The 143,479-nt window shown below is 41.1% G+C and overlaps 3 protein-coding genes and 1 long non-coding RNA gene across 8 annotated transcripts; 2 read left to right on the top strand and 2 right to left on the bottom strand.

Moving 5' to 3' along the window:
• Nucleotides 1–43,996: 43,996 nt before the first annotated feature.
• On the bottom strand, nt 43,997–64,750 carry COTL1 (coactosin like F-actin binding protein 1). Its single transcript, XM_065848529.2, has 4 exons — nt 64,595–64,750; nt 64,252–64,334; nt 54,869–55,026; nt 43,997–45,375 (listed from the first exon to the last, which is right to left on the bottom strand). The coding sequence occupies exons 1-4, from the start codon at nt 64,669–64,671 to the stop codon at nt 45,265–45,267; spliced, it is 429 nt and encodes a 142-aa protein (XP_065704601.1). The 5' UTR covers nt 64,672–64,750; the 3' UTR covers nt 43,997–45,264.
• A 187-nt stretch (nt 64,751–64,937) lies between these two features.
• On the top strand, nt 64,938–83,690 carry KLHL36 (kelch like family member 36). Of its 4 annotated transcripts, none has more exons than XM_065848182.2 (5): nt 64,938–65,174; nt 68,946–69,019; nt 72,766–73,839; nt 74,698–74,855; nt 80,452–83,690. In XM_065848182.2, the coding sequence occupies exons 2-5, from the start codon at nt 68,960–68,962 to the stop codon at nt 81,005–81,007; spliced, it is 1,848 nt and encodes a 615-aa protein (XP_065704254.1). In that variant the 5' UTR covers nt 64,938–65,174; nt 68,946–68,959; the 3' UTR covers nt 81,008–83,690. The 4 variants fall into 4 exon arrangements, with proteins under 4 accessions (XP_065704254.1, XP_065704253.1, XP_065704255.1 ...); XM_065848181.2 differs by lacking the exon at nt 64,938–65,174 and adding an exon at nt 68,301–68,711; XM_065848183.2 differs by lacking the exon at nt 64,938–65,174 and adding an exon at nt 68,301–68,835.
• On the bottom strand, nt 80,835–88,735 carry LOC136107269 (uncharacterized). The gene is made up of 3 exons (XR_010652256.2): nt 88,404–88,735; nt 85,166–85,208; nt 80,835–84,393 (listed from the first exon to the last, which is right to left on the bottom strand). It is a non-coding gene; the product is annotated as an uncharacterized lncRNA (long non-coding RNA).
• Nucleotides 88,736–88,790: 55 nt separating this feature from the next.
• Nucleotides 88,791–136,638, top strand: USP10 (ubiquitin specific peptidase 10). Of its 2 annotated transcripts, XM_065848126.2 has the most exons (14): nt 88,791–88,930; nt 108,636–108,704; nt 111,310–111,355; nt 116,154–117,179; nt 122,394–122,485; nt 123,468–123,577; nt 124,037–124,092; nt 125,518–125,621; nt 126,323–126,422; nt 127,143–127,323; nt 131,011–131,176; nt 132,921–133,065; nt 133,384–133,449; nt 135,515–136,638. In XM_065848126.2, exons 1-14 carry the CDS (start codon nt 88,910–88,912, stop codon nt 135,700–135,702), a joined length of 2,370 nt encoding a protein of 789 aa, XP_065704198.1. In that variant the 5' UTR covers nt 88,791–88,909; the 3' UTR covers nt 135,703–136,638. The 2 variants fall into 2 exon arrangements, with proteins under 2 accessions (XP_065704198.1, XP_065704199.1); XM_065848127.2 differs by lacking the exons at nt 88,791–88,930; nt 108,636–108,704; nt 111,310–111,355 and adding an exon at nt 112,136–112,297.
• The last annotated feature ends 6,841 nt before the right edge of the window (nt 136,639–143,479 follow it).

Here is a 143,479-nt window from a genome sequence, read left to right as displayed (position 1 = left end):
AGGTATCATTGTATCATGGCATTATAATCTCATTTGCATTTGAGCTGGGAACAGCATGATAAATCATCTCACTGTTCCATAAACTAGTACAGGGTTGCTCCAAGTGTTTAATCCAAATGCTGGAGTTTCCAGACCATCTTTTGGAGCAGAAGACCCAAGTGTAGGTTACATATTCTCCATTAAGAATGCAGGAATATCTCATTCTAGCCATACTCTTGTAACCTGTGCAAAGAGAGGTCATATCTGTAATTAATGTTAGAGGCCAATCTTTGAATCTTAAACAAAGAACACACAGGCCCTAAATATGCAATACCTAATGCATCTCATGGTGGGATGAGATTGCTGACCATACATACGCATCACTGAAAGCCGAGCACAGTTGAGAAGAAATCAATACCAGACACAACACAAAAGTGATTTAGTGATTGCCTTAAATAACCATGCACAGGTTTTCACTTTTGTCATGACTAAAACATGATGATCAGCCTTCCGTAACAGCAAGTCCCTTGGTGAGAATGAAGTCATAGCAGTACAATTTCTAGCCGCACAGCCAACTAGAAACAATATAAACGTGCTTGTTTTCTGTGCCCTGCTGTTACATGGAGGGGATTAGAAAAGTGAGTCATTTGCTGGAAAACGTACTGATCCTGTGGCAGTCGGATGACTCTTAAGAAAGCTCTTGCATTCTCGAAGGGCTAATTGTAAGAGCGATGAGTGGCGAATTTGTGCTTTGATTGAAGCAAGGACATAGAAAGTAGACACAACTGAAAATAGGGAAACCTACACAGCTCCATATTGCACTTTCAACTTTTGCAATATCAACTTTTCCTTCTATAAATTGCGATCACATTTAGAACACTTCTGTGGCTTTAGAAAAGTCATGATTTGTACATGTTTGGGTTTGTCTTCATTTCTCATGGTACAGCTTCAAGCGATATTGCACCCCACAGAAATACTGTGCTGAATTTCTAAATTTTATTTGTGGCACTGTCTGAAAGCTCCTCCAAATAGTTGAGTCCTGCTTTTCATGTAGCCCAGGGCAAGTTTAGAGGAAATAAATGGAATTACATGAGTTAGTCATCCTTTAATAATAAAGCAGGGAGCTCTACATTAACAGCAGCCTGATAATACACACTGCAGTGCTATCTCCAGGAAAGCTTTTTTCATCACTTGGAATTACTTTACAAGCTGTCATTTATTTGTTTGCTTTTTCTCAGCAGGAGAATTTACTGTCTGGTTGCTGAAGTGTCAATTATTCTTGTAAAACCGAAAAGCTCTGCCTTAGGATCATGCATATTGAAGCTAGCATAATTTGAGACACAATAAAAATTAATAAGATACCAACTATGTTAAGGCATCTGTGACAGGTACTTTTTTTGTGCTAGAGGATCACTCTTATTTAGAAGAACAGCAAAGAATGGGGTTAAAAAAAAAATTAAACAGCAGACTTGATTTAAGCCTGTAATTTTTTATTTTTGCAGGCTTCTGCTGTCAGACCATCTGCAGCTGTTGTCGGTCAACCGTTGATCTGACCTCTGTGAGGCAGAACCCTATTCTGTTCCCTAGCTGGTCGTTCGAGTCTTTTTATTCTAGCATTTAAATTGGATTTTATTCAATTTTATTTAAATCCATTGTATCAACACTTAATGAACAGAAGCCCTCCCACTCTGCTCTGTGGCACCCCATTGTATACCAGCATTTTATTCTTCTTTGTGTCCTATACATATTCATTTCCCTTAATCTTTCATGCTAATGTATGTTTCCCTTTCCCATTCATTTTCTCTTCTTGATTATTATTAAATGCCTGGATGATACTTAAATGTCAGAAAGGCCCTGAGAAATGTCACATACTGGAGGAGAACACAATAGCTTATGTTTAAAAAGCCCTGAGCATGGTCGTATCTGCTTTTCAGGCTGTGGGGCTGTTCTGGCCGCCTCTCAGAAAAAAAAAGATCTCTTGAGAGAAATAGATTTATGTTGCTGATAGCGTTTTGATTTTGAACTTTGATGCTGAAACTGGAGGTGCAGAAATGAATCCTGTCTTCTCTCTGGTTCATCTCTGCCCTGACATGATAATGGGTCACTTGGAACAATCAGCTGGCTTCATTTATTATTAATGCTAACACATGGCAAGAGCAATTTGGAGACTCACTGGATGTGTGTGGGTCTGTTACTGGGAACGGAAAGGGGGCAATTATCAATCTGAAAATAAATGGAGGTGGAAGCAGCAGAAGGCTTAGGTATAGCTGGAAGAATAAATAGATATTTTATTTTACAGTCAGATGCATATCTTAGGTTACATTAAAGTGAAAATTCCTAAAGCAGGGCATGTAGTTCACATGAGTATTAGGTTTCTTGGCTGAACTGTGGTCTATGCAAATATGCATTTATAAACCTTCACAAGAATTTTGATACTCGCTGAGTGTATAGAAAAAGCAGTAAGCTGTTCACTATTATGGAACTGTATACCTAGGCAAACAAGAATATAACTCTTGTCCATGCATTTTAGTAGCCTTCTTGTATATTTATGCTGAGGGGAGAAAACAGAAGTCTCGAGACCATGTAATAAGAGCTGCTATATAACATGAGCGCTATTTGAAGGTGACCTTTTATCTACACCACCCTGAGTAGACTAATGAAAAGCAATATTTAGCATAGAAAAGGAACTGTATGAATTTGCCCCGAAGGGTGATACAATGGGAGGGTTATTCCTATGGATTCTCCCCCAGTTTGCAGCACAGATGCTCTGCGTCCTAACAGGAGCTTATGTTCTGATACATACAAATGGCTGAAAAAATCAAGAGCAAGACGAGTTATTTTTTCCTTTCTGCCAGGAGTTTGCTTTCTTTCTGTCTCCCCAAAGAAGAAGACTGCATTGACAAGCTTTGTACACACATACAGCATCTTATCTGAATGTCTTAAAGAGCGAGAGAGCGCTGTGTTCAGAGCCCCCGCCCCAGCCTGCAATGGATCGCCAAGGTCTACCGGCCTCCTCCAGATGTTGGCTGGATTCAGCTTCCAGGAGAGCCACGCCTCCTGATGCCACTGGCCCCATTGACAGCAGAGCCATCTGTGACACAGCTCCAGATCTGTCAGCCCTGTTTTATTCTGCCTTTCCTAACCCCAATGGCACCAGAGGGCAAGGCTGGAAAGGTCAACAACCACCCCTGCCCCAAATCGCTAAGAAGGGTTGGCACAGGGGAGAAGAAAACACAAAGCGGTTTGTGTGATGCCACAGATTAATGAAACTCCAGACTGCATGATGGAGCTTTTCCGACTGAGCAAAATGTTAACTAAGGCAATTGATTGCATTTTCATTTCTTGAGGCGGCGTGCAGCCCACACGTCGTGTCGTGTGTGATCACAAAGACACGTCTGCTGTAGCAATATTGCGTTATCTCACAGGTGCTTTGTGCCACATCTTGAGCTGTTGCCACTGATGTAAAAGGAAATGGAAATTCTTGCTCGGAAGACCTACCTGACAAAGAAATAAATTCTTGTAAATTCAGTGTCCAAAACTTAGGAAATTACAGTAGCTGCTGCTGAAAAAAATACTGTGATAAATCCCCATCCATCTGGAATGTTTCCATAATCCACTACAGATTGCCAATTAATTGCACACTTAGTTCTATGTAATAAGGACAGATAATAGGCTGTATTAGTGTAAGTCTCCCAGAGGCAGTGGAAATACATCACAATATTCCTAAATAGCATATTTTTATTAAAGCAGTGCCCGCAAGCTTCTGTCTGGTACTAGAAACCTACTGCGCTAGGAACTGAAAGGCTAGATTTGCAGCACATAGTCCTATTTATTGAAGCACTTAATTGCTTACTTCCAGTACCAGTTTAAATAAACTGATCTAATCTATTTTCTAATTAAATGTGGGAAATTATAGTGTGGCTGGTTGGGACACAAAGTTTTAAAATCATCTTTGAGAGCAGGAGGAACTGTAAATAGTCTGTCTTATGCTACTAAGATTAAAATGAGACTTGAGTCATGAAAATATACCTTTGAACCATGTCATGTGAAATATTTAGGATTTTGCACACATAAATCACAGATTTTTTGCCAGTTTATGGAGACTGTTTTGCGACTGTTTTTCTATTAAACCAGTTACATAATGGGAAGATGTAATTTTTAGAAATATATATTTCATTTCATTTGGATTAATTAAGTTTTTCTGTTCACATATGTGAATGTGTTCATAAAATAAATATACATTATAAGCGCATATTTACGCACTCGTGCATGCTGTGTATATTTATACGTTGGATAGATATAATCTTTTTTCTTTGCTGTGTTGATGGATTACTTTCAAAACAGATACACCAAGTTCTCAGCCATATGAATTATTTGTGTCATATTGAAGTCCTGGCCCTTTATAGCACCCATATAGTTATGGGCCTGTGCTGTATAACCAGATGTTATATATGTAGCTAACTGTTATATAGATAGCCAACTTATATAGGTAGCCAACTATATAACCAGGTGTTTGTGTTTCTCATGTACATTTGCTGAAATGTATTGTTCTGAAGAAACATTCTTGTTTTGATGCTGCAACTGAGTAATGACAAGAACTGGTGAATCTTTTAGTGTGTGTGTAGATCTGCTATATATTTAACAAACAGAATTCTTTCCCCACCTCCACAAACACACTCTTGTAAATCTAAATCAAAGCCCGTTCCGGACATTTCATTTTAAGTGGTTTCATCTTCCTGTAATTACCAAGCCACGTGAGGAGCAGCTAAACAATTGTCTGCACAACACTGGAGATGAAATAAAGATAGCCTCTAATTAATTCCATCTAGGTTATAATTAATTTTGACTGAGTTGCTCAGGACAATATCCTTAAGTCTCACAGACTTCTATGTAGGGGACTGATCACCAGCTGCTGCTCGTTGATTTTTAAAGCAGATGGGGCTGTTTCCAGCTATTGCTTAAAAGGAAATGGTGAGGGTGGAGAGGGATTGATTTGCTTTAGGCAGGCCTTGGGGTAAGGCTGCTAGAAAGAAACTAGTGTGTGACAAAGTCTTTTAAAGGTTTTAGAGACATTCTGTTGCAATTTGTATTTAAATTTATAAGAACCCCTTTTTTCTTTATTAAGAGAAAGTAAAAATCTGTGATAAGATGCTATGTCACTAAATATTTCATTGTGTGCTGTGTGTTAAATCTGCTTTGGGTCGTGGTGATGCTAAGGGCTACAATGAAGGCTACAAATATGAATGTTCCTGGTGTTTTTCATTTTGTAGAAACAAATTATGAAAAATATTTCTTAGAGTGTTATCCTAGTTCTGTTTGTCGATGTAAAATTGTTCTCTGCTTTGTTATACAGGAAGCTTTGGTGAATAATTCATTAAAACTAATTTATATGAGAAATTCTGCCCTTTCCTTTGTTTGCTGACAAATTGCAGAATTCTCAGATGGATTTGTTGTTAGAAATTATTCATAAATTTCTGGAATAAATAAATCCCAGCTTGCTCGTAGGCTGTGGTCATTGGGAATAAGGGGTGTATAAACTGACAGTGTGGCAGTTTATCAAGTGTCTCTCAGTATTTAGATTTCTTGATTGGATTGCTTGTGGAACTAGCTAATACCCAGTGTGTTCTTAGTTATGCATTTAAATGTATAACTTGGTGAAATCCAAGGCTGGATATTTGCTTTCTCCAATTATCTCTAGTAAAACACTTATGCAAAAAGAAAGCAGATATGTGACAACTCTCAAGATAAAACTTTCTAAGCTGAGAACCAGCTTGGTAGCAGTTCCCAGCCTCCCTGGACAACAGGAATAAATTGTTTTCTGAGATAATAATGTACTGAAGCAGCAGAGCTATGGTTTTTAGCCTAATAGCTGTCCCCACTAGAGTGTGTGAGTAATTCAGTCCTTTGTTTAAAATGAAAAATTCTTAAGTGACTCACACATTTGTTCCTTTTCTTCAAAGGATTCTTCCATGCTGGAGAGATCTCCCACGGAACGTCCTAGAGAAAGTAAGGAAGATCTACAGTTTTGAGAGTTTTGCACTGCTGACTTCTGGCTTATTAAGATATGTTGTTAAATTACCCAGAATTCTTTATTATCTACTCTGGGACTACATGACAGGAGCAGAAATCCCTTTCCATGTACTGACACACTGGCAGACTTGAGGGTGACTCATAACTGAATAGGCACAGGAGGCCTCTACTTTTCCAGCAATTCTAAGATATTTCCTCATTAAACTCTTTAGCAGAAAGAGGAGGAATATCTGAAATCCCTACCTGAGAGTTTTCAGAGCTAACACACACCTTTTGATTAGGCTGGGATGGAAAAATCTTAGGGGGCTTTATGTATATGTTTTAAGATGTTCTAAATGTTGTCCTGTTGAGAAAGAATTGTCTGCGTGTGTTTGTTCTGGTTCAAGGCATTTGGTAGTGCTCTCAAGATGAAATCTTTTGAGGCTGAGAGCACAAGCAGCTTTCCACAACTACCCATCATCAGTGTTAATACCAAATTCTGCCTAAGGCACAGTAATGTGATTTCTGTAGTGATTTTATTACTTAAATGGCTTTATTCAGTGGTAATGCCAGATTACTGTATTCCTGCCCTTCTAGTTCCTTCTTCCATTTTCACTTGTTCCTGCTTTTGTCCTATGCTCAGTTTTGTCAAAGGAACTTGTTATACAGTAAAGTGGATCAGGGAACTGATCCAGCTTAAAAATCACCTGATTTTAAAGCCAGATCAGGTTCCTGGTGGGTTCACATTGTGGCCTCTTGGGCACCTATGAGAAAGAAAAGGGTGATATTACCATGAGCTGGTGATGTGTCGTGAAGTCTTTAGCCACCTAAATCCGGTCTGAGGGACGTGTTTGTGATGTTGGCTGAGCTTTTTGTATTGACCAGGGAAAAAATACTGTAGCTCTTCTGAAAATGTCTGGCTAAGAGGCCAGTCACAAAAAGGAAGTACAACCCTGAGATCACTCTAACAAGGGCTCTTTGGTAGGAAGATACAGCTCTATCTAGAGAAGCAGTTTCTATTTTGTGGAGAGAGGACGTGTAAACTCTGTCCCCCCACCTTATTTTCATCTACCTTCCTGCTTTTTTGGGCCTTGACCCATTTGTAGCAATGCCAAGTGTGTGTGATGCTGGGAGAGGGGTCTGGGAGCATCTCTTCTCAGAAATAGATTTATTGTGGGTTGACTTGTGCTTTAAGTTTGGTAAAGGACTCTCAGTTTGCACTGTTGCACTGGGATACTTGCTGTGTACTGGACTCAGTGGGTTATGGATCTAACTCGGGGCTTCTGTAGTACCACTAACAGAGACTTGCTACCTCGAAGGTTATAAATCTGTCTCATAAAACCCTGGTTTTGGGGCAGTGATTCCCTTCTGCAGTCCTTTGAGACCAGTTTCTGCACCAAGCAAGTTCTTTCATTGTCCAGTAACAATTCCTGTCTCATTCTCATGTCTCTATACAGTATCTGCTCTTTGTTTCTTGTGTTTCTATAATTTCAAGATGTTATCTGCTAATATGAAATAACTTTTTCCAGTTTCTAATGTAGGAAATAAACAAATGTCAGTGTAGTTCTGGCTACTGTTTCCTACTTATCCTCTCCTTTCTAGACTTCATCTTCAGGGTCAGTGGTGCAGTGTGGCCTCCACAAGCTGTAGTACCTCAAATTCAGTGGATGTCATGAGGGATCCAACAGAATTCTCCACTTTTAAGCTGGACCCCATCACAAAAGGCACTGGTTCAGATGTGAGAATAGCTTGCTCCAGGATGGTTATGAGACCTCTCCATCAGCTTGCTGCCTGTCCTGCTCCTACCTTGGAAATTCTCACAGAAACTCTGGGTTTGGTCAAAATGATTCTTAGGGGAATAGTAATAATTGATAAGAATAAAGATGCTTTAGTTTCTTGTCCTGTAAAGATAAGTTTTCAGGACTTGGGTCATAATCCTCCAAGGTGATATTAGTGTGGATAATAGCAAGAGATTATTAGCTTTCTGACTTTTTCTTTTGGGAGGCAGGGAGGAGTGTTGGAAGAGAAACTGAGGCATACTGAAGCAAACAAGCTTGCCAGAGATGTTGTAGCCAGCTAGGAGAAGGTTAGTAGAACTGGGCAATAGAGTCATGTTTCTGAATATCTTGCTTAGCTTTTTTTTTTTTTTCCCAACCTTTATTCTATTTGTGGAGCCTTGATTAATGAATTTAGCAAGACGATGAGCTTGCTTTTCTTACTTCCCTTCTCGGTCCCTTCAGAGTAATCTACAGACCTCTAGTGCTTTATGCACTATGGTTTAAAAATTCACCAATCTCATATCCTGTTCTCTGACTTTGCTTTACTCTCCTTTCAACTATATCTCAGAAATGATTTCAACAGAAATAAGCAAAGCATGTGTCTCTCAAAACAGTTTAGTATTTGTGAGTTTCAAAAGTATATGGCCTGATTGCAGATGATTCTTCTGTAGCCAAGATCTTTACCAGCTCATAAGTTTACTATCTTTTTGTGATGTATTTCTGAGGTGTGCAAAATAGATTCATCTTTTCCCTGTGAAAATGTTTTTTTTTTCATGGCTTCCAGTTAGTCTTGAAAAGGAACTTAGTCTGATCTTGAGAGAGAAATGTAGACGGGAGAACTGAACAGCCGCTCCTGGTTTCCACAAATCTCCATATTTGTGCTTACTCTGCTTTTTGCAATCAGTGCCTCGATGTTTGTTAGTTCCCTCTTGGACACATAAAATGATACCAGGATGTCTTTTCAAGTTGTAGACACAGAAACCAAAGGCCTTTATATGGTGTCTCAGTTGTGTCTCCTTTGTCCACTTCAAACAGTGTTTTTTTTAAATATAAGAAGCTTACTTAACCCAGGGTTTAAAGCTATTTTTATCCAGTACGAAATGTGCATGGAGAGAAGGCATTTAGAGATAGAGGACAGCGCTGTTTGCTGTTCCTCAAGGTCTCATTTCTGCTTGGGAGAGGAGAAACTATTTTCTGGAAAACCTAGATAGTATTCAGATATCCTGCACACTTACACTGTTTAGCTCAACTCTTTGAGGAACAAAGGGGCAGATTCGTTTGTAAAAGCCCACTGGTGTAGTGAACTGAAATCAACTCTAATTCCATTGCTTTGAATGGCACCAATTTCTACTGAGATTCTGGATCCTTACCTCTGAGATCTTATTGAGTCCTATCAAATACATGTAGTGATTTCTCCTTCTCAAACCACTACTCTTGCACTGTTTGTAATAATAAATAAGAGCCCTCATGTGTTCACCTCACTGATTAGGTACCAAAATTGCCACTATTGTAATAATATAAAGTATAGGATCTTTTTAAAATGCAGTTCTGTAGCACAGCTTGGAGGTCAGCAGACCCTTTATGCTTCAGGTCGCCTATATATATTGGAACTGTTTATGTAGGTGCCAGCTTGGGGGGGTGGAGCGGGGCGGGGTGAGCTTTGCAGGATTAAAAATACTGGTGCAAAGATGACTAGTACAATTTTGCAGGTTTTACAAGAGCAGCCATGTCACTATGAGAAGACAGCTTCATTCCACCTTAAATGGAGAGGCACGTCTGCTGCCATTGTGAGCTTTTAATCACTCCAATTACAGTGCTTTTCCCATCCTGACAGCTGGTGTGCACAGGAGTCTCTTGTTAAGGCTTGCAGGAGAGATGCATTTTATTTTTTTTTCAGTCAAGTAAATGACCAGAGCACCAAGCACAGTCCCAACAACACCCAGCAATTTGCTCAGCTGGAGAGTTGGAGGATTTCACACAGCAGATGTTTAACACAGTGCCCACTATAATGTGCACAATAACCGCCCTTCCAGAGTACACAGGAACACAAAGCATTCTGAATCTAGGGAGTTATTAAAAAGCCACTACACCAGATTTAACATTAAACAAGAGCTCCTTTAAAAAAACCTGTTCATGTAGCTGGATGCTTAGCAACACAGGCTATTTGGCTTTAGAGTCAAAAGTAGGTAAACTCTATGGTAACAGAATAAAAATGCGTGTGAATCTATAGAAGAAAAGATATTCTGCAGTCCATGTAAAGGATTGGCGTTGTCTCAAATGTTATGAGAAGTTTTAGTCTCAGTATCGCTCTTTTGCAGCTTCTCCTGAATGGTCACTCGATGCTGACTCCTCAAGCAAGATTATAGTGGAGTTTTGGCTAATGGAGATGAGCTCTTTCCCCCTCCGAGCATCGCTACAAGTTCTGGCATTTTCGCTGAGAATGGTACTTCGCAAGTACTTCACGAACAAAGAGACAAAACCCAGTTCCAGGTTGCACTGAGAGTTTTCACAGCAATTGTAATTTGCCTGTTTGATGTTTATATCTCAAATCCTGTTGCTCTTTTACAAATTGAGTACCAAATTGAGGATTGGCTGTGGATTTCACCCTTCACAAGGCCTGTCATGACTTGTGATGGGTCAAAGATTTAGTAACCAGCTAAAGACCAGACAGCAAGTTTGGAATGTGTTTTTGTCTTAGTGGTAATGCCAGCTTATGCAACTCTGGTTGACCGCTCAGTGTCCTGAATTGCAGAACTGGTTAGGCTGAAAATCTACTTTTGTACAAAAAAAAATGGGTTGTGGCATTTTTTGTTGTTGTTGTTTGTTTGATGGGGTCTTTGGTTGGTTTCTTCTCTGTTATACCCTGTTATTTTCCTTTGCTTGGCTTATCCAGATAGATGCTGCTTCTGGTACAATGAAAGAGATGCTTCTAGATCATGCTTAGTTGGTTCTTGCAGCTGTTTTACCCAATATCTTACTGTTACTGCGATGTCACTAAACTCCCAGGAGTTCCTCAGAATATCTTTGGAAATGTGTTCTCCAGAAAAACCTCTCCAGATAGCACAGAGTTGAGAATCCCATCTAAAACAGACTGTCTAAACTGGATGCAAAAACCCTATTTGAGAAGAAACAAGTCAATGTGCTTGCCATCCTGGGCCGTTAACATAAATGAACAAATGCACCAAAAGCAGCTGCATTGCAAAGCCCTCCAAAGGCACTAGGATAACCTGGTTATTCCTGCATTCCCATCTCAGCTTTTTTTTAGAGAATGGGTAACCCCTGGGATGTACAAGGCTGTGTTAACAAATGCCAGGTCTCAGCCTACTAAAGAACCTGTCTGAGAGGAATGGGTCTATACCAGCTGCCTTGTACATCCTTCCTCCTAATCGCAGTGGGCATCACAGCTCTGTGGAACTGGCTGCTTTGACCTTTTATATTTTTGATTGAATACACAGGTGCTTCTCTTTGGTGCTGAGCTGGAACTGTAGCTGCTAGTGCTTTCTCTAGTGATCAGAAGGACTTGCAGAGGTGTTGGCTTCAGCTCCCATACAAATAACAAAGAAGCCAGGAGCCAAGAAATGTGAGCAAAACACAAATACCCTGGAGAGTGATGTGTCATGGCTGTGGTTTTACACCCGCCTCCTGTGCCCTCCTTCTCCCTGCTGTAAAAGTTTGTTTGCAAGTTGCAGAAGAAAAGTTGCTATGGGATTTCTTTCTCATTTATAACAGTGCAGAACTCGAGGCTTTCTTTTGTATGTGGCACCACAACAACTGCCTGTAGGATTATGTGCTTGCTCTCCATATATCCTGGGAACTAAAGATCCCTTTTGGGATTCCAGGTGTGCTCTAGCAAACAAGTGGGTGTTCTGAGCACCTTGCAGAAGTAACCTTGGTGTCTTGTGGGACAGGAGGGGGCAGTTCAGTTTTTTGTTTGTGTGTGTTTGTTTGTTTTCCCCCCCATCCAGCTCTCTGAAGGTAATTTCAAGCTTTCTTTTTGTGTGTGTGTGTATGTGAGGGTATCAATCCAAGGTTTGCTGTGCTGAATGTCCCCAGCCAGACCATTCCATGAGACCCTGCAAACCTGCTTTAAAGGCCCAGCTTTGCTGTCTGCCTGTGCCCAGCAACCCGTATTCCTGGCCCTTTCCGAAGTAAAAAGATGGCTCAGCAGGCCTTGGGAACAGGCTTTGAAATGAGAGTTTGTGTTTAAAAGGCACTTTTTAGTTGTGCTAATTAATTGTACTAATCTTTACCCAGAGTTTGTGATGTGACGTTGCGGGTGGTTGCTGTGCCCAGGCAGCGGCAGGAGGGCTGATCTGAATGTGTTCAGGCACCAGAGAGGGCACAGATGCTGCCCACTTGTATTTTACTTCAGATCTACCTTTATTCAGAAAGGCTCAGGATTGCTATGGCAACCCTAGTCACAAACTGAAGGGCTCGTGCTAAAACTCAAAAAGGCTCACACTTTAAGGGCTTTTCTCTCTTCCTCTCAGTCTTTCTGATTTTCCTCATCACAGGAATCACTTCTGAGCAGATGGGCCTATAGCAGCTTTACCACGGACCCTTTGTATACTCCAAGCCCTTTGTTTCCCCAGCTTGGTGATGCTGAGCAAACGCAGCTGCTATTGGAGTCAGTGGGAATATCAGGTGTTTGTTTTCCATTTACTCAGATTAACAACAGGACCCTTGCTATGGCATTGCCCAGTCCAAAGGCTCTTTTCAGTTCCATAATATCTTGGAGGGGTGAGGTCTCTAACCGCTGGTGTTGTTGCTCTGTTTGGAAACAACCTCGCTTACTACAGCCAGAAAAGCTTTGGTGTGTTTTCTGTGTGCCAAAACGTTAGGGCCCTGGGAGGAGAGATGCAAGAGATTGCAGGAATGATGTAAGAGATTTTTTGCTTCATCTGTTCCTTACACCCTGCTCCAAAAGGTTGCTGACTTCACTGCAGAAGGAACTACTCATTGGCTACATGCACACCTCTAGCCTTATCTTGGTACTGTGAGCTTCCATGGTTGGGAATTTGGTTACTTCTTAGACTGTGATGGTTTTGTCGCTCTAGCTGCTTGCTTGGCTCCATCTTGGATGCTTGTTTACAGTGGCATAATCGCACCTGTACTTTTCCTATCCTTATCCTACTTATGCAAATAACAGGTTTACACAAAGCTCTGTCCATCCAATAAGCTTTGTGATGAACAGGAGATCTGGGGAATTCCTTTGCTCACAGTGTAGCAGAATAGCTCAGGGAGATCTCTCATCATATTTCATTCTCTATATGCTGAATGCACTTCAGAACCATCTTCCTCACCCAAACTGAAATATGAAAAGCGATTCCGTTCAACCCGCTGACCTTCATGTCCTTGTCCCTGGTGAACAGAGGGAATTCCAACACAGCTAATATTTTCTCTGCTTCTGAGAAAAACTCCTTTATTTGTTCTGAGTCACACTGGATGTTATTAGTGGCTCCATGGTTACACAATTCACCCTCTGTTACCTGCCTAGAATTTACCACAAAATTATCAATTGACAGAAACGGGAGGACCTTTATAGGTATGAACTGGAATTTCCCTGATGTATCTCAGCTGGTTCTGACTGTTTGCTGTAACAGTTGTCTCCAAGTGTAAAACCTTGGATGGACAAAGGCTTGTGCTGCGTGCAACTTGCAGATCAGCACATTTGCAGTTGCATCCTTTGGCTGAATGGAGAACCAGCTGTGTGGGTGGGGGGGTTTCCTGGATCACAGCAGTTGAAACAGGAAATAAGAAAATTCAGCCAAGAAGGCTTTTTCAGGTCTCTAAAGAACATGTCTCAGTGAGCGTCCAGACAAATCTGGCTTTGATTGTCTCTTTCTTGCTTGATATAATGAGAGAGATCTCAGGTTTTTTTATTTTCTTTTTAAACAGAAGTAGCAGATCAGCAGGGCCAAAAGTGAAAAGGAACAGTCTGAGGAACTGCTAAATGCTTAAAGAAGGTGAATGTGGTGTGAGGGGTTATATCGTTATTGTCTGACTGAGTATTTAATCATACAATCTTATATGATTGTGTTTTATGAATATACTTGTTAAACAACGATGTTGGTTCAGTATTGCCCTTGATGCCTCCTGTGAGAAGATCTCCTTTTTGTTTTGATACCAGGTCTGAGGAGCTGTAGTCTCTCAAATTATATTTCTGACAATGAATAAATTGCAGTGCATGTGAAATGACTGGTGCAGCGTGAAGATTCCCCCACCAGAAATAGTTCAAGACTGATTACCCCCTCTGTCTCAAGCACACAACACAGCAAATGTTTGCAGGGCATTGCAATCTAGTGATAATTATAGTATCAATCCTGTTAATTCTGAATGAAAATGTGCAAGAGAGCTACATGTGCAGAACCCCAAAATATTTCCTGGGCATAAAGCCAAAGCAGAATAATTTAACCACATCAAAGTATTTCATGTTTTGGGGACTTTTTTACATGCTAACACATGAAAATCAATATGTTCTCAAAGAACGTGGTGGTTTTGCAGAAACCCTTCTTTGTAGCGGAAAAATATTTTATCGTTGGATTTTGACCCATTTTCCCAAAGGGATGTCTAGGGAGTAATGCTCAAAACTCAGGTGTATGTGCAAATTCTGGGCAAAAGTCTAATCTGCACGTGTTTGTCATGACTTTAAGAACAGAATTAAACTGAATTGGTGTTAGGGTATTAATAATACCCTGGGTCTGAACAGAAGAGCCATGTGAGGGGGTGGTTCTAATTTCATGATTCCTGCCAGTGTCAACCCTGGCATACATATAATTAGCTTACTTGATTAGCACCACAGAATAAAAATATGAATGGGGAGCTATTCTGCTCTGCCAGGCTAAGGAGCTGGAAGGAGCAGAGGAAGGCTGAGGGGTGGAACAGTTGGTAATGAACTTCAGTGGGTAATGAACTTTTCTAGTGAGAGGCTCAGCGTGATTTCCTTTTCCCCTGTTCATGGCAAAGCTCTATCACGGCCACCTTCCTGAACTGAATCACGATCTCTCTCAAGGACACAAAGCAGCTTGTACACTCCTGTTCTCATTGCTCGTGGTAAAAGGGATGCAGGAATGACTGCTCTGCTCTTTGAGAAGCTGCAGAGTCACAGATACATGTTTCCTGGGCCCTTGTGTTAAGTACAACAGAAAAAAGAACGGCAACAGTTCTTACTGAATAACACAATTCACAGAGACGAAGGAGGAAGCATTCGCTGCCTTTTTTTTTCCCCCGTCTGCATGCAAAAAATCAAGGCAATCCATCCCTTCCCCAAAAAAAGTGGAAATAGGAATAAGTAGCTGTAGAATCCTACAGGGCAGATGCTTGACAATAAAAATCCGTTCAGTTCAACTCTCCCTCATGGAAAATACAGAAGTATAAGAACTCATTATTACCAGTGCCTCAAGCAGGAGCTTAGCAGCTAGCAGTAGCGACAGCTCAGATTATTAGCGTATTTATAATAAAGTCTTTTAAGTCTGCCACATGGAAGGATTTGTGAGTCAGCAAATATAGCAAATAGGTCTGCAAGGGACAGGCCAGCACAGAAAGGAAAATTGTCAGGAATTATTCAATCCTGAACATGCCCAAGTCTGCCTCTGTTTCCTTTGAGAGTAACTACTGTTCTGAGATGGAGAGCTTCATTATTTTTAATTTCCTTGAAAGCTAAGTGTGCAGAAGGCAGAGAGAAGTGTTGGTTTGTGACAGGTTCTAATAAAGCAGGTCACCCTGACAGAGTTGGCATGAGCATGGACAAGAACCGTGCCCAAGGATGTTCTACCAAATCACCCATTGTGCAAAGGCTGCTACCCAATTTACCCTCTTAACCTACATTTGAAAATATATTGTGCTTTAGAAATGCATATTGCAGTAGGTTTGGGGAAACTGATTGACTTTCTAATGGGTTTAGAGCTGGAGGTACCAATTTAGGACTGATAGGAAGGAGAGTCCTTAATCCTGTTCAATCTGGACGTTCCTTGCAGGACTGAGACAACAGAGATCCCAAAACTAGAATGCAAAAAGAGTTATCTAGCTGTCAGTTGGTTAGCATTTAGTATTTCTTTTAAATTTATATAATGTGGAAGTCCTCGATATGTAAGTTTTTTGCATTTAAACTTTAGGGGAAAATAAATGACATTTACTGCTGTGACTAGCTAGAAAGCAGCATTTGAATGCCACAGCGTAAAGGGGAGATTTTAATGAAATAGAGGCACAACTCATACCAAAAGTTGTTGGAATGAGATGCTTAATTCACATTAGTATATTTAAAAGCTTTTGCTAAACACAGATCCTAATCACTTGTGCTCATTGATGGTCCTGTTCTGCTTTTTTTAGCAGTAGTAATCCAGGTAACCTGGACAAACTCCAACTTGAGTAATTATGTTCTCCTGACCTAAATTCTTCTTGATGTTTCAAATGGATACTATTCTTGGTCTGATACCCTAAATGAGCAATTGCTGTTATGTGCATGCTTAAGGGCTTTCTGTGTTTCATCTGAGTTAGCTGCATATCAGTGGAGATACAGGGTGTCTTGGGTACATCATGGTGTGTTTATGAACTTAAAAATCCCTTTGTAGGCATAAAATGGGAGAGGAATAACTAAGTCTAATTTATATTTTACAGCATCTACTTAAAAAAAAATATATAAAATATGTATTTGCTAAAATACCTGATTTAATCTTACATTGTGATGTGGTCATTGTAGGTGCTTTAATGGACAGTCCTAGAACTTCAGATTTTCTTGGCATTTATCACTGACTTCAGAGAACAAATGCTCATAATTCTGCCAAACACTTGTTAATGAGAATTTCAGCTGAACGTTTCCAGCTTGTTCTTACCAGTTCCAGCTGTTCAGCCAGTACCTGAAATACATCAGGGGCTCCTGGAGCTACATGTCCTCCAGGATGGCTCAGCACAGACCAGCACACAGAGCACGGACTAAAACATACAGACGGATGAACCCTGTTTGGATTTTTTGGGCGTGGTTTGTGTTTCTTTGGAGTCTTTTTTAATGAGGATTCCAAGATGAGGCAATGGCCTGAGAAAACTGCAAAAGGATAAAACAGATCTAGGGAGTGTCATCAGCTGAATCAGCATTAGCTAAATTTACTAGGCTCTCTTCCACATCTTGCTCTCAGTCTGCTCCGAGTGTGAAATAAGCACCTCCTTTCATTGTTGTGCTATTTGCTTTGTGTTTTCTATCAAAAAGGCTTTACTAAACCTCCTGTTTCAGCCAGTGAGTGGACCTTACCTGCCTTTTTTGAGCTGCTGTGATTTGATAGATCTTGCATATGACCTGAGCTTCTGGACAGGCTCCCTTCACCAGTCAGGCAAGCAGAGAACAGTGAGGTGGGACTAACATTTCAGGGATAAGTACAGGAAACAAATGTGTGTAGCAAGGGATCAGAAGGGAAATCGATGTTAAATCCCCAGATTTGAAGAAAGATGGGATGGGAAGTCACAGGGTGGCTGAAGAGGAAGAGAAAAGCTGCTGCTGCTGCAGGACTCAGCAGCAGAACATGAAAAAGCTCTGCGGTGGAAAGGTGGAGTGTCGGTAAAAGAGGGTGGAGGATGGAGCCATGGGTTGAAAGGACAAGCCCTGGGACTGGAAAGAGGAAATAGCACAAAGTTGCTGATGAGAGGAAACCAGCAAAAATCTGGTCTCATCAGCACCCCAGCCATGCTGATGTTCCCACTCCTTTCGGTCTAACACCTAAAGCAAGCTGCAGCCGTTCACAGTAAAAGTTCATTGTTTTATGGCAAATCACAGCCACAAAGCTATTGCATTTTCATTAGTGCAGTGAAATCCATTAATTACATATGTCTTGTTCTTTACTTGGCTACAGACACAGTTGCTGTTTTAAACAGTCAGAGATGCCCAGAATGGGCCAGATCATTCCCTGATGCATTAAACATGGATGAACTTGACCCAAAATATTTTAAAATCACATTTACTTCTCTTTGTCACTAGGAAAAATGTGAGTTATGAATACCAGAGCCAGCTGAGGCCACTGATTCCTTGAAATATTTTGTACTTAAAACTATTTGCAGTAGGCACCAGAATGATTGCAGTTTGTAGTTTAGTATCTCCAATAAAGCACCTCTGGGATTTTTGGGGAGGACTTGGTTGTTTGTGCAGTCACTCTGAACCCAGAGCAGACCCCGCTGTGATATTTTCCAGAGATATTCTAAGAACTAAGAAGAGATTATACAGTCACTTCAATTAGCTTCAAGAATGGTTTTGTTACTGGTTTCAGGACATGAGTAAATTAAGCAGGTTAATTGTGTTTTATTTCCCGGTACTTAAATTGAAAGAAAAGTAGGAAACCCCCTTGCAAATCCATCTGCCTTGAACTCTGTTTCTTGGCATTTGCATGTTTTGCTCCTTTTCATTTTTGTTTTTGGGCTATGCTTATGCTTCAGTCTTGGGAAACTTTATAGATAAAAGACCTTTGATTTCTCAAAATACATGTTGCATAAAGCCCCTTTCTCTGGGTAAGCAGAGGCTTGAAATGACACAAGCAGCCTGAGATAGGCAGAAGTTTCTGAGCGGAACTGAGAGAGAAGAGAGACTTTCTTTAATGGGAAGTGCATACTGAGGAATATAACAAAAATACGGTTAAAAGCCCACAGCATCACTGCCACTTTTGAGTGTGGTATAGACGAAAACTTTCACAGATACCATTTTCAGAACTACATCATCATTAAATGGTTCCTGGTAATAACTATCACCACAGTGATGCTGTCTGTCTCTAGTACTTTATCTTTGAGCTGAAGGCATGCCACACATTTGTTCACTAGTAAACTTTGTGTTAATGCCCTGGAGTAGATAATTGTACAGGTGGAGTAGTTAACGGAACCAGAGTCACTCAGTGCTTATCTCGTTTACCTTACAGTAAAAACGGTATTTATATATGGTGAGGCTTTATGCTGGGATCTGCTTTACCCACAACCAATTGTCTTATACTCACACCACAAAACAATGTCAAGATTTTTAGACTGAAGAGTCCTTCCTAGTCATTCTGAAGATATCTTGGGTCATTAACTTTGTCACAAAAGCTACCCACAACCAAAGATGTGGCATCATACTGAGCCATTTCCTTTCTTTCACCCTTACAGCTTTGTCTGTATCACTCTGCTTTTATCTACTTTTATTTCATTCTCACCCTCTCCTTCCACATCTGTCACTCTGAAATGATGTGAAATACCACGCTTGGATCAGGAAAAAGAGCTGAAGCAGATTAAAACTTTTCCCTTAAGGCCAGATCTGGAGACTATGAAAGTCCAGACGAGTCCCATGAATTTCAGAAAGATCCAGTGAAAACTCAGATATAAATGCCTGGCTCTTATAGATGGCTTTAAAGAAAGGCCATCCCATCCATTCCTTCAAAGCTTGTCGTGTGGTCCTGTCACAACATGGACTCAACCCTTCTGGGAAGCTGCAGATAGATCTAGCAGAAGACATTCTGCCTTTGGATATTGCCAGGAAGAAACCATTGTTCAGAGAAACAAAATCTACACCTTCTTAAATCCCTCCTTGAGACACAGTGGGTGTAAGGAAGAAAAAGTAGACACAGCTGTGGAACAGACAAAGAAAAGAATTTCTTTTCCTGCCCACAGAAGTCAAGACTTCTTCACTGGAGGGAATACTTCCCTCCTGCTCCTTGTTTTCCATTGAGAAAAAACTGGTTAGTTAAAATAGGGCTTTTGGGGGCTGTCTAGCTCCAAAACTGACATCTAAAATTAGATAATTCAATTTTTTTGCACATTTTCTGGTCTTTTGAGTAGTGATTAGTCAGCAAAATCAATGTATGCTGGAGTTCATATAGGAAAACGTGTTTCCTGTGCAATGCAAAAAGCAGTGAGCAAATACATACAGTGACCTCCCTATTACACAGTTACCATAGAGAGAGCATCTTAAAGAACTGTTTTCCTTATTCCTTATCACTGATCTAGAATTATACCCAACGCCTTTTCTATTCTTGTTGCATTCTTTTTGTTTTTGTTGCACATAGGCAAGGGGCTGAATCTCTGGTCATATCCTGATGTCTAAGATCAACAAACAACCTGTTTCATGTCTTTTCCTCTGAGCTGCTGAAAACCAAGACTGCAGACTCGGTCCCAGCATCTCTGGGGTTGAGCAGAGTTCAGATCTCAGAGCTCTCCGCCTTGTTCCTTAAACTGTGCTCACACAATTTCCTGTTTAGACACAAAAAAGGGGCTAAAGTCATCTTGGGGCTTCCTGCTCTGGGCTCAGCACAGTCACTTCTTCCACAGCAACAGCTGTCAGAGTATTTCTTTGAAAGGCACTTGAGTTAATTTTTCACATTCTTATCAGTTCAGATGGCTCATTTGTAAGAGCAGTTTCAAAAGCTAATTTCAAGTGACCAAAAAATAATCAGATAAAATAGGTTCTTTGGACTGTAAAAGCATTAGCTGGGCAGACTTGGCTTGTGTCAGAGGAGCACAAAGCACTCTGCAGACAGATAATACCCGTAAGCTTTGTAAAGAAGGTGCAAGATACCTGGATCAAAGTTCTGCAGACATTGCTGTTCCTTTGCTATGTTCTCTGCACTCCTCTGAGGTTCAGAAAGTGGCCCTGTTGCTTGTTAGCTCCCACAACTTAAACGTATGTTGTTGTACTGAGTTTGGAGGTGAAGCAATGTGTTCTGGATGCTGACACAATGTGGATTTGGGATGAATCTTGCGCTCCAGTAGCTCAGAGATTTACAATCTACCTGCAACCTCACTGCACAACACTGGAAAGCTTTCTGGCTGAGGCCTTTTGGTTGTTATTTTGTTTGTTGTTTGGGGAAATCGAAGTGTCACGATGACCACGCTTAATAGATTCACCAAAAGGTTACCAAGACACATCACGTATGAGCAATGAAAAACAATTCTGACTGAGGCTTCTCATCTTGGAAAGATTTCAGTCAAACCAGTCAGAAAAAGAAAGGAGTCCAAAGAGAAGTTCTGGCAAAGCCAACAGGGAGATCTCCAAGAAGAAAACACTTTTTAAAAATGTACAGGGAGGTCAGTACAGTTCAGGTGGCTGAGGATTCATATTACAGGAGTCCTCAAAGGCCTGCTTGCAAAAACTGCTGTGTGAAGGCAAGACCCCTGTTCCAGAGTATATTCCTTCCCCCAAGATGGATTATATCTGGGAGATAAAAGGACACAAATCAAGTGACATCATGGTACACCTTTTCCTGACCTTCAATATCCCCTCCTCAATTTTAACATCTACCCTCAATCTATGTTCTCCTGTTATTTTCTCACTGATTACACAATAACTCCTCAATTACTGTAGACAAGAGAACTGGGAAATCCATCTGTTGGATGCTCTGTGTCCTTATGACTCTTCCTGTCCTGAATTTGGAGAGGCTCCACCTTGCACCTCCTTTCCATTCATTCCCTCAGGGTGTTGACTCCCAGGCACTAACAGATTAAACTGAAGTGCCGGCAGTGTGCCCTGTCTAGCTCCCAGCAATTAACAGTCTCGCAGAAGGGACAGATGAACCAAATATGAAGCATCCTGAATGATACTGTAATTTGTAAGCCATGATATGCAAATCGTGAAATCAGAGCTGTTTACTTATGTATGCAAGGCTAGAAACTGGTGATGCAAAACTCCCTTTCTGCTTCAGGGAAAAGAAAGCTTTGGGTCTCAAAGAATGTATTTAGGACTAAAATGAGATCCCAAATTAGACACTGCCTCTTTTTGTCCTCATCTGGATAATCAGGGCCATTTGCATGGTTTGATAAGCAGCAGCACATAATTCCTGGTCAGAAGGACCCAGCATCCAGCAGTGCTGGTGATATCTGGAGTTTTTAAGTATTTTTATGTTGTAACTTTATGATTCTGTTGACCTTCCAAATACAGCAATAAAGCACTTGTACATCTTCAAAGTGCTTACAGATTCTATCTTACTTAATCTCCTAGGGAAGGAAAATAAGAAAATGATCGGTAACAGATAAGTAAATGATTTAATTTTGTAAAAGAACTTGAAGCTTAAGGGGAATTAAAGACCTGATGTCAAGCTAAATCAAAGCAATGGAAATGAGCTGGAACTTGGATCTATCCAAGGTTTCTAGTATGCAAAAGTCAATTTCACTGCTCTGTGAATATGGCCTCGGTGTGGAGGCTCTTGTCCAGAGAAAGGGCAGACCTAGGGGAACCTGCGATTAGATTTGGTGATCTTAACAGTCTCTTCCAACTGAAAAGATTCTATGAAGAGCTGAGCTGAGATCCCTGGGGATCAGGGCTCGTGCTTTCATTGCCAGTAGAACAGTGGAACTGGCAGTAGCTGGTGCAGAGAAAACCGCTCTCCCTCCAGCCATTTGAGTCCTTGCACCAGGTCAGTGTGCTCAAGGCTCTCTTTGGGACCTGACCAGAGCCAGGCCTGCTGTGTGCCCTGCCAGTGTCACTGTGCTAGGAATAAATGCCACATGAAGGAATAAATCAGAGCTAGGAGTCCCCGCATCACAGACAAGTGCCCAGTTTACAAATTAACACGGTACCTCTCACAAAGACCCTGGCTTATTTTGTTACGAGGAGGCCAGTTGGATGAGAATATTTCTTTTTGGCTGGTAGTTATAGAAAAATAGTGGGACTGGGGTCATAGAAAGCTAAAATCTTTGTAAGAGCCAAGTGCTGGTTTGAATGTGCTTCTTTCTTTCAAGATCTTCAGCTGTTCCCTGCATGCTTAGAAACACTTTCTGAAGAACCGTTTTTGGAGCAGTGCAGCACAAGAAAAGCATTCCTTCTTCAGAGAGCACTGAATACTAATTTACTGTTGGCAGGTTGTGGGGCGAGAAAAAAATGACTCATCATGGTCCCCTTTCATGAGGATCTTGTTTTCCTGTCCTTTTTGAATTTAATAATGTGTCAAATTAGGGTTAAATTGCTCTCTTTCCTCAGCTCTGCTCTGACTTTGATGCTATACACAACCTACCCAACACTGCTTTTCTATGGCACTGCGCAGATGTAAGAATGTCCCACCAGAATTCTGTAAAGCTGCTGATTAGACAGCGTTAAGCAATGACAAGTGAACAAGTATGCAAACATGGCAGGTGCTATATCCACCCCAATACCCCACATACAGATGTGAACACTGGCACCAGTTAGGCCAACGTTGGTTGTGTGTCTGGCTGGGCAGAACATCCCAGCTGGACACCAGGCTGGCTTTCAAATCTCTATTCTTTCACCAAAATTGGATCAATATTTGATAGGTTGACTCTCAGGTGTTAAACATCTGAGCACTGTCTGGGTGGGGAACCTCACAATTTCAGAGTTTGTATATGCTGGGTATTTTGCTTTTGTTCAAAACTCCATTAGAATAGGTTGAATCTTGAGAAATAAAAAATAATTCCTCCCACAGCTCCTCAAGCTTTACACAACTAAAGGTTCCTTCTATCCTTGTGGGACATGTCAGGTCCCTTTTAGAAAGAGCCTGATGTCCCACAGTCCCATTGCAGCTGAGGGAAACAAATCGCCTGTGGAACTGTGTTAGTGTGGAGCATCAGCCTCCCCTTCTGCACCAGAGAAATGTCTCCAAACTGCCGCAGTCCTGTACCTATGGATTGCTTTGCCAAAACAGACACAAGGGAAGTCTGGACTCAGGTGTAAATTGACAGTAATTTCTGAGCCAAGCTCAGTTTTATGTTATAATGATGGCTCATTACACTAAATTATGTCTCTAATGACATATTTGAATTGTTTTACTTTTACTTTTTTCAGAGAATTAATTATGAAGGCATTGCTGGTTTGTGAAGCTTGAATAGACAAATGTATCTACAGATGTTGTCCATCACTTAGATTATAGGATTATATATTTATCTTTTACAGCCATGAAAACATGTAGAAATTAATGTTAAGTGGTTCTTCTAGAGCTCATCATTACAAAACACAGGACAATCCAAATGTGTAAAAGTGTAAAATGCCTGTGCCTCAGAAAGGCGTTAAGATTGTGTCTGTGTGATGATTAGACCATAAACTATGTAATGATTCACTGTTTAAAACAAAAGGTTGACTGCACTCCTAGGCCTCCATAAATCTTTAGCTATTTACAGGAAGGCTTTTCTTTTTTACTTATGATCAAATAGTGGGTTAGAGTTGGGCTGGCAGAGAATTCAGGCATGTCCAGACCACCCAAACAGACAATAGAAGTGATTTACTGTGAGACACAGGGACTTAAATCCCTTTTTACGTGAGATACTGAAATGAGTCTCAAAGCTGTCATTACCACAGTTTGTCTGACCTAGAGCTGAAGGTGTATTCAAAAATTAATTAAACTCTACTGAGCTTTGGAGGAATATCAAATGTGGAGTGGTGTTTGGTTCATATGCTATTATTTTTCCAGATATTGGATAAATGAAAGGTTGAATGAGAAAAGAGCAATAAGAGAGCAAAGTGCAGGTACCCAGATAGCTCACTATATCCAATGCTTTTAATAACATAATTATAACTGTAATGTTATAATTTTCTATCCTGTAGAAGCAATGTCAGGAAACACAGATGACAACCTGGTGTTCATAATATTGATGTGAATTCATGCAGGGTTTTTTTCAGATCCTGCAGCTTTTTTTGAGGTGGACTGTAGACTGAAATTAAAGAGAATGACCCTGAAAATGGTACTCGGTAAGCATGCACTGCACACATGGCTGTGGAAAAATTATCTTGTAGTTTTTATCTTCTCTGAATGGATTCCTTTAGTGATACCACATTTTCAGACCTAAGAGGTCAAGCCTGGGAATACTCTTCAGTCCTAAATGGTCCCATACTGGAACAAATACCTCTAATCTACAGAAAGACTTCTCCAGAGACCTCCTCGCAGAGGCTGCTTTACAAATATGGGACCAGGTGGTTCCGACTTTCAGTGGGACCCTTCCCCAGTTTTAGGCATGACAGATGTATTTATATTCACTATAGTGTGTAATTAATGTAATTAACTGCATCTATGATAAATCTATTTACATAATTAATATCTGCATCTATAATCTGGAAGGAAGCAACACAGAACAGAATTATATCAGCCTATTGTTTAAGGCTATTTTTTGAAATTGTATGTTCTGTATGAAGAGTTTTGGAGTTGGAAATGAAGCTCAGCCTAATCTGTTCAGGCCGTGGCCTTGGTTTTGCCTTGTTCCCAAGCACAATTACTAGGGATTCTGTGGCAGCTGCACAGAAATGGTTTTGGTTAAGAACTTCCTTTTCTTGGTATAAATCAGAGTCCAGCTCTGACTTATTTCTATTCCAGTTGTAGCAACTTCCCTTAAACCAACAGAGTGTAGAGCACAATTCAGTTCTGTCCTCTTGCTTCTTGTGTCTCTCAATGTTATCATAGTCTTCCCTGGAGACTTTTTGAAGAACACAGCAAAAAAAAAAAACACCTCATTCTCTCATTTAACATTTTAATTTTGTTCAGTATGTTTTTTCTTCTTCTCCCAGTGCCTTCTCAGTCTTGTTTTCTCTTTTCCTTCCTCATTTCATCTAAGCTCTGTGTCATGTTGAAAAAAGTACCAGCCCTGTAACAGGGAATTTAATTTAAAAAGAGATAACACCTATTCTTTTTTTTTTTCCTTTTGTAGCAGTTTCCTTCAAGTAGGCAAAGGTTTTCTGCATTGTAATCTGTAATTAACTTGTCTTTGGGTCAACCTGTGCACTCTACCAATGCAAATTATTTTCTAGCTAAGATCATCCATTAGTTGAAAGAAAATTTGTGTTTTAAGCCAAGTAACATTGAGAAGTAACTCAGCTAGTTTAGTGGTTCCGAAAATTTGGCTATGGGAAATTTACCAGGGATGTCAATATTCGTGAAAGCTTTGGATCTGAATGGGGCTGCTTTCCGCATCCCGCAGTTATATATAAGCCACACTATGTTTTCCAATATATTTCCACCTTGCAGTAGACTGGATCTTGGGCCTTTCAAAATGTCTAGGAAAAGAATTGGAGGGAGAGATGGGAGAAGGGACTTTTATCCAGCTCAGATTAAGTCACTAGCTGGAAGAATACCTGTAAAAGGTACAGGAGGCTTAAACCCCTCCAAAATAAAGATCATATTAGTGTTTCCTCACTAATGTGTAAACTAGGGTTAATGTGGGAGCCATAAAATGCAGTAGTGGAGCAGAATTACTGCAGAGTGGCTTTGTTGGTGAGAGTGTGTTCAGGATGCTCAGGATCCTGGTGTGTCTGGTCCAGCCCCTTCCTGGATGAAGGGTGAGAGGTCTCTCTCCATCTTTATGAGAGAATGAATATTTCTCTCCTTGGAGACCCAGGCCAGAAATTCAAGCCACACTGAGCCTGGTCCAAACATTCCTACAGAAAGTTCATGTTTCAGCAAACAAGTTTTTTGTCCCAAAAAATTAGGAGTTTTGCTGTTGACTTCAGTGTGACCAAGATTCCAATTGTAAATTGCCTTAAAAATCTTTGGCACTTGGCTGCAGCTCATTTCTCTTCCAAATCCCTGAGGTCATGATTTAACAATACAGTAAATCCAGCTTAAGGGCTCCTTGTGTCGGATCAGAGAAATCATGACACAGAATCACATCATGCAGAGTAAGCAAGCTTGCCTATTAAAATGTTTTTTAAAAGTAATTACAAGTTTACATTGGGCCAGAAGTCTCACTTTTAGATAAAGCATCTTCTGCATCTACTGTTCCAACATTTTTACTGTGTCAGAAATTGCCCTCTTGTAGGCAGGGGAAAATCAGCGTAAATATCATTCTGCACACCAGCTATTCCACCAGAAATACAATCACGTCTGATCCACATTGACTGTGTCCTCCTGATGTTAATAATCACAGAACCGGGGCCCCATCCAGAAGTGGGGGAAGATGCTTGAAAAAAGGGCACGGTGCTTTTTCAGAAGCACTTGGAGAAGATCAGGTGGCTGTTTCTCCTGGTCCTTTCATCAGGGTAGTGAGCAAAGCAAATCAGTGCAAATAATTTTTCCTTAAGCGCTGGAAAGACTTAAGAGTCCAATGAGATACTGCCAAATGAGAAAGCAGCTCTGAAATGTTCCAGCTGTTCCTCCCCAGTTCATCACAGGAAGATTTCCTAAGCTGGCCCCTGCTGAATATTCGCTCATAGTAAATGACTGAAGCAGGCATGCTTGAAATATTTTAAATATTCTGTCACAGCAATGAAAAGCTTAGCAAATCAAGGTGGTTCATTTAATAGATTCCTTTGACTAATAGCATCTGATTTTAAGAAAATAAATAATGCTTTCATGTGAAGCAAGGAGCAGTTCCAAATGTGAGTTCCTGTTGAGAAAAAGAATTGATCCCTGATTGCAAGTTTGGAGTTTTTCTGGATTTTTTGTTTGTTTGTGTTTATTTTTTTGTTTGGTTTGGGTGTTTGTTTATTATTTTTGTTTTGTTTGTTTGTTTGTGGCCTGAAGCCATCTGTGTGTTTCAGTATTTCAACACAACACATTTTCTCTGTGTTATGTTATTGTGCAATGATGTTTTATGACCCATTTCCATTTGGGCACTGAGGCTCAAGGAGTAATTTCATTGTGTGACACAGGTGCCAGGTGAACATTTCACACTCACTGGGGACATTTCTTTGTGGCCCCCTGACCATGCTGTTAAATTCTTCTGGTGATCGAAATAATAGCTAAGGCATCTGAGGTCACATTCGCTGTAGCCAGAATGATCCTGCAGTCTCTTCCAGAAAACAAGGAATTGCAGTAAACAAGGGAGAGGCTTCCCAGAAAGAACCATTTCACAGTGAGCTCAGTCCATCATGAGCCACAGAGAATTTAAGGAGTTTATTGTCCAGCTCCTGCAGGTCATCCCTGATGGAGAGTCAACAGGGATGTCTGCAAATCTGAAAGCTTTAACTGCTGTATTTAGGGACAGAGTCTTTGCTGAACTATGGTGTTATTTGTCCTTCATTGGAGCTGTTTTGTCTTTGTAGCCATTAAATATAATCTGTGCTGAAAGGAAAAATAGTAGTGATAATGCTGGTTGTTTTCTTGCATGGTTTGGGTGCAGAGCACACAACATAGTGCAGCCCCAAGGCCTCACCCATGGGAATAACCCACGAGCCGAGCCCCAGGCACAATGGGACTTCTCCGTGTCATGACACTGATGCTCTGAACCACACAGGAGATCTTATCTTGTTCTGCTCTGAGACAAAGGCTCTGGTCAGTCATTCTTGCTGTCTCGTTTTTTACTATTTAAAAAAAAAAAAAAAAAAGAAAAAGCTCTCAGAAAGCAGACAGAATGGAAGTGTGTAAAGAAAGATGTTAGAGGGCTGTTCAGCCTGGAGAACAGGAGGCTGAGACTTCCTCACTGTCTACAACTACCTGAAAGGAGGCTGGAGCATGGAGGGTGTTGGTCTCTTCTCCCAAGTAGCAAGTGATAGGACAAGTGGAAATGGCCTCAAGTTGTGCCAGGGGAGGTTTATATTGGATAGTAGGAAAAAATTGTTCCCGGAAAGGGCTGTGGGGCATTGGCACAGGCTGCCCAGGGCAGTGGTGGAGGCACCATCCCTGGAGGGGGTTAAAAGACATTTAGACGAGGTTCGTAAGGACATGGGTTAGTGCCAGAGTTAGGTTATAGTTGGACTCGATGATCCTGAGGGTCTCTTCCAACTGAAATGAATCTATGATTCAATTTCTTGGAGTCCATAAATATCACAGAACTCTTGGAATGGGTGGATTCCTGGCACTAAAAAAAAAAAAAATCAGAGAGGCAGCAGAACAAAAAAATGGCATGTAAAATAATCACAATCAAGATTTGTTTCTTTTTTAAGCAAGAAATGGAAAGGGTTATTATGATAAGATTATGGAAACGTTCAGGTGGTGAAGATACTGTAGTCTGGAATGAGGTTTTGTTGTGTTCAGTATTATATAAATACATAATAAAATGCGGTCCCTAGCCTGGAGAAATTAAACTCCAAAAGGCAAGACTCAGAGAAGCCGGGGCGGGGGGGACAGAGGCACTGGGGAGGGAAGCGGCAAGCCCCAAATCAGACAAACCTAGTGGTGGCAGCAAAAATAGAATTGGAGATGGCATCTTCTCACACTGGTGTGATGGGATCTCACTCCCTCCTTGACTGATTATTTTGGAATAAATCATTGTTTGCAGAAATGAGACACATACTGCTCGCATTCTCAGCTGCAAATCTATCCCATAAAGAGGTTTTCAGCTATTTGTTGAGCTGTAGGTTTTCTATTAGCTGTGTGGTCCCTGAATAGCGAATTTAAACCTACTCATTTAAGCCTACTAAGATTGCTGTTCTTAGTAGTGTTTCGTGGATCCCTTAGAAGTAGTTCTTGGAATCCCTGGTGTCTGCAAATCACAATTAGAAAGCCTGTGTTTTATAAGACTCTTTATACATTCTCAGACTTCAGTATATTTTTGGTATTGATACTAAATACCAACACAAGCCACCTCATTTCTTACCATCTTCTTTTGACTAAAGTAAATGGAATAATTGAAATTTTCGTGCTGGATGGAAACTGTAAAAGTGAATTAAAGTGAACTTTGAACAGTTCCTACAATAATTCAGGAATGTGGAATCAATATTGCATCCAAACTAATTCAACTTCCTTTGAAACCCACAGCCCCAAAGATACGCAAATCACCAATAAATTTGGGGGTCTCCAGATGAGTCTCTGATCAGTAGTGGAAACATTTACTGTGTACCCAGGAATCAATATTTTAGAAATCTCCATGGAGATAATTGCCATGGCAATTCAACAGTGCCTAGTGTGTGAAACACGCTCATATTAATACCTCTAATTTGTTCAAAATGCCCTTTTTCTATTCCTGCAATGTGCCAGAAAAAGACATTACATGTTGGATTAGATTTCCAATTACCAGCAGAGTACTCCGTTGTTGACAGATGTGTCTTCCTGTTGGAAATAAATGTAAACCAGAATAGGAAAGCTGAACTGATCAAACTGAGATCTTTCAAAGTGAAAAACAGAACAATTACCGGATGCAAGCAGATAAAAGTTTTCCCATGGGACAAGAATTCTGTGGAGCGTATGGTTTTTGCAAAGCTAAAACCTTTCCCAGGAATGCATCAATCAATTTACTACGGAAGAAAAAAAATAAGTTTAATGTAAATATTAAATAAGTTTGTTTTATTTGTTATTTGTTACTTTTTGAAGAAATAACAAATATTGCTCCTAAGACACAATTTCTACATCTCTTTCTACATACAAGTATAATTAACAAATGTTTTATCAAAATCAACACAAAATGGTGTGCTTATGTAAAAAAAAAAATAATTATTGTTGGAAGCATCACAACTTTTTGTGTTATTTTTTTTTCCTTCAGTTTGGAGCAAAGCAAACTTGGAATTACAGCCTTATAGTAAGACTGAGGTTGGAAGGAACACGGTCCAAGCTCCTGCTCAAAGCAGAGCCAATTTCAGAGTTAGATCGGGTTGCAGAGGACAACTTGTTCACTCAAATTTTGAAACTCTGCAATAACTGAGATTCCACAGCCTTTCCGGATCCCTGTTTCAGTGCTTCACTGCTCTCTTTATGAATGTTTTTTCCCCTTAGGTTTGATCAGAATTTCCTTTTTTGTAACTGGTGACCACCCGTGGGACATAATACGCCAGGAAGCTGAGCTGGAAGAGGATAAACACGTGGGATTCTCCTCTTCAGGCATCCTGGAATTCAAATCCATGTTTATGTCCATGGGGTCAGTCAACCATCCCAAGCAGGGCTGGGGAATGCAGAATGTTGTGGTGATGAGGAAGCACATTGTGTTAATTTGCTTTTTGACTGTTTCTGTGAAGCATCATTTGAAAACAGAACTGATTAATACTTATCACACCAAAAGGACAAAAAGGCAGGTGATGAAGAGCCCAGCACTGGCAGTGTCTCGCTTGCCAAATCCAGGTTTTCAGTTGCTCACTGATACTCTCCCTGCCCAGTGCTCAGAAAATATCTCTTTGCCTCATTGTAATGGAAAGCAAAATGACTTTCTTGCCCATCCACCAAGGCTCTGGGTCATTTTTAAGTAAGTGAACAATGCAAAATGTCAGTTATCTTTTTTCTTTTTTTTTTTTTTTAATCTTCTGCAGACCTATAGCATTCTTTGCCCTGTTTTTTTTTAGCACTGACTGGAACTAGAAAACATTAACAGCTAAGGAAACATCTAGTGTCTGAAGCTAAAGGTGCAACTAAGATGGGTTGCTGAGCATGTGAGAAGTTGAGCACAACTACCCTGTTTCCCTGAAAATGAGACAGGGTCTTATACAATTTTTGCTCCAGAAGATGCTTTCTTTTTACATGTATAGCCAGTTAGACACTATTTAAATTGACTTTTTTAGTGAACTGTAACTAGGGCTTATTTTTGGAGTAGGGCTTATATTTCGAGCATCCTCAAAAATCCTGAAAAATCATGCTAGGGCTTATTTTGGGGGTAGGTCTTATTTTTTGGGAAACAGGGTATTATACCATTGCCTGTGGCTGAGCAAAATTAAACCATCTGCTTCTGGCAGAGGAAGGCACAGCTCTTCACCTGGGGACCATTTGGGAACCAGCAATAAACTGAACTCTAGTGTCAAACTGGTGAATAATGTTACAGTTGGACACATAAGGATACACCAGTAGAGAGGATTTCTTGCTAAACTGGAGCAGACAAAGCAGATTCTGCTGTTGTTACCATCAAGGTGCAGGAAGGCAAATATAATAGCTGTAGCACAGATGCCGGCTCTTATTGTGGCCCTTTAGCAACCAAAATAAGCAGAAACCACCCTCAGACAGACCTGAGGAGGTGCAAGGACATTACAGGGTCAGTGGCAATGATGGGGAACAGAGTAGTGAAATTTGGGGCTCTCCAGATGAGTCTCAGTGATGGCCATAATCACATATCACACACCACAGCTGCACCTCTGGCACTTGTGTTGTGGGCAGATAGTCTGGAGTCCTGGATCCTGCAGGAATTAGAAGGGGACTAGGATGATTGAAAATGGGTTTTCTGCATCTAACTTCTCTGATCCTTGCTCTTTTCAGAAGGAATGTAGGGTACTGCATTATTTCCACCTTTATAGAAAAAAAGTTATCTTAAAAAGATTCTTATTAAATGGTCTCCTGCTGAGATTGAGTCACAAAATTGGGTTATCTGAGCGCTCCAGAGTGATCTGAAAATAGCAGAGGGAGAAAATGTGTGCCTGTTGGTCAGTGTTAATGTGACATTTCCTAGAGTGTCAGACACAGACAATTGTGGCTGTTGAATTAATTTTCTCACTAACAATATTCTAGTCAACTCCAAATGGTCTCCTCTATTCATCTGTGTTTCTAAAAGCCTTCTGAAATTTTTCTCTTTGAAACCAACCTTCCTTTTGTCTTCTGCTTGATCTTCTTTGGTTTTGGGGTCAGTTATTTTTTTCTGAACACTTTTCATTCCTTTGTGGGGCTGGCTCACATGTAACCATTGCTGTGTCTTCCATTGAAAACATGCATCAGTTGCAGAAGCATCTTTAAGTCCGCACATGGTTTAAAGCATTGTAGAGCCATAGAAAAACAGCCCCATCTGCCAAGGAATTTGTGATCTAACCCCCAATCACCAGTCTAACCCTAGACCTGCTTCACCCAACCTAACCCTAACAATCTGATTTACCATATAAGATGTCAGATACAAACAGCTGGAGACAAATTTCTGATTATGTAGCCACAATCTCGCTTCAGTGTGGCATGGAAGTTTCCCTTTTAAATCTGAGCTGCTGTAGAGTTATGTCATACTAATGACTGAATCCCTGCCTGGGCACTTAGAAGATGTTTAAGGTGAACTGGTAGAAGTGTCTGCATATACTACTGTGGTGATGTTCAAGAGGGGTGCAGCTGGGAACCTGATTTGCTTTTATCATCTGTGGGTGGACAGATGATCCTGCTGTCACTCATCTGTATTGTTTTCTCAATGGTTTTGTGTTCTGGAGAGAGCAGTTGGGTAAATGGCCACTAAGGACATCCCTGCTAATTACTCAAAGTTAATCTGGAGCTTGGGACAGGAGGTAATTCAAGACTGATAAAATTGCATATTTCTTATTGCTCCTGAAGGGAATGATTGTTTCATTTAAATGAAGCCTGTTGAGAACTTTTTTATTTGTGTCTTCAAAAGTTTGGGGAGCTGAAGTGATCCCCAACCATACTGATGTCCAAACAGATCATCTCAAGCACTGAAGTTAAAGAAAAGTTAAATGCTAATTTGGAGGCTCTGACTTCAGCTGCCTCTGTCTGCTGGTCCATGGGTGAGCTAAAGGAAACAAAAAAACAGACAGGAGGGGGATCCAGTCTGCGCCGTCATTTGTCCTCTGATGCATTGTAATGTCCTGGTGGGATGGATGTGTAGAGACTGTGTACGTCCTCTCCTTTATCACTGGGTAGCAAGCAAATACAGAAAATACTGCTCTTCTTTAAAGCCTTTCTCATAGGCCTTGCAAAGATCAATGACTGAAGAAAATGAAAAACATCTTATCGCTTGTACATTCTTAAGTTATCCTGAAAAACTCCTTCATCATGCAGGATACTTTTCAAAGAACTACATCAAAAAGGAGATTACAACTACTAGAGCAATCACCCTAGTAGAGATGACCCACTGTCAATATTAAGCTGCTCCTTAAGCCAATATGAAGCTCTCACACTGAAAGGAAGGTGTAAAATGCAACCACACTGTAGTGATGAAGCTGTCAAAGTCAGAGCACTGTAATACATTCACTTCAGTGATCATTTCTTCCTGAGCTCATCAAGCAGAACATCTTGGCTGGGTGATCTTGCTGAGAAACAGCACTTAAATTTAATAGATACCCAGCGTGGTGCCCAACCTCCAGCCATCCTTTCTGTAGCACTCGCTGCTTGAAAACGAGTTCAGGACACCTGGTCCTGTGCTCTGGATTAATCTGATCTTGTTTTTAGCCAGCATAGCGGGAAGCTCTGCAGCATTGCAGATGTATGCTGGATGACCTGCATGATTGATTTATTATGGTGAAACCAAATGTACCTTCTGCTGTGAGCAGAGGTAGGGGAAAGATAATGTTACTTCTGAATCAAATTATCCTTCTTTTTTGTACTTAATTAAGAACACAATCTTGCTCGAGGCTGAAAAGCTTTGGCTTCAGTTCACACAGACACATTGTATGTGTCTGCCTGTCCATATTTTTACCCGTACACATCACAGCAATATCTCTGTATCTGGTCCCATAAAAATTGATGGCAAAAAGCCTATTGATTTCAGCTAAGCAGGAGCCGGGAGATGCTGATTTTACCTGGACAGAGTTCTTTAACAGATGTAGCTCAGTAATAATTGATGTAGTTGAATCCAACATAAAACTATTAATGCACAATTACAAAACCCACAGTTCTAAGTCTGTTGTTTTCATTTCCACTCCATCAGCAGGAACAGAGGGAAGGACCAGATGACCTGTAACAACATGTCTTTATAATTTTTCTGTACTTCGTTGCTGAAGTGAACGTCATCTTTCTCTCTGAAAGAGTGAGGGGGCAACACTGTACCCTATTACTATTTATAAGACATTTTCTTTTTTACCACACTTTTTGCCACACCACATCTGTAACTGTTGAAACATAATCTGGATTGGAAAGCCTGGTAAATTGAAGAAGGTGGTTGTTCTGTAGAAGAGGGTAGTGAGGTACAATTTCAGTTATGGGCTAACAGAGCTTGTATCAGATGCCACAAGGAGACATTGCTATAACCTGCATGAAGGAATAGTGGAATTATGTTAGTTAATCACTGCATCAACCTGCCAAGTGTCCAACCACAGGGAAGCTACGTGTGAGGAGGCAGGTAAAAGTTTACCAGTTCTGTCCTGGAAAATACTGGAGGTCCCTGGGAGAGTCTGAGGACCCTGGGGTATTTTCAGGGCTCCATGGAGATTTATCCTGAATGTATCTCTTGCACCAACCGATCTCAGACATGGGGCTGCTGAGGCATGAGCTCTCTGGTCCCTTCTTAATGTTCAGTGACTTCTGAATTAGGTCTGAACATAAACTGTGGATGTGCCTTTCTCCCTTTCCTTGAAACAGAGTGGAAGGTTAAATCTGGCTGTGGATTCAAATATGGAATTTCAGGCCTATCTGTGATTTATATTGGTCTGTTGTGCATGGAAAATGAAAAGTAGTCTGTTTAATGAGAAAGTGGACTTTGTTCCTATTCCAGCTCCCATACCCCTGATTCAATCTAAACCATATTTCCCTCACAAAGAACCTTTCAAAAGCAAAGAATTTCAAAAATCACTGCTATGAACGGTCCAAGAACCTACATTGAAAAGAAGTCCCCAAATCATCTATCACCAATGCAGATTTGTTTGTTAGCCTGGATTTCTTGGTCCAGCAATGGGTCAATTTTCACACACATACAAAAAGATCTTTTGTTTTCCCAAGTATGTGTGAATCTTAAGGAATCCTCTTAGAAAAAAAGCATATCTTTAGTTTGAAAGTGTAACATGCCAGAATGAGTTGCTTTGAAAACATTGTCGCTTCTAATGTATTTTTTGTTAGGAAAATGTATTCCCAAACTGAAATTAGTAGCGGTTTTCAGGAGGGACTCAAGTATGTTCTTGCCTTGACATCTGTTGGTATAAATAATGTAGTAAAATGTGAATTCAGAATAATTATTTGTGTATATTTGAGAAGATAACTTGTATCTTGCATAGTAATTCTGGCAACCAGCTTGTATATGCAGAGCTGTTATTCAATTCAAATACTAAACCTTGCATAAAGGAACAATATAATTGTTGACGGATCACACTTGCAGATGAGTTTTACAAGTTGCAACCAAATAAAAGAGAAATTGCAGCCTGGCACGGAAGTGTCACCAGGGAGCAACCTTGGGAACAGTTAAGCTTGGAAAGGAAGTTTACAGTGAAAGCTGTTTTGGTTTGGGGATTTACATTTCCAATAAAGCAAAACCCCAGGAGAATTTTGGCATGTGTGGGGTGTTTGCAAGCTGGTGAATGCAGAACGTGGGCTTTCGCCACTAACTAGGTTTTAAAACTCACCAAAAAAAAATGTTTGCAGAATGAAAAGCTGTAAGTTATGTATTAATATTAGGAAGAGTTGCACTAGTATTAGTAATAGTTGCATTAATATTAGGACTTGTGACATTAATAGGCCGTTATCCTAACAGGACTCTTCTGACCCGTAGTTTTAGATGTAATTGTTATCATTTTGCAAAATAATCAGTGAGCAACCTCCTCTCCTTTCTTTGTAATGCGCATGAGGGTTTGGTAAGGAACGTTCATAGTTTCTGCAAACAGTGAGTTTGACTTGCTGAGAGCAGCTTAAATGCTTGAATGGAAAAGACAGAAACCTGAGCATACATTTCACTGCTTTCACTTCAGTTTTTGTGCCTCTGCCCTTAAATTTCTATCAGAGCTCTTTCCCAGCACATCGCTCACACTCTTTCTTAAATTTCAGTCCAATGTGCACTAAAACCAAACTTACTTGGTTTCTTGCCTGGTTTGGATTTAAGAGGATGGGATTGTGCTGGTTTGATTTAATTCCATGTCAATTCTTAATTTCTTTTCCCGCTGGAAGGCTTCACTTTTTCTGGCTGTGCTGAAAGTAGCATTTGGTATAAGTCATAAACCGTACTTCAGACAACTTAATCTATTCAAAATGGTGCTGCAAGGAAAAAAATAAAGAGCATTATTGCAAACAAAGGCTTGCGTATCCTTATCTAAGGCTGAGAACCTTACGGCTGTGAGAGACAAGATTTGTCTTTGGATCCAGCTGTAAGACTTTAAGACTTTGCTGTTTCAGCTGTTCGCTCAGTCTAGAGTAGAACTGCCTCATTTGTTTCTCATTTGTGACTACAAACGCATCTGAATTCAGTGAAGATGCAGTTTGAATCACGTCTTGTATTATTTTACCTGAGACAGTGAAGATGCTTGGAGTTCAGAGGAGAGATGAGATCGACTCTAATCATCTGTGCACAGCAGAGAATTGTGTTTCCCCTGTTTGTTGAGCCAAATAATTGCTGTTCCATTCAAGCATCTTTCCCAGAAAGAGCGTTCTTGCTTTGTGTAGTAGAAGAAATGGTGAATCAGTCAGTCTTCTTGACTGGTTGTTCCAGAGGTTTATCACCCTCCCTTATAAAAATGCGTGTCTAGGTTGTTGTTTTGATTTGTCTGTCTTCAGCCACTGATTCTTGTTCTGTTGTTGCTGTTCTCAGCTACAAGACACCAACTCAGCCCCCAGCAAAACATCAGATTCTCTCTTCACTCCCCAGCACCAGGTAGTGTGGTTCACAGTTATATAGTTCGATGCCCCATCACAGTGCCTTTTATTAATTGGATGAAATTGTTAGTTGAATCTTCTCTACATCCCAAGTCTATGATTCTTCTTGGAATATGCCATCCCATTCACTGCAGTTAAACCACCAGCTAGGGCAAGAATATGCTCAATTTGTGGCTGACTCCTCTGTGCACTCATGTAATAATCCTCAGATAAACTGATCATGAGATGCTACTGCTTAAAGCCAGTGTTTATCTTTCCAAGCACTTAAGGCATTAAGTATTAGTATGAGAGGAAAATGAAATGTTGGCAGAGAGTTTTCAGAAACAACCCCGTTTCCCTGAAAATAAGACAGGGTTTTATATTAATTTTTTGCTCCAAAAATGCTTGCTTTTTTTACATGTATAGCTGCCTGGACACTATTTAAATTGACTTTTAAATGAACTGTAACTAGGGCTTATATTTTGAGCATCCTCAAAAATCCTGAAAAATCATGCTAGGGCTTATTTTCAGAGTAGGTCTTATTTTGGGGGAAACAGGGAAATATGAACTGGAATATTAAGAGGCTTGATGCAAGATGATCTTACAGGTCTCTTCCAACCAAAATTATTCTATGATACTATGATTCTAAGAAGGGCCATCTAGCAGATTTATGGTTCTATCTGACAGGTTCTAGCTTTGAAATAATGGAGATGAAGAGAATAAATTTTGGAGTGTTCCTGATTTACTGCTCTGATAAAAGATACGCTGCTCTGTACAGATCATTATTAAGATTCTCTATCAGATCACTCTGTAATTGCATCCATATTAACCCAGTGGTGATGCAATTCTGGAAGCTTAAGGATTCTCCAGAAAGTTTGCTTAAGTGTGTTAGAAGGAAGATTTAGTTAGATGCTAAATGCTTCCTGGAAAACAGCTAAAAAGACAAAGGCGAGTGCTCATTTCTAACTGTAAATGGTTCTTGTGATTCTGTCTGAAATGTTTTTCTTTAACCTTGTAATTCCAACTCAACTGAGGGTGTTTGGGGGGAAAAAAAAGTCAAAACATTTTCAAACAGAATCTGGTATCTGATGACAGGCAACACAAGGATATTGAGAACAGCTGCTTGTCTAGGTAGTAAGTGATACATTGATACGGGTACTGAAAACCTTTCAGTGTAAAATACATGAGCCACTTTCCATCTGGAAATATTATAGTGCTTCTCTATTCTTACTAGTTATTTTCAAGTGCTTTTAGTAGCCTGTGGGTAGGAGAATAATCTGTCACTTTATAACATGGACATAATTTTACAATAAAGAGCTACGATTCTTTTTTTCTGAAAAAATGCTAATATTTTTAGCATAAAACTTCAGGGGCTTTTGCAGGATTTCTGCTCTCAAGAATTGTGACAGCTTTTATTTTTATTTTGGCTTGGCACTCAGCAGAACTGAAACATTGACTTATAAGTTAAATACACTTTCTGTGCTCTGGTATGACACCCTTCATTGTAACATTTTAGATGGAAGAGAGCTGAAAATTCAGACTTTGTCACAGCACGCTTGAAGTCTTTTCTGAGCCCTGTGTTCTGTGGTCAGGTTTCATATAATTGTCCTCACGTGAAACTTTGTAGTAACCTAGAAATCACCGTGCAAAGGCAAATTCACCCCATAGCTGGGGTTGATCTCAGCACAGCTCTTTGCTCTCAGTCTCCGGCTCTGCTGAAAACACCCCTGAGACCTGTTTGATTCCTGATTTTGGCAAAACGCTTCCTCCCGTGAAAACCGACTTCAGAATTAACCTCAGTGGGACAAGAGTCCACCCTTATTATTTTTAAATCACGTCAATAATATGCTTATCAGAGTCTTGCTCTGGGTGTCATAAAGCCTGGTTTAAATTGCCGAAGGGTTCTGCTGCTGCCTTGAACAGCTGCGTTGCTGTAATTTGCCAATAGGATGTGTTACATCCTGATTACAGTTTCTGTTGAGTGATGGGCCAAAATTACAAGGCAGAAATGTGGCTAATCATGATAAAGGAGATAAGTCTATTCATCTACTGCCCGCATTTAATATTTGCAGAACAGATGCTGGTTTTTTCCCCTTCAGCTCCATTTACATGGAAATGCACTTTCACTCTGAAGATGTCTTAAGGTTAATGAAAAACCTTATTGGATGTTTTGATGGGGGAGGGAGAAAGATGAAATATCTTGAAAGGTTTCTCTTTGTTTCCTAGCCCTGATAAACTCTACACAAATCCATTGGTCATTGCAAGATGGGCAAAGTGAGCTACTCCAGGCCAGAAATAGCTGTCTCTGAAAGCTGAAGAGACAGTGTTTTTAGCGGATGGATTGCCAGCATAGGTGCAAATCATGCTAGGAAAGATGGTGCCGCTGCAGGGATTGAGGACGGAGCGGACTGTGAATGGTCTTTTATCGCACTCATTCCCACCGAGCAATACACAGTCAATCGTGCTGCAATTAAACCATCTCTTTCAGTGTTTTGCCTGGCTGGACCATAAAGCTGAGCCTTAGATGAGACCTGCATTAACGTATTGCCCCCCGTTACACACTGAGATGTCGCAAAAGGGTGAGATTTGAGGCCAGAAGAGGTCTTGTTTCATAGCTCAGTAAGAGAGAGATTCTGCTTCCACAAGTCCACGGGGATTCCCTCATCTGGGGAAATGTGCGGGAGATCCCCAGTTCTCTGCTTTCACCCCCCGCATTGCAATGGTAAGAGATGCGGTGCCAAGGGCGGGCGGAAGCGCGTCCGCCAGGGACTTGATGAGAGAATGAGCTGCTGTCGTCACGCCTGGAAGAGCTTATAGCTCACGCATTGACGGCGATTAAACAATGTCCCTTTTTGTGCTGTGTCGTGTAGCACTGAACTGAGCTAGACCCATACCGTCATGCACAAAATATCTTGCATCTCCCCTCCACCCCTCTCTGCGGCTCCTCTGGTGCCTTGTTGCTAAATAGCTGCAACAATTCAAACTGGAGAGATGAGATCACCCTGGGGGTCTGTCGAGCAGAGCCTACTTAACACCAGCCAGTAATCTGGCATTATGCTTTCATTGGGACAGCAGGCTATAAAAACACACACAGAACACGTCGGCGCGTTCCATGGGCCGGTCTGTGCAGCCAGGGTCACCTGGTTCAGCTGTTTTCTGTTCTGCAGGGGCCCGCTTTGCTACTTATGTGTTGCAGCCAGCTCTGACGCAGAGCAGCTTTGCCGTCTCCCATGCCCAAATTGTGATTTCACTCTGAGTACCGAGCTTTTTTTTCTTCATGATGGCTGCCATGGCCTCCTAAACATGTCTGGCTTTACCACCATTACCACCATCAGGCTGCGCTGCATAGAAGCCCCAAATCTGGGCTTGCTAAAATTATCTTCTTTGTCTGTATTCTGTATTAATCAAGAAGGTTTTGGAGGATATTTCACTCGGCTCTGTTGCTCCCTCTCCACTCAAAGCGGATGCTGCCTGGTATCTGCTGCGCTCGGAATGTGGAGGAATAGAAAATCGTTTGGCGATGCCAAATATAAAGCAGCCGTTGAAGCGTTTCAAGCTGTTCCTTGCCAGACACAGCCCCCAGGGTGCTGTCGCTACCACTCGTGCTCTCCCTTGCTTTGTCAGAGGCAGAACAGAGTCCCCTGGAGCCCTGACATGCGGCAGAGTCCCCACTGAGCTGCAGCACAGGGGACACCGTGGGCTCTGTATCGCAGCCCATGAGCCTCTGTGCAGCAGCAGTAGGTCTTTAAAGACCTGACAAAAGGGCTGATAAGGAAAAATGAGCTTTGAATACCAAGCAGACACAAACCAGGGCACTAGACTTTATTTAAAAAAAAAAAAAAATACAGTAAAAATGATAAAGAAAATCCCATGTCTCATATGGTCATTAGCATAAATCCCAGGCTGGAGTGTTATCAGCGTTTCTCTGATAAGGTGAGGAAGGCACGTAGTAGGAGGCTGATTCCCCAGGCTGGGCTGTGGGGCCCTGTAACACATGGGCTGCTGATTCTGCTTCAGTTCCATGGTAAGAGGCCCCTTCCTAAACAAGAGCATTGTGCTCCAGGGACGACAGTATAGTCTGGTTTATACTAATCTTTTTGAGACCTCCTAATGAGAATTATTACAGAAAAACCAGGTATTCTTAATTCCTTCTTTGTCTCCAGCGCTCTGGGTGCAAAATACAGTCCGTAACAGTCCCTACTTTCTGATTAGAGCGTCAGCCACTTGCAGACATTCAGCTGCACTAATGTGCTGTGAAGGATGATACTGAGCAGGCCTGCAGTCTTAAAAGAGAGGATTTCCAATTTATGTTGTGTTATTGTGAAATGCCAAGCGTGAGATCCCAAATGCACCACCAGTAATTGGTCTTAGTCTTTCACTCTTCGTGTCCGAGTCTGACTTCTGCTCAATTTTTGTCAATTGTTTCTTGCATTTTTCATTATTAGCAAGGAAGGATAATGCATGCAGACACTGTGGGGTAAATACTCCCCACCTGCAGAGCAGATTATGAGTTATACCAGGTGTGTGTAGCCCCTGCGAGTAGCTAAACTGCTCCTATTACAATCATGAGAAGGGTTTGACTTGATGTCAAAAAGTCACTCTCTTGAGGAAAATGAAGATCATTTGGTAATGTTGAAGTATACCCAACATTTTAAAAACAAAGTTACTCAGTATCTAATTCAGATTCCTTTTACAGGAGTGATGAGTAGAGAGGGAGGGAAATACTGAATTCTTGAAACACATTTTGCCCCAAACACTCATAGAAGCTGCCTGGGATGTACATTCATCAGCTTGTGCTGGAGTTGGGGCTGGGTATGTTTCCAAGACATATTTTGTGACAAAGATAATCTTATATTTGACTGAGAGTTCAGCAAGGAGAAACTTAGTTAAATTGGCTGTTGCAATGTTGTTAGAGGAACAAGACTACAAACAAGAACTCCCTGGTGGGTTTTTCAGAACTGCCCCAGCTGCACTACAGTGAGGCCAGAGCCAGACCAGCAGATGCCTTTGTACATCTCACCCTGTTTTTTCCCCACAAAGTTCTTTGGAGTATTGGCAAGGTGGTATCGCTAGGTAGCCTGCCTGAGAACGTAAAGTTGAGGCTGGAAACAAAACCAAACACCACTAATTCTCTGTCATTAGTGTCATTCATTAGGCTGTTGTTTTTGTTTTTGGTTTTTTTCTGTAACTATTTATCCTGCTATCTTGTCACAAATGAGTAATTCCTTCTCTTCCTCATTCTTCTTGTGTGTATCTAATGTTGCTCATGCAATTGCTGTACTAGGGATGCAAACTTGATATTCAAAATGGTCAAAATGAGATCGCACATGCCAGTATATCACAGAGGCGATTCAGAAAGGGAATATGGGATCTTGTGTGTTCTGTGAACTGAACTAAGGGAAAATAGGTGGTTGTCTTGTATCAACACTAGTGTGCCCAGCAGGACCAGGACAGTGATCATCCCCCTGTACTTGATGCTGCTGAGGTCGCACCTCAAACCCTGGGATCAGTTTTTGGGCCCCCCATGACAAGAAAGTCCTTGAGGTGCTGGAGCGAGTTGAGAGAAGGGAACGGAGCTGGGGAAGGGGCTGGAGCACAAGTATGATGGGAGAGGCTGAGGGACCTGGGGGGTTCAACTGGAGAACAGGAGCTGAGGGGAGACCTTCTGATCTCTGAACTGCCTGAAAGGAGCTTGGAGCCAGAGGGGTTGGGCTCTGCTCCCAAGGAGCAAGTGACGGGATGAGAGGAAACGGCCTCAAGTTGCGCCAAGGGAGGTTGAGATTGGATCTTGGGATCAATTTCTTAAGCAAAGAGCTGTCAGGCATTGGAACAGGCTGCCCAGGGCAGTGGTGGAGTCACCATCCCTGGAGGGGTTGAATAGATGGAGATGAGGTTCTCAGGGACATGGGTTAGTGCCAGCGTTGGGTAATAGTTGGACTGGATCTCGAGGGTCTTTTCCAACCGAAAGGATTCCATGAGTTCCTATGAGTACTTTGGAGACCTGTTTCAAACCACTGCAGGAGTCAGGGGACAATCCAAGAGAGGGACAAGCCCCGTGTCTCCTCTCCCAGCCCACCCGGGGTGAGTCAGCCCTGGATGCAGGACACTGAGATAGCCCCGGGGCAGCTGTCAAAGACAACATGGAACAGACACGCCTGGAGAAGTGACCCGGAAGAGACAAATACTTAGAAAATATTTAGGAAGTCTTTATGAAAATACTCTGTGGGAGGCATATGCTGAGGATAGCAAAGCAACCAGAGGGGTCAGGGTGATGCCTTCGCTTCCTCCATCCTCCGCTTCGTCTTGCCGAGGTGTCTTTGAGTGGCTGAGAAAGCTGGTTTGCCTCTGCTGGGCTCTTTCTAGAGCAGTGCATCAACCCCACGCCACAGCTGGTGCTGATTGATTTCTTGTGGGCTTCAAGGCCAGACTGAGATTGTTGTCCCTGTGTCCCACAAGCTGCCAAATAAAAGTTTATCGTGGTCACTCAACGGGTCAGGCAAAGCCTCAGAGCATCACAAGTTCTCTGCAAAGCTCTTTGCTGTTAGTTATGACTGTCCCTACTGTTAGTCCTGCAAAAATTAACCTTTTCCTTTCTTTTGGGGGAAGTTCAGTCCAGAGTTGTAATGCTCCACGTAACCCTGTGCAGGAAGCTGCAAAACTTCATTCTGGAAGTGTTGTTCTTGCTCCCAAATCTGTTCCTGACCTCTCTACATTTATTTTACGTGGGTGTGAAATTCTACTTGACCTAATTACAATTCCCACTTGGCATTTTGGTGCTGGAAATTTAGATGTAGAGCTGCTGAACAAAAAGTGTGTCAGGTGCACCGTGGTCACCTCTGCCTTCAGAATGGAGATGAGCAGACAAGGGCTGCAGGCACTGAGATCATTTTACGTTTAAGCCAGTGTTTAATTCTGCTTATAGCCCCAAGATTGCAAGAGCTCAAAGCCTTACACCCAGGATTAAGAGACCTCCTAAATATAGGCTTGTTGTTGCAGGGAAGGTAGAAGAACAACAGAGTCGCTGAGAACTGTTCTTGAAAAACATTTATTTCTGCAATGGGTTTATAACGCTGACTCCCAAGCCCCCAGTACAACAGTTTCCCCCTACACATAATTTTGGGGAAAATTACCTTTGATGGAAAAAAGAAAAAAGCCATACAAAGAAGCCCCCTCGAACAAACAGTCTGGTACCAAACAAACTGTGCCCAGGTTATCTCTGAGCCTCCGCTGTTGGATGTTTCATCCCAGCTGGGACAGAGCTGCCCTGCTTCATCCCTCAGTCAGAGCTATGGGATGGATCATTGCCCAAAGGCCCCAAATAACTGAAAATGTTATGTTTAACTGCCAAAAAAACAGGTGGGACCTGGGCAGAGAAGGCTGCTGGGTTCAGCGGCTGTTATTCTTGCAGACATCATTTAAAAAGAAAATCTATGCATTTCAGTTTCACCTCCTGAGCCCCAGCTTTAGGAAAGTCAAATACAAACCCAGAGACCAAGGTACACAAAATTGTGAACAAGTGTCCAGACATTTCTAAGACCCTCACTTTACTGTGCCATAATACCTCCAAAAAAAATCAAAACCTCCACATTTGGATCATGCTGGATCTTATTTTTAAGAGGGAGAGGCGGAGATGCAGCACATAGCATAGCAACTGTCAAACGATGTTTAAGGCAAATTTATTCCCATTTATTAAGAGTTGAAGAGTTTTTTTTGTTTGTTCTCTTTTTTTAAACTGTTAGATAGCATCTTAGCTGGACATTTAAGCTTAGACAATTTAATCAAAGTTTAGGTGAAATCAACTCAAGTTGATCTGAGCCTACAACAGGAAAAAAATATTATTCCCAAGAGTATCATTGAGAACAAATTAAAAAAAAAAAAAATAATAGTAATCAATGTTCAGAACTCCCTCAAAATTTTCTCCCCTCAGAGACCAGGTTGAGCCCAACTAAAACACAGAGACATGCAGGCAAGTGAAGAAGGACACAATGGCAAGCCTCTAGAAACACAATGCTGAATAGGATCAAAGCAGAGCCAAACCTAAATAGCAGAGATGTGAGAACATAGAGTTATGAGTAAAAAAAATGGGGGGGGGGGGGGGAGAGGGAAGAAGCCCCAGAGAGGGATGTTTCATGAGATGGAATGGAAAATAAAAGTCCGCTGTGTGCAAAGGAAGGGAGTTCTTAGGTGCACACACAGAACGCTGGGGATTCCAGTTGCCTCATCTCTCAGTTGGGTTATTTGTTGTGCCTTTCCCCTCCCTTTGAGATCCAGGTGATGGTGCCAGGAGGTTCTTGCATTTACTCAGTCTGTGCATCGTAATTAGCCCCCCCTGCTTTCTTCAGCTCGTTCTTGATGTAATCCTCATCCAGCTCTTTGTGGTCACTAATCACAAATTCTTTGGCAAAGTTCTGCAAGAGATAAAGAAAAAGCCTGTTAAAAAAGGGGATACTTGTCCAAGTACCTGAATAAAGAAGTGTTATCCAGCTTCCATGGCTGTATGAGCTGTATACCCTCATCTAGTGTTGATAAGTAAAAAGCTGTGGATGAGACACAAAACTAGTGATGGCAAAACCTGAGACTTAATCTGGAGCAATTTTATGTTTGTTTCTTCTTCTACTGTTACCAGCTGCAAGACCCAATCTTGCCCTATCCAACAACTCTTTCTAGCGATAAATGCCTGGGCCAGGTTAGGCCAAGTTTCCTAAGTAGTAATGAAAACTAAAAAGCCCAAAATTGCTGACCTTCTAACTGCCACAGAATGATCTTCTAATCCTGTCTGTGCCCTGGTCCTGTTCAGGAGCTCTTTTCCCAAAACAAGATCATCAGCTCCATGCCGCAGCTGATAGGAGGATGCTTCGATTCAAGACTGAACAACACACGCAGATGGTACAAGGAGCAAATACATCTACATCCTCCTCTCAACTATCTCATCAAGGCCAAAACAAAGATAGCGTACAAGACAGGCTGCTGGTGTTGTTAATAGGCTTGAGTGTGCTCTGTGGTCTAATGATCCGAAGTGACCTTTGAGAACACGCTTTATTAACACACTTGTGTACCACAGGGCAGCTGTCTGGCCGCTCCAATGCTCTTTGCAACTCATGGGAGCTGGGCAGGCGCTCGGCAGCATGTGTGAGGCTGTGAGCAGAGAAAACCTTGCTCTTAACAGGTCGCTGTGGATGGGATCCCGTGGTGCCCTCAGGGCACTTGTCACAGCAGCCTTACTACAGCCAGGGATTTGTCCCTCCTAGCAAGGGTGGCATGCGTGTGTGCGCACACACATTTCAGCAAATACACATATTTGCTTATCGCTTTAGCATTCCCCGTCCTAACCACAACTGAAAACGCTGCCTGTGCATTTCCCTTCCCCCCAACCCACAGAGACTTTTAGATGTGAAAAACCAAGAGAAGGCATTGCACTCTGCAGGGCCAGGGACAAAAACATACATTGAAATCCCAACAGTCCTGCTGCAATGTCTCGGGAAATCTATAATGCCTGGCTTCCTGGGCAGCGAGCACCCCAAAAAGTGATGGAGCTGCCTGGGAGAATGAGGCGATGCTGTGAGAGAGAAGCCGTCATCTTGTCCAGATCTCCCCAGCGCCGGCACAACCGGGGAGTGGGGGGTTCTAACTGGTTTCAGACTCTAAGCCATGGGAGAGCTCTTGATTTGGCAGCATCTCAAGGGTCTCGGTTTGGGATCAGAGTCGGGTAAACAAGGGGGTGGAGAAGGATTCAGCTTGAAAGAGCCTCAGTGCCTCTTTCATGCGGTGGAAGAAATAAATGGAAGGGAGAGCAAACCAGCTCCCTCCCCCACGCCAGTCGCCCAGGCTGCGGCTGATCCTGTTTCACACTGTAGGAAATCCTCACTACCCAAGAGTTGCTTATGGGTGGGAAGAAAAAAAAGAAAATAAAAAGCTTATAGCAGCTATTGAGAAGCCTTGTCTGCTCTGCTTTAGTTTAGCAGCAATTTGACAAAGTCCTAAGAAATAACAACCGTTTCACAGCAGCATTTTGCTCCGCGCTTCAGCGGTTGGCTTTTCCGGTGTGAGGACAGACAGACGGACAGACAGACGTCACAGGCACTCAGCCATGAGAGTTCAGGGAAAATGGGAAAGAAACTGTTTATTTAGAGAAAAAAAAAATCCTTTTTTAAAGATGGGAAATGAAGAGGCGAACTGCCCAAACCATCAGATTTGGTCAGGCTCACCAGTGCCCTGCTTCCAGATCTGTGTGAGATCTCTGCGAAGTTCAGCTCTTGCGAAGACCAAACAAACGGTTTTCAACTATTTGATGCTCACTGAGGTGTGCTACCTACATGATTTTTGAGCTGAGCCTTTTCAATCTATTTTCTGTGTGCTTACAGGTTTAACAGTTTTTCCTCAACTCAGGAAGCAGATGATCCAGGACTACGTGACTTCAGAGTTAGTCTTTGCCCTGACTTTAGTGAGAACTGAGGCAGGCCCATAAAATCATTTCTGAGAGGAATTCCATGAAAAATATGTGTTTTATAAATGTGAGGAGGGTTTCCTTCAATGCCTGCTGTGCAGAATCCAGCTGATTCTGAAATTAAAACTGCAAATGCATTCATGCACGAACAGAGGGGAACTAAATAATATGTACTGCAAAGTTATTATAACTTCTCAAATGTCTTCTCAACTAGATAGTTACCCAGATGATTCCTGGGTTATGATCTGTGGGCACCAGCCCCTGTTTCACGTCAATGCTACCAAGACACCTTGCAAGGTTGGAACAATCTCCCCCCAGCAGTGGCCAGATGGGTTGTATTCCCAGCCACTCTTAAATATCCTCTTAGCTGACCGGGGCCACCTCTTGTGCCAGATTTGTACCCTCAGAGTGCAATCTGGGTCACTGCTAATAATAACTCTTTGCTTTGTTCCTTTCTGCTGGCAGGTGCTGTCAGGACTCTGGTTCTTTGCACACACCATGATGTCTCATCAAGCCTGGCCCCAAGGGGAGAAGATGCTTCGGGTGAGTTTGCTGCCTGGAACTCCTGATTTCAATATCCTGCTTGACCCTTTTTCAGCCATATCCTCCCTCCTAGCTCAAAATTCACTGTTTGAGCTCTTTGGGGTTTTTTGTTCAGGGTGCAAACCAGGGAGGCATATACATATTTTAGAGACAGTGGAAACTGCTTCCTGTGTCATCGGGGCAGGGAAACAGAAGGGACTCAGGCTCTCAGATCAGGAAATTGGGCACGCATGATAAACTGCAGCGCTTTTCAGCCAAGGGCCATTTTATCCAGAGTTCACTCTTTTTTCGTCCCCACTGAAACTGCTAGAATGCAAAACTGCTCCAAACTGATTTAATTGGGTCTGATGTTAGCTAGACCAGGCAATCATCCTTATTTGACTTGACTGTCATCTCCAATTATAAATAACTGATCATAGTGAACCGGCTCCACGAAAAATCCTAGCTTCAAGCAGGTAGCAGCAATGCCAACAGCCACATTTCTGCTCTGCCACCAGATTTTCTTTCTGTCCTTAACAGATTAGGGTGGGGACAGTCCCTGCTTTTTCTTCTCACACATACCCATATCTAATGCCTTTCAAGAGAATGACAGAAGTTACAGCCGCCTAAGGCACAGTGCATAGCTCTGATGCTTGGCCCCTCTCTTTGCTGACATGCATCTTTATTTTACGTCCTCTGCTTCCTTTTCTCTTCTCCTCCCCCTGTCCCCTAGCTTTTTACAACCGCAGCAAGCCCTGTGAGTGAATTCTAGCCTTTGTATTCACCCCAGAGTCACCAGCAGCCTACAGATTACAAAAACAATGATGCCTTTTATCTTTATCATTCTCACGATGCAAGTGACCACAGCCTCTTTGCTTCGTCTCTCAAATCACTGAACATGTAAAAAGTCAGGTTTACTCACGGCTGTTCAACGCACCTATCTAGCACATGCTTCACTTTGTGCCAGAGGGTCACAATTTTGCAATCCGGTTCCACTGTGTCAACCTCCATGTGACACTACAGAGGGAAAGGGCTCCAGCCATGCAGGTCAGGTTGCAGAAAGTGAGCCTGCATCTCACCCGGGGAAGCATGAAATTTGTCCAGCAAGCTCAGTCCAGCGTTTCAATTCCAGACAACTTTATGGGGGGAAAAAAAAAAAAAAAAGGCGGAATACATTTTCTCAGGCCCTGAATGTTTAGCATATGGGGCCATAAAATTTCCCTAAGCTGGCCAAAGGAAAATCTGTCTGGTGCAGATACTGTACCAAAAAGGTCTGCAGAGGCCGGTATAAATCCCAGCATGGGTAGGCCTGAAGCCAGAAGGAAAATCCTTGTATCGTCTGCAGACACCTGGGTTCTTAGCAGGTAGGAACAGTGCCAGGTAGTTGAGCAGCTTCTTGCTGTTTTTATTTACATGGGGACCTGCAGCAGCCTCCATTGTTGTTCAGAATCCAAATTTCCACTGTGCCTAATGTCACCACTCCCATCCATGCTCATCTTATTTTCAGCGCAGACGCAGTACAGAGGAGATGACATCTCCCATGTTAGTTTTGCAGCATTGTATAAGTCCCAGACCCGGGGTCATGGGGAAGAAAGGACACGTCCTGTGGATGCACCAAACCTGGTCCTGTGATCAGCCAGCAGAGTCTGAGCCATCAGCAAAACCCCTCTCTGCAAATGTACTCCTTGCCAATTTTTACACAGACCAGTTCCAGCCGCTGGGAGAAGCCAGCCCAAAACTCTGGCAAACGCATCTCCCAGTGACGGGAACTGCATTTCAGCTGATCTGCAAATTCTTCCTATCTGTGCCTTCTGGAGAAGTCACAGGGCTGGGTGGCAGATGTGGGGTGCAGTCACTTAACAAAGTTACAGCTTTCTCTAGACTAGGAGTTCTTGTAAATCCATATCCATTTGGTACGGTCATTACAGTAAACCAGAATCAGAATAGGATAAACAGTCAAAAAGCACAATTCTGTTTGCCTTCCCAGCAGTATGTCACCCACGCTCCTGAGAAAGCCTGTCTCAAAGCCACGATACAGCTGTTACTGTGTGAGTCTGATTTTCTAACTGCCTCTAACAAAGTTATTCAGCCATCTTTTGTTTAGGCCACTGTACTAACATGAGAAACTAAGGCACATCGATGGTGTTAGAAGTGTTGTATCTGTCCTGAAACCAGGGACCGTAACCCCGTCAGTGGGCCCTCCCTCCTGAGAGCGCAGCTTCAGTGCAGTGAGGAATCCAGCGGAAAAGAGAAAGATCCGACCATGAGCTCCAAAGCAGGAACTCCATAAACTTGTTGACATCACTAAAGTCAGGCAAATTCCTCACCAAAAATAATAATGAATAAAATGCCACGAATATTTGCTCACAGAAACAGAGTTGTTTCACCCTGAATATGATTTAGGCAAATAATAGAGCACATGACTTTGTGGGGGCAGGAGCGCTGAGGAAAATAGAGAAGAGTCAAAATTTGTGGAAAATAAGACAAACTGGCAAAGGTCTGGCGGTCCATTTGCTGAGACAGCCGTTGCAGGGGAATTCAGTCCCATCAGGAAAAAGACCTTCACGCTGCCCAATGAAGGATTAAAATCTCCCGGTAGGAAATGCAGCCATGAATGGCAACAAGTTCACAGAAAGGAAGCAATGCTGAGAGGGAAACCAAGTCCTGTTTTCAGTTCTTCAGCATTTACATCAAAACCAGACCCCTTTTTGCACTGGTTGCCACTCCCAGCTCCAAACCCCTTGTGCCTGGGCTTGTCCTTGCTGGAAGAAAAGCACCATCATCCCTCTGCCTCTCCAAAAAGTAATCGGGGTTGTTCACTGGAAGGCCTGACACTCCTGGACTTGCCAGGTCTCAACTTGCAGGAATTTTTATGGCTGAACTGAACTTCATACTGGCAGCCGTTCCTTACGGCAGCTTATAATAGGCTCCATTTCTGGGCTTTAGCTGACTGACCTGTTTCTCCTAGGCCTGTGGAATAAAGGATGTCAAAAAAACCCAGCCCTCTGAATGCAGAGAGTCTCCTGGATGGATTTGTACTAACGCTGAATGAATTACAACTTGTGCATAGAAAGGAGGTAAAAGGCAGAACTATACTTGCTGCCAGGGGCATAAAACATGAATTTAAGACCAGATTTGGATGATCTCCTTTGCAGCCAAGTAGAAAATATGCCTAAAGCCTTTCCATTCACCTGGTAACTTCTTTCCCCCCAAATAAGACAGGGTCTTAGGTTAATTTTTGCTCAAAGAGATGCTTACTTTTTTACATGTTTCGCTGCCTGGACACTATTTAAATTGACTTTTTAAATGAACTATGACTATGGCTTATTTTTTGAGTAGGGCTTGTATTTCCAGCATCCTCAAAAATCCTGAAAAAAACATGCTAGGGCTTATTTTGGGGTAGGTCTTATTTTCGGGGAAGCAGGGTATCTACAGCGATGGAACCGCAGTTGTGCAGAGCGGACAAATGCTGCGGGGTTTGCTGCACGTGTGGCTCCCTGAGCATCTGTGGCTCACCCCTGTGCACAAGACAAGGCACGCTACTGCTGATGACAAAACAGGTGCAGCCTTGCAGTTTGAGTCATCCTGGCTTACTGTTTCATCAGGTTCCTCAGCCGTTAAGTTTAGATCATTCTAGATCTACGTTTAGACTGTACAACAGAAATGACCTCCCAAATATCTTAAGCAACAGTCTGCAAAGTGTGGGGTGTTGGGTGATACTACCCCTCTCCCCAAGGGCTGCCCTTGGCCAAGACAGTGGACAAAAGATGGGATATTGCATCTCCTTACTCCATGCCTCCATTTACACAGAAAAGCCTTCATACATTAGTACCTAAATACTTATTCCCCATCCTGGCCTTACTTCTACCCTGCTCTCTGCTGAACTACTTGGGTCACAGGCTTGACCTCCAGCTGAGGTGAAGAGGAAAGGATAGAAAATGAATGGGGGTGAAAAAAAAGCTATTGAGTGTTCCTTAAATGCAAAAATGCATTTTTCTACAACCCAAAATAAATACAATAAATGCAAAACCTGTTTTCCAACAACATTAAAGAGGTAATAAGGATAGTCCCAAATAAGCTAGACCTGATTCTCAGCTAGTACAGACTAGGAGAACTATGGCCATTTGCACCAGATGAGATCCATCCCTGTAATTTTACAGTGAGCAGAGCTAAAAATCAATTGTCCTTTCTTCCTGAGAGATTTCCTGGCAACATCCCCCACTGACTCTGAGTGTTGCTTCCCAAACCACCTCCCTATAGATTTCCCAGCACCTGCTCCACCTTCCAGGGGAGGAATACAAAAGTGAGGGTAATGCAGTTCCTCTCCTTGCTTTATAATATTCCATCCCATTGTTCACAAGCCCAAAATCTACTCTTCAACAGCTAATACACTGTACGTTTTCCTTATGACAGGTGCTTCTAGGAGACTGTTAATAATCACCATGTGTGAACACTCTTTATTATACAGATGCAACATGGTGGGTTTTGCTTGCTAGGAGGTATTCAAGCTGGCTGTCTTTCACTTTGAGTGTCTCAGTGGAAGAACAGTGTTCATTGGCATTTGTTCAGCCTTGAGCAGACCTGAACCGTAGCTCGTCAATGCATCTCCAACATAGCAGAGAATATAAAGCGAGTCTCCCCTCACACTGGAGCTTTGGTCTTCAATAAAGAACCACAGTTGGCTTTTGCAAATATGACAAGATAGCGAGCACCCTTCGAGTTTTACTGAGGGCTTCTCAAACTGAAGAGCTGTTGTTCTGGAGCACCAACCAATCTGTTCTATAGATCACAAAATCAAAGCTGGTATTTGCTGTACAGAAAGCCTCTTTGTGCCACGCTTCCTTGGAAGGAGATCCAGGTCGCGCAGAGTAAGTTGTGCCTGAGGGCCATGCACGCAACTAAAACTGTAGAGCCACACTGCACCAACAGCCCTGATTTTCGTTTATAGAGAAAAATATTCCCACTCTAGAGTACTCCTCATGCCAAATGATGAACAAACTCTGAGTCAGATTTGCAGTTTATCATTACAGCAACCAACCAACTGTATTTTTCTATGTAAAACTAACATCTCAAATAATCCCTGTAAAAATCAGAAGCAGTGGGGTGGCTGGGAATGTACTTGAAGGTCAAGAGAATTAGCAAGAGCAAAATAGCTCTGGGATAAATTCCCTCCACTAAATTTCAGTTGGACTTTCTTGTCCTCTTTGTTTTGACAGATTATCTGCAAGGTTACATGCAAAAAACCAAGAAAATAGTTCTGCTTTTATCCTGCTCCACTTGGAGGGATTCAGTTGCATACCTACAACTATTTAAAATAGTTGTCAAGATAATTTCTTATGAAAAGGATATCACCACATTGACATTACATTCAGAAATGCTTTGGAGTGGGTTATAGACATGTTTGCTCAATAGAACTGTATTAAGCACAAGTTGTATTGTTTTCATATTTTAGTACAGATTAATTGGAATATGAAAGCTTCTAAGTAATAGCCAAGAATGGTTAATGTTCCACCAGATTATTAACTCATACAGACTACTAATCAAAGATGAAACAAGTGAAATTGCAAATTATATGTAACAGACCTGAGGGACAGATCTCAGAAGAGCATTCAGGAATGCTATTCAATTCAACAGGAATAAATTGTCTACACGTATTATTTTAAAAAATCTTGGGCTTAGTGACTCTTGTATGAGTCATTCATTAGTACTCTATAATTTCATCTTCAGCTACAATTACACAGTTTCGGGTGCTTCACATGAGCAGAGATTTGCTTTCCTATCTCTCAGATGTCCTTATGGAATTTTCTTTTCAGAATGGGCCTCTCTGTGTAGCTGTCATTTTGAAACATTCAGCACCAGTGCTTTTCTTCTGGAAGGATATTAATCTATTATATTCTCTGTGCTTCATATCCAAATATAATCTTCTGCATCATACAAACTACCAGTGAATTGAGGGGGACTTCATTCTCATTCTTCACACGGTCCAATTGGGAGTTTTCCTTGCACAGACAAGAATACAACTATTAAGGGAGATCACTTCAATGGTCAGTGTGTTCTCCGAGGGCACAAGAGAGACCATTTCTCAGGCAGTGAAGAGCTGGCCTTTGGTTTAGCTGAAAGAGCTGATCTTGCTTGAAATACTTCAGAGGAAACATGCTAAACATGAGCATCTTCCCCATTAAGAGTCAGCTTTTCGGCAGCAGTTTTTCACAGCCTTCCACAATTTGCTTCTCTCATGGTTTCTGCTGTTTTCCCTCACTTGGGCTGAGCCTGGAGCCCAACAGAGCGAGTCGGGCTCCAAGTGCTCAGGGACTCGACAGAGTTAACTGATAAGCTCAGCTGGGCAGACAAATTCAAGTGAAGCCCTTCCAAGGTGTGTACCAAGCGCATTTCCCTTTTTCCCTGATACGCCCAAAGCCAAACAGAAGACCGTTCAAATCTAGTTAGCTATTAAGAACTGTTGGTTAATTGGTACTGATAGGGACTTTAGTTGATTAGGTCCACGAATTCATTGTGCAGAGACAAAAAGCCTCAAGAGAAGTTTAAACAAGGGTGTGGGTTTTTCTGTTTGATTTTACCTGCTTAACTTAATACTGCCTTGTTCTCTACCATTCAATATTACGTTATTTCTATATCAAGGAAGGAGATGGGAAACATCTTAATGGTGACAAGGAGGGGAGTGCATATGTCCCCTTCTCATGAAATAGTTAAGACAGCCTTAAGCTCAAAGGTTCTTCTTTATGCCTGAGTGCTGAAAGAGCAGATGTTAAGTCTTCCTAGTAAGAAGACAGGCAATAGGAAACCATCTTCTTTTTAAGGGATTAACTACTAAGGTGAAGTATGATCCAGTTCTTCCCCATCCCTCCCCTCCTGCTGGTGTCTGTAGAGTGAAAAGCGATGAGAACTGGTGGTTAGGAGCAGAAGGAGGAGGTTACCTGTACTACTTCTTTGACCAGAGTCTTGTCGGTCCCAGTTTTGGCTCTCTGCAGGCCACTGACATCCTCTCCGATCCAAGTGATGAGGGCAAACTTGACTCGCTTGCTCATGGCATCACCGGTGGTGAATCGGACAAAGCCAAACAATCGAACATCGTCTGGAGAGACAAAGAAAAAATAACAAAATGATTAAAACTAGAAACATCCCTGTCTTGCTGTTTTCCAGGTGAGACTATTGCTCTCAACTTGAAGACTAAGCCAAGGCACTGATCCTGTGCTACAATACTATCACTCAGGATTAAAAGGGCAATCACGGGGCCCTGCTCAGCGTGCGCTTTGCCAGGGTCAGGTCTGCCTCTTTATGGGGTGCTCTGAGTTACTGGGGGAAACTGGCTGTGCTGGCCACCCCACCCCACATTAGTGACTTTGGAAATGGCTAAAAGACAATCAACAGGCAGCTCAAGAGCACAGGGCTAACCCCAGGTACATGTTCAGCCAGATATTCATCTGCAAGTCACTGCTCAAGAAGGGAAGAAAGTGATTTCTCAGCATCTCTTTCTTACAGGATAGCAGGATTAGGGTCACATATCATATACCAGAAACTGGCCATTGTGCAAATCTGATCCTTTCCTCTCCTTCTCTGCAGCAACATTTCTGGCTCAGTTGTACTATGAGTTTATAAGTAGGATAGAAGAAGCAAAATAAAAAATTGCAATTACTTCCCCAGATGTGTATTTCTACTCCTTCTGAAGCCTTGCGGAGAAAGGCTTTGGATTTTAGAACTGTTACCATCTTTGTTTCACAGCTGGTTTCTGACATATCACACCAGACTAGAGTTATTTAGTCTGGTCATATGTGTGAAAACCTTGTAAACTCCTTGTCGTGAAGAATCCTTGGCAGGGTGACTCATCAACAGAGGTAGTTGGATACTATCACGATCACAGGCACTTAGAAAGCATGTGACACCATCTACTCCTGTCCCCAGCCTGGGTAGCACACACGATGCTGGAACCTTCCACCAGGATCATGCAGAAAAGCAGAGCAGATGGACAGTTGTGCAATCGTGGAATATACCTAATCATAGCTACTGCATCTGTTCGAGCTCACTCAAGACCTTGTAAATGAAATTAGATGACTCAAAATAGGAGAACAGACTTGCTGTTTGAACAGAATCATGTTAATCCTGGTTACACTTGTTGTGACCAGTTCAACATGCTTTATAGCTATTGGCTGTCTTGACTATTGCCAGGTGAAAGTGCAGGCTCCAGGTGTCATAATGTTTGCCAACATCTGCATCCTTGGATCCATTACAGCTTGTTCCAGGAGCGGTCAGGACAGCCCCAGGAGCGCTAGAGATAGGGGAGAACAGCTCAAAATTGTCCATCCCCAGAAAATAAGCTGCTAGAAATCCATGCAAAAAAGTGGGATGATCTCTGAAAGCTGACAGATCTCAGAGCATCTTCAATACTTTGTTTTGCCAAGATGTGAGTAAAGACAACTTCCCCTTGACAAATATAAGACTTTTTAAGTCTGAAAAAAAGGCCACCTGTGCTCCTTGTATTTTGTTCTCTATGTACTTTTTTTGCCACTGATAGAGGACTACTGTGGAAAACTGGAAAATACACGTAGGGGTGTGTGTGAGCCAGTACAGTGTTTGAAACAAACTCCCCTGAAGATTTCAAAATCAAAACAAAGAGAAAGAGAGATCTTATTCAAAGGAAAAATCCAGATGGATCTTTGGAAGGAGAGTAAGAGTCGTGTATCGGCAGTTCAGGCAAACCAAACTTCTCTCTCAGCTACCCTGTTACTGGTAAGTACAAGAAACACACACCGAGACTCCAGTTTCTGACAGTAAATCCTCTTCCCAAGATTGATTAGAACCATAAATGAACCGACAGCCAGGAAATACCCAAGGTGAAGAGAGACAGTAAATCCCTTAATGTTACTATTAACAGTTCTATGAAAAAAAAATCGCTTTCCCCGATCGGTCAGTAAAGGAGGCCACGCTCTGCTAAGAATTATACTGCCGTTCCTATGGGAACACAGGGCTGGAAGGCACTTTAATGTCATCGAGTCCTGGCCCCTACTATATTGTAACCATGTCACAGCCCTTCCCATGGACCCATCACTTTCCACCCAAGCATGAAGGTTTTTCATCCCTGCCCCTTCTACCAAAGGCTGTTACAGATCCTGAAGGCTGCTTTGGAATATACCCCTTTATTAAAAAGATAATGCAAAAACATAATGAATGTGAGAAAGCGGTGCTTTTTCACAGCAAGGTGAAAGGAAGTTGAAGGAATTTATCTGTCAGCATGAACTCAATTTGACATGAACCCACGGATCGCCGGCAGCAGCAGGATTTGCTCCTCTGCAGCAGAGCTGGAGTGCTCTCTGTCTGAGAGCAGCTGGACCAGTGGCACCACATGCAGCAATTCCACGTGGGCTTTTATCTGTTAGATCACCTCATAGTGACTATGAGCAACTCTTACCTCATCGTGTTAATTCTCAGTAAGTTTAATGAGCAACAGAGGTGAGATGTGGGGCTCTGAGTCACTGTCTCGGGCAGATTTCACCTGGGGCGGGTTGATCCGTGGGGGCTGGAATGGTCAGAGCCGAGCTCAGCGCTTTCTCCTCCTGCCTCCCCATGGGGGTTGTATCCCCACAAGAGGCAGAACAGGCTCTTCAGCTGCCAGTTTTCAGCCCAGTATATTTAATATAAACCACCAACATGCGATGCTTTAACTTGACCTACCAGTCTGTGAATCGCAGCAGCTGAGGAGCGTTTCAGCAGCTGCACATGAAACCAAGAGGGAACGTGAATCGGAGCCCTTAGCAATCAACATGTCTCTTTTCCTAAAAGGGCAATGGGGACAGATGTGGAGATTTTTAGCGCTACTTCAGCCTGGGCATGGGCCTTTCTAACTGCAGGTCAAAATCCCTGAGCAGAAGAGGTTGAGTTTCACAATTAGTCTGAAGCATGTGCAGAGCGATAACGGGATCAAAGCACAAGTGCTTTTATACTCCCAGATTTCCTCTTTTCACGGTTAATTGGTTCTGTCCTACCAGATCACCTCGCTGCACTGGAAGTCATTGATGCCGTCAGTGCCAAGTCCCCTAGAAATCTCAAGGCATTAATATCCACCACTACATACACCCCTCTTTTCACACAAAACCACTTAGGGTGGTTTTAGGAACTGCTGGGTGTGTGGGAGAGCCTAATAAATCATAGTGAGACAGTAGATTTCCTCTGAGAGAGGAAATCCTGCCCGGTTCTATGCAACCACCTTCGTAGTCAATAAGCCATGAATTTCAGGGCAGAGAGAAGCAAATAATAGATCTGGGTAGAACGGAAATAGCAGCTTTATTTGAGAAGCTCTCCCAGGCTACAAACAGCAGGAATTAAAGATGTTAATTCCTACTAATATCACTACTCCTTTAATTATGGTTGTAGAGCAGGACAATAGGGCTATACAAACAATGGAAAGTACAATGAATGCCTTAATGAGCATCACTTAGTGCTTTTCTCCAAACCCCTTACTTATCGGTAGGCAAGATTCTCCAAATATACCGACTAAGCTGCTCCTGGCTGTCAACAAAGCTCGATGCCAAGCTGCAGATATTTCCTTCATGGCATTCTCCTCTTTTTCATCCACTCAGACCCTTTAGTTCTGCTGTACTACAAAATTCCCCATTAGATTGAAGTGGACTGACTCATCAGGAAAAGATAATAGCTGCAGGAAAGAAATACACGGTCAAGAGCTTCACGGTTGTTGGGCTCAGGGCTCTGAACAGCCAAGCCAGGGACGTGCCAAGATGAGGCCACCGCTCACCTGCCTGCTCAGGCAAGGTCACATATAACAAGGCAGCTGATGGAAAGATCTGCTGTTGTGTGCTGGCCAACAATGAATTACTGATAGCACATGACAGGTTTCATCAAGGATTTGTTTCTATTAAATTCATTTTTGATTAATTTGTCCATTTTCCACCTCTTCAGTCACCCCTGTATTCACATGGCTAGAAGTGCAGAGAGGAAACCTTCTCTACCTCTTACTAGGCTGTTTTTTCCCTCTTGAACCATGTTAAAGAGCATGCAGACATGCTCATTAAGTCAGCTAAGAGAAATACAGAATGTTTGACCTGGGGACCAAATTCACCCCCAGAGCAGGGCGATCACAGCGAGCGGGGAGGGCACAGGGCAGGGAAACATTGCCAAGACAATGTGAAACTCCCACAAACCACCCGTGGCCCCAGGTCTGCCTTTACATAGATCTTCAGGGAAAGCAGGCAAGACCAACATTAAAGAGGAAAAACAAAAGCAGTAGGAGATTGATTTACAAAGCCCATTTTAGCAACTTAAGATGTAGCCAAATGCAGATAAGCACCTATCTCATTATATGTCCTCGTGTATTTTTACAAATCTTTCCTACAACCTAAGGTGCCAATGTAATCTTGGTGATCCCTCAACTCTTAGCTCCTAAATTTTATATGCAGGCCAGGCTTATAGGACACTTGTCATAAGCCCAAGAGAGCTTCCTTTTTTATTTTCTTCCTAATATTTTATGCCAAGCAGAAATTATTTTATAGGGTGTTTATTTCCGACCAAAGATTTTCAATTCTTCCTCGTGCTGAATGCACAGTGTGGTTTTGGTTTGATCCTTTCAGACACATGAATAACTATCCCATTTCATGCTGTCATTGCAATTATTTATCTGGACTGGGGCTTTTCAAATAAAAGGCTCATTATTTCTTTTGTCAGGGATGCATTGAAAAACAACTGTTCACATGTGGCATGGCGGGGAAAACACAGTCTTCCAGCCTCTTCATTACTAAATGGCAGAATACACACTTTAAAAAAAAATGAAGTAAACCACAGACAGACAATGCAATGCTCTGCTGCTTTGTAATACAGAAACTGAGGCAAGTTGTCCAGTGTAGTTGGGTATTACTGACACACACTGAAGTTTAAATGGATGTTTTGGATGAAACTCTTAGTTGGGTATCTCAGTTCTATGTCATTCTGCTCTCCTCAGCAACAGCATCACCAGCCCACTTATGAGACTTTGAAATGAAAAGCAACAACAAAAACACTCAAGAGCCTTCACATCCTTCCGTACAATAACCTTCAACTCTTTATCTGTGTTTCTGGCTTCAAATCCACCAGCTAAGCTTTTTTTTTTTTAAAGTGTACTGATGGCACGTACTACCAAACACCAAATTAATGCTACATCTGGATTCATGCCAGCTGCAGAGGCAAGAGCTGTAACTGTGAAGTAAAATGGATCAAAAGCCTTGAATTAAGTCCTTGTTTAATGCAGAGGTAATCTGTGCTGTTAAGCCCAACCAAAACAGTCCTTCACCAGAAGACATAGGGTACCTACACTGTCTGTTTAACGACTCCGACACAATTGTGTCCTCAATTTTGGTCTCCAGACTCTTTGGGTCAGACAAAGGCCAATATAGTCACAAACATGGGTCATTAGCAGGACTGCAAGAGAAAGTGCCACCAGCGGCCCCCTCCTGATCATATAAGGACTTTATTGTGCCAGTGGTTTAAACCAACCTCCTTGACTTGACTTTGGGATCGGCTGGCGGAGCCGTTCACACATCCAGGGCTGGTCTTTGGAGGACAGAGAAGACTCTTGGCCTGAGACCCCAGCAGCGCCTGGTACCCCAGATAAAGTGTCTGAGTTGTCCTGTGGCCCAACACAGACCTTGACAGCAACTGATACACAAAGTCCAGGGTTCAGGCTGTGTTAGCAGCATAATCCTGGGACCCTGAACAAAAGGGCACCGAATGAGCTTTTCTTACCATGTTTTCTTCCTTTAACGGTGGCAATTGCTGTCCCCAAGCAGTGCGATGGGGAAAAGGCGATTGATTACACAGTTCCTTCAACTTTTCTGCTAGTCCACAAAGCTTAGTACAGAGCTTTAGGAAGAAAAAACCTCCACCCCAAGATACGACATGTAGGTCTGACGTGCAATGTATATCTGAGAGCAGAGCAATGAGAATAATGAAACCCGCCCAAGTTAGGGGGGCTGCAGCAGCAGATCCTGGCCCAGGGCATGGAGCTCCCTGCCCCAGAAGCTCAGCATCTCCATCTGTCACCATCCCTTCACCAGCCCACAGAGCCTTACGGGAGGTTTGTAGCAAGCCAGTTTCTTACATGGTCTTTTTAAACGGCTACTTCCATTAAAAGAAGCAATTTTAGTTTCTCGCTTTTCGCTTTGTCCTCAACCACTCTCATTCCCCGAGGAGGTTTGCGGGATCAGTAATGCGCTGGGCCATGGGCTGCATGAAAAGGGTTATTTATGGGGGGAAGAAAAAGCAAAAATACAACCCTGCTGCCAACAACCCCCTCCAGCCTTTCCTAACCTCGGTCCTTGCACAAGGCAGGGTATCCACCACAGGCAAATGTCTCCAGATTGGTACAAAAGACCCTCTTGGTCTGAGAGCCACATAAATTAGCACACACTGACACTGCCTGCTCTGTAATTGAATGCCCTGGGGTGAAGCAATATGTACCGCACACCAAAGGTGCTTTTTAGAAGAATGGTTATTAAAGAAAGCGGGGGACACAGATGTTTGCCGCTCAGAGCGGCACTGAAATAGATGGTGGAGGAAGCAGAACAGAGTGAGCTGTGACAGAGGGGCTTGGGGACACTTTGCACGCTGAGGTTTTCAGTTCCAGCTCCCACTCTCACCTTCAAGCACCAAATTACGCTCAGCTCTTACCAGAGGCAGCTGCAGCACTTTGTGGCTTTCAGGGCAGCGTTTTTCACAAAACAGGAATTAGAAACAAGGAAGGAAGTTTATTCTGATGCTGTTTTTTTTAATCTTTTCATCACATTTTCCAAAGCTGTTTGCCTTGATAGTAGCTCTTCTCCCCTCCAGCAAAATGTAGAATAAGATGGAGCGTGACCCAGAGATGTAGCAAGAAGAAGGATTAATATTTAGCAGCTCTTCCCATCCCTCCATCCCTTCCTACCCTTTTTTGCTGTCTTTCAGCAGAAATATTCCAACCAGCTCTGCTTCATAGTAACATTTGGCACCTTTCTTCCAGATGGGGAGGAAAGCTCTAACTTCACTGCTGGCACGAGCATCATTTTCTGACTAAGTCTACTGGGCCAGGCGAAGGGTCACTGCACAGATGGAGGCACCACAACCTGCAGCTCTTGCTTCCCCAACTTCTGCACCATAATTTGGGTGGAGGAAGATCCTTTCCAGCACTCGGCTGAGCACCCTGTAGCTGAATTTGTCTAGTTCTTTAAGGCTCCAGCAACTGTGCTCCCAAGGTGGGTTTGAGGAGAACCTCTTGCCTCTGGTCTGCCAAGGAGCAGCCCATGGGGTGGTGGGAACAAGGAGGGAGAGATGGGAGAGGGAAAGGGAGGTTGAGTAGCTATAAGGGATTTAGCTCCACATTAAAGGCTAACAATAGGCCACAGTCTACCCCCCAGATGCCCTTTATTTAACTCTTCCTTTACCATGCTTATGCCTAAATCACGCAAAATTTCCTTTTTGCTGTAAAAATGTTTCAGTATTTGGGCCAGCTTGGCACTTTGCTGGTATAAAACAAGGTTTGCTTCAACTCTGTCTAATACTCTGTTTATAAATAAGGGCTGGGCACATGCAAACAGTGGCAAGAAAACAAAACTGGTCATATTCCAAAGTGCAATATGTGCCTCCATGAGTTGTCATACGCACCCTATCCAGCCCAACAATGACTCTTCTTGCCAAAGCCCCTCTGCCTGCTTAGCCACTCAATAAAATTGTTCCCTTTGCTACAGAAGATAAGGAACTGTTCTTGAGAGGGTGCCACTCAAGAGGACTCCTTAAAAATGAGGAGAGGAAAGAAATGGGGAAGGGTCCTCTGCAAACCTCGGGTGTCTGGAGATGCTCAGTTATCTTGGCCACACGAGGAGACAGAGAACATGGCACTAGGACAGGGAAGCTGTTGATGTACCCAGAAAACTCCTAACCCTTTAGATACCACTGGCGTGAACTCCAGAAGTGCTGAGCCCTGGGTTTCCCCATATGCCAGGGAACTACTTTTTTCTTTACGTTGCCCATTAAGAAGAGCTGGGTGGGAAGGAATTCTTGTGTCACAGGGATATCAGCTCATCTGGCATCAACTACAAAAGGATCCATTTCGGTTTTGAGAATTTTCCCTGCAAAGGTCTCAAGAACAGCTGGAAATTAGTAGCTGTGTTAATCCTAGTAAGACTTCACTGCAAATGTAGTGAAGTCTAAACCTCCTTGATTTAATGGCTGATTTCCAAGGACCGAATTGTATTTTTCTCCTATGATATTTATTGACTGATAATTATCAGTCCAGTCCCATCCTTACGTAAATCACTGGAACTCCCCTACAACTTGGTAAAATACAACCAAGCCCTAGGACTTGAGAGACCAATTTGGCCCAGCACTGGCGTTTCGGTAGCTGTGGGTACAACACCTCCAGGACTCGCTCCACCTTAAGAAGGGAGAGACTGTTCAATGTGGAATTCCTTCACTGCACAGACACATAATTCTGAAAATACAGGTTAACTGTAGCGCTTGGCTGTGGCGGAACTAGATGAGTGAGGAAGGTTATAGTTCAGTATTACAAGTCCTTCATAGCTCATGTCACTTGGTGCCATTGTTAAAGAGCAGCCTAGACTGGGGGAAAAGCTAAATGATTTCCCCCTCAAAGTTATTTTGAGAAAAATCAAAGCCCCTTTTTGTAAAACACGTCAAAAGTTAAGCTCAGGTGAAGTTAAATATTCCTCAATTTATTTTCATTTACCGTGAGCTTTGTTCCTTCTGTTAATATTCTGCAAACAGCAGTTAAACAATCAACTGCCACGTTTAAACCAGAGCCGCAACTGTTGCGGTTGTGCAACGCCACATATACGATTGTTTTCAGTGCTGTATTGTTCCAGCCAATCTTCAGCATAACCAGCCTTCTCAGGTTTCATATTCTTAAAAAATCTGCAGTTACTTTAGCACTAGAAATACAATTTACAGAAGAACTCAATTGTAAAATGATCTGTATGACTGCATCTTTTTGGCCACAAAAAATTGAGTCTTTTATGCTATTCAGCAACACTAAACAAGAAGACAGTTGCAAATCAAGCGTTTTAGCCTGTTTATACCCGAGAAGCAATGAAAAATTGTGCAATGAGGGGGGGGGGAAAGGCCCAAAGGACCTTAAGTCTAAGGATGAGACAAAGGACCAGCCGGACTATGGACTTGGCGGCTGAAACCGTGATTGTGCAGGATGGGGCAGGCAGGGGAAGCAGCAGCACCAGCTCCAGGTTCCCCGAGTTTTCTCCCACCCTTTCTCCCCTCACACCGGGCAGCAAGAAACACGATGAGGTGCCAAAGCAACGGAGACAGCGCTTACCTGTGCATTTCCTTTTAAAGGTTTCATAGTCTACCCCTTGGTCTCCAGGGACGATTGTAGAGCCGTTGTACTTAAAAGTCACCCTTTAGGAAGGGGAAAAGAGAAGGGGAATGACACATTTAAAAGTCACCCTTTGGGATGGGAGAAAGGGAAGGTGAATAATACATTTAAACATCACCCTTTGGGAAAGGAAAAGAGATGGGGAAGGACATGCTGTAAAATAACATCGTTTTTTGAGGGGGGAGAGGAGAAAGGGAATACGGTCTATAAAGGTCACCCTTTCTGGAGGGGGGAACAAGAAGGAGAATCACGGAGCACCGGGAGATGCCGGGGACCAACCTACCAGTTCACCTCGGTGGCATCGTCCCTGACGAGGTTGTACGCCTCCCTGCACGCCTCCTTGTCGATTTTGGTGGCCATGGGGACGGCCGGCACGCCGGGGAAGGGGAGGGGAGGGGGGGAGCGCGGAGCGGCGCGGAGCTGGGGGGGCCGCGGCCGCCGGTTCTGCCGCTACCGCCCTGCACCGCGCAGCGCCGCGCAGTGCCGAGCGCTGCCGCCCGGCCCGGCCCGCCCCGTCCCCCCGCCCCGCCTGCCAGTGGCTCCGCACCGGGCCTGCCCCCCTGCCAGCCCCGCCCGGCCCCGGCGCGGGGGTTTCGGGGTGATGCAATAGCCGGGGGACACGGGGATGAAGGTTGGGGCGGGGGGGGGCACCTGTCGTGAGAATGCTGCCCGGGCAGGGGGGCGAGGGCCGGGCGCTGTGATGCTTTGTGCGATCGCTGAGATGTTTGCAGCCCCCCCGATGTTTTTGCAGCCCCCGCCGGGCGGGAGGAGGAAGGAGGGAGAAGCGATGCGCAAGATGGAGCGGGCGCGGCGGGGCCGGGAGCCGGGCCGGGCGCACGGGAGGTAGCGGAGCTGGAGAGCAGGTGAGGCGGGGGGTGGCGAGGGGACAACGGGGGATGGAGGGCGGTGTGGGCTGTGCCAGCCGGCCCGGCCCGGGCTGGAGCCGGGGAAAGCGCCCGGCGGCTTGTGGGGCTGCCCGGGGGGAGCATCGCCTGCTTCGCCGCGGGTGGGAGCCGGGGAGCGTTCCCGTCTCCATCCCTGCGGAGTGGTCCGGACCATCACCGGGGGCTGGGAGGGCGATTTTGGGTCGCGGCAGCTCGCTGCTGCTTCAGATGCGTGTGCCGGTGTGTTTCAGCCCGTTTCAGATGGAGCGATCTCCCCCTGCTGGGCTGCGCTTCCAGCGCTGCCAATTGAAAACAGAAAATCTAACCCAAATCAATACGCTAATGGGAGGTACTAGGGTTTAGGCAAAAGCGTAAAGGTTGTCTGTAAGATTGCGTTTCAGTCCTCTGCCTACAGAAATAGAGACGGATCCTTTGCTTTGCAGAACTCAGCTTGAGATAAATGTCTCCAGATGTTGTGCCCAAGGACCAGAGTTCTAAAAACCGGTCCTCCCTTGTGTGTGTTAGTGGGTTTCTACCCTAAACCTGGAGGGGCTGGATATTGCAGTTTAAATAAAAACTACATTCCATTATAAAAAAGTATCACATTTTGTTTCTTTTAAAGTTTGCAGTGGGATGTTAATTATTTATTTCACATCAATGTGTTGCAAAAGGGAAGTCTGAACGGTAAGAAACCTCATTACCACATACAGTTACTCAGTGTTTCCAGACATCTCAAGCAACAAGATCACCAGAACATGTGTCAATTCTAAGATGCGATGTTTTTCTGCCATACAATATGAACCCTAACCCTGCAGGCAGCTCCTTCCAGAGCGTCCTGAATGATGTGAGGTTCCCTGTAGCATCAGCGCCCAAAACACGAGTGAATTGCTGCAGTGCATCTGTGATGGAGATGAGGTCATAGGGAAAAGAGAAATATTTCTGAAGTCAGTACAAGTGTAGGACACGGCATCTGGGTGAATCACACTCAGTATCTCTGTAGACTGCAGGCTCAAGGTGATAATATAATCACACATTAATAGGTCTGAATTTGATTTTGAAATATTGATTTTCTTTTGGAACTGTCTTCAGGAACACTTTCTCTTTTTTAAAAGCCTTTTTGCTGTCCATTATCTGATCATAATCATTTTTTCATAGTCTGCATTTATCATCCTTTGGCACTACCTTGCCACTGTTTGTATCTGTAACAACTGCTTGTTGTCCTTGTCTCTTCACGCTCGTTCCTTGGCTCCTGATGTTTCCTAGGGGAGAGGTGGGTGACTGAAATGTCATTTGCCTTAGAAGGACAAAACCTCGACCTTTTTTGGGTCTCTGTGACCCAGTGGCTTGAGTGTTTGAATTATATTGATGAGGAACTTTATGCCTCAGATTTTTAAATGCCAGATTCAAACTTATGAAATGCTTGGGACCCAGCCTCCTCTCTTTGCTTCTCTTCTTTGTCTTGGACACATTTGCATGGATTTTTTTTAACACAGGGAGGAAGACATATTGTGCTCAGTTTCATCAGGCTTTAACTAGAGAGGGGGAAATACCTCCTTTTCTGGCTCTGTTGAGCTCTGATTTTCTCTTCATATGGGATTTTCAGACCTCTGTCTTCTGTACATGGGTCTTTCCATCCTGTGCAGGAAGGTGTCACTGTCCTGGCAGGTCCATCTGTCCATCTCGCAGAGAAAGCACAGACACCAGAGAAAGTGAAAGGTCTTCCCTGAAACAATGTCAGGCCTGGCCTGACCTTCAGCTGTCTGGACTCTCCTAGTGAAATTCAGGAAGGGCCTGAGAACATGTAGAGGAGCTGAGCAGACAGGATGGTTCTGCACAGCCATGGCCCCTCAGGAGGCTTAGCTGCTCTCCTAAAACATATTACTAGGTCCATCACCCTTTTTTGCTTCTTTTCTGATCTTTCTGTATGGCTGTCCCCAATCCTGCTTCTCCATCTGTGTCATTTCTGTGCAGGAGCAGAACAAATAATGGAGAGAATAATCCCCTCCTTCAGGAAGAGGCTGCTGTGAATTATGGATCACAGCACTAGGTTTGTCACTAAGGTGGTTTTTTGACCCAGATAGTCCAGGAATTGAGGCTCTTTATCCTGGGTTCCCACAGTCACAAGAGCTGCAGGAGACCAGAGCTGGCAAAAATGCTTCTCATCTTCAGGCTCAGTAATCCATTAGATGAGTAGAAACTCATCATCACCTCCTTTTCTCCGGGATGGCTGAGGGACAGACACAATGCTGGCACACTCTCCTTGTTTCAAAAGCCGTACCCATCATTTCCTGCCCACACCAATGGCCCCATCACCAGGTGGGACCTGTGTCAACACTGGGCTGGCCCTGGTGGGAGCAGATGGTGCTTGGACACACGGACAATCTTGCCGGCTGCTGCTGTCCTGATGATAAATTCTGGAAGATACCCAAGGTGTCTGAATTAACAAAGGGCTTTTTTAAACTTGTAGTGTTTTCCTGAAGACTATTGCACTGACATGGGACTTGGTGGGAACTGTGTACAAAGGGTTTGCTTCTTACTTCATCCCCGAGGGAGGTGCACTGTCAGCCCTGCTGTTCACCAGGGTGCTTTTTATTAATTTGTAAGCCTCCTGGGCCTTAATCAATGAGAACAAGCCCTCCAGCAGCACACACTGCTGAAGAGGTGCCAGTTGCTCGACATTTTTGAAATCGGATAAATTCGTGTCCGCGTGAGGAGGATGAGATAGTGACTGGGCTTCTGACTGTACTTGCACACACACACACACACACACACACACACACACACACACACACACTCTTGTTCTCTTTCTATTTTGCACAATAACACAACGGAGCATCCCCTGCTCTTTGTGCCAGGCGCCCCTGAGACCGAGGCCTTGGCCGCACCGCCATGGATCGCAGGCGAGCACCAGCTCCGGCCCGGCCTGCGGCGGGGAAAGGCTCCGAGCCCTCTCCGGGGTCCCCGCGGCCAGCCCGACCGCCGGGCCCCGGCCGCCATTTGCTCCCGGCGGGTCCCTGGAGCCGCCCAGGCCCTGCCCCGCGGCACCTCCCCCGGCGCCGGTTCCCGCCCCGCCGCGGTCCCTCCCCGCTCCCTCTCCCGGCATTTCCTGGGCCGCCCATGGCCGCGCCGGGCCCGGGGCTCATCCCACCCGCAGCGCCGGGGTCCCTCGCCGCCGCCGCGGGGACGTTGCGGCCGTAACGGCCGGAGGGTGCGGGGCCGGTCTTGAGGCCGCTTCCCCCGGGGCCGCCGCCGCCTCCCGGTGTTTGCTGTTGCTTTGCTTCCCCCCCGCCTTTTTTCTTTTTTTTCCTGGATAAATAAACGCGGTGGATAAAGCGCCGCCGATGCGGCTCCCGAGGGCCGGGCCGGGCGGAGGATGAGCGGGTCCTGCGGAGCGCGGAGCGCAGCCCGGTCCCCCGGGCCGACCCTCCCCGGGAAGGGTTCGCGGTGCAGAGCCCGGTCCTGCCGGCCATGGACGGGAGATGATTTTGCCTCCGGCAGCTGTAGCGAGGACTAGCAGTAAGTACATCACCTACCGTCAATGACAGCACGCTCGTCTTCGATTATACCCGAGCATACATCCAACTTGTTGACACAACCAAGGGAGGAATATGTTTTTAACTCCATCATTTTCAAAGTGCAGGTTAGCATGTGCGAGTCTTATTAATTGTGTCATTTATCCAGCACGTTATGTTTTTTAGCAGCCGGGAAGGTTTGCTATGCTGCTGACATCTTCCTTTGCTTTTGTTCTAGAAATACGGCCGGTCATGGAGGGAACCAGGCAAACCAGGATTTGTCGTCCACACAAGATAAGTGAATCCTCAAAGGTTGGTATGTTTTGTGTTATCTACCCAAAAAAGCAAGTTAAAGCAATAATAAGAAGGGTGTAAAGGCTCTCCCCTGGATGGGCTGTTTTGGAGGAATGTGGGTGTTTAGAGCTTTTAAAAATAAGTGTGAAAACACTGGTCTACCAGCTCAAGTATTTTTGGTAGAAGAAATTGCTACCTAATGATTAAAAAAAAAAAAAAAAGCAACAGTAGCAAATGAGCATCTGCTTATCGTGACTCATAACTGAAAACAGGAACCCACGTTACTGCAGCACAGTATTGACAGCAAAAATTCAGTCATTAAATGCAGTGTGTTTATTTGGGCGATTTTTCCTACTGATCTATCTCATAAAATCCAAGCTAGTTACAGAAGCAAAGCTGGGATTACATTTTAGATTTAGTCTTTGTTTTGTACAAGATTTAAGTCTTGATCCTGCAAACAGTAGTTATTCCAGGAACTCAAGATGTTTTCTTAGGTTTGTGAGCTTAGTTTTCTTTGTAGAGAATATCTGTGCACACAAATGTGTTGATTTTAATTGGGAATCCACAGAAGTCCATCTTAGGTTCGTCTTCATACAGGTCATCAGGATGATGACCTATGATTTAGATGTAAATATCCGTTGTAATTACTGTGTTCAATGTGTGTCCACAGCACCAGGTTACAGATGCTGCAGAGCAGGGACCTTGTGCTACCAACAACAGCTGGAGCAGAAAAACTTCTCAGTGCTGTCTCTGTCGTATCGAAGTCGAATGAGACAGATCTCATTTTCTTTTGCATCACTAACGAGTAGTGGTGCTACATTAGCAGTCTGAAAGAAATCGGATCTCTGAATCCAAAATAAGTTAAAATGCTGCTGTAATACAATTTAAATAGGACTAATTTTTAAATGCATCCCTACCAGTATAATCTTTCCTCAAGTGCTGATCCCGTCTACTACTTAAATGGTTTAATCTGAATGTAATAATAATTCATCACATTAAAAATTAATTAACTTGACAGCATTGTTTTATTTTCTTGTGTAGACAGCATCTGTCACTATCTGCTAAACTTAGAATGACTAGATAATGCTAAAGCTGTTCTACAGAATATAAACAGCTTGAGAAAGATGTTCGTGTTTAGTATAAAATTAGTCTTGGTTTTGAAATGTGTAGCTATCAGCTGTTATTTGCTCACTGAACGAATGAACTTGCTAAGTGGCTGAAATATGTTAATGTATTCTGAGTCCAACCAGTGCCGTACGTAATGGTTGTGTGCTGATTTCTGAAGTCGCAGCAATTCTACATGGCAACAAGGATTTCAGGAGTACAACTTGTCAGGCGTATTTGCAGTCAGGATTATGCTCCTGACTCGACAGCCAGCTCAGTAAGTCGGGATCTCTGGCAAATCTTATATTCTGGTGTAATCTTGTTATGTACATGCACGATGATGGTATTAGAGAATATTAGAAATGATCAGCCAATTTACAGAGACGAGAGGGAATATGTTTTTGGTTTAATCCAATAACTGTCCCCTGTGAGTCAGACTCAGAAAAGGGTGCTCTGTTAGTTACTGTCTGTTCATCCACTCTCCCTCAGCATAGTTGCCACAAATGGGTGGTTTGCCCTTTGCCATATTTATTCTTCTTCCCATGTCCTCCATCTCTGCTTAGGTACCTGTATGATAGCAACATTTCTCAAACTCAGAAAAGTTAAGATTAAAAACTTTACAGTCCTTAAACTCCGCATCTTTTTTCTGTTACAGAGCTCTGGCAGTTTTATTCCTCAGTGGAAGTTACTTTGTTGTCTGTGCCATAAATCCCTTTTTAAGTTCAGAGATACGATGAGGCAGTAAAGCAAATTAAAGAGTTTTGGCCCAGAAAACTTAGTTATTGAAGCCTCTTCGCTTGGATTGTTTTAACTCTATACACGAGCATGTATGAAGTTACTCCAAGAGACTTTTTGGCAGTTTAGTCTCTGCTGTTTAGAAAAGAACGTAAGCAAAACTAAGAAACCACTGGGATGTCACACTAAGAGCAGCACGTTTGGTTATTAATTTGGGTCTCTTAGCTGAAAGGCAGACATGGGTATCAGGCTTCCGAGGTCGGTGTGAGCTCAGGATGCTTGGCTGCCGTCACGTCTGGACAGTGGGGAGCTGCCTGCATTAATCCCAGTTATCTCATCAAATAAAAGCACATTTAGCAAATTATGTGCACAGGGTGCATGTCTAGAGCGAGGGTTGGGGAACCTTTCTCAGCCAGGTGGGTAGAGATGTTGCCTCACCATGATTTAATGAACCCATTGATGGCTCAGCGAGACAACAATAATCATGTGCTTTCTGTTCAGGACACTGGGAAAGCCACAGATGTTTGGGATTTCTAGGAGAAGCAACAGTTTGGGGAAGGAAGGGTTGAATGCCTGGGAGGCTTGAAGAGAACTCAGGTCACCTGTGTGACTGTTTTCAATGAGGTTACAGACCGAGACACCTTTCCAGGGCGTTACTTCTGGGAATGCAGCCTGAGGGTGCAGAACTGGGCAAGACCCAGGGTGCTACAGCCAGAACTGTTCAGAGCCACCTTAGGTACAATACAAAGATATGTTTCCTTTCCACCTTCTTTCATTTCTTTTACATGTCCTTACAGGCCCTGCAACTGGGCCTGTTTTGGATTTGGTAATTAAAGTTATGTATTTGCATTTAACTTAACCTGGCTTTTATTAAGAGAGATCGCAAGGTAACCTGCTGTACCATCACACACACCATTCCTCCGGAAGGATGGTCCTAAAAGCTGCATCGCTTGACATGCTGGGGTGACCAACCCCTTCAATACGTGTCCTGCAGGACATGCAAGGGGTAACAGAAAACATTTCCATTTTCGTTCTTCTTAAGACTGGTAACGCGAGTCTGTGAGAAAAAGGCAAATACTGGTTGCCTCAAAAGCTCCGTGGCACGTACGGAGCTGGTGGGAAGAATGTCTGGACCAGAGGGGTCCCAGAAGGGCACTTAACGGATATTTTCTGAGGGCATTTTCCCCTTTCTTTGAAAGAAAAATACTTAGTTGTGTTCATTAAACCCAAAACTACCTCGGCTTCTGGAAGCAAGCAGTAATCTTATGGGAATAAGTTATCCACATCTGTGGCTTTGCACATAAATAAACAGCTATTACTTTTGAATGCAGTGTGTGTGCCTGGAATAATATGGAAAGAAAGAGAGGGATTTTCCCCTGACAAGCTCAGAAATGCAGAGTTCTGAAAAGATTGAAGAGGGGGGTAGCTGTCAAGTAAGCACTAACGCAAACAATACATGGGCTGGATGAAAATTTGGCATCCTGCTGCATGTATGTCTCCCACTCCGAATATTTAGCGAATAGCTTAGTTGAGAAGAACTCTGCAAGGAGTCATTTGGGGGATGAGGAAGAAAGGAAGTGTCAGCACGATGTCTCAAAGACAATGAGTGGAAGAGTTTCAGAAAATTGTGCCTGCATAAATCATCAGGGAGGAGGTTTGGATGCAACATTGTGGAGGAGGTAGAAGTAGATTATAATAAAAAAGGGGAGTAGGAAGCAGTAAAATTCTGCATAGGCCTTTCAGAGCGGAGCTTGGGCTCTTACTATGTTGTTTGCCAATGGTGTCAAGTCAGAATTTATGATCAACATGCAACACAAGCAGGGTTTCTCTCATGTATGACTGCATCTAATGGGAAAACACTTTGTGAACACTGACATTTTTCTTGGTGAAAATAACATCTGCCTGATGCCGTTTGTTTATTGCAGGTGTACAGGTGGGATGACCACTCTAGTCTTGTTCTTCAGAGCCTGAATGAGCAGAGGCACCGAGGCCTCTTCTGTGACATTGTCCTTGTGGTGGATGAACAGCGAGTCCCTGCCCATCGGAACCTACTCGCTGTTTGCAGTGACTACTTCAACTCCATGTTCACCATTGGTATGCGAGAAGCCCACCAAAAAGAGGTTGAACTTTTTGGAGCCTCTTACATTGGTCTGAAGGCCGTAGTGGATTTCCTGTATGGCAGCGAGCTGTCTTTAGATGGAGGCAACATTGACTACGTGCTGGAAACAGCTCACCTGCTGCAAATCTGGAAGGTGGTTGACTTCTGCTGCGAGTATCTGGAGAACGAAGTCAGCGAGGAGAACTACCTGTACCTGCAGGAGCTCGCCTCCATTTACAACCTGAAGCGCCTTGATTCCTACATTGATTCTTTCATCCTGCAGAACTTCGGCACTCTGTCTTTCACCCCGGACTTCCTGCAGAACATTTCCTTGCAGAAGTTGTGCCAATACCTGGACAGCAGCGACGTGCAGCAGGAGTGTGAGCACGACCTGCTCCAGGCTGCCTTGCAGTGGCTCACCCAGTACCCAGAAAGGGAGAACGAGGCTTACCAAGTGCTGGATAATATTCATTTTCCCTTGATACCTAAAAGTGATCTTCTCCATCGAGTCAAGCCTGCTGTCTGCTCTCTTCTTCCCAAAGAAGCCAACTGTGAGGGGTTCATCGAGGAAGCGGTGAACTATCACAACAACGTCACGGCTCAGCCGGTGCTGCAGAACAAGCGGACGGCGCTGCGGACCTGCGAGGAACGGCTCCTCTTTGTTGGGGGGGAGGTTTCTGAACGGTGCCTGGAACTGAGCGACGACACCTGCTTCTTGGACGTCCGAAAGGGGCAGTGGGTGGCAGAAACGCCTCTCCCAGCCCGACGAAGTCACCACTGCGTCGCGGTCTTGGGAGGCTTCATCTTCATAGCCGGAGGCAGCTTTTCAAGAGACAATGGAGGGGATGCAGCTTCAAATCTCCTATATAGGTATGATCCCCGCTGTAACCAGTGGATAAAGGTGAGACTTAAGCTGTATTATTTCTCTGTTTGAAGTCCTTAATGTGTAGAGTGTTTTCTTCTTTTAGGTGGAAGGACAGGGCTTGTTAGAATAGCCAGCATAACAACGCTTGCAAATGGTAAATCAAGTTATTTAAGTTGAAAAAGCAGCTACTTGAATCCTTTGTGGGAATGCTTAAGTTGCACAAGCAGTGAAAGACTTTGAGGCAGATTTTCAGCTTCACTTGGGAATTGGGCATCTCATCTGTGAAATTCCTGGTCAGCAAACACCTGCAACTCTTTAGATTAGTTTTGGGAATAATGCTAGAGTGGACTTACAGACGCGATTGCTTAGTTCATCTTTCTCAAGCTGTAGCACATATAAATAAACAAATAAATGGGTCTGATACAAAAAGAATATCTCTCTGCCACTTGCCAAATGTGTCTGTGCTAAAAGTCTTTTCCAACAAGCTATTTACCTCCAGTCCTGCTGTAAAACCCCGCAGCCAGTGCAGGACCTAGCAAATATTACACTGTTTTTGAACCAGTTGTCTTGTGTGGTTCTGTTGTGTTTCTGATTGATTCAATTTATGTTTCTTGCAGAGTTTTGGAAGGAGGCCCGTGTAACACAAACCTTTATAGAGTGACCTGTCTTTGAGGTTTTTTTCTGTCGTCCGCTTTTTTTGTAAAGAAGTGCTATGTAACATGCGACTGCAGAAAAACAAAAGTATTTTATGCATATAATTGATCAAAACCAGTAGCTCTCCTTTTTAAATAAATGGGAAGAAGCAAATTCTATCCTCAGACATGAAGAGATATTAATTCAGCTTGCTTACCAGATGGTTGAAAATGCCAGCATGTTATATTCTTTTTTTGACAGGTTGCTTCTATGAGACAACGCCGTGTAGATTTCTACCTGGGAGCTATTACCGACATGCTGGTAGCTGTTGGTGGCAGGAATGAAAATGGGGCACTTTCTTCAGTCGAGACCTACAGTCCTCAGAAGGATTCATGGTCCTACATAGCGGGCTTGCCAAGGTAGGAGATGTTTGGAAAGCTATCCCACGCTTGGAGAATGGTGGTAGAGTGAGCTCGTGTGACTTTAGCCAATGAATGGGTGTCCCTAGGAGGGCAGCAAGGGATCTATAATCAACATGTATCAGCAAGTGATAAACCACATCAGCATCTGGTATTTGAGCAGCCATCTCTTCCAGGCAGTCAGGTGTCAACTTGATTGGTTTTAGTGCTTGTCCCGAGATACATCTGAAGGATGGAAGAGCCCATGTAATTTCACTCTACTATTCTTGAGATGCTTTTCCTGAAGTCACTTGAAATCGAGTCTTTTCAGAGGCACTGTTTAGATCTTGATCAAAGGCTTTTGTTATTTATTTGGCCTTACTTTGTCACCTTACTGTGATTGTTTTCCTTGCAAGGTGTTTCTTTCTGGCTGCTCAGGTTGGCTGTTACAGATAAACTACATTTATCTGTGGACAGCTGGGCAAATATGACCTCTCTTTCTCCCAGTATCAGTTAAAACTTAGCTGCTGTACTTTTAAGAGACTTTAGTACTACAGCTCAGCATTCCTTGTAACAGCAGCACAGGACATTGCTCCTGTCTTCAATCAGTGTTTGAGTAGTGACTGGTAAAAGTGGTACCACAGTGTTTCATTTACAAGCAGTTGTTCAGATTTAGTAATATTTCACGTTTATGGAAATTACAGGAGTATTGGCTATATTAACGGTATTCTCGTGATGGCTGAAACCTGCAACTTCAGCAGCAGCGCTTGCTTGCTTAGTGGCATCACAAACAAGATATTGCAAGAGTTCCAAGTTTTTCCCCTTATTCCCTGAGCTGCAGAGCCAGAGGCAGCCAGTAAAAGCACAGGAGCCTGGTGCCCGGTTCTATTTTGGGCAGGTGCTGCAATGCAAGTCTGATCCGGGCTAACAGCTGGGCTGGAGCACTCTGCAGAAACAGGATGCTGGTTTCTGTTTTATTCCTCCTCACGTAGACAGATCTAGACATGGAGGCTAAGCAGCACAATTTTTCCTTGGTTTGGAGCTGTGTTTGAGAGTTTTTCAGTTCCTAAACCCTTCTCTTAATCAGGGTGACCTGTGACATCTCATAGATACTGTAGCACAGCTTTTTTTTAAACATTTTTTCAAAGAAATGTAGATACGACCTGACTGCCTTGTATGTTGTTAGAAAAACACTCACCACAGATACATTTCAGTTAGGAGAGACCCTTGGGATCATCGAGTCCAACCATAACCTAAGTCTAGGACTAAACCATGTCCCTAAGAACCTCGTCTAAATGCCTTTTAAACCCCTCCAGGGATGGTGACCCTTGTGCCAGCCCAGGTGTTTGTGCAGCTGTGTACTGAACTGGATAGTTCCCACTCTTCCTTGTTTTAATAGCTGCTCTCTTGCATGTTACTATGTCTCTAGTTAGATCTTAGCGGACACTTAGTACCTTCAGATTTTGTCTTTTTGTCCCTCCTCCTGTTTGAGAACTCTTGTGTTGGGCAAAAATGGGCGCAGAGGTGGCCAACAGAAAGAAACCTCACTGGATGCAGGGTCACATGGCTGCTGCTGGAGCGCAGAGATGGGGCTGTGGCAGGGATCTGGACGCTCCTTTCCTGATGTGCCTCAGATGAGTTTGCTGACAGCAGAGGAAGTATGAGAGAGAATTTTGTGATCTATTCACAACTATAAGAAAGGCTGCTCGCTAGAGTTCCTTCTATGTACTTCTATTTTCCCTTCAAAATACTCTTGATCTGGTCTCTGTTTTGTTCCCCACCATGCACTTTTGTTCCTCAAACTGATTTTAGTTAGTTTTTACCCAAATTATGTCTTCCCCAGCCCTATCCTAGCAGCAAATCATTTCTCCTCATGTAGAAGAAATCAGAAGCTCCAATCTTCTGCTTCCTGATTGCCTGATCAGGTAACACATCCCAACACAGCTGCTTTGTTTCCTGCGTTTTTCTGTCTTCTTCCCTCTGGAGAGAAAATGTGCAGGTTTTTTGTCCTCTCGGTTGCACGGCCACCCGAAGCAGCTCCCTTCCCACAGCTCTGGTGGTGTTTGTGCCGGCTCTGAGCCAGCAGCTGCCTGGAAGACCATTCCCTGGAGCAACAGACACAGGTTGACATCATCCTGGGGTGGTTCGATTGGAGCTGTGTGGCGTTGGACTCTCAAGGGTTTATATTTGTTAAAGCTTCTCCTCTGAACATGCAGAAAATGGTTTTATTTTTATTTTTTCTTCCCGAGGTTTATAGCTTGCTGCGTGTGGAGATTTTCAGGGGCAGGGCAATGGTTGGGCCTTGGATAGAGGGGCCTCCTGTCCGCTGCCAAATCCTCCGTGTTGCTGCCCACAGCGCAGTCGTGCTCCTCCAAGGAAGAGCTTTGCAAGCTCTTTTTTATGTTTTCTTCCTCCCGCCCCCTTCCCCACCCCAACATGGTCAAAACAACACATTGTTTTCCCTAACCGCTTTCTTGGAAAGAGCAGAGCTGTTTTGACTGGAGTAACGCTCTCTTATTGGAAAACAGCATCTTGAGACAGATGCTTAACGTAGAAAACTTCAGCCAAGTGATCTAAAGGATGGACCTGGTCCAAGTTTGCTCCAAGTTAATTTTGCCTGACTCTCTTTAGGGTCCTTGGTTGTGGGATACTGTTCCCATTCTTCAGAGAGGTCTGATTTTGGGTTTTTTTTTGCCATTTTCCCAGGCTCTTTGGGAGCAGTTGCTGCCATAGTTTCTAGCCCAGAAGGGAGCAGCAGTGGCTGACAAGCTTGGCAGAGCAGAAGCTGGTGCAATGTTCTCATCTTGAACAGACCATGAAAAAGCCTGCTGCAGACATTGCTGAAATTAATTGAGTGGCCCTAGGTTAAAGTTTGGCAGAACAACTGAAAGCAGTTGAGTGAGGAAATGTGTTGGAGCAGGTTAACTAGTGATGGTATCTGCTCTACCAGTTGGGTCATGAATAATCTCGCAGGGTTGCAACAGGTGGACACTGAGATTCAGAGCAACCACAGCTCACCTGGACTTTGGTTGGAGCAGGAGATCCCCAAGGCTTTATCAAGTTAGGCCAAGTGTTCTTCTGTTTAAGAAAAGAAATGGTAGATTTTCTAGCACTGAACAGTGTTACTGTGTCAGAAACTGTAATTTTTGCAGCATTTTATCTAGGTGAGTTATTAAAAAATGGCAGCTGGCTCTAGCAGATGTTCTGAATCCAAACTTCTTTCTCCTTAGTGCCTTTATCTTTTTCAGGCCACACTCACAGATAATGCTGCCAAAACACTCGATGCTTTCTGTTGGAAGATGTCTGGACTCACTGTATTGAAGTGTCCTGTTCTATTGCATGTTTAGAAATGCCCCTGTTTCAAGCACAGGGCTTGCAGAAAGGATTCTTACTCATTGTTTTCAGTTTCTGCGTTATAGTTTATGCATTTTTCTATTACTCTGAAGTGGGGTATGTGAAATTTTAGATGAGCTTTTCAGAAGTCAGGCAAAGTGAAACACCTCTGGCGTAACTCTCTCTCATCTGACACTACCTCCACAGTGGAGTGCACCGCACATCCTCCACGTAGCTTGCTGCTTAGATGTGGGTTCGAAGTTAGTGCAGTTTGAGAAAGAAAATGAATTAAAGTTTACCTGTCCTACTTCCCAGATAGGTTGTCTCCTTTTTAAGACCCATTCCTGTGTATATAGAGAAGTGAAGACTCTACCAAGCAGACTGGGTGTCGCTTGGAGACGTACACTCCCATTTCTTGTCTCTAAGAGGCCACAAACAAGGCAGAGCAGCATCCATGTGCACGACACCTGCCCAAGCATTTCTGGCTGGTGCAAAAGCTGGAGCACATGTGCTCAAGTTATTTCATGTCAAACAGGAGCACCAGCCCTGAGTTACGTGCTGCCACGGTTAGGCAGATGGTGAGCTGTGGCATTTTCAAGTTGCCTTTTTGGATAAAGTCACATAACTATGCCTTAGTCCTCTCTTTCTTCCTTTCTTTCTTTTTCCTGAGTGGCTAAGAAGTGGTGAGGTTCTGAAGTTATCCCTTCAAGGTCTCCAGGGATGGTGCTTCAGCCCCTGTAGTTGCAAGGTCTGTCCTGGCCACTCTGCATTCTTAGGCCAATCATGTCAAGGATTTTTCTGTTTCTTGTAGCAGGAGCCTGTTAAAATATCTGATGCAGACACTGGTCAGGAATTAGAAGCTTCAGTAGGCATCTAGAATAATAAACATATTTTAGTTTTTCTCAGAAGTATTGTGCTTTCAGGGCAAACATGGGTTTTCTTTTCTATTCCACCTTTTCCCTTGGCACAAAAGCGCTTGGCACTGAGGTGTGTGGAAGAAGTTATGATACAGTTTGGGTAGCTGAGATAAATGATTACTGTGCGAAATAAAAACAGCTCAAGGGTCTCTCCACAATGAGTTTTGAGCATGTTCGGGCATGGTTCAAAAGCATTCCAGGCTAAAGTAATGCTAACGTAGGTTTGTCTGCCATAGAGATTGAGTTGTCTTGAGTCCTTGACTACAAAGGATGGTAGTAGAGGGAGCGAGTGCCGTGTGGTGAGTCCATTGCTCTGCAGCCCTGTGGGTATTAAATTGTTTGGGCTCTTTGTACCCAGTGTGTGAGCTGGTTTGCTGTGGCTGGTGCTGCCTCTTGACACACACCCCCATACCCAAGAAAAGAAAAAAAAGCATTTGCAGGAAGGGTATGTTCAAAGAAGCCAGGGCTGGTCCTTGCCTTAGCATTCCAATTCTAAGAGTTCAAAGGGTTTGGTCAGAAACATCCTAATGTGAAGAACAGCCTCAAGATTTAGTTTTGTAGTGGCTTTATTATGGGTGATCAAAGGGGTTTTCTGTCTGCCCTGTGGAAACAGCATGCATGATGCTAGTTTCTACCATCTCCTTTTGTCTTATTTTGAACCTGGACTCTGGTGTATGATCAACTGAGGTCTGTTGCCTTGTCTTGGAGTGACCAAAGAAATTATCACCTATATAGCAGAAGTGGTAGAACAGTTGGATAGCTCATGAAAAGGACACTCTGTGTATCACGAATGCAAAAAATCTGGGCTGTGAGCACTGGTGGGTAAGAAATGTGATTTGTGATCCTGAAGCTGTAGAAGTGGAAACCAGCAGTAGTTTTCTTGTTGGTTTTTCTTGGTTAACTGCTACTGGTAAGTCTGAGAGGTATCATGATTATTTCCTCTTTCTGTCATAGAAACCCTTGCTGAGATGTGGATTTTTTCCTCTATGGCCCTCTCAGACTGATCCAACCCAAGCACTGAAGCAGGAAAATGGGAGTGAAGGCCATGCCAACTAGAGCAGGATGGGTTCTCTCTTATATGACACACTGTAGAGGATGCCTTAAAAAGTGATTGTCATACCTTAGTGCTCTGTAGCGACCAGGTATGAAAAGGATGCCTTAAAAAGTGATTGTTGTACCTTAGCACTCTGCAGCGCAGAGTGGAGCAGTATGAATAAGAATAGTTACTGGGTAACTAACAGGATTAGGGATTCTTCTGTCTTAAGTTACTGTTTATTTTCTTTACTGCCAGTCCTTGTTGAATGCTTGTGTATCTTGATAAAATCCATAAGTACTAAGTTGGGATCACTTTTGTTTGCCTGTCCTAGGTTTACCTATGGCCACGCTGGAACAGTCTACAAGGAATTTGTGTACATTTCAGGAGGCCACGATTACCAAATTGGCCCATATAGGAAAAACTTGCTGTGTTACGATTACCGCACGGATGTTTGGGAGGAGAAGAGGCCGATGATCACTGCCCGAGGGTGGCACAGCATGTGCACCTTACAGGACAACATCTACTCCATTGGTGGCAGTGATGACAACATCGAAACCATGGCTCGTTTTGACATTCTGAGCGTGGAGTCGTACAGCCCTCAGTGTAACCAGTGGACCAGAGTTGCTCCTCTCTTGCAAGCGAACAGTGAGTCAGGGGTGGCAGTTTGGGAAGGGAAGATTTACATCCTCGGAGGCTACAGCTGGGAAGAAACAGTCTTCTCCAAAACAGTCCAGGTTTATGATAAGGAGAAAAATAAATGGTACAAAGGAACTGATTTACCCAAAGCAATTGCTGGTGTGTCTGCATGTGTCTGTGCATTGAAACCCAAAACTGAGGACAAGAAGAAAAAGAAGAAAACAAAAAAACATCAAGATCGAGGAAGATGACTACTTCTGGATAACCACCCTTGGATGGTGGACTCCAACAGAACTCTGTATTTAATAATTTCTATATAACCTTGATTCCTTTCTTTTTAAACGGTGGGGAAGGCATGTTCTGAAGCCTCAAATGTACAGCTCATGTTCAAGATAAAAACAACAAAAGAAACCAAAAATTCCCCCTCCTACTATATAAAGGGTGATACGGTGAGAGAGGTTACACTGCTCTCCGGAATGTTAAGGCTTAGTCTTTTACTTCTGTGGATCATGGCATCTCCAAATACATCTTATTATATTGACTTTTTAAAAACAAGGTTGAATATGTGGCTGAGACGATCATGTCAAGGGGGAGGAGGCAGTTACAGAGCAGTTCAAAGGAGCTCAGAAGCAACTGCTAAGAAATAGTGAAATGGATCTTCGATGTTGTAAATCTTGAGTTTTTGTGATGTTAAATTTAATTTAGAATACATTCTGGAGTTGTTGGTGTCAGATTTTTGGAACACAGGATTGTTCAAAGAGGATATTGCTTTTGGTGAATGCAGGTCAGATCAGTTTGAAGAGCAAATAACTCCACTGTACTCTTAGGGTTATGAAGACCTTACTGTGTGGCTAAAGAGTAGATGGGATTGACTTGGGCTTGGATCGATAACATGTGAGCTTCGAAATCTGGGAAAGGTGACGGGACTTTCGCATCCCTTGTTGTGGCACTTTTCATACTAAACACAATAGCAAGTTTTTCTTAGGCTTTAAAATATGCCCCAGAAGGAAGAAAAAAATGCATATTGAAGAACTTGAGAGAAGATTTGAGGATGTGGGTAGAAATTGTACAGTTCGCCTCGGGCTTTAGAGCAGATGGAACTGATAGAAGCTCACTGTGAGTTTGGGGTTTGCTGAATCGGGTAGTGGTGAGGAGGGATGGCAGGAGGGTCCTTCAGGTGAACTGGAAAGAAGATGTTTCTCCCCAGCGCGACTGGGCTCTCACAGTGGTCACAGCTAATAGCTGGTATGAGCAAGAGCCCGTATGGGACTTGTCAGCTGTCAAAAAATTTATTAACCCAGGATTAATTGGGGTTCGGTAAACCTGAAGAACAGCAACTTATTTTTTTACCTGAGCTCATAGCTCACACTTTTTTTTTTTTTTCCCCCAAGTTCAAAATGTCTTTTCATAAGAGCAGCCTTTTGTGATGAATTTGGCAGGGACTTGAAGCCACGGCTCATTGGGAACACAACCAAACACCTTCCCCTGCGAGACAGGGGAAACCCAAAATAAACTCAGGACTGTGTTTGGGATCCAGACAGGGGGACCAAACTGAAAATCGTCTGTTAGATCCTCTGTGTCACACTATCCTCTGCATTCCAAGTCAGGAGCTTTCAGCCCCAAGTGTTAGTCCATTGCCTCTACAAACACAGCTGATTCTGCTGCAGATATTAAAATTCCCCGACTGTCTGGCCAGCTTTCAGGCATTCACCCTGGGGCATTTGACAAATGCACCTCTGATTTGCAAGAAGTCGATCACCAGCAATCTGATACAACCACTTCAGTTACTGTCATCATGCCAGGCCACAGACTAATATTCCTTCTTCCCAAAAGAAATTTTTAGAAAGTTTTTAAAAACAACTTTTATACTTTTTTATAACGCATTTTGCTAACTCAGTCTCTTGTTTGCCAGATATTATTTACTGTAGAAGCTACTGCTCTGTCATTGTGACCCCGCTGTTGCCATCAGGAACTCATCATTCGGTGGATCTCTTAGTTTTGGTGTGGCTGGGGGGACACGATGCAGCTGTCGGGGCAGCGCTGCCATTCTCAGCGTGGTTCAGCTTGCAGACAGGCGAATAAACACGCTTTATTTGCAGCTATTGGGGATCTGCTGAGTGGATTTCAGGGGCTTTGGTTGAATGTTCTGCTTTGGAACTGTTGATTGTTGCTGTTATTTCTGCCTCGGTCCTTTCACATCTCCCTTGTGCACCATAACCATGTATTTCAGATTTGCCTTTTTTTCCATCTGGTGTTAATACAGCTGATATCCTGCTACCTTTCTGGGTTTTTTTTTCTATTTTATTTTCAACTATTTACCTCAGTAATTGGAAAACACTAAGAAAACATTTTCGCACTTAATTTCATTTGAAGCTCTTGTAAATGAAGAACTCTCAGATATATTACAAGAACATATTTGTATTGAAAGAGGTACCTCTGAATAAATTTCTGGAGTACAAGGAAGTTAAAAGTTTCTTCTTCAGTGCTAAGACAGGATTTAAGAAAACTGGTTGAAATTAATTTAGTGAAACTCCTTGAGGTCTTTTTGCTACTTAAAAAAAAAGCCTCAGGAGTTAGTCTTTCATTTGCATTAATGAATTTATTTTAAAGCCTTTGTGCACTGCATGAGGTAATGGTTAATCTTTTTTTTCATCCTAAAAAATTTAAAAAAAAAAAAGAAAAAAAAGACAAACATTTTGGTTATGACAAACTCATTAATGAGTTATTTGGATCTTTTTATATCTGAAACCCTTGCAATGCTGACTGACAACTACTTAACATTTTGGGACATTTTCACGTGTAAGTACAGAATGAAAATTTCAAATAATTCCTTTGTTTCTGTTAATGGGTTGCTTGTTACTATATCCCCCCTTTTACTGTGTTCATGTATTACATTAATGTCTGGAGACAATAAATCCAGTTTAGAATATTGTATTCATCACCATCTGACTTGTGTATTGTTTTAACTGAGGTTTTCCTTTTTGATAAATTGGAAAGAAGTAATTCTGTAATTATTTTTCGGTGGCATTGATAATGGTGGAAACATTTTCATAGGCAGAAACTAATTGTATCAATATAAAGCAGAAATATAACTTATTTGGCTAATCCACCTTTTCTGCATCATGCTCCAAACAGAAATTATTTTTCACATTTTTTGCAGCTGTCCTGAAGGACCCAGTTTATGTAGTGGTTTCAAAGACAGTATTTAACGGGGAATAGATAAACACAGTTCTGACTTCATAATGTTACTTATGTAGGCAAAATACAACCCCAGTACTCATCAAAGTGAGCTTTATTTTTTCTGGTCTATTTATTGTCCCCTCCAGACTAGAGGCTATAGGTGAGACTGGGGCATCTCTTGTGTTATCAGAGGTCACTGTGGTATCGTACCTGTTTTTCCCATAAGCTTTTTTCCATTATTAAAGAAACAAATTATTATCATTTGCACCTATGAGGCGCACAGTAGTAGGCATTGCTAGAAGCACAGCCTGGCAGAGTCCCTTGTGATTTTGGATGTTGTTTTACCCTGTTGTGGTTTATCAGCACTTGCGAAGTGTTAATAGGTCACACACGGTGCTTGAAAATAACTTCAGCTCCCAAGTACTGAACTGCTTTGTGAAATTGCTTTGCTGGATTTCTGAAAAAAAAAAAAAAAATGAAAGGAAGAATGCAAAGAACATAAGTGGATTTCTGCTTTGTAGTCCAAACAGCCCTCTAGGTGCTCTAGGTGAGTCATTAAGATGGGGAGAGAAAAGATGTATCATCCTGGTCTCTGCTCTTGGGGAATCAGCCCAGCACCTGTACACGCCACTGCCTTCCTCTGTGAGCTCCGAGAAACATTTTAGGTCTTGTCAGGAGCAGAGCTCACTCTTCCCTGCCCGAAGGAAAAATACCTGCTGGTCTACTTAATTTTTAAAAATGCTCCTATTGCCAAATTCTGAGGAAAGTTTGTTTCACCTGACACAAAACAGCTACCAAAACCTCAGGTTTTCTCTTCCCACACTTCCATTCCTGGATCTTGGCATCAGCATGTCAAGGAGCTGCTGCCTGTAACACTGAAATTCCACAACAAAAATCTCTTGACATACCCGGAGGAAAAATTACACTGTGGTGTGAGATGCAGTTGTTTTGATCGTTTGAGAAAGTAGCTGGAAATGTGTTTGTTCTCAAGTTGAAAACTTAAATTGAGAAAAATGTGCCTGAGTATTTATCTCCGTAGGAGATCAGACTCTTTCCTCCAAATACAGGTGATTTTCTATGTGCTGTTTTGGATTCGGTATTCTTTAGTGACAGCAAAAACATGTTTCATGTCTAGGGAATTCAAAGAAATAATTTAACCTTTAGTACTCTTTCTGAGAAGCAATTTAACTCAGAAAAAAAAAAATCCAGATTTTAATTGTAATTCTTACCTTGCTGATATGTCTTAACGAAGATCTGACCAGAAAGAAGTTTCTATGGAGGGAAAAAAAAAAAACCTAGTGTAACAAGCTTTATATGTAATTTCAGTTTCTTGTCATATTTCAGTTCTCACTCATGAGAAGCTAATTACACTTTCATGAACTTAGGGCTTTGAGTGTCTTACGGATGGGGTCAGGGCAGATGGAGATGTTCTGTCCCTGCGCTGAGTCGGAGCTCAGGTGAGCTCCAGCTACTCAGTTTCCTTCTCCCTCCTGGTAACTCCACTTACTAAGTGACAGATGTGCAGCCCAGCAGCAGGTTTGTTGATACCACACAGGTTTTTTAGCATCACACTGACTCTTTTCTGGAGCTCTGAGTAGCTTTGGGAAAAAATGTACTTTTGTTTTTATCATGATGGGTTTGGTGACAGAACATGAAAGAAAGGTGAGAGACTTGCAAGTTCTTTTGAGACCACAGATAGAAAATTGCATGAGAAAGGAGAAGACTCGTATTTAAGATAAGGATGAATAAGTTGCAAATAATTCAGCCAAAAGGTCTACGTAAATAATTGAAACCCAGAACATACTAAGTCAAGCATCCATGTGATATACTAAAGGTTTGTCCGGACTTCAAAGTTGTTTCAGGTTAACATGCTTAAGTTCTTTACATTGACAAATTAGAAGTGTTTTTTTTGAATTTTCAGCAAATTTAGGAATATGGAGTTTGAAGACAGGTTTGCATTAATGCATTTTTGGAAAGAAAACACCTCCCGTTGCTGTCCTGTGCTGCTCTGCTTGTTGCTTGCACCTCATCTCCGCTCCGGCGCTGCTGCTGTCCTGGCTTCCCCATGTGCACAGCGGGTCCCTGGTGCTGCCTGCGCAACTGAGCCCACAGAACATTCCAAACCTAATTCCGACAGTTTGTTTTGGTACTCAGGGCACTCTGAAGTACAAGGCTGGTACCATGACAGTCCCTTAGACCCCTGGTGCTTTAATTAATTATTCTGATTTTTTCTCTACACAGCAACCACCTTAGCTTTCTGTGTCTTGCTTCACCCCAAAACACAGTATAGTGCTGTTTTTTTCCTTCCTTGTTCAATTTCATTACCAGAATTACTGGAGAAGTAGCAAAGCCTGTATTGTACCTAGAAAATATTGGGGATAAAAGTTTTACATCTCTGAAGAAAAAGTCTTCAGAGCTCCTAAAGCTCTTGGCTTTGTCATGAATTTTACAGCAGGAAACCTCTCGCAGTGACTGACCAGTTCTCGCAATATTACAGAAGATACTCCCTCCTGCTCCTGGAAGAACGGATGTGTGGTTCCCACTGATTGCTTCAGAAAAGTCATGCGGGTACGTTCTTCACCTCCTGGGCACCATCACAAGCTCAGGTCTCGTGATCTACTGAAATAATGAAGAGTGCGGGACAGGAGGTGAGCCATTCCCAAGCACTTTGCATCCAGCGTAGGATAAGAATAATTACAGTAGTTACTGGAAGGCACCTAACTAGGGAGTAATTTACAAAGCTCATTAGCAAACCTTACACCGTCCTTTATTTCTGTAGCCATGGACCTCGGTTGCTGATCAATTCACAAAATAATTGAGTACCATGTTAAGAACATTACTCCATGAATCTTACTATCATGGTTCTGCAGAAAGAAAATAGCAGCAATTTTTCAAAGTCAGAAAGCAACATGTTGTTTGGGAGCTGTAATTCATGGCCTCTGGAGAGAAGAAAATAAAACTGTTTGTGCAATGCAGTAATGCCCTAACAGACCACTAGAAATGGCAAAAAAGAATGCGAAGGCAGAACCAAGGTGGAAACTTTCCAGCAGGTAAGTAAGTTTCTTCAAAACATGCTGTTACAATAAAACTCACAAAATGTACATTATTACAAAATACTGTAGTAAAACGTTAATGGGCTTTACAAAGAAACTGTACTAAGGATAAAATGGAAGGTGTTTCAAATGTTGCTGAACTATAAGATAGTGACATCTTTTCTGCCCACGTCAGCTTTTACCACCAGATACAGCTTTTAACAGTATTGTTATCTGAATTAACAGGTTTTTTGGGCGGGAGGCACTGTGCTCATCTGCATTTTCAGCCATTTGAAGGGGCAGGTTTTCCAGCAAAAACAGTCAGTTTACTTAGGTGGTATTGTGGGCAGAAGGGAATTTTGTTTTCAACCAAATGAGCTCAGTATGGGTTTTCACTCCATTATTTACCTTGTAAATTAGACTCCTGAGGGGAGAGGGGACTTCAGATGTTTCAAATCCTGTATGCAAAAAGCCTATACATTTGTCTCCCTTTTTTGTTTCTCTCTTTCAATATTAAACATCCATTTTCACTGTTGGGTCTCTGCCTTAGGACAGAAGAACCCTTGCTAGAAACAAAAGAAAGGGAGCAGCAGCAGGTGTGTCAGCTGAAAGGACAGGAGCTGATACAAAAAATCATTTACTATCATGAGCACACCTTGTGTTGCACTTCATAAAAGCATAGGGAAATGTCCTTATCGTGGAGAGATGGATGAATCTTTCCATGTTCAGTGAATCTCCTCTCTGAACAGCCAAAGACACGAAGTTCGTTATTTTGTTTGTTTCAACTGCCCTGGTAATGTTAAGCTTTTTCTACCGCTTACTCCCCAACTGAAGCAGACTTTTGCAGGATTTAGTGGTTTAAGAAAAAAAAAAAAAAAAAGAGTAAATTAGTGATTAGTTTTGCGGATTCTTGCCCGGGGGGTTCACTATTCAATTATGACTCAGTCCTATCAAACTAATGAGTTTCACTTAGTCACTGATTTCTATTTTTTTTTTTTTTTTCCAGATACAAACCCTGAACCCATTCCCACCTGCTTTTTGGGACAGACACGGGACGGCTTTGCTCACTGACCCCTCACCTGCCGGGTAACCTTTGGCATGTGGCCTTGTACACACTTGTGAGGTGAACTCACAATTAATTCATAGAATCATTTTGGTTGGAAGAGACTTTTAAGATCATAGAATCCAGCCATAATGTAAATCTAGCACTAAAATATGTCTTTAAGAGCCTCATCTATACATCTTTTAAACCCCTCCAGGGATGGTGACTCCACCATTGCCCTGAGCAGCCTGTTCCACTGCTTTACAACCCTTTCCGTGAAGAAAAGCTTCATAATATCCAATCTGAGCCTTCCCTGGTGCAACTTGAGGCTATTTCCTCTTGTCCTCTCCTTGGGGGCAGCCTGCACTTTTCCAGCTGGGTTTCTGACGTTACCTTAACTCCAAGAGCACAGTGCTGGCGGTGCTACCCCGCCCAGGGCTGCAGCTCCAGGCGTGAGAGACCCGCTTCCCGCCACTGGTTGTAGAGCGGCGGGCTCGATTCAGCCTGGTCCCGCCTCACGGCAGCTCCCACACCACGCCTCGAGGGGAGGGGAAAGGGTCTGAAGGCGAAGGGTTCTTTTTGTCAGCCTCGCTCTCCTCCCTGGGCTGCCCAGCTCATCCCTCAGGGAAGCGCCTGTCCCGCCGCGGGGCCCCTTCCTCAGGGCGGCCCCGCCCCCTGCCGCGCCGCCACTGCGCCTGAGCAACCACCGCCCGCCGCCGCCGCCCGGCCGCCGCGCAGGCGCAGAGGCGCGGCCGCCCCTCCCCGCCGACGCTATGCGCAGGCGCAGTGCGCGCCGCCTGCCCGCCCGGCTGGTGCGTGCGAGAGAGAAGATGGCGGCGGCGGGGGCAGCAGCGTGAGGCGCCCGGGAGACGCTGAGCTCCCCACGGCCGCGGGGCGCCATGGCCGTGAACAGCGCCCAGGTATTGGCCACCCCCGCGCTGCCGTCCCGGGGCGCTGTGGGGGCTCCTGAGGGGCTCTGAGGGGTGTGCAGGGCCCCGCGGCGCGGCTCGCCGAAGGGGGGAGCGTGGTGGCCGGGACTAGGCCCAGGGTGATTCTGCAGCTTCATTGAATCTCCTCAGGGCGGTGAAGGGGCCTCGCTGCCGGGCGGGACGGCGGCTTCCCGCCCTTCTGCTCTACCGAGGGGCCCAACGGGCCGGGGCTCTGCCCCTCGCCGGGGTCCCCGCTCCTCAGCGCGGGGAGGCGGCGGCTACGGGAGCCTTTGGGGGTGAGGCCGGTGCAGCACCCCCGGGTGAACCGCTGCAAAGAAGCGACGCTTGGAAGAGACTTGATAGCTTGCGCTTTTTTTTTTTTTGGGGGGGGGGGAGAGAAGCGATTCTATAATGAGAAGGGAATAAGGAGATTTGTAAACTAATCCTTTCCCCCCCGCCCCCCGCCCAAACGCTCAATAGACCTGAATGCATTGGGGTGCAAAGGGCTGAGTGTTGCAAGATTCCTGTGCATGGGGATGCGTGTGCAGTTTCCCTGGCTCCCACTCACTAAACCAGCCAGAAGATTTGTGCACTGAATAAAAAAAAAATGCAGTCGTGGTGATTTTTCGGTGGAAGTTAAAAGCTCGATTCCTGGTCTAACATGGTGTGTGCTTTGAGCAAACGATTGCATGAGTTTACTTGACCGTTGCTTTCCTGTAAGATTTTTCTCCCAGAAAACTTTAAAGTAGAAATGTCAGGCAGCATGTGATGCACTGAGGTGTTTATTTAGGCTTTAGACGACTTTGGTTTTAGCAAATAATAAAGTTTCGTGAACTTTGATCGTGTTAAAGGTAGTTTTGTTAAGAAACGGTGTCTCTTGTGGTGGAAAAGATCTTTAATGGAATTTAAGTGTTCTAAGCAAGGCAATGCTTTATTCTGAATTCTGTTTTTTTTTTTTTTCTGAAGGGCAATTAAGGTGCACGTGTAATAAAGTTGTGCACCAGTGGCACTAACAGCAATTTTTCAATAAGGAAAAGTTTGTAGTAGGTGAAAACTATCATGACATTTCGTGATTTATTTATGTTTGAGAGGAAGTGGGACATGATTTTGTCAACATGGGTGATCTGAGGGTGATTGCAATTTCTGGAGTTTGTTTAAAATTTCACATAGCTTTAAAATTTTGTATCCTTGATCTTTTCTTTTAAAGTGCGGGCAATTCACTTAGTTTTGGACTTTTTTTATTGGCCTAATGAATGATAGTTAGAATGCAATATATGACAAGGATTCAATGTCCAACTCAGAAGTGGTTTTACTCGCTGCTTTCCCCTCCCCTCAGTACTAGACAGCAGTGCATGTGGTCTGTTTGCTAAGACTGGACTTTACATTGCAGCTTTTTTCTTGATTTAGAAGAATTAAAGACATTTTTGTGTCTGTACTTAATTAAATTGGTGTACCTTGAAACAAAAAAATGGAGAGTTCAGCTGATGATTTAGTTTATGGTTAAGCACTGTGTAGCTGTAATTAAAACTAGAGTGTAAATTCATCTTAAGTAGTAGCTCTTACATAAACTATTTTAAATCAACACTCTCTATAGGTAAAAGTAGATATTTATGTCTTGTGAAGATTATGGCTTAAATTTATCACAGTATGTATGTATATTTATGTATTATGTAATTCAGAAGCAAATCTCTAAGATGTCTTTCAGTTAATGCTTTGTTCATGTCATTAAACAGCATAGTTTTATGTTTTATTTTGTTTTCCTAATGTAAACAGTGTATTTAACTGCTGTCTGGGATTTATGTGAACACATATTCTAGAGCAATACAGTGCTATGATGCTGAAGTAGGTAATGTTGTGGACTTTTTTGGGTGGAGAACCTGAAAATAAGTTCAGGGATGCAATTTTACATGTAGGTGGGTTTTAAATTTATTTTAGGATGGTAGTGTTGCAGATCAGTAGAAAAAATAGAGTTTTGATAGCAGCTGGCTGTTCTGAGCACAAGACTAATCAACATTATTTAGTCATTATGTTTGTGTCATAATGCAGAGTCTTGGGCAAAAGTGCTTAGTTTTTCCATGTGACTGTAATTTGAGTGAACCATAATTGAAACATTCTTTTGTCACAGAGGGGAAAAAAATATCTTCGAGGAAATCATGCTCTTCTAACAGCCAAAAATGCATAGTCAGATTCTTGCCAATTAATGGATGAAAGTAATAGTGGGCAGAAATATGTCATCAATCAGTTTACACGTTCTAAAAAATGAATCATGAAACGTGACCACATATATTTTCAAAGGAGGGTTAATTTTGGATGGCCAACTACTCAGCAAACATGTGGGTATATAGTAACACAACTTAGATATTGTTGGTTGTTTATACCTCTGTATTCCATGTCATTATTTCATAATCATTTATGAGATATTGAAGTGTTGCTGTCAGTTTTCTGGGCATGTTCTGAGTATATTCAAAATCTGCAATTTTTTTTTTTTTTATTAAGGTGAGCGAAAAATAAACCTGTTGTATCACTACAGGTTTTGTATGACATTACGGATATAGAAGTGGTGTAGTTGAAACCATTTCTCATCAAGGTCATCTAAAAATCTTCTTAATGTTAAAAACCATTTCCCTGTTTGGAAAGAGTAATACTCTGTAGGAACTGTATAAACAGTTGTTTTAGCCACTTTTCCTATTGTTTTTCATAGAAAGAATTAATACAAACTCATCATTTATAAATCTTGTGAAAACAAGTTAGGCAGAAGAAGGATACCATAGCAGAATGAATCATTTATGCTTGTTTTGTTCTTTCGCCATTACTGTGGTGTCAAATTAACTCGGTGCCATTTAAAATGTACCAGATTGCCCCAAAACCCCATCTGAAGTAAAAACCAGTAGAGTTTGTGTTCAGAAAAAGCTGAACCAGCTTTTAAGCTGCTCATCCTCACCCAAGCCTGGCCTGGCAACCAGAATAACTGGAACTGGGAACATGACACGCAATCCGACTCCCTGAAATCCTGCACTGCGAGCTGCCGCTCTTATGGCTGACTTGGAGTCTTGCTCCCTGGCAGGGTGTAGTTTGATGTTCCCTTAAGCCAGTGCCATTTCTGAAAGAAAAAAAAAAAATATATAAGAAAAGCAGCAGTCTGTAGGCATTTATTCTGTGCTGTCTTTGCAGTTTATTGCCTCGTGTTTGTGGGTGACCTTGATGAGGATATCAATCTCAAAATAATCTTAAAAAAATGGTTGTTAAACAGCTGGATGTTTCTTGTGCTAGCTTGCTTGTGCCTGTGCACATGTGTGTAACGTTAACAGCCTCCTTATAGGCAGAAAGAAGTGTTTGGAGAGAGGGCAATGTGGATTCTGTCTGTCAGGTCCCTGGAATACACTGAAAACTATGTGGGGGTACCTGGAACGCGAAATAAAAGGTGGTTCAGGGCAAGGGCTTGAAGAGAGGTTGTCAAGCGCATTGTCTTGCTGCTTCTCCCCTGGCTTGCTCAGGCACTGTTCTGTGTTTTAAAGGACTGAAGAAGATGGATTTGTCTTTTTTTTTTTTTAAACTTCTTTACTGATGGATTGAGTAGTTGTTCTGGGTGTCTGTGGTCTCAGGAATTCTGACTGCAGCTAAAGCGGTGAGTTTAGGTAGCCAGAAGGTATAATGTGTCTTTCTGAAATGTGAATGCTGAATCCATGCAGAGTACAGTGTTTGAATGTGGGCTAGTAAACTTAAAAAAAGGAAGTCTGGGAAAACCGACATAGAACTTAAATTTGAAACTATATGGTAGTATGCAAATAATAGAATAAAACCCACAGGATTTGCGAATTGGTGCTGTTTGTGCATTCTAGACTATAGCGCTGATTTGGAGACTTTTTAGAATGGATCCAGCCATTTACCTATTATTAAATTCACTTTTTTAGGCGGTTGCTTAGACACGCAGCTTTTTCCATTTATGTAGCTGTTAAAAGACTCGTAAAGTTAAGTGGGGTTTTGTTTATAGGTAAACTAAGCAGTCGGATTTCTGTTTAGTGATATACGTGCAACATGCTGTGTCGTACAAAACAGCCAAATCTGTTGTAATAGAAGTTGCTGGCCTTGGGCCATTGGATTATAGTCATTTGTCACTGTAATGCCATTTCAGCAATGTAGATGTTCATTTCCGAAGAATTAAACATGCTACAACTGCGGTTTTTCTTTTTGATAGAAGTGTTTTTATGTATGATCATTAAACATACAACTGGGGATTATGGAACAAAGGGTTGTGCTTCATGGTGAAAAAATGTGTGTGTGTACATTACTGTCTGTGTATATATGTATACACACACACATATGATCATTCCACAATGGAACTGTTTAATATTTTTAAATTGGGATTCTAAACCCTACTTTTATTTTATGAAATTGTAACATATGCATTTAAGGCTACGTGTTTTGAGTATTTCCAATGATGGTGCCATGTCGATTATTTTTAAAACACTTTGAAGATTTTTTAGATTAAGTGCTCATGTTAATATATTCATTAACACTCTAATAGAGTGAAACTTTGAAGTAAATTAGTCTTTTAAATTTTGTATTTGACTCTCTAATACCTAATTTAATTGCAGATGTTTTTGATATTTTAAATACGTGTAAGAACTTTTCCTCCTTGTTTGACGGCATAAGATTTATTGATCTGTGGTGTGTGCTCCAAGATCTGTTTTTCCTCACGTGTAGTTAGGCAGGAGGCAGCCTGAATCACAGTAGACCTAACAAACTGTTTATGTAAGGCTTATTTAAATGCTGCACCTTATAAAAAAGCTTGTGTTTAATGTAAAATTAAGAAAGGCCTCCTTGATATGGACGCAAATGTTAGTGTTGTGCAAACCGAAAGAAATATGCAAGACTGCTTCTGAAAATATTTCTGCTTATAGAATAGTGTGTGAATTGATATAATGTATAGAAGCCTTAAAAGAAGCATTGTGTATTATTTGTGTTGGAATTAGAGTAGGAAAGGAAGGGATAGGGATCAGCTTACATTGAATGTAATGCTATCACAAGCTGGAAAATCACTTAAGGGTTCTCTAACTTTTTTACTTCATTAAAAAAGTAAAGCCCCTGATTAGGGTTTGGCTTTGAGGTGGAAGAGAAAAATGCCCTATCTGTAAGAAACTGTAAAGAACAACATATCTCTAAAGGTTGTGTGAAAAGATGCATTTAGAAAAATATGACAAAGTAGGTTTTCTTCAAAGAATTCTGTGTATGAAAGACTGCTCTTTTGTTTAGTTTGTTGTTGTTGGTTTTTTGGTGGTTTTTTTGTTTTGGTTTGTTTTTTTTAACCAAACCAAGCACAAGATCAGAAATAGCAGTGCTGTATTCCCCCAGTACGGCAGGCATGTTTTTTCATACAACATTTAGAGCCTGCTGTAGCGATTCACAGGTTTCTTGCCTCATTTTTCCTCATTGATGTTGCAGGCTGGAAATGGATTTGCCCGTGTAACATCAAATACAGAACGTATATATCATTCATGCAAAGAAGTGAAGGCTTTTTGTCATGAAAATGTTTTGTCTTGTTGGACGGGGATTCTTTTGTAGGTAGTATAGCAACATGTTACCAATAGTGATTCTTACAGTGTCAAGATAATGTTCTTATTTTCATGAGTACTTCACAGCACATACCTATCTCAGCAGAAACATGTATATAATTTGCATTTTAGCCTGAATTGTTTAGTCTAATGGTGGCAAAAGACGATTAGATTAATTGTATTCAAATGATGTTTTTGGACCATGCTGCTTAGAAGGGTATTTGCTTAAAAAATGATGATATACTAGTACACAATATGGAATGGTCTTGTCATTTTAAATATGAGTAGTTATGATAAAAGGAGAGGGAAATAAAGCAGAGAGAAAAAGAGTTATTGTCAGCAAAAGTTACAGCTGAATTGCAAGAAGAATCAAGTTCTCTTGAGTTCCAGTCTAATTTGGCCTATCCATTAAATCATATGGTCTCTAAGAATAGCTAGCTGTTACTAAAGAAAGTAAGAACTAGTGCTGTAATGTCCTTAAAGCATGGAAAAGCTCACTTTCTGTTCCTCTGCTGCCTTTAGGCTACAAAACCAAAGCTGTCACTGTTTGAAAATTCCTGTGGAACACTGTGGTTAATTGATACAAAGTTGGAAAAAAGTCAAAGACAACTTGTTTGGGCAATTCCCAGTACTCGTTTTCTTCTCAGCTAAAGGCTGTGACCACGGGCTGTTGCCCCTTAAAAAGAAGTTTAAGCTTCCCTGACAAAACTTAAGCCAGGATGAAAATTTTATGTAAGTGCAGCAGAATTATAAAAGTGTAAAAGAGCAGTAGTCAGCTTTCAGAGCAGAAGTAGTAAAGCTTTTGAGTTTGCTTGTGTCAACAGGTTTGCGTTCTCAGTCTTCTGAACTTTACATTTGTTCAAACACAACAGTGAATTGTGGTGGTTGCTCTTGTTGCTGGAGTCAAAATGCCTGTAAATACCAGATACTGGCACGTGGTGTTTCACATGTTGCCAAAGACTTGGAGTTTCCTTGATTGGGGAGGGTAAAGCCAATGGACACATATTACACTTTGTAATAGCCTTTATGTGACAATCATTAATACTGTTTTCTGCTTTGGTGTAGTTGTCTCTTTAAAATAGAGATTTCCCTGAGCTCTCATCAGTGTCCACCTCTGGAACGACGCATTAAGGCAGTCGTGCACTGGTTTTACTTTGCTTTGTGCTACTGCTCGTAACAGTAGCATGAGTTTAGTCTGAATTCTTCACAGTTTTTTCTAGCCAAAAAACCTTAGTGTTTAGTTAATAGCTGAGGTATTTTATAACCATTTAGTTTGCATACCAAATTTTGTGTGTTTGCACTTCAAATTTATTTTCTGACAGTTTTTTTGTTTGTTTTTTTTTTTTTTTAAAAAGCGCTTGGAATTAGTGAACAACTGCTTATTATATTATCTTTGAAGGTCAGTTGTACTTAGGAATGTCCAACACATCCAGTGTGTTTACTAAGTAGCCAGAGGTTGCCATATTTGACTGGCAAACATAACCAGTTTCAAACTTTAGTTTACATTTTCTGTCTTATTTGTGGAATAGCCATTTTGAACAATACTATGAATGACTGATCGTGTTTACCAAATGTTTTTATGATTTACAAGGTATTTTAGTTGGATTTGGGACCAAAGGAAGCAATGTACAGCCACATGAGAAGCGTGTTCTTTCAAAAGCTGCCTAAATTGGTGTTGCTTGAAAGTGGAAAGTATAATAAATTAACAATACACAGACTGCAATATGAGGGTGTGGTTTCATCCTTGTTGCTGAACCTTGTCAGCATTGTGGATTAGATAGCCATTTACTGATATTTATGTGGGGTCCCCTAAAATCATCTCCCCAGCTGTGTATTGATATTCCTGTTTGTAGATGGCTGGATGTGCAGGCCTAGAAGTGGTGACTCCAGTTGTGCCCTGGACCAGAGGGTATGTGAACTGTTGGTTATGATACTCCTGTGCATAACCCTTGTGGGCTTATCAGTAATAGTGTGTCAGGTTACACTCTGGTTTAGTCCCTTTTTGCCCCTCAGAAAGCAAAAGAATTTGAGTATCTTCAATACTGTTGGGAAGTATTTTGAGTGCTGTTTTGCATTCTGTTCACTCATGCTTGCAGAAGATATGTGAATGCTAACAGATCTCGTAGAAGACATGAAACAGCACCACTGTCAGTGTTACTCTTTTGAAATGAACTAACTAAAAAAAGTAAGTCTTAAAATTGACAGTGTTATTATCATACAGTAAACCTGCTGCCATATTCATACTCCATTTTTAATGCTGCCATTTAAAAATATGGGTGTTTAATATGCTTATTATCTGTGGTTTAGTTGCAGCAGTGTATTAATCTGTTCATTCATTTTAACAGCTGTCTTGCATTTACATAAAGTTGTATTACAGATACTTAAGCTCTAAAACCATCTTGGGAGGAGGTGGCATATGTGTGGTGTCCCAATTTTCATTTTAAACTGCGCTACAAAAGACAAAGTTGCTGTCATGGGCAGTGGCAGATCCTCTCAGGTTTCCACCTGCTACTTATCACATATCAGGCTGCCAGAGGAGATGGATGGTTGCATATATACTGAGAATCAAAACAATGCATGGTGTCCTCAGTTTCATTCTGCCAAGAGGACCCAGAGCATACACATTTGTCATGTGGTGGAGTAGTGGAAGGGGCTTGAATTCTTGTCGAGAAAAATAGAGGAAGAACCTCTGTAGAATCGCTCTCAGACTTCAGCAGTTACAGAACTTAAAATATAGGAGATTTCATTATGTGGTGGTGGTTGTGTTGCATTTCTGTGATCCCCTTGAGTAATTTACCAATCATTGTGGGGTTTTGCAAGTTCTTTGGTTTATTTTTGGCTGTTACTTTATGAGATTATAACCCATTTTTGGCAGGTCATGACATGCAAAAGGGAAAGTCTCTTTCTTCCTTGCTCCTGGCCACTTGCATCTTTTGGTTTATGCTGGCTTCTTCTCTAAACCCTCCCCTGCCAGTGCAAAAAAAAAAAAAATCTGGATTGAGTATAATCATGTCACTGATTAGCTCAGTGTGTGCCAGAACTGGTGCAGGAGAAGAGGTAGGGTTTTGAATCCAGCAAGGGGGAGAGGGAAAAATGATGTGGCCTTGGTGAATGGAGCAGGTGGTGGCTCTTAATGATCAGTGTTTCTTGTTACTGTCACTGTTTAATGTGTGGTGCCATGCTGAGGTGGTTACCCCTGTACAAGCTCTGGATATCATTAGCTTGTGCATTGTCTTTTTTAATTCTTGGTGGTGAATGTGGTTTTGATAGGACTTTGCACCACATTTAGGTTAATACTAAACTTTTGAGGTTAAATCTCACTGAGGTGTAGTTCTAAGCGTTCAGCACCGTGAAATTTAGGGATGAGGTGCAAAGTTAGGTCTTCAGAAGAGGCACATCAGTCCTGGGTAGGTGGGCTCGACTGCCTTCTGAAGGTGCTAATCTGTCTTCCTTGTCAGGATGGAGTCCAGATAGCTAATTTTTACCTCACCTAATCTTAGCCATCTTAAATCCTGCCCTGAGTAATTGCTTGTGAAAAGCGTTGTGTGGGTGACTTGTCTAGCCATGGTGCTGTTGGGGAGAGATTTTAATTTTCCGCAACATTTAGCTATGGTTATTCAGAGGCTATGCATTCTTTTCCTGCTTTTCTTTACCTTCCAGTGTGTATTTTTCAGCTTGCTTGACAAACTGGAACAGCGAATTCCTTACTGCCCAGGGTGGATTGTCCTCTGGGGTGGGTCTGTATTGTTCCTGTGGGGGATTAGTCCTGTGTGAAGATGTGAGTAGTGGAAATAAGCAAAGAAAATATTGAATGTACATAAACTAGTGGGAAACAAATGAAGATACCAACAGTCTTTTTTTTTTTTTTGTGCAGCTTTGATTTTGATTACTTGATTTTAGAAGCATAATTTTTAGTGTAATTTCCTTATCTTAAATAATAGGGTGTCATCCTGAATCTCACATCCTATATCTGCAAGGTTAGCACCTTTACTTACATGGAGAGGATGTCTGCTTTTAAAGTGGATGGAGTAATTCACAAGAGAAAGAAGTATTTTTAAAGGCGCTAAGACACATACTGGTGTAACTGAATTAGAGTCTTCTGACTAACAGTGTGGAAGTATTATGTGATTCCAGAATTTTGGATGATAATTCACCTTTTGGAGAGGGGAGTGGTCTGGCAGGCACAGACTAGTTCCTTCCATTTCTTTTTTATTATGTGTGCTGTCTCTGTGATAAACTTCAGGTCCTGTGTCACCTTCCTCATCTTTGACCTCATCAAACCAATTGTGATGTCCTTCTCAAACCACTTAAAAAGGTGCTTAGAGTCAAACTTGTTTAATTTCTTAAAACTCAGCATCTTGTTGCACTTTTTCTTCCCAGAGCTCTGCCTCTTTTTTTAACAGCCTCATCCACATCTAGATGTATTAGTTTCACTTCTTTAAATCATGGCTTTGGTGGATAAAAGTTGGCTGTGAGGTAAACGCAGGTATAGCAAGCACAGAAGAAGAAAGGCACTGCCAAGCTAGAGCGCATTGTAGGGAAAGCCGGGCTTTGTTCTGGTAGCCCAGAGCATCCTGCCTTGCCAGGGTAGGAATGTACTGGCACATCCATACTATGAACTATGTGGTTGGGAGAAAAAAAATAGAGTATGTGCTGTTCTTCTACCTGGAGGAATTGAGAGAAACACATTGAAAGCAGTCCTTCAAAATCTTAGTTGCTAAATTACCCGCTAAATAGATTTTGTCAGCTTCAGAAAAATGCTGATTTATGCAGCATGTCTGGAATTTGGATGGACTGCTGTGAGGTATTCAAAGACAATTTGCTACTTAATGTGGCTGAAGCAGTCAGCGTTCTTCAGATGGAAAACTGATTTTAGTACCTTGTTCTTAGAAGATTGTTCTGTTGTATGCATCTGGCACAAAAGGTTGCAGATCTAATGATTTTAGTCTGGTAGAGAAAAAAATGACTAAGATCAAGGTTTTGCTGCTGGGTAGTGTGAGATAAAGTTAATGAGAGACTGTTTCGCCTGCCCCACCTATAATAAAATAGTAGTTAAACTGGCTGTGTTCTTGAGTAACTTCATGTTCCAGCTTCTCTCTCCTCAGTGCTTATCATGCCGTAGTAAATGAGAATAATTTGGGTCATAATTATTTTTGCTCTTCATTACAGGAAGAGTTTCCAATTTGCACGTTAGACTCGGTAACTAGTTCAGTGCAAGCAGAGCTTGCAGTAAATGTTTTTGCTCAATAATGAGCGACCAGCTTGAACCTGGTGTTTTCAAATTCTTCAAGGGTGTGAAGATAGAGGCTTAGCAATAGGTGTTTTACCAACCACTGATCTTGAATTGAAAACTGAGGAAGGACCTGTCTGCCTATTTTGAAAGCGTTTTTCTTTTGATGCTTGCAAGGGCTGCCTGCTTGGAGAATTCAATGGGAAAGTATTTTTGTTTGGCTTTTATTTTGAGTTAACATCGCAAGAAAATATATTGGAAAATGTTACGTCTCTGAATCACTGGCAGATGTTCTGTGGGCTTGTAGTGGTGGAGCTGCTGGTGTAAAGATGTCAGAAATTCCGTCTTGTGCTCTCCAAAGAGCTACGGTTTGATGTAATCATCTCTGACAATGCAGTTGTTATCTTCCCTCTTGCTTTCTCTTCGGAGGGCACTTTCCAGGTATTCCTGCTCTAGTCCCAAAGTGACTGCTCTTCACTGCAGCTTGTTGGTATAATGTGTGTATGTTTTTACCTTGGATTCCAGGGGAAGGTATGAGAAAAAGATACTTTCTTAGCAAGAATACCTGATGCTCTCTCATAGGATGCAAATTAAAAGGTATATAAAATGTAGACACAATTCTGCTGTCACTGGACCATTGCTTTATGATCAAATATAGGTGATAGAGCTGCATTGGCCTCTTTATACTATTATTATTTACAAAATAAAATTATGGCTTGTTGTGGACGTGCCTTTTTTGGTTTGTTTTTTGGAACACCACTTGGGGAAATCTTTAAATGTGAAACAGCGGAGTTGTTTTCCTGGGGCAGACCAGAAGATAGGAGTGTCTTTCCGCAGTTGGGGAAGATATACCATGCTCACAAATGCAGTGGTGTCTATGTAAGGTGATGGGTTGGTTTTTATTCTTCCACTCCCTTTCCCCCACACTACTAATTACAGTCAGCAGTTTATAGACAGCCTCCTTGGGCTAGTTGCACTTGTTGCAGCTGCTGTTTGTTTGAAATGGAGGAATGCCAACAAGCACCTCCTTTTTGGGAGTAGAATGAAGAGAATACATAAACAGAATGTGTTTGGGTGTAAGAAATTGACTGGTGTTTTGGGGGTATTGTTATTGTTTGGTGTGTTGCTTTTATTTGAAATATGTAATTTATGAAAAAGAATAATAATGAAAGAGCACAACCTGCTCTACTTTGGTGAATATTTTAGTTATATCTTCACGATAAACTATTCTGATCCACATTGCGCCTCCATGGTAGGTTCAGGCTCTAGGGGCCTTTTATTCATTAAACCTGCTCTTCCAGTAACTGTGGTCGCAACTGAAATTTCAGCAACTTATACTTTCATACTAGGCAGTGGTCTGGCTTTTTCCTCTGATTAGAAAACAAATTTTTAAAATTATTATTCTTTTTGCATAATGAAATAAATTCCCCTCAGATTAATTAATGTAAAATGTGTGGAAAATCCCTAACTTTCTTCAGCTGTAAGGATACTGTAATAACATCCAAGAAACCCTGAATTGGAAAAGGGGGAAGGTACAGTCATACACTATATTTTTGAGCTTTTGATTGCTTAAATGGTGGGCAGACAGAGTTGTACTGACTCATGGGCTTAGCTGACCTACATTTACCTATCTCTGATCTTTCTCCAAGCACTATGTAGGTTTGTTAATGTTCTAGTTTTAAGCCAGAGATAAAGGACTCTAAACTATACTGAGAGTTTGCTCATGATTCCTTGCCCTTTCAGCTGTTAAAAGCTTTAATATGCAACTGCTCTGCCTTAAAGTACAGCTTCATTTCCATGCATTTTTATTTATTTTTCTGGAAAGAGGATATATCAACACAGGATTTTTTTCGGAAACTGCTTTGCTTAAAATACTACCACTTAGGCTGTGGTACAGCTGTAATTAAATGACCAGTGGTCTTCATAGCCCCTGGTTATGGGTTGTTGCTTACAATTTCAGAATGTAAAACCAAACCAACAAACCTGTTTTTCAGTCTCACAACTTTGTATGTGTTTTTATAAGCATTTTAGTAATAGGTCTCCTGGGATTTGGAAGTTCAGAAAGCCTTATTGTAGCAAGTGAAGTAATGATCTATGTACTAACTCGATGGATTTCAACTCAAAGGAAGGAGAACCTGGGAGAAAGTTGTATTTCCCTACACTTTCCAGAAAAAATAAATATAAACCTTGACAAAATAGGAGAGAAGGATGAAGGGAGAAGTACCATATTTGCTGCTGGGATGACTAATGTAATAGCATTTTCTCTGCTAATAAAAACCAAGTGCAGTCATATGCATGTGCTCTTTATTTCTTGCCAGAAAACAGGCTTTTGAATGGTTCATTTTCTTCCTCTACTCCAGCCTGTTCTGATAGCTTTAAGAATAAGTTCATTTCATAGAAGTAGCTCAGTGAGAAAGATTGTATAGCTTATGGTATACATAAACATAAACATCATTTCAATTTATGTGTGAACTAGTTTTGACTTGTTAGGCCTTCTGCTTAGATACAGTTGAATTATTCCTTGCTATCATTAAGTAAAAGCTGTATTTTTAACTAGTTTGTGGATAAGCTGTTGAAGTGGGAGTATTTGCAGCTTAAACTAATTTGACTGGAAGATCTGAAGCTGTTGGTTATTAGATGAAAGCCACATTAATGCTTGTTGAAAACAGAAGTTGACACTTCATTTTCCTGGCTTTTCTTGTAGCACAGGTGGTGCCAAGATGATGATGCATTTTTCTAGGACAAGCAGCTGTGTAACGTGTGCTCCTCCTTGTAATCCTCTGAAAGCGTGTTCGTGTTGTCAGGCTGGAATGCCAGTGGAGATCTCGTTACAAGTAGAAGGGTAATATTAGCATTCATTTTTTAAGTGGTTAAAGAGAGCACAGCAAAAAACAATCGACACAGGAAGAGCTTGCAGGTCAGGCATTTTAATCCCTTGGGGTCTTCAGAGAGCCTTCATCCCCCTCCCTTCTGTGATTAGTTCTGTTGCTGCTGCTTTTATCTACGTAGTTAAGATGCCATTTGGTCATTTATAGATACCAGACTTACAGTAGGAACATAAAAGTATTCTTATTTCTGTGTGGTAGAAAATAATTTTTCTTGTGTAGATGTATTTGGTTAATTGGTTTTATGTAATTTCTTTCATAATCTAGATGCAGTTAGTATCTCGAAGATATAAATATGATGTAATTGATGAAATGTTTTGTTCAAAGTGGTGTAGAATCTGCTGGAGTGCAGATATATGTAATACTATTGTAATTATATTACAGAAATTAACTTAAAAACTGATTCCAGTTTTGTTGCAACTGGAAACACCAGTGACTGATGATCAGGAGTGTTTGGGATGTTGTTCTAAGATTGGTATTTAAGATGAGTATTTCTTTTAAAGGTAACTCATGTTGGGAAGCAGGTACTTGACACAGGACAATTTGATCCTTTATAGCATGTCGGACTAAATGCTAAAATTGGTGACACCAGCACACGAGTCTTGGAAATGCAGGTTTTGAGTTCTTTCTGCTGTACCAGCTTCAATAATCTCATTAATTCAGTATTCTTGCTTGTATTATAGAAAAATATATTTCAAATGTGATATACTTTTAAAAAATTTCTCATCTGCAGAGTATTTGTATAATAGCCTAGTCTTACAGTTTTAAGTTCTTTGAGATGGTGGTGAAGGTGCAGGACTTTTGAAGTCCTCTTTTCAGTCACATAGGAAGGAGTTGAGAACTACAGTTTGATCTGGTTCTTCCAAACATTTTCAGGATTTTTTTTTTTTTGTACTCTCCAAAGCTGTATGAGAACGTTTAGAATTCCAGCCTCAGACTTTAATTGCAAAATCTTGATGGGTGGAAATAAGGCAAATAAATTAAAGCTGAAGTACTGGTAACATAAAAAAGGTTAATTATAAACTGGAGCACCCATACCATTAGCAGCTTCATGTGAAAAGAGATACCATTTTAGAATTGCACAAAGTATATTTAACTTTACCTTTTTTTTTTTTTTTTTAAATTTATGTGCTAGTTACTGTTAGTGTCAGTATCTGAAAGGAGAGATTTTGTCTATGTGATGTACCACCCCACCTAATGCTATCTCATTTTTAAGGTTTATTCAAGCACTGTTTACTTTTATTTTCATCCTCGATCTCATAGATATGAGCATCTGGAAGAGTGGCATTCACATCTGAAAACATCCAGAAGTTCAGCACTTCATTATCTTGAAAGTGGCATTTTAAAAAAAGGGTAGAAACCAACCTTTGTCAATGATTTTCTTTGTAAAGTGATTGGTTGTTAAACCTCTGTATGGAAGACATTAGATGGAAAAAACATCAATTTCTGATCATGCAGTGTAAGAGGGGTGGTTTGCTATGTTACCAGATGTTTACTCAGTTAAAATAATGTTAATTTTAATATGTTTAATAACATACCTCTTTTATAAATTGTCAAGTTGGGTTACAGTCTTGAATTGTAAAATGAAATAGATCCATCAGTATCTTTTGAGTTTATTATATTGTTTTTGCATTCCAAAGGAGAGATTTGGAAACACTGAGAAAGTGGAAAGATAGTAGAGGTACGTGGTCGTGTTTGGTGGTTTGTTTGTTTGTTTTTTTCCCTAAGCCTCCCACGTGCCTTCCCCCCAGAGAAGACCATTATTTCCCATCTTTGTTTCTTATCCAGTTGCAAGTGGAAGAACGTTGAAATTTATATGATCCTGTCTTGACATTGCTCTTAATCTATGGCAGAAATGAAGCTCACCAGGCCGAGGTATCTTGAGGGATCCTTGAATACACTCAATGCAAGGTTAATGATTGCTCGGCAGAGTTAAACAGTCTGGGGAGTAGTGGGAGAAATGCAGAGTGAAATGTGTGCTCCTGAAAAAGTGAGGAGGATTCCTGCCCCTTCCCAGGAACCAGAACAGAAAACTTCCATGGAGGTTGCAGAGATAGTTTGAAAAGGAGAGATCAGATTTGACTTGGAATTAAGCCTTTTAGGGATTATATATCTTTGAAAGTAAGTCTAGGAGTAACAGTACAATTGGAAATTTTCAAAACTTCCCCCCAGTGTTCTCTTAGGTATTTTTGTCTAAATCCAGTGTCGATATAGGACTGGGCTCTCTCTTCTAAGCATCATTCCTCCTCTACTTTGCGAGTTACCACTTACACCATAGACTACTATTGAGCATGATTTCAACAAATGCTTGTTTGTCTAATGTCTAAATGCTAAACAGTATTTTTACTTGGAGAAAGCTCGATTTTTGTCGTTGTGGTTGGTTGGTTGTTTATTTGTTGCCTTGAAATTAATGTAGAGCTCTAGCTAAACTTCAGCTTTTCACTGGTAATATTTTAAAGTATTTTGGCTTCGTATGTTGCTGTACGTACTTTATGTATTATTGATGGTAATAAGCATGGATTTTGCTAACTGGGCTAATCCAGCTGTCCAGTCATATGCATTGTTGAAGCAATCGTGCTGATCCTTTGCTCAGGTAACGTACAGTTGTAGTTACTGTGAAGTAAGAGGCTGTTGATGCTCTGACACATCTTGACAATCAGCTTATCCTCAAGCATATCATGATCTCTAGCCTGTGTTAGGGCCAACCGTGAGTATCTGTGTCTGAAACCCACTTTTTCCTTGGAGGTTCTACGGTGAAGTCCCAGTCCGTTATTGGTGATTTGAACCTCAGAGTACTGTGATGTACACACAAATTTCAAACTGATGTGCTGTAGGGCAGATTAGAGTTTGACATTTAAAGAGATCAATTTGAAGTAGTTCTAATGGATATGTGTGTTTCTTACACAAATGCTCGCCTGAAAGTATTAAAATTGGAATTGAAATAGACAGAAACAGCTTTGGCAAAGCTTTAACACAAGGGAGAGTATCTCTGCTCTGTGTTTTAAATGTTATTTACAGAGTGGGGGATAAATTAATGCTCGTTGTCAGTGGCTTGTGTAGGAGCTGTGTAAATAACGTAATTAAAGTTTTGTTTGGTTGTTTCAAGCATTAGATTTTGTCAGTTTGAAAAACCCCCTAACTTTAAAGCTTTTGAATTTATGTAGAATAATTTAGAGTGTACAAGCTGGGACCCCAAAAGCTCATCTGATAACAAGGCCATTTTGTTCAGGGGTGTATTGCTTTTATGAAATCCTAGCACTCTCTTGCTTGAAAATACTACTTAAGCATTTCAGTTACAGAAAAACCTGTTAAATTTGAGTTAATGGTTCAGGGTAAGTACTGCAGTGATGTCTTTCTGAAGCTGTTTCACAACTGAAATCTGCTCTTATCCAGAGGTAATTACCTCAACACCAGGCACTCTGGGTCCTTGGGCCATGGGATGGACAGACAGGTAGGGAACAAGCACTGTATTTCCAGTGGCTCTTTCCCCTCTCTGCATCCTTTTTTTGTAGAGATCATGATTCTCGTCCAAGTGATGTGATGTCTTGGTTCTTTTTCACTTCAGCACGTAGTCGTGCCTTAAAAAGGGTAGAAAGTGGTGTTGCGCTAGCAGAGGGTGCTGTGTGTGCAACTGGCAGAAATATATTTCTCGAGAGACAAGGCAGAGGACAGAATGGTCGGTTAAGTCGGGGAGGTTTTTTGTGTCATCAGTCATACAGCCTAAGACATTTAGTTTGAAACAATATTTTTCTCAGTTTATTATGCAGGGGACTTTTAGCTGGTTTCTTTTGTATTTGCAGGTATAAAGCATTGTTAGCTAAAGCTTCATAAACTCAAATAAAATTCTGGGTTTTTTTCAGACCCAAATGGGGTAGGGTTTTTTGCACTATAGTCTGACCAGGATTAGTTTTTGGGTTAGAAGTTGTTTTAAATTATGAAGAAACCATTGCATAGACACAACACTTCCCTATGTGAATACATCATTATATAGTGAAACTCTTCCATTAAGATAGTATTAGTGATCACTTTAACTTTTGTCTTGTGATCCCTAATTCAGAAGTAGTGCTTTCTTTAGCTTGGAAAGAGCTACCAGGCCTGTGATACCTCAGTTAAAAGTGCAGCTGAATGAAAAGACTTATTATATGGAGAAATTAGGGTTGGATTTATATAACTTTTAGTAGTGTATAGTTTAAATTTTTGTTGCATTACTGCATTGAACATATCTCCCAAAAACATAATTTAGTTATGATTCGGCAAGTGTGTTTTTCTTAGGCATGTTTTTTGGAATATGGTAAATTCTAGCTGGTGTGTTACTGAATAAAAATGACTTGGTTACATTGAGAGCACAAGCCAAGTTTAAGTGCTGTGCCAAGAACTGTGAAGCTGTTCACGCTAGTAGCATTTAGTGATCCTGTTCTGTTGTACTAGCTCAGTTGGTAGTTAACAGCTGGTTATATGGTTATATGAAGGTCATTTAAAGCATTAATTGCTTTACTGTGCTTCAAATGTTTCTATCACAGATGTTCCAGTTTGTTTTGACTGTATGAATAGTTTGTCAACCAAACCAGATTATATTAATATTTGTTTAAAAACACTGAAGGACATTAAAATGATTAAATTCTTTTCACACATGAAAGTGATGTATCTATAAATAACTTTTAGTGTAAGAAAATGACATTGTGTAGTTGCTGTGAAATTTAGTTTAAACAAGCTTTGAAATTTATGGAAGTAGATGGCTGTGAGTCATGCAAACAGCAAGTGTGTGAGTTTTAATGGAATAAACCAGTTAAAGTGTAAAAAAAAAAAAAGTACTGTGTTGAATGAGCATATCTAGAGCTTGTTGTGACACTCTGTGCTTCACTAGAGACGATTTTTAAAAATTTAAGAACTTTTTTGACTGATTCAGCTGCCAGTCATGTTAGTTGCAGCCAAGCTGAGGATTTGCCATGAGCAAGATGTGACACTGATGGAAAAGCTGGTTTCTGCCCTGATTTTCTGATGGGAGGTGGAGGACTGCAAAGAATTGTCTTAAATGACCATCCAAGTCCTGCACCAACCCAACCTGCTTTTATCCATGGCCATAATACTCATGCCTAGTGAGTCTAATGTGAATATCCTTCCACATGCCAAAAATGTGTTATTGCTGATCTTTTCCAGTCGTTTTGTCTATTTTGTCAGTTTATTCAACTCCTTGTCCAGCCTCTTTCTGTCCCAGTATCTCTTTGCTGTCCTGGATGTTCAGCTGATTACAGCTAGTGGTGCAAGTTTGTAGAGCTGCGCATTCCAGGTGCTATGAAATGCCAACATGTTGGGCCTTTTTACTGAGAATTCTTCATTTTCTGTAAACTCCATATAAACTCTCATTTCAGTATGAGGGTTTTTTTGTAATCTAGTTAGGTACTTCTAGATTTCTATTTTAGAATGTACAAAATATCTAAAAGGATGCAGGAAGATAATGTTGGAGAAAAGACATTTCATCTTAGGTTCAGTATGTAGAGTCTCAGGCACAAGAGTAACAAAATTCCAAAGAGCAGCTGTACCAAAATTGATGACTATTTAAATATTGTATATTTTTCTAAACCTCAGCAGTTTCAGTTCAGTGGGACTGCTTGTGCACCCAGGTAGTGGTATCATTACTCTTGCGTAACTTGTTAGTTTAGCAGAACTCCAGTACAGTAAGTGGGTTTTTTGTGTTGTAGTGGGTGCGTGTCTTTGTTTTAGAAGGTAAACCAGTTTGTGTTTAGGGTTTACATGAACTGATGCAACTTTTCACTCTAGCAGTTTGTGCTGTGGATACTTTAGTAGGAATTTGAAGGAGAATACATTGTATACAGTTTTAGAACATAAAGTACTTTGCCAAAAACATGGGAAGGAATTAAAATGAAAGTTGGCATGCAAAGAGGCCAGTTTCTGGCTCCCAGCACACAGATCTTTTTGAATGCTGGTATCATAATAAATTTTACTATGAATTTATTAATTGTGTTGAATGTAAACCTTCTTTAACAAAGATTCTTCTCTTTTATTTTTAGTATATTTTTGGGGAGTTCAGCCCTGATGAATTTAATCAGTTCTTTGTGACTCCACGATGCTCTGTTGAGGTAAGATCTACTTTAAACTTCTATTAGAAATAACATTTTAAAGCTACATCTCTTGGTGCATATTTGAAATAGCACAATACTTTTTAAAAAAATTATTGCTGATTTACAAAATGAAGGTATTGAACAGGAGTTTTCTTTCCATGTATGTGGATTTTTAGAAATGAATTATTCCGCCTTCTGCTTGTCATCTTCTAGAGCTGGAATATCTGACACTGTAGTGACAGGATGTTGAAAGTGAGTTATCCAGCCCTGTTACGTCAGCTTTGATGTTTTGATTGCCCTTTCTTTTTTCTTATTTTGCTTAAGGGGTAGGCTCTTGTTCTCTGCAGTTCTTGACAGAGAGTGAAGAAGCCATTTTCCTGTTTAGGGAAGAGTATCATGCCATTGTCCTAATCTCCAGACTTGAAAAGTGATTTTCCTCTTGGTCAGTTTCCATGCTTTTCCTCCAAATGTTTCTATTTAAACATTTCAATCATGCTTCTGTCCTCCCTCAATGTAAAATAAATGAACACTTCAACTGTGGATGGGGAAATCCTTTTGTTACATTGTACAAATCTGATGACCATTGTTAATTTGACTTAGTTTCCTGTAACTTAATTTTACAGGTATAATTAGTATAGCACACCGCTAAACAATACAAGTGCATGTGAAGGGAATGAGGTGGGCTGGTGGGTCGGAGAAACTTAGAAAGAAATAGGTAGCTTGTACTTGCCTTTAGGGAATAGCTTTATATATTTCCTGTTAGGTGGGAAGTAATGCAGAATAGATCTTGAGGTAATGCGTGTTTCTTCTGATAATATTGCTGTTTTCCCACCATTAAATACCGCAACAGCAGTATGACGTTGGCATCCTGGGTAGTGTCACCTTAAATGTCCTACATCAGCTATTCTAATGCTTACATTGGGGAAAATGTCATATCTTGACTTCTATAAAGCTACTCTCATAAAGTATGTTGAGGAAACATGAACCTACAGCATTCAAACCAGTCTTAATTCATTTTATAACAGTCTCAAGTGTACCACTTACTGGTTAGGTACCAAAATAAAAAACTGTGTTGAACAATGTTCTTTCAGTTTGTCCTTGATCTGGTTCAGTTCAATGTTTTAATTATGTGGATGATGAAATAAAAATTATCCTTATTAGTTTTAGACTGTGCAGATATTTCAGAGAAGAGTGGTCTGGAAAAAAAAAAATAGGGTGAAATTCAAGGAGCTGACTGAGATTGTAATTCTGCAGTGGTGTTCGACATACATTCTGTTGGGGGCAGTGCCAGTTCTGGGAACCCCAGCGCCTCTTGATACTGCTGTCCTTCTGAAGTCCCTTACCTATAGACTGTTAAAGCTAAAAGCTGTTTAGAATGTCTTTTGCATGGCATTTTTAATACATGTTCTATCAGACACCTCTTGACTAAAGTGATACTGATGACCCCGTTGTATGAAAAAGGTCAACTCAGAAAGCTGATATCTAGGGGAACAATAGTTGGACTACTTTTTAAAAATTTTTTTAGTTTGTCTTTTCTTAAGCTCTTGAAATTAGAGAAAAACAAGAATTACCACTTTCATAATGAACTGTTTACTGTAAACTTTTAGAGTACATTTTTAGCTCTGACTATAAAATTATATTGAATCTGTGTTTGATATTAATGTGGAATAATAGGTTGTTAAAGGCTTGGAGCCTCATTTATTATCCTTTTTGACCTGCAAAGTTGATGTATTAAGATGTATTATGGTTTGTAAATAGATTTTACAGTATGTATTTTTATGCAATTTAATGTATTTTTAAGGTTGTATTTCTTGCCACTTCCAATGCACTGCTGTCTACAATGCTTTAAATAGATGATCTGTAAGTATCTTTAGCCTTAGAGAACTGAAGACTTCAATGGAGAAGTCTCTGATATCTGTTACGGCATTATAATTTCAGCTGCTGGGGGAGTTCGGGGACAGATGTGGGGGATTAGAAGTTGCCCACCTGTAGTTACTCAATACCAAGGGGTTCTATCAACCACTGAGTCCATAAAATGATGCCAGTGGTTTATATTAGACATGTTTACAGTCCACTGTATGCTGTGGTTACATTATGCTTAGGCTGATGATCAAAAAGTTTTGGTTTTTTTTCTTTAAATGCGATTAAGAATACACTTTAGCTGAAACGATTCAAGGGCAAAACTGTAGCTGCACTGGGTTGAGAGTCAAAGGTTTAGGTGTGGCTATTGTCTCTTCAAAACTTGGTTTCATCCTTTCACAGGTAATTTGGTCTGTCTTCAGTTTTTCTCTAAAAGGTGATTATGTTCCTAATTTTACAGTTGTGGTGAGTTACTGCAGGTGAGGGAAGATCTGGTGCTGTGAGGTGAATTGCTTGAGAAGTTGATGAGCCTGTGGTGTGTAACCAAGATTATCTTTCTGTAATTATGGTAATCTGCAAGGACACTTCAAGCTACAGTGTGGGATTTGATAAATATAGAAACATGAGTTTAAGACATACTCTCAGAAAATCAAAACTTAATAATGATATTTTTAGAGGATTCAGATGTTTCAAATGAAACTGATATCAGATGCTAATAGTATTTCTTTATCTTTAAATAAGTTTCATTTCTTTTTTTGCACAGCTCCCTCCATACAATGACACAGTTTCATGTGGTATTAAGTCCACAGGTAAGTTGCACAATGGTAAGAAATCAACATTCAGTTTTTCAACTTAACAGTTTTGACACTTTCCTGATTTAGTATGATCTCTCTTTAAATTTAATATTTAGAACTTGATCAGCAGCTAGATATGCATATATTTGACAGGTTGGGGTTTTTTGTAAAGACCTTTAATGACTGAGATCCATGAGAGTATTTGAAAATAGCTCATTGAACTTTAGCTAATTAGGGTGGACATTCTTATTCCCCTCAGTTGTGCTACCACACAGTCTTAATGTCTTGCTGGAATATTGTAGGATGCAGCTGTAAAAATGGGAGGAGGTGGAAACTTGTTAGAGAACTTGTACCAAAGAAGTAAGTAACTAGTGTGGCGTTCAGCTGGCCCTCCTCTAAGAATTGTAGCGTATTTCCTGGCAGTTGCAACGTGCTCTGTTCAGTGTTCCCTTTGACATTCTTTTTTCTACCTGGTTCACCTGTTTTTCTGGAAAATAGTTTTTTTTTTTTTTGGGGTGAAAGTATGACTCTTGATGTAAAAATGCATTAAAGAATTCCTAGTTTAAACCTGGAACAGTCCCGTGCCTACTGAGTCTCAACCCATACACCCAACAGCTTGACAAAGAAACCTGGTCTTACTTCATACGTAAAGTGACAGTTAAGTGGCAGTTGCCAAGTGATCACAACTCTATATAGTTTAAACCAAACTTTCCTCAATATTTTAAGTGGCAGGTAAATTAGCGTATGTTTTTTTCCCAGAACCAGAGTAGAACCAGAAAGCTGAGACTTACCCAGATGTATATGAGAATGATACAAGTGACATCCAGATCTCCTTCAAAATAATGCAAGTGTCTGACTGGACATTTCTCAAAAGTACTCACGAGGACCAGAATGCACATATTAATGTTTAAGAACACCTGAGCATTATGCTTAGCAACTTTGGCCTCGCATTTAAAGGTAAATAAGATAGCTAGTCATAAAGAAGGACAACAGGTCCCATTTGAAAGCAGATATGCAATGTTTCTGAAAATTCAGAACCTTTATATAGTACAAGACCAATTTTAGGACCCTGAATAGTTTTAAATAGGAGTTTGAAATGTTCGTTGAAAGGACCAAATGGTATAAATTGTCTGTTGTTGATGACAGGGATGCCCAGTCATCTATTGCTTTGTCTAACTATGGATTTAAGTTTTGTTCTTTAAGACTGAGGTTTTAATGTTCACAAGCCATACAGAAAGTTGGTTTGTACAAATGTTTTTCAGATCATTCCTAGACCCTGAGAGAGCCCTTCCCAGCCCTGAGATTAGGTAATGACAGCAAATTAGGTTTTGCCTGAAAAATGTCTTTAACAAGCTTGCACTGTACTGTGCATGCGCATTATTACTGTGACGGCTGCATAAGAAGCTGTGGAAACTAAAATGGAATGCTATGCTTATGCAGAATATTTATAATTATAACCAAATGACGCATATTGCCGATGTTGTCACCCCCCATAGTCTAATTTTTTTCCCATACTTATCTTCAGTGTTTAACTTTATTACAGAATTAGAAGATCCATTAATGCTCACTAGGAATAATCAAATCATGGCTGAAGCTCTAATATGCAGAAATCTGTTCAGACTAATTAGTAGTGTGTATTCACAGCTTTTGTTATTGTACATAAACTTTGTCCTTGGAGCATCTGTTGATACTTGTTTCAGTATGCGTGTCATGTTGTTCATGACAGATATATCTGTTTCAGTCTGTTCAGAAATAGCACTGTGAACTAGATTGAAACAAAGATGCCCGGAAGCAAAGTGGAAAGTCAAAACAAACAGAAAAAATTACCTCTCATTTTTTTGAAGGAACTTCATGCAGCAAATGAGCTTCTGCCAGTCATCCCACAGACTAACCATATAGTAGCTACTGGTATTTATTATTTTAATCCTGCTGGAAGGTATAAAATTGTAGTTCCTCAGATGTAACTTCTTAACTTTTACATTAAATGCTAGAATGTTCGTGTTGTGCCTTCAGCTAAATTACCATCGTGCTGTAACTGTAGGGGAACGTGTTTTGTTTTCTGCTCTCCACTTGCCCTGAGTTGGCTCTTGTGATTGTGTAGTGCACAGTAAGCTGAGAAGTTCCCCAAAACAGAAGAAAAAATAGGTTAGTGTTAAGTACCACAAGTGCTGGAAGCTTGGTGGAGAGCAGAGGAAGCGGAGAGGAGAGCAAAGTGAGAATTCTCACTGCTGGCTGTAGTAGACTTAAATCACCCACAAAAGGCAACCATGTGCTTTGTTTCAAAGCAATTATTATTTTTCTAACTGGGATTTTGGGAAAAAAAAAAGAACTCCCAGGTTATTTTAAAATGGTAGGGATTTGAAGTGTGGCCAGTAATTCATTTTTATCATGGTTGGAGGAATATTAGCTGTTACCAGTTGTTGCTTCTGCTTTTTCCTGTCATAACAAAGGGTAAAGAACTGGCTCTTGGTTCATGCTTGAACTAACAAGTTGCTCCATGAGCAGATGAACTAATGAGGAACAGTTTTGTTGTGGATTTGTGTCCTGTATCCCTTGAAACCCCTTGCCTTGCATTTGCAGCCAGCTGAATCTGTGGCTGGGTTCGATCTGCGTCCCTCTGACACATCAGCCAGTTTATAGCACTGGGAACCAGTTAGTGTTGCTGCTCACCAGCTGGGTAATCCCTGAGATCTCCCAGCCCTTCTCTCTGAAGTTGGTATCCATCAGCTGCTTTGCACTTCCCTGTCTTTGGGCTCCTTATTTATTAAAAAAAGAAGCTTAGGCCCCTTTGGTGATAGCTGTGCAGAGATTGCAGGAGTAGCTGGTGAATGGGGGATTGCCAGGGACGGTGTTGTAAAACACTTTCTCATGGGTGTGGGGAAGAGGTGAGGAAAACTCGAAATTTAGGCTCTTATTAACATGATTTGGAGAAATGTGTACGGAGGGATTTTTTTTTTGTAAATTTTCCTTTAGTCTGGCAGCAAGATTGAAATTGATAGCTGAGCTGTGTTTACTTCTCATTTAGGTAGGTTAATAAAGCATTAAGAGAAGAGCAGTTAACAGCTGTATCTACTTGTTTTTAATGTGGTTTGGCATGAAGTTATATTCAGTTATATTTTGTGAGAGTGACAGACGTGCAAAATATGTAATATATTACTTAAGACTGATCTTTATTTGTTAATTCATGATATTTTGGTATTGCATGTGTAAGTCAGACCTCAGCACACATTGAATATTTTGTTACTCTTCGTTTGATAGTGAAAAAAAAATGTAGATCGTGGTTGTCACTGTTGAGGTTGTTTTGTTTGTTTGGGTTTTGATGTTTGTTTAAGTTAAAATTTTCATCAGTTTTCTGGAAGCATTTGGAGAGTTTCTAAACCGTTATGTCGGCAGTTATATATCAAAATATTCTCCACTAGACCCTGCCTTCCCATAGGATTATTTCCTGAGGTGTAGGAATAACTTTTTTTCCTTAGGAACTATTGCTTGCTTTTTGTTGTGTTTAAAAAACAAACCAAAACAATAGTCATTTTTAATGAGTGTCTGTGATAAACCTGAAAACATGCATCTATTGACATGTCATACATAGAGGTGTTTGGTTCTCTAGTGTCTTTAAAAATTTGAAACGTGTCAATTTTTAGTTTGGTGTTGTGTCCTGCCCACCCCCCCATCTTTGAGGAAGCAGAAAATATTAAAATTCATCTCTTTGAAAGAGTAACATGCATATCATAGAAAGACCTGCAGAACTTTAGTATTGGTATGTGAGCTACCCTTTGACATGAGACTCAGTTTCATTAATTTTATCCCTTTATTTGATAATTATGGAAATAGTTGTGAATTAAGTATTCAATATTACTAGTTAGCCTGCATGCATTATAAAACTAATTAAGTTCCATGTAATTGCAGTACTTTGTCACCGAAAATGTTTTGTGATACTGCAACCTACCATGAGAATATTCCTTAGGGTTTCTTTAAAGACCATGTCAAAGTTCCAAGAGAAATAAAGAAATAGAGAGTAACAACAGCAAAACAAAACCCAAAGCACAAACCCAATCCTATTCACAAATTTTTCAGTACTGCTTGTATGTATGAGTTGAACACTGACTTACGTTGTATTTATTGACATAAAATCATATAGTCATATATATATATCATATTCTCATACAGTAAGAAATTCAACTGTGATGAAATTAAATAAGTTGTTGATGATCCCAGAGTTAAAAAAGCTGAAATTGCCATGTTTTTATAAAAGTAATGAAAATACTTTTCAGTTACTAATGATAAATCTTCACACATTAGGAAAAACAAATGAAACACACCTCCCAAAAACCAGACTGCACGTGTGGATATTATTTTTAAAAGTTAAACAGGTAAAGGCTTGGATTTTGTAGCTGTCAATGGAAAACACTGTCTTTACAAGTGTGGAATTCAGTATTACACCATATTTTATATGCAATTATCCAGTAATTAACTTATTGCAGAATATTGCTAAAGTGAATGGCCTTTAATAATTTTTCTCAATAGGTGAATTTAATAGCTGTTATTTGCAGGAGCTGTGCAGTGATTTTGAAAATTCCATAGTCTATTTAAGAAAACCTGAATCATACACTGTCTTCAATAGAACGATGTTTTGAAATGTTCTTCAGGTAGTAGATAGTGAGTAAGAATTATTTTAGTTTGAAGGAATGTAGTTTGCTTTTTTGAGTTTGTAGTAGTTTGTTTTCTTGAGGAAAATATGCAGATTTTTTTCTTGACTTTGTAGCTTTTTAATTAAATGTCATTCACTAACTCAGGTTTGCTTTCTCTTGTCCAGGGGAAGAATATCAGAGAATTGAATTTGGTGTTGATGAAGTTATTGAGACGCAACCAGCTGTACTAAATAACACCGACTACAGTATTTCAAGTACTCTGAATCCTCAGGCTCCAGAATTCATTCTGAGTTGTGCACCTGCTCAGAAACCCCCTGATGATACTCTCAGCGAAGCCAACTACAACTCCATTGACTGCCAGTTCACTGACCCAACCCTCGCTTTGGAAAGCGGTTCTAACGCTGAAAACGATGGCTTGGCTGGAGGCCTTGGGCAAAGGGAGCGTAAAAAGAAGAAAAAAAGACCACCTGGATACTACAGTTACTTGGAAGATGTCAGCGATGGCATCGCTCCCCCAGAAGCTCTTGTAAATGGCCATGCAAATTCATCGGGACTAAACAGTATAAGCACGGAGGATACGGAACTGACGGGAGACATCCCCTCCCTGGCCACCCCAAGGACTTGCAACAGCCCGGACAATTCTGTGGACTTCGTTAACGAAGCTGTCTCTGATGATTCTGTTTCTAGCGCACTAGACAGTAGCAGGACTGCAGGGCAGCCTGAGGTATGCCGTGTTACTAATTCTGAACCGTTTTGCATCCCCGCAGAGACTGGCAGAGATAGCCCTTTAAGGACAGCTGTTGTACAGTCTTATGCTGGTACTGATACTACTGAAAATCTTGGCGTTACTAATGGACAAACACTTGAATCCTCTGGTGAGGACACAGCTGCCAATGGGGTAGAATTGCACACTGTGGAAAGCACTGACTCAGACCAAGCTAAGCCTGAGGAAGCTTCACCTACTACTGAGGCAACAGTCCCGGTTGCAGGATCAGTCCCTGTTAATCAGCCTGCGAAATCGTGGGCTAGTCTTTTTCACAATTCCAAGCCCTCTGCTTCCACATCTGTGGTCTATGTTGAGACTAAATATACCCCTCCTGCCACATCTACTCTGGTCCCTGAAAAACAGGTTGAAGTCAAAGAGGGACCTGTTCCAGTTTCAGAGGATCCTGTAGCCATAAAGATTGCAGGTATAGTTAATACACGAGTGGATGTTTCACTGGAAGGGTATTAACTCTGCTTGTAAACAGGAGCGTGCAATATTGGTAGATCCCTCTGTTAATGTTCTTAGTAAGACAACTGTTCAAACACTGCTATGAAAGATGTAATTTAAATAAGACAGTTTTGTATCCCCCTGACTAAACATTCCAATGAGACGTTACCATGTCATTATCCCCGATGCGGTAAAATGATTGCTACTTGTCAAACAATATGTTTAAGTGATCTGTGATTTTTTTAAATAGGCTGGTTGTATTTGACTGTGTGCTGTTGTGATAAGGAGAATATGTTAGAGAAGTTGGTTCTGAAAATTATGTGTTATATTATCCAGTATTTACAATCTTGTACTGCATTCCATTACAAGAGTATTAATATATTTATGCCAAAGTAGCTGAAATTGGTGGATACTTAGAGTAGCTTAAGTATAACATCTAAATAGGTCCTACTTTAGAAATTCTAATTCAGGAAATAGTTTTTACATTTGTCAGTTCGCTCTTTGAGAGGTCTATGTTTCAAATTTTGAGGAATTATCCTGGACCGTTACAAACAACATTATGTTATGCAGAAACAATGCTAGCTATTGCCTGTTCAAGAATAACAATAAGAAACTGTCCAGAGGGTACATCAGGAAAAGCAGCGTGTGATATAAAGGCTTTGACTGTTGGTCCTGTCATATTGGTGGTTCTAATGAAAAATGCTAAAATGTGCCCAAGATCATTTTTGCAGATTCAGAAGACATGAAGAGAAATATCCGTTTGTTTGCATTTTATGTTACTGACTCATGAGTGCTGAAACAAAAATAATTATTTTGAATCTTTGAAATAGTCCATATGTGAAAAGGCTTGTGCAAAATCCTGCTATTTATGCTACATGATAATTTACAAGTACAGTGGTGTTTCTTGTGTGACAGCTTCAAGCTAAAGTTTTCTACTCTAACCAGACGCTGACCTGGAGATTTCTATTCAGAATACCCAGAAGTATATACCTGCCTCTCATCCCCTGCTTAGTAACAGTTTTGTTACTGAAAATTGTCTGTTGAAAGTTCTCAGGATAATTCGTATTTCCATGTGTTTTACACTTGTGTTACAAATGCACTTGACTGTTAAATAATGTGCGTGAGCAGGTGATTATGGTTTGTATGAATGCATACATGTGGAGTATGTGGTACTCTTAAGCTATTGTTTCATTTGTTAATGAATTTTAATTTAAAATTGTTTTGTGACAACCATAGAGTTGGAACTGCTTGCTGTAGATGAAAACCTTTTTCTTTGCTCTTGCCCAAGTTGTTCAACTTCCTAGACTGAGACTGTTCCTGTACTAGTTTTTGCCACCAGGTGGGAGCAGAGCTTTTTGTTTTGTATTTAATGTGTTAAAATAGCAATGTAACTTTATACAGTTTTCTTCTGCACCTTCACTATTAGGTAGCTGGTTTTGCAGAGGAATAATCTTGAGTATAGATCCTTTTCCAGTGAGAGGGAATTCATCTCATTGCAGCTGATCTAGGAAGGAGTTACATTGCAATGCCTGTAATTGAGATGCTGCTGATTTTGATACAAAATGGTCATGTCAGGATGTGAATGCTGTGTAGTCAAGGCTTTGCTGTGTGTGAAGAGTTGTCTTCATTGTCTGGTTTTTTTTCTCAATGTCCTCTGTCCTGTTTGGAAAATAGGTGTGTTAGTGCTTTGTTCATATACTCACAGTTGAAAATGTGTTACACGAGTTTTATTTGATGGTTTTCAGACAGATCAATTGCTCCATTCCATTTCATCTCGAATCTCCTGCCTAGTTTAACATCATTGTATAAGGGTATATAGTGATCCTGGATGTTTCTCATAGGCAGGTGCTGATTTTGTTTGTTGTTTTCTGTGTGGCTGAGTTGAAATCCTGGTTTTGGATTTGCTGGGAATTCACCAGTTTCAACTCATGCCAATGGGAATGAATTTTGGACCACAAGTGTCATAGGGTGCTAAACATGGGTAAAATCTAGACCAGAAACATATTGAGTTCAGCAGGCAAAATTAGCAAAATTTCTGACTTACTATCGGAGCTCTGAGACCCTTCTGTACAGTTATTTCGACCAGGTGCTTGGGACACAAGAAGATAGGTTACTTTTCCAGGGAGCGATTGCTGGTTTGTGCTCTTAATTTCACCAGTTAGCAAAAGGGAGGTTAAGGGTTCACAGGCACCCTGAAGATAGTTCAGTACTACTGGATTCAACCTGAGAAGATCAGTGGTTTCTTAGTCCTGAAATGTAAATGAAAGCTACACAAGATATGGATATGAAGATCAGGGCTAGAAAAGAAATAAACCAGACAAACCAATTTCATGTTAATCTTGCTGAGAAAAAATACTGAGGAGTTAATATTAAGCAAGTGGGTAAGGAGTGTGGTGAGAAGCTTTACTGGTGGACAAGTTAAAGGAACTTCTGAAGGAAAACGTGAACTACTGATGTTTTTTTGGCAAAACTCAAGGCCAATAACATCGGCATGGTAGAGGAGTACAGCACTTGCATATTTAGAAAGAGACAACTTCACTGATTATGCACCTTGGCCTGATTTAGATACTAGGACAGACATTTTAATAATTCTTTTCTAAGGGATACTAAGGTCATAAATGGTCCATATTTGTAAAAAATAAGACTCAGGTTTCATTTGCCACATTTCAGTTACTACCCTCTGATGCATAACCTGATAATAGTTAATAATGCCTTATATAATGTTTCAAGTAAACTAGGGAAATAAGTGTGTGAAAACTAGTAGCCTTGGTAGCTTTATTAGAAGTTTCAGTGGGAGAATCTAAAGATTTTTTTAATCCCTTTTTTTGCAGTGTTTTGATTGTGGATGATGGAAGTAACAGTGCATGTAAAACTTGTTTACAGCAGGCAGAACTTCAGATCAATTGAGGAACACAAACATTTAAGATCCGATTAAGTCTGGAATGATTTTAAATTAGAAGGAAGGGAATCAAATAAATGCAAGTATGGAAGGATAGGCCAGAATAGAAATCAAATGCAAGCGCATGGTATGAAGAAGAAATGGTTGGTAATAGTATTAGAGAATATAAGGACCTGGAGGTTCTAGGGAGTTGATAAGCGTCCTTAGTAAAGCTGAAGGAGACAAAGTTTTTTTTCCATTGTTTAATGCCAATCTATATGAAAAATATGGGAGAGAACTGTAGTTCTGTTGTTGCTGTTGAAGACTCAAGGAAAACGTCAGTCTTTGGGCATTGCTTCTCAAGGAAGATGTGATAGTGCAGCAGAGAAAACAGAAGTGAGATCTGAAAATCCTGGTCTTTTGGCAAACGTGGCAGAATTGAATTTACTTAGTGACAGATGAAATTGTTGGAGTGATGACGGTTGTGACTTCCAATACATAAAACATCTTCATGAAGATGATGATGATTCACTGCTCTCCCAAGACTGTAGTGAACAGGACAAGAATTACTTAGTTTAATTTGTAACAAATGTGTTTTACATAGTATTCAGTATGTTTTCAAATCAAGCTCATTATTTCGCAGTTCAGTATCTGCCAAAGGGAATATGATTTCTGGTTAGTGATGTGTCCTTTATATCGCATTTTGAAACTTTAAAGTAGTTTTCTCATTGTTCTAAGTGTATTTTTCTTCTGATACTCTCGTAAAAGTTCTTCAAGTTATTGTGTAAATGTTGGATGTGAGATGAAAATGTGGTATTGAATGTAATCACTGTATACAAAAATAATGCTTTGTGTTAAAAGGAAAAAAACCCACCTCACCGTAATTGCTTCAAACATTGTTTACAAAGCAATTTTATGACCACAAGAGGATGCTAAAGGTCCTAATAATAATTTTATTTAGTATGATACAAAAATAGGAAAGAATACAGTTAACATAAAAAGTTATTGAAAGGCATTCTCTTCATCCTAAATTTCAACAGTACTTAATTGTCTTACCAGAAAGATTGTGTGTGTGCACGACACGTTTCAAACTTTGCTTCATAAACTATAGTCTGAAATACTAGAACATTAATAATTGAATAACAAATATATTTTGACACTTGCAGAAGGATTTTCATCTGTGCTTGGTGCTAATGCCTTCTTGTTTTACATCTTTTTGCTGTCTGCCCTTTCAGGTGTCAGGTTCTTTATATAACAGAGGACTGATTTAAATACTTTGTAATTTTTGATCATGTTTTTGTTTGGCTGGAACTGGTGTTGTCAGCAGGAAATATGATCTTATAGGTGAAGAGATAGTCTGTTAGTAGAAGGACATGGATTTTGCCTGCAGTTCTGCCAACTCCTCTGCTCAGTTATAGATTTGTGATACTGCTTTTCTCCATGTCACGTTATCTCATCTGGTTAGATAGATAGTCCTTCTAGTGTATATCTCAAACTCTTAAGTTTATGCAGCATAGCATATAAGGGCTCTAGAGACCCTCACATTTATTCTAGAAATAAATAAGCCCCTTGGTAGACAATTGCAATATTTATTTGCATTTTTTATTCTGTCCTATATACCTCTTATACTTGTTTTGCAAATTTAAAATATACCAGATCCAATATTTTCCTTAAACAGTTTTTATTTAGGTACCTAAATAACAGGTCAGACTTCCTGGAAAAGCTCTCTCCCTTGCTCTCAGTTCCATAACTGAGACAGACTTATTTATGTTCAGTGGTTTCTCATTTTTAAACTTGGACCATCACTGAAGTTTTCGAAAGCAGGAAAACAGCCATTTTATTATGTAAGCCTGTTATCTTGTAGATTTTGGAAGTCTTAAAACAGGAAATAAAACATACCATTCAGAAGACCATGTTAACACTTGCCCGTCCTGTTTGCACTTATTTGGTAAAATTGGTGGCAGGGGATTACAGCTAATGACAATTTATATCTATATATGTATCTATATAAATAAAAGTACGTAATTTTACTAAAACAAAACAAAAAAAAAACAAATAGGACTTTCCAGTTTTGAAATGACAATGGTTTTTGTACCAGCATCCTCCTCACCCAAATTCCAGGAAGTCTTCAGTTGAAGAAATGTGTCTGATTTGAAATACGAGCAGTGTTTAAATGGAGCAAAGCTATTTGCAGAAGTTTTTGGGTATCTCGTTAATTGATTTGAATTATTCTGTAACGCATCAGCGTGTATTTGTTTTGATGACTAACGTGTGGGTTTTGTTGATGCTCATTTACTGTTTCTCATTCTGCAGAAATACTGGAAAATGTAAGACTAATACATAAACCAGTGTCTTTGCAACCGCGAGGGCTGATCAACAAAGGAAACTGGTGCTACATCAATGCTGTATCCTTCCCTTGGAAAAAAATTAATGCACTTAAGTTAAAATTTGTTTATTAAATCTGTCAAAGCTTTTCTGGATTTTTCTGGTAAGTATTTTATGAAGGTGTTTGTCTTCCCATGTCCTGCTACTGAGATTAAAAAGTTTGAGGGTACCATCTAGAAATCCAGGGGTATTTTTGATCATTGAACTTTGTGTCTGTGGTTGGTTGCACAATCCTGTTTGCAATTTGTCTCTCTTACCTCTGTGAAAATATTTCAGAACTGCAACTTTCTCATGACTGAAAACCTTGTAATTTCTAGTTCCATTTACTCATTACTCTGTGCATGAGCTGAAGTGGTTGTTTGTCTTTCATACTTCAAGTAACTGCTCTTTGTTTTGTCAGTTTGGTAAGTAGATGGATTGTTCGGTTTTCTGTTGAGCAGGCTGTCACTATCATATCATCTGTGTAAATCCAGTGCTTAAAATAATCCTGTTACAGCAGGGTGGAAGATTAACTCACTCTTAATGTATTAGAATTGTATTTATCTGCAAAAATAACTTTTACCTTTGGTAAAAGAAATCTTCCTTCTTCAGTGCTGCACTATGTTAGTTATTACTATTTTTTTATTAAGGTATATCTTGTGTGTTAGCAGTGGCTCATTGCAAGTGACAATTAAGATGCTTTAACTGCTAGTTCTGCTACTGGAAAATATTAAGACTAATTTCAAGACTGATTATTGCAGAACCTGATAACTTATTTCCAGACCACCAATTCTCCTTTAAACACCAGCTTTTATCTTACATAACCACTTCTGCACTCATCTGCTTGTCTATATTAGCTCCCATTTGTTCAGTCTTACAATGTAATATGGGATTTGTTACTCAATATTTGCACACTGTAGGGATCCAGTTAATATGTTTCTGATTGCTGAGATTGTTGCCTTTGTTGTCATTTCCCTTCCACTCCAGGCTTTTTCTGAATTTTTCCTTAATTCCACTGCATAGACCCTGCAAGCCTTGGTTGCTTGCCCTCCAATGTATCATTTAATGAAGTCCATTCCAATGTATTCCAAATCGCAGCGGCCGTGTACCTCAACACCCATGATAGACAGTTTGTAAGTAGCTTGCTAAAAAAGGAATAAAAAGAAATCTCTCACCTGACTTCAGCTCATTCAGAAATATCTAACAAATGATTATTTACTGCAATTGTTGAAAGTTGATAAATATCCAGAAATATTTTGTGTGTGTTTTTTTGGTAATAACTGGCTTTTACAATGAACTTGATGTTTTGCAATGGCTTAGCTAGTCTAGTAAGATACTTGCCTGAGGAATACCAGTTTTAAGTAGTGTTTAATACACAATATGAACTGTGAGAGCTGCAAGAACTAACCTAACACCTTGGTTTCCTTAGCAATGATCATGTTAATTTTTATGTCTGAAGTTCACTCAGACTTCTTTATGATATTCTTCAAGTTTTTTTGGTAGTTGGAATGACAATGATGTAATTCTATTTTTTGTCCTTCTAAGTCTCAACTTGCTGCTCATGTCTAGTTGTTCCTTCCGTTCTGTTTCAGTGTTCGTTTAATGAATGAGTTCACTAATATGCCTGTACCTCCTAAAGCGAAACAAGGTGAGTGGGAATAGGGGGAGAAAAGTCTTAAAATCCTGGTAAGAAGGGTCTGGGATAAGGATCTGCATTGTGCCATGTACTTGAGACCTTTAAATACTGGTGCTTGATCCCCTTCTTGGCTCTTCGGACTTCTGGGGTTTCTGGATATTTTGAAAAGTTTGCTATTGCTTTTCTGTCAGTGTTATGATTTTTTTTTTATTGGTGATTCTTGTCAAGTCGTGGGTGTCGCACCTTATATTCTTTCTTTTATTTCATGGACCAAATATACAGGTGCAATAATAAGAACAGTTTTTTTGTTGTTAAGGTGTCTTCTAAGAACATGTTCTTTCTAACAAAATCATTTGATATTCACTGTATTTTACTCACTCTCTTACATATTTCCAGCTGTTTGCTTTATCAGCTTGCTCAATTCTATCATTCTTCCTTAAATACTAAAAAAAAATCATTTGGAACAAAACAGGTCCATAATAGGTCTCTTTAACAGCTCGAAATTGCCGACAGGCACGTTATCATGGCTTTTAATTCCTCCCCATCCTCTTCATTATTTCAATGTGAAAACATCTAGAAGTGCGTGATTCTTGCTAATAGGTGCTTAGGAACAGTAGTAGTGAGGAACAGAACATCTTTGATGCAAATAAATTATCTTGTAGGGTTAGTTTTTTAATCTCTAAAACAAATGTTGCAATAGAAACTTATAGAAATAAAAAAAAAAAAGTTTGAGGAATGTGTTTATGTAATATTATAAGAAAATATCATGAGGAGCTGGTTGTTCCAGTGATTTCCAAACAGCTCAGACATTTCTGTGGTTTGCTGCCTAAGTTTTGTTTCTGTGAAACAAATCGGACTGTCTTATGCAACTTATTATACTTCTAGGTCATTTTATTGTGTAGTTTTCAAATATAGTTTCTGAGGCTTTGTGTTGCCATTAGGTTAAACGTTCTGTCCATCTGTATCTTGTTTGTGGTGTTTGTTTTTTTTTTTTTTTTCTACAGTGAGGAAAAGTGATCTATTAGAATTCTAAATATATAAAAGATTTAAGGAAATGTTCTTTGAATACAAAAGAAGTACAACAATTTGAACAGAACCAGAATTGTTCTTTTATGATGGCTGTGGATATTCTTGTTAACCTTCACTGTTGACTATAAAAAGAGAGTATTAACTTTTCCAGACCATCTGTAACTCTGTGTAGAGTGATGCAAGATGTTTGTGTTTTGCTTGGTCAGTTTGTTTGTTTTTTAAATATGTATACAGACAAGAATTGGATCTTGGGAATTCTGAGCTTCAGTCACTAAAATTGTAATAAAACTATTACTAAAAACATAATTATGATTCCAAAATCTAGTGATGTGTGAAGAGAATGTGAAGATCTTACGTAGAAAAATTTCTGTATATTGTTATTCATATGAACTTCTCTTTGCCTTGCAGCTTTAGGTGATAAAATTGTGAGAGACATCCGACCAGGAGCTGCCTTTGAACCTACGTACATTTATAGACTCTTGACAGTTATAAAATCAAGTCTCTCAGAAAAGGTGGGACTTAAAAATCTCATCTGTAATTATATTTCAGGGTGATTGCTGTTGTTAAAGCAATGGAAATCCATACATAAATATCGCTGAAATCAATTGGTTGATTGTTCATTCTCATGAATCTAGATTGTCTTGAGAAATAAATTCTAGGAGGAAGTTCATGATAAGGTGGGCAGTCTGATATGTCAAAAGAATGAATAAATTACTATTGGAATGGCACATCTCTTTTTATAAAGAAGATACCTATTGATCTGTATTTAAGAAATGAGCAGTTGTTTCTTTCTGCTTGGGAAGGTCCACAGATTTCAAAATATTCTTTCAGGTTTAATTTCAATTTAAAGAGAAGATAATGGTTCAAACCACCTTTTGATATGGCCTTGGTTTGACAGCAACTTTTAATACCATTTTTAAAAGAAATCAATGCCAACTCACATGTTAAATCGAATTTGTATTGAGAAGAATGCAGCAATTCTTGTATGCAGGACAAGCTTATGTGCGTACTTGTTGTTTATGGTAAATTAACAATTAATTTGTAGGTTCTTTTTGAACTGGTCAAAAATGAAGGTTAGTTTTCGTAAAACTTAAACTGTATTTGACTTTACAGCTTAGACTAAGTACTTAGTAAATAGATAAATTAATAGGAGAAAGATAGGTGTTCAATGTCATGAACCTTCTGTGATAATTGAAAAAAACATTTTCTTCAGGGCAGGCAAGAGGATGCTGAAGAATACTTGGGATTTATCCTCAATGGACTACATGAAGAAATGCTAACCCTAAAGAAACTTCTTTCTCCACATAATGAAAGTTAGTGGGATTTTTTTTTTTTTCGGTAGCAAACTTTTTTCCAAATATTTCCCTTTTTTTGTGGTGATTCTGTAATACAGAGAAATGCCAAACTATTAGAGTTCATATGCATACTAAAAAGCCATTTTATTTTACAGTGGCTTTATGTTTGAGTCCCCTATGAAAAATGAAACAAATCACTGTTAGTCTTAGCCAAGTGTAGATCACTAGTTATCCAATTTCTCTTTCGTTGGGTAAATTTTTTATGATATAAAATGATCGTTCCATATTTTTTTCTTTAGCTGTGTGCAGTTTATAGCCTCCTGACTTGGGCACTTGCAAAGAAAATATTTGCTAAGCCTTGGGTTCTCTGTAAAATATCTGTGCAGAAAAGGAGTCATATTTAATAATGGCATAATTATGTTTCCAGAATAACACTTGACTTTCTAATTTTCTACCCTGTAAATTTACTACTAAAAATATATCAAACTTTGCTAGAAAATGACATCTGTTTCCATGCAGTCACCAGTGAGCTGCATTCTGTTAATAACCGCATGTGCCCATCTGTGAGTAAGCCTGGAGTACACTTGTTTTCATTGACTTTCTCAAGTCTGTGATCTATGAAAACATTTTATCCTCTGAAAATTATTTGTATGGGGATTTTCCTTTAGAATTCTTTATCTGTATACGTGTTGAATGTGTAAAACAAAAAATCAATGCGTTTTTCTTCTTCCCTTTGAGAACTTGCAGTGTCCAATGGCCCCGAGGCTCAGACTGTTCATGAAGAAGAGGAGCAAGATGAACAAGGGGAGGGCAGTGAGGATGAGTGGGAGCAAGTGGGACCTCGCAACAAATCATCAGTCACTCGACAGGCCGACTTTGTTCAGACCCCAATTACTGATATTTTTGGTGGTCATATAAGGTATAGTACTTTTTCGATAAAGTTGTGGAGAGACCGTAGGGCGCTTTGCCTTTACAGATAATTTTTTCCTCTGCTTTGCTTTCTGTATTTTTCACCATTATTGGATAATCAGGTAGAAGAGACTGTTACACAGTTTGCTCAGGCCAGGAGAGTTGAACGTTGTACTGTGAAGAATTTGTTATGCAAGAGAAGGTTCAGACAATGGACCAGAATGATCAAAAGACTGATCAATAATCAGATGATTCTATGACTTGTTGTAGAGCCGGAATCTTTTTAAACGTCTTAAAAGAACAGACTGTTGAGAGAACAAAAGCCCTGAATTGCATATAGAGGAGTTTGAAATATATATGCTTTGCGTATTTATATTCATGTCTAAGGACTCCAAAGAACTTTAGAGCTATATGATTTCTGTGACTGCTGAGAAGCCTTGACTCATTTTGTAAATAAGGATACTAAGGTATAGTGTGATTTACTAAGAGTTATATCTGGTCGGTAAACTAAGAACGAAATGAAATAAAAAATGGGATACTTTCAGTTGTGTGTACCCTTATGCTTCCCAGAGGCAGGAAAGTTATGTGCAATAGTTAACAAATAAAATGTTAAAGGTGAAAGAAGTTTGGAAAAATATAAATTACTGCAAGATGTTACAGGAATGAGAAGAATGCAGGACATTACTTGTATTCAGGTCTGATACCAGATGAAGGCAGAAAGTAGATACTGAAAGGATATTTTTTGAAAAGAAACCCTCATGACTTGTTTGGAGAAATGTATAATTTAAAATGAAAGCAAGGTAAACACTTGCTAAAAACATATTCCAAAACAAAAATGCTAGACTTGAAGAATTATTTTTAAATTGGAGACAGACACTTAATTGCTAGTGTTTGAGTCCCTGTATTGCCAGGTATTCAGTCTAGAGGTGTGAATAATGTGGGCTAGTGCCTTCTGCCCAGGAAATGCACTGAAATGATTCTTCTGGGATTTGAGTCAGACAGCTGGCAAATAAAATTATGTTTTCCATATAAATTGGCAGACAAATGTTTGTGCGTATTGATGAAATTCCGCACTGACGGTATGTTTGCATACCAAAGATATTGTTAATACTTGTGGTATATTTATCACAAACAGAATTGTTTAGATGTTTACATTATTCTGTTAGCATTCTCTTAGTATTCTTAATTTTAAAATGATCTCCTACAGAAAATGACATAATAATATTGAAAAAAGGCAAAAACTTGCACAGAGAACAGAACCAGAGGGTCCAGTCTGACACCTGTTGTCTCCTGTCACCGCTCCCGTTTTATTGAGCCTCCAAACTGGGTCGCACAGTTTGCGGCAGAAACAGGAGCCTATGTTGGGATGTTGGAAAACTTCATCCTCTGAGGCTGAGGGTGGAGAGAGGAAGAACTGAACACAGAATTGCCAGGAGAAGTCGGCTAAATGAAAGCATCAGAAATTGGGAAAAATCAAATGGAAAAAGCAGCTAGGAAAACATGGTTTCAATTGGCATGGTTTGGCTTGGTAAACTTCAGGCAGTCCTCAAGGCTTTAATTGTCTGTTAAATGCCTATTTAGGCAAAATTGTTTAAAAACAAAGAAATCTTTCTTAAGCAATGTGGTATTTTCAGGAGCTGGTTTGTTCATGTGCAGGAATCCCTTTTGACTTGTGCAAATTTCAAATATTTGTTACACAAGCCAGCTCACAGAGCGGCTAAAACCTGCCAGATATTTCCATCAGTAGTACCAGCTTTTTCCCTTCAGATGCAGTTACTTTAAAAGAAAATACATCAATGACATTGTTGTAGTTTAAGCAGGGTTGCAATGGGCAGTAACTGTTTTCCTGAAAAATTCTTACTGTAGAGCTCTTAATATGCGGGTAAATATTCATTGAAAATTATTTCACCTTCACCAGTTTAAATGTGTAATTATTCTAATAAGTGATAGTGCTATAGAAAATCAGAACCCAGCAAAGGTTTTGCTATCAAATAAATTTCTGCTTGTATTTTTGAAGAAAATGTTTTTAATTTCTAATAATTAAAAAAAAAAATCCTTAATGTTATCTTTTCAGAATATTTGCCATGTTATTAATTGAAACTTAATCCGTGGACTTGAAAACAGCTGGAGCTGTTTAGCATTTTTCTGTTGATTGCATTAAATAATGATGAGCTTAAAAAGGGGTTGCAAAGTGTGGCCAAAAGCAGCAAGACTTCCACAGTGAAGGGTTTGTTTGTTGAAACCCCGCGCTTGCCATGTGTTGATGGTTTTGTCCTTAAATATAGCCAAGGAGGAAGTGTTAAACTGAAATAAAGATGCTACTGTTTTTCATCTGCTCGCTTTCCTCTAAAGGATGTATATTTGCCAATATAAAGATGCATCAGGGTTCTGTTGATGCTTCAGGGCTCTGCCTGAGTCAAAGGGGCTTTTTTGGTAGGAGTTTGCAGCTCGGGTATTAAACCCGTACGTTAACATTTTGTACATGACCTGGAGATATTTCAGCATTGCTACTTCAATTAGAGCTATATTAATGATCTTATTGCTTACAAGCTTTGTGAGACACTGTAACAAACATAACAATATAATCAATTAATGATTTCTTTGGCTGTATAAAACCGTATTTTTATGGCAGGTGGGGCTTTTTAATGTAAATTCCACTTTCAAAACAAAAGAAAAAATATTGAGGCATGTTTGATGGTTTTAAGTTTTCCACAGAGTTTCAGAAGAATGAAAATTGGGAGGAGTCCATTTGGTGCAGTGAGGTTGTGGCTGAAGAGTGAAATGTCTCACTGCACAAAGCAATGATCACCAAGCCAGGTTACTTGAGGACCGCAACTGAATACACTTCAAACAAAAGTAAAATCCAAAACCAGCATGTTCTCATGTCCCAGGTCCTTCCTCCTGACAGTTTTCCAAAACATTCCAGTTTATGTACAAAGGACATGGACAAAGTCTGGACACAGCATATGATGGGAGGAAAAGGAAATGCCAGTCCTTGATGGGGCACAGTTTATATTTCCTATGGCAAGATTGAAGCAAACAATTTAAAATCACTGTGAAATTGGTCGTAGTGAAGGGACTAAAAAATTTTGTGGATTTTTATTGGAGAATCTGGAATCAATTTTAAGTTTTGCAGTAAAACGTACAGTTAGATAAGCAGCAGTATTTTGTGCTTCTGAAGATCTGTTGGAAAACATAATTTCAAAACTCTATCGCAAAGGAACCCAGAGGTTAATATTTTATCAAAAATGTCTGTATTTTTCTTTAAATTTTTGATGCTTATCCAGCTACTGTTCTAATCCTTGCATAAATAAGATGATTCAAGTATTCATACCATTCACTATGCTGCAAGTCAGGAGCGTCAAACTCCTTTTCACCAGGGGCCATATCAGCCTTGCGGTTGCCTTCAAAGTGCCAAAAAAATGTGATTTTAGGACTGTATAAATAGGAACAGGCTGATGTGGCCCCCAGTGAAAATGAGTTTGACACCCCTGCCGTAAGTGGATGTGAAAATCACTTAAATTGCAGTGAAGCCAATTCAAGTTTTTGAAACTTACACTTAACCTTTGTGCGTTGTTTTGTGGAACTCTGAATGGAGTTACTAAAGCAGACTTCAGTCCATTCCTGAAGGTTCTGTATTGTCGAAAATGACTCTGCTTTATTACATTTTAACTTGTTTGTTTGTTTGTTTCCGTAGATCCGTAGTTTACCAGCAGAGTTCCAAGGAGTCCGCCACACTGCAGCCTTTCTTCACCCTGCAGCTGGACATCCAGTCAGACAAGATCCGCACGGTGCAGGATGCGCTGGAAAGTTTGGTGGCAAGAGAGTCTGTCCAGGGTTACACCACAAAAACCAAGCAAGAGGTGTGTCCTGTTGACCTCTTCACAGTCAAATACTCCACTTTTTAAAAGGGTTTTTTATACAGCTCTTGCTTTACAAATAGTTACTTGTTAACAAAAGAGGTACCAACCTTTTCTAAGTGTCCTCCAGTGGTAAAACATTGGACGCTCCAGCCCATACGCTGAAAGGTACTTAAGAAAGAGAAGTAACTCTTAAACAAAACCGTGCCTGTAAATAGATATGTTTTCTGAGTTGGTGTAGTAATTGGTTGGAGATTTTGCTGGAGTGCATATTAAATTAACAGGGTGAACTGTGGTAATAATACGTACTATTATGAGTAAAATAACTGAACATACTGATTTCCTGGGGATTGCCAGAAGTTCTTAGTAACCTGGAATCAGGTCCTGTATAGAAAAATAATAATGCTGATGATTTACAGTCAAGAGATTTTGCTCAATTAAAAAATTGTGAAAAACCAAGAGCAGTTATTTTGGGAAATGTTTTTAGGTCATAATTTCTAGGAAGGCAAAACATTTTTGTTCTACAGTTCCAAGTTCAATTTCAGGTTTTTTAGACAGCAACTTTGTGGATTGTTTGCCTGTAATTATATAAAAATCAATATTTAGTGAAAAAAAAGTGAGGTTATAAGTCGTATTTTTCTCTTTGAATTTCCTTCAGAACCTTTTCAAGAACCCAGCATACTTTTTTAGAAAGAAAAATCTTTAATTACTGATCTGTTCCGTAGCTGATTTTGGTGGCTGACTCATTTTTCAGTAGCCTGCAAGCAGCTCACTTGGTTTTTCAGGCAACTTGAATGACAAATACCATCTGGTTAATGCAGAATTATTTTTGAACTGTTGCGTACTAATATCTTAATACATTAATAATTGTTAGCCCTCCTGTGAATAGGTCTTTATGTTAATGATGCTGTTGTAAGGTGCTTTTTACCATTGCTTTAGGATTCTCGTGGGGAATGAAGATAATAGTACCAGTTACAACTGGAGGTGCCTGGTGTAGAAACCAGTATTTCAGTGGGGAATTGTAGGGTGTGCTCAGGGAACTCTTGAAAGCAACGCAGAATTCAAGCTTTTTAGGAAAGTAGTTGCAATACTGCTTTTGCATTTCAGTGAGTATTTCTGGAGCATTCCATGAAATTTCTTAAGGTAAATGTAGATTTGGATGTTTACACCAAAATCTTTAGTACTTTGGTTTATAGAGGTTCTTTTTTGATTGTATGTTATTTACCTATTGAAAATGAAGAAGTAATTTGGGTCAGTTCTCATTTTTCCTTCTATTCAGCTTTTTGTAAGAAGGTGTCAGCTTTTAGAAATGAGCTTTTCAAAACCTTTTGTGTCAGGTACTGAGCTGTGGTGCTGATGTCTTCGGTAGTTCAGAGTTCTCTGGAACCAGCAGCTTGTGTTACAAGTTATTGACCTTTGATTAGACTGTAATAGCTTGCTGAGAATTATTAATCGCTAAACCACCCTGAGGAGTTGTTCCTGGGGGATTTCCAGCAAGGTGTGTTTATCTGTGCTCATTCTAACACATTAAGTTCTAATAAAATTATAGAATTTTCCATTAAGACAACACTTTGGTTAAAGATCCAGTGTGCCGTGTTTATGATAAAATAATATTATAACAACGAATTGGTGTTTCTTCTGCTAGTGTATTTAAAATTAAATACTTGTTCCTTATTTAAAGGAGTAATTTTGAATAGTTAACAAAAAAGTAGAGATTGTCTTCATCTCAATTCTCTGTATGTGTTAGGTGGAGATCAGTCGAAGAGTGACACTAGAAGAGCTCCCTCCTGTTCTTGTTTTACACCTCAAGCGGTTTGTGTATGAGAAGACTGGTGGATGTCAGAAGCTTATCAAGAATATTGAGTATCCTGTTGATCTGGAAATTAGTAAAGGTAAAGATTTTTGAACAATTTTTTCCCCTCTTAGGGAAGAGATCATGTTGTGTTTCATAGGGATACCTGTGTTTTAGTTTTCTTCTTTCTTGTGAACAAAATTTCTTCTCCAACGTTGTCTGGAAAGTTAGTAATTTGGATTAGTGGGTTTTTTTTTTTTTTATCTCTTTTGTAAAAAAGAACACATGTGAGTTGCTGGGTTTGGTCGTGCTTTGTTCTTTATGGTAGTGTTGGTTTCTCCAATGAATAATTGATCCCTTTGCAATTGAATTTCTAACCTTGCTAACTGTTACCTTTGTGACTTTTTTCCTCCTCCAGAGCTACTATCTCCTGGTGTGAAAAGTAAAATTTTTAAAGGCCAAAGAACCTACCGGCTCTTTGCAGGTATTTTATCTGTATGCTTCTAGTCCCTGTATTGCAAATACAAATTCTGCATATGGAATTTTAGAAACACCGGAGTTGCACTGATGTAACTTGTGGGTTTCAAATTCTTGTGTTTAGTTCTTTTGGGGTTTTTTGCATACGTGCATATACACATATATTGCTATACCTGTATTTATATATCTCACTGATCCAGCTTTGTGCGAAACAGATCCACCCTAAAAAAAATCAGCACAAGCTGTAATGTAATTGTTGCCTAAAATATGCCACATATTCTCAGAATAATGTTTCAAGTGTCTTTTGAAATGGCATTTTGAGTGCTAGTTCTGCATCCCTTTGAACCCTCAAGATGAGTGTTGCTGGCAGGGTATGAATAGTGTCCTGTAGGTGGAATATGGGAAATAATGATTTTTTTGTGAGGAAACAATCTAAGAGTGTCTGCGATGTCTGATACATCTACATTGGGAGTTAAGATCAGAAACTCGTGTAAGAATTCAGAAGCAGCATTTTAATACTGAACAAAAGAGTCTCTTGGCAGTAATTAATTTCCTGAAGTTTAATACTCTACGAAGTTTACGATTTTGTGTTGGCGTCAAGAGAAAGTAATAAACTGGAGAACCAGATTTCTTGACTTCTGTGTCACCAAATCTGTGCCAGTGCTGGCGGCCTGATGTGACTTGGGGGTTTGAACCAGGATTGTGACCGCTGAGGTTCCAGAAGGACATAACACACCTCTTCCTTGTGGAAATGCAGGACTGTTTCTGGCAGTGTGATTTCTTCTTTTCTTTAATTGATAGTGGTTTTGCTGGGACAAGTTCAGACAGTGTATTTAAGGTGGTTTGAAGAAATTTTTTCTAACTCCTTATGTGGAAAAGTATAATTCTTCTGTCAATCTAGGACTTTCATCCACATAAACAGAGCTCGTTAAATGAATTTTAAATTACTAAAAAAAACTTCTGAAGAATTGCGTTTCAGGTACCATCCAGGGTTTGTGTAATTATGTAACAACAAATTTTAGAAAATCAGTAATTCAGGTTTAAGTTTCCTAAATTGCTTAAAATGTACAGTTGTAGTATATTCTGCCTTTTTGCTTTGCTAAAGTTCTTCTGAAATGTTTATTTTTGTAAAGTATGAAGAATATCTGAATAAGCTTGAAGCGTGACTAATCTGAAAGAGTGTGAACAATTCCATAACTACGTACTTCAGCTCTTGTTCCAAATATGACAATTCCTCTTGTTATTCTTAAGTGTATGGCGAGGGCTCACATGTCCCTAGAAGGAGTTAAAGTGCAGTTTCCTATATGCATTCTTAGAATTACCTACATAAAAGGTCTCTCCATTTGGAGGCAGTTACCACATCCAGCACTGAGCTCAGAGTTTGGTTTTCCAGTAGAGCTGAGGCAGCTTTTCTGACAACAAAGATGCTTGAGGAAAGTGTAGTATTAGCAGTTAATCAGAGGTGTGCAGTTTCCAGTTATGTTAAGGAGGTCCCCAAGAACTAATACATGTGAAATTTGGAGATTGGTACTTCCACAGAATCTGCTTTCAGGATAAAATCACAGTTAAGACAAAACGAAAAAAACAGTCACGGGGGAATAAATGGCTTATATTTGTAACCAGCGCAATCTGAAAAGTCTTGCCAGATTGTTTTTATGGTTGTTAACAAATATTTTCAATAAAATGCTGCTGTTGTCAGCAGACAGAGCGAGCGGGTGGCTCAGAATATCGCACTGAGCCTGTTGGAAGCTTGGGAGGGGGTGCTGGGCTGTTCACGTGCCTTTGGGAGGCAAATCCTCCCCAGAAAATCCTCTAGGAAGTTATAAAAAGCAATTTGATGCTTTTGATTCTAAATTTAAATAAATCTCCTTTTAGAATCATGAGATAGAGAGAAACATTAATGATATGGCATAGCATCAAATGTAAGCAAGCACTAAAAAGATTGCTGCTTAAGCCAGGTCGTGTCATCTCGCTAAACCATGAACATGCTTTGAGGAAAGCGAGACGTGAGCTTTTTTCTTGATTTCTATCTACCTCTAGTATACATGCGCATCTCGCCTTTCTCTTTGCAGTTGTCTATCATCACGGAAACAGCGCGACCGGTGGCCACTACACTACGGACGTCTTCCAAATCGGGCTCAACGGCTGGTTGCGCATCGACGACCAGGCCGTCAAAGTGATCAACCAGTACCAGGTGGTGAAGCCGTCGGCCGAGCGCTCAGCCTACCTCCTGTACTACCGCCGCGTCGACCTGCTCTGAAACGCGCCCTTCTCCGCTCTGTGTGCAAGATTCCTGCTTTGTAGAACGCCAACTATCACTAACTTTTTTCTCCTGTAAACGCTCTTTTGAGTGAATCTTTTTTCTTTTCTTTTTTTTTTTTCTTTTTTTCTTTACTTTTACCCCCCTCACAACTACGGGCTAGAGTGCTAAAGGAAATACCTTGGGTTTGTGCACAACGTGCTTTGTGCTGACTTTTGACTTTGCAGAATGAAGTCACTTGGTTGAAAAGACTCAGTCTCGTCAATCACAAAAATACATTAAAAAAAATATCTGAGTTAATGCTGAATCCTAAGATAATAAAAGGGGATTTGCATTTGATTCCCACTTTCTAATTGCATCATAGAAGAAAACCCTGCACCAGCAACAGAACTTGTAGATTTCTGAGAAAATGTTTTATCTTTACTTAAGTAAAAAAAATTTAAAAAATAAAAAAAAAATAAATAAAAAAAAAAATAAAAAGCACTCTCTGCTTCCCCAATAGTTTTTGATAAGTGGTAAAATATGAGCCGATGTTTATGAGATGGAAATGGTCCTGTGTGCTTCAAAATATGTACAAACGTACAAAACGCAGAGTTGCTGGTTCCTGATAGGAAGACACATTTTAATAATTGTGCGATGAGAAACTGCTTAAGTACACATTGCAGATCAAATATTTGGAGTTAAGATGTTAGTCTATATAGATGGGTGATTGTAACTTTATTGCTATTAAGAAATTTCAAACCGCATTTATGCTTCTGTGTACATGAAATTTAAAAAAATGGGCAAAATAATTAAGATTGATATTTCTTTAAGTCTGCTTTGTTTAATTTTGCTGTCTGCTCTCCTATAATGTTGAGTTCCTAATTGTACACAGTTTAGTGATATCTAGAAGTATAAAGTTGTCGCCCATCAATAAAAGTCACAAAGTTGGTTTAAGGTGTGTGTGTGGGTTTTGTTTTTCCTCAAGTGTAAATTGTACCTTTGGAAACTCAAACAGGTGACTATTAGAACTTTTACCAGGTGTAGATAACTGTCCCCAAATGAAGTGTAGATTATTTTTTTTTTCCTTTTGCAGCTTCTTGAGGTGACATAAAGGTGCAACTGAGCTTTGAGGGGAGACCAGTCAGCCCAGCCCAGCAACATGGGGAAGGCAGGACCTGATGGGCCCACCTGCCAGAAAAAGCAGTTTAATCCTGTCTGTATTCTATGCAAAAACCCCACACAGTGGATGTTGTTTGGGCCAAAATATTCCTTTATTCAGCCAGTTGACGTTTTCATTGAAAATTTTGGTTAAAATATTTCCTCGATCAGCTTCCTGTTGCCTTCCCTGCTGCTGAAAATGATGTTTTAAAAATATATATATATTATTTAAACCTTAATTTGATGATAGTGGTGTTATGTGATTATTGCATTGTTGGGGAAGTGTTATTGTTGCTAGAGAAACAGGGCTAATTGGATTGTCAATAAAAGCTTAAACTGCGTATACTGGCAAAATACTGTTCACTTTTAAGGTGACATTTAGGAAAAAATATCCAAGGTGTTTTCCACAAAGCGGTGGAAATAAAACCAGCTGCATTAATTTTACAGGTACTATGTTTCAATAAATTCCTCTAGCATTTCTTTAAACTGATTTCATTTTATTTTGGAAGGTCTGTCTGCCTGGGAGGTGGATGGAGGTTGTTGATGAAAAGTAGTGTTGGGTTTGCATTCTGTCAATGCCTCAGGTTTCAGCACATGATTGGATGATTGGATGGTAGAGAACTTGAACGTCATGGCTCCGGGCACTGCTGCTGATGAGCTGCCCAGTGCTTGTGTTGTCCCTGCTTGAAGCTGAGACACTTTCAGCTGGGTGATCTTCAGGTTCTTCCCTGCGTTATTGGGCAGCATTAACTTTATAACCCCCACCCACAATCCCAGTGCTGAGAAAATGTTTCATCAGTTGTTTCAGATAACCAAATCTCTGGTTATTTTTTCGTTGACCAGCAAATTTTACTAGTAGTTTCTGATCTGGAAATTGTGACTTGGACACTGTTGTTGATTTGGGTGATGTTCCACCATCTCCAAAGTAATTTTCAGTCCACAGCTTGTTTGGATTATGGCTGGTCGCGGGGAAAACCTCGGCTCTGGCCTGCCAAGGAGCCGGTGCTTCCAGGGTTTCCCAAGGCAGGAATTACCCCCAAGCCGGTGCTGTTGAGACATAGTTCTGCTTGGAATTTGGAGAGTTTTAGAGGGTTGTTCCAACTAGAAAAGAAACCAGATTTTGAAATGGCTGTTCTGTACTCATTATTCACGTCCTGTTCCTGCACCCTGGTTGAAGTCATTTTCTGTACTGCAGAAATCCTTTATTTTTCCATTTTTTCCCCCACCCTTGTGGCTGTGTCGAGTATTTGACTGTATCTCCAGTGGGCTGTGAAAAGACACAATTCTGACCATGTGGGCTTACCAGAATATTCCACATAAAATTGCAGGTGATCAGTAATTAATTTATTACTTGCTATCAGGTCCTTGTAATTAACTGTGATTTTGACTGGATAAAATGGTTGGCTGGTGAATTTTGAGCCATGTTACTCCAAAACAATGGGTTTGTGTTTGTGTGGGGGATGTCAGACCAGGTTTAGTAGAACCAAATTGGACCCCATGTTGTTGCTCTACTCTTGAACTAAAAGGACTCTTCATGGCGACGGATTTTCTAGCAAAAAGCTTTTACTCTTTACAGATTTCTTAATGAGTCCTGGGCGGGTTTGTAATACAGGTGTATTAAAAATACAGGTGTAATAATGTTATTTTTTATTTTGGAGGGTGATTGCTGTTTGCGAGCAGCCCTGCAAGGTTTTCCCAGGACTTGGGAATGTGCATTGAAATGAAGTTCAGCTTCTTTGCTGTCTGAAGTCTTGTGTTTTGTTCTCGTTGGGAAAGGAAACACTGTATTAGTCTCCAACATCCTCTGAATAACGAAATGAGTCGTCTTGATTATAGGTGACTCGTCAACTTCAGAAATGATGGTGTTTGACCTGGAGTGGACAAATCTTTGCAATGAGCCATGTCCAGCACAGCAGGAAAAGGGTAAAGTGGAAAATAATAGGAGAGGAAGAAATGAGGAGCAAGATGAGAGAGAAAAACTGGGTTACAATTAATGAGATTTTAGTATTATTTCATTTAGCTGAGCCTGTGCTTCTGCCGAGGTTTGCTTGGAGATGTTGCATATGTGATGGATAAATATTAGAGTATTTAAATTATGGTTTAATTGCCTAACATAGGCTTGGCTATCAGGTGTTTTTTGATGTTGAGATGTCCCATTCAGCTGTGGAAGCTCCAAGGGCTTTTCTCGTGTCCTGTGTGTTACAGAAGACTAGAAAATGGATTTATATGACAGCTCAGGTTCTGATCCACAGCCTCGACCTTCCCTGTTCGTAGAAAGCCTGTATAGACAGAACAAAAATTGTGAGGATTGGAGAAGACTGTGAGAGGAGCTCCTGCTGCAAGAACGTAATCTACTCAGAGTCCGTGTATTCACTTCTACGGCTCGCTTGAAGTGAACAGGTTACAAGTGTTATTAATTATTTTAAAGCAGCAGCAATGAGTAATGGACAGTTTATAAAGCAAGTGTTGAAACCCTGTCTTAGTATGACATGGAGACTGCTCAGATGGTATTAATTGATTTATTTTTTTCACTAAGGGTATTACAAATGCACTTGTTGCTAAAATCTGTTCTGTGGTGTGTTACTCAAAGGGAAATAAAAAAAAAAAAAGGAGTAAAAAAGTATGTGGCAACAGTCTGATGTGAACACATAACCACAGGTTTTATTTTCTGGTTTAAACTCCTCCCATCGTTGCAAAACAAGGATTTTGCAGCCTTTTGATTATTGCTTTGTCTGTGAGTGATTATGTAAAAGAAAAGAATAAAAAAACCAACACCCAAGGCAACTCCCCCTCCAATACACCATAAATCTGGTGGTTGTTTACTGATGTTTAAACCAGGTTTTAAGAAACAGTTTTTAAAAAACGCATATTAAGACCTAAAGCTTTCAAAACTATGCGCGAGTCCAAAAGGCTCTTAGAAAAATCTTTTGCCGTAAACCAGATCTGCATGGGAATGATTTGATGGGGTGTGGGAGAAGGATTATCAGAAGAACAAGGTATTTGCGGTGGGAGGAGATTGTGTGTGTTTTAATTAAAAAACTGCTGTTTTCCACAATATTCCCCTCAAGCTGATGGGCCCAGGGCTGCACTGCAGCAGAGGGCACTGGAAATCAATTTGGATAAATAAAATTGATCAATAAATCAATGAGCTCCTGGCCTGTCAACAAGAGGTTTATCCTCATAAACGTACTCCAGATTTCTCTCCTTTTGAAGAGAAATGAAGAGCACGAATTGGACCCATGGGGGTTGTTTCCGAGACCTCTGGGTATTCGTGCGACTCTGAGGTTTATTCCAGGCTATTTCTACTGACCCAAACAACTTTGGAAAGAATTTGTATTAGCAAATAACCAGACTTGATGGCTATGGATCTTGTGATTGCAATTCACCTTCTCTGTTTCAGGGGGAAGCCTCCAAAGATGAGTGTGTTGGGTTGATGTCTCAGAATGGTTTCAGTCTGCAGATCTGTACCCATTATTATACTTTATTCTTAAAAAAGTGCATTTCAACATCTCTCATTGCAGATGTAACCAGGAAATGTGCTGAGCTGCAATGACAAGGTGAGGGCGGTTGTAGTGTTTACTTGATGTTTCGCTTGTGCTTAGAGTGGTAAGCGGTGCGTCCAAAATTAAGCAATTTACTTCTGAAATTGCTGCTTGTGTGCTTGTTTCCTTGTCTTACTGCCCTATTTTTTTTACCTGGGCACTGGCAAAACGGCAGAGGCTCTGGGAAATTTTGTGGGGAGGTTTTTTTCTTGCATATATCAGCAGATTAAATAGTTGGGGGAAACGTTCTTTATTATGAGGAGGAAAAGCAGCTGTAGATGAATCCAGGTGGTCGCAGTTCAGGCTGCGCCAAAATGGGAGAGCAGTGAGAAAGAATAAATGGTTCACAATGCCAAATATTAGTTATATTTGGGAGTAAATCTTGCAAAAAGCCCAGTGATTCAGGATCCCCACGCTGTTAGTCCATCTCTATAATGTCAAGGCAGCATCATGCCGTAAAGTCGAGACCAGAGCATCTTCATCTCATCTTCTGCAGAGGGGCAGGATGGATGTAGTGGGGGATTTTTTGGCCACCTCTACCCCACTGCATCGTCCTCCAGTAGAGACAAAGTCCAAATGGGAGGGGGAAAATGTCAGTGGGCAGCACTTGCCCTTGTGCTCCCTCTGTTCCAGAGCAGGAGTCAAAACGGGATGGTAACAGGAGTTAACGCGAAGGTTTTGAACCCCTCGCCCTGTTCCTTCCTCTGCCCCTGCTCATGGTTGGTGCTGTTACTGCTGAGCCACTATTTGAATAGGAAATAAAGGGGAATTTAGCTCAAGTTGAAAATCAAGACATGCTGTCTGCATGTTCAATTAGGAGGGCATAGTAAAATCTGTGTTTCTTCCTGTTCATTGGCTATTACATTAAAAGCGTTCTCTGCTAATATATACTTACATATGCAGCCTGCTTTATGTGGCTTTTACCACATATGAAATGGAGACGTTATAATCAAGGCGGTAATAACGCTGAATGATTAAAAGTAATTTCTGATTGTTTTGGCTTTGGTCAAACGTATGACCTGAAACTGCTGACTCGAGACAAAACGAGGTGCATAAAAAGTCTCGTTCCGGGCTGTGCTCATCCCCAAGAACAACCATGTATGACTTGTACAGTGAAACCAAACTGGTGTCTATCAAAAAATGCATTTAAGAAATCTAATCTTTGTAAAGTAGCAGGATCAATGGAGAAGTCAGACAGCCCTGGCCATCCTACAGGGAATAATTTCCCATAGGAACATTTGTGGAGAGATTACAAAACACTGGATTTCTCTGAGATCTGGAAATCATTTGTATGTCAGTGTGAGAGATTAAAAACGAGTTAATTCAACTTTCTGGTAATTGGAGTGAATAGCAGCTTCTGAGGCCCATGAGTTAGGGCTGGGGGGGTGTGTGGTTTTGGGGTGGCTGCCTGTGTGGGAGCACCATGGTTCTCCACTCGTTATTTGGGGAAATTAGGAAACTGGGGGCTCCGGCATCTTTTAGCTGATGAAATAAGCCCTCTGCAAATATAGCAAACTCATTGATCCAGAGGAGGAAGAAGGAAAAAAAAGAAAAAAAAAAAAAAAGGAGGATACAGTGATTTTATTAAAGTAAAGAAGTGCAGCACCTCCTGTCAGCCCAGTTCTGTGTGGTCGCTGGTTTGCTGGTGGCAGCACCTGAGCTGTTTTGGGAGCGAGCTGCCCAAACTGCCCTGAATCCCTCCTAGCAGGGTAGAAGTGCCAGGTCCAAATGATGGACCGTGTGTTGCCCGTTTACATACACAGTTTGTTTTGAAGTAAATAGAAACTCTTTGTAAATACAGCTGGGAGAATGTGGCCAGCAAGAGGAAGAGCAGCCAGGAAGGTTGTTGTGGCCGTACCAAGACTGCAGGACTAAGACTGACTGGTGAGGTCTTAGCTCCCAGCTAAAACTCAGTTTAAAAGACAAACTAAAACCAGTGCTGAATATAAACCCTGAGTGATGAGAATCTGCTACTTCTCAAAAAGTTCTTGGGAAAATCGTGTAAGAGATAAAATCACAGATAAGTTTTGGAGCTGACTTCAGAGGGGTTGTTTGCTCGATGGAGTCGCTCTCTCAGCTGCCAATATTTGCTGCTTCACTCACGCGCTGTTGAACAAGTTTGATGAATGTCATTCCGCTTTTTGAGCACTGCTGGGTTTAAACGAACCTCTCAGGGCAGAATATCTTGTCAGCTTCCTTCTTGCAGATAGTAAATAAAATTGATTGGTGTTTTGCTTGAAGATATAAACATTGAGTGCTTAGAAGAATGGAAGGACTATTTTTCCATGAAAACTTTAGACTAAATGGTGGATTTGGAAAAATCGTGGTTTGGATATGGCTGATACGGGAGATGGGTGCTCCAGTGCTGGTGTCCTGTCCCGAGGTGGACACTCTGGGTTGGGTCACCCTGGCTATGTGCCAGCCCCACAGTGCTGCCTATGGGGACACCAAGGGGTGCTGCCTATGAGGACACCAACTCCCGTTGGTGGCAATGCCAGGACCTGGTTCCACGGGCAGCTGCTGCAGGGGTGCTGTTAATCTCTCACATTGTTACTCATGATACTGTGATGCACTCATGTTATTTTTTCCTGTTTGTTTATGCAAAGAAAAAAAAAGGAACTTTCAACTCATCATTTGCTCAATCGTTTCCTTTCAGAGTGAATAAAACCATGTGGCTGCAGGCACGGAGTTGGATGTGCAGGCTGTTTGAGCATCGGCAGGAGAGGTGAGCCTGACATCTCGCTAACTTTTTGTCTTTCGTATTCTTTGTAACTTAGTGCCGGAGCAGCGGGGCCGAACCGCGGGTGTCAGCGGTGGGCGAGCTTTGGGAACAAACGCCAGGGAGATAAATCTCCTGTTTCCCAGCAAACGCCCAGTTTTGCTAAAAAGGGGGAATGCTGGGAGCAGGGAGCTGGCTCAGCCCTGGAGCTGGGGGTTGTTCCCGTGGGGAGCGGGAAATGGAGACAAGCGGCTTGAGGAAAAAGCGCTTTCCTTGAATTCGCGGTGTGTGCGCGGAGCCCCATCCCCATTCCCGCCGGTCTGAGCTTTGCCTCCCGCTGCTGCAGGAGAGAGAAAAAAAACCCTTTTATAGATCA

Source organism: Patagioenas fasciata, chromosome 13, assembly GCF_037038585.1.
Source record: "Patagioenas fasciata isolate bPatFas1 chromosome 13, bPatFas1.hap1, whole genome shotgun sequence".
Classification (NCBI taxonomy): Eukaryota; Metazoa; Chordata; class Aves; order Columbiformes; family Columbidae; genus Patagioenas; species Patagioenas fasciata.
This window is presented reverse-complemented; position numbering and strand designations above follow the sequence as displayed.

What these genes read in the sequence shown, in the direction of transcription:
- COTL1 (XM_065848529.2), bottom strand. Translation starts at nt 64,671, where the DNA reads ATGGCCACCAAAATCGACAAGGAGGCGTGCAGGGAGGCGTACAACCTC. An exon ending in CTTTAAAAGGAAATGCACAG is followed by an intron (nt 55,027 to 64,251) that starts GTAAGCGCTGTC and finishes TTGTCTCTCCAG; the next exon opens with ACGATGTTCGATTGTTTGGC. An exon ending in TGGTCAAAGAAGTAGTACAG is followed by an intron (nt 45,376 to 54,868) that starts GTAACCTCCTCC and finishes TATCTCTTGCAG; the next exon opens with AACTTTGCCAAAGAATTTGT.
- USP10 (XM_065848126.2), top strand. Translation starts at nt 88,910, where the DNA reads ATGGCCGTGAACAGCGCCCAG. An exon ending in ATGTGGTATTAAGTCCACAG is followed by an intron (nt 111,356 to 116,153) that starts GTAAGTTGCACA and finishes TCTCTTGTCCAG; the next exon opens with GGGAAGAATATCAGAGAATT. An exon ending in TCTTTCTCCACATAATGAAA is followed by an intron (nt 126,423 to 127,142) that starts GTTAGTGGGATT and finishes CTTCCCTTTGAG; the next exon opens with AACTTGCAGTGTCCAATGGC.
- KLHL36 (XM_065848181.2), top strand. Translation starts at nt 68,675, where the DNA reads ATGATTTTGCCTCCGGCAGCTGTAGCGAGGACTAGCA. An exon ending in GCTGTAACCAGTGGATAAAG is followed by an intron (nt 73,840 to 74,697) that starts GTGAGACTTAAG and finishes TTTTTTTGACAG; the next exon opens with GTTGCTTCTATGAGACAACG. An exon ending in TACATAGCGGGCTTGCCAAG is followed by an intron (nt 74,856 to 80,451) that starts GTAGGAGATGTT and finishes TGCCTGTCCTAG; the next exon opens with GTTTACCTATGGCCACGCTG.